Source organism: Pogona vitticeps, chromosome 2 (genome assembly GCF_051106095.1).
Source record: "Pogona vitticeps strain Pit_001003342236 chromosome 2, PviZW2.1, whole genome shotgun sequence".
In the NCBI taxonomy this organism is placed as follows: Eukaryota; Metazoa; Chordata; class Lepidosauria; order Squamata; family Agamidae; genus Pogona; species Pogona vitticeps.
Window position 1 is genome coordinate 255,852,629 of NC_135784.1, and position 124,453 is coordinate 255,977,081.

Sequence of the window (124,453 nt, forward strand, 5' to 3'; positions counted from 1 at the left end):
ATCGAAGCTACCAACATGAATCTCCAGGAGGCAATGGAAGACAGGGGAACCTGGCATGCTCTGGTCCATGGGGTCATGAAGAATCGGACATGACTTAATGACTAAACTTAATGACTAAACAACAACAACATAAGCATCACATGGTCAGGCAGGGGTTCTCTATTATTCTCCTCTCTCCTTTTCCTGACCACCATCCCCACATGTATTTGTATTGGAAAAGCTTCTTGTGTGAATTTGAATGAGACCTGTTGTTGAAATCCAGATAGTGGGTTGAGGTGGGCTGGAGACGCTGAATCCAACCTATTCATGAGAGCTTTGACCGACTAGGCCTCCATGAGGTAGGACTCACAGAAAAACCATGTGTTGCAGCCACCAGGGACTAGATAACCCCTATTTTGTAGGCAAGAAAGAAAATACAGTACAGTAGTCCTACTATTGATATGCCTTTAGATCTGTTTAAAACTCAGTTCTTTTAGATTTTGCACAGATTTCCACTTAAGCATTGGAATATAAATATTGCTTTGGAATATAAACATTGCTTCCTCCGGTCTTATTATGCTAATATTAGTATCTTGGCAGAATAATTAAAGGGTATATTTTAGATAAATGCTACCTGCCTCAATAACATGGAATTGTTTTCAACTCTCTGATACACATATTTGGAATCCTTATCACTAAGAAGCATCGTACAATCTTCTCAGGGAATACAAACTATTTTATCTTTGTTTTGATTATGAATTATATATCTTTTGGCAGGAAATTAAAGACACCAGTATCTTAAGATATTAAACTCATGCTTACTAAAAATAAAAATGCTGTAGATGCCTTTTCAGAGGATGTAACATGAGCTTGCAACATAAATCACTATGAAATCTGGAAATGATTCATACTTACATTTCATGCAAATTTTATGCTTTAGGTTCTTCATAAATGTCCATATAGCTGTAGCACACAATGCCTGTTCCATTTATCCCATAGTACATTCTACACTTTTTTCCATTGCAAAAATGATTGATACATTTATATACTTAAACCTGTAGCCATGTTTTTTACCACGAGATTTGTCTGGACAAGCTCTCTGCTACCAGTTCTGAAGCATATACGTTGAGAGGACTAACTACATTGCAGCATATCTTGTGGAGAGAGATATTTTGCATTTAGTATGAATTTACAGTCAGAAAAAGGAATACATACGGGAAGTGGCCTTATCAGACTATTTGTCCATCTAGCTCCATGCAGTCTACTTTTACTGGCAGGCAGAAGTCATTTACATTATCTGCTACCAGTAATTAACTTGAAATGCTGAAGACTGAACCTCAGACCTAAAGCATACAAAGCATGGCCTCTGCTACTGAGCGATAGCTCCTCCCTAGAAAGTTAACAAAAGGAAACAATAATCAACCAAATCCTAAGGATGCTCTGGAAGACTAATGGCATATTTCACTGACTTGCACTACATCATCCTGCAGATGTGAGTATTCCACTTGCTTTAGTCAGAGGAGCTGAGGAAATGGTTGGTTTTCCAAGTCTGTAAGAATACAACTCTTATAATTCTTCCCTATGTAGGGTGCTTCAGTGTAGAAAAATTATGTTTTGCTCTCCACAGAATGTCTCCTGCGGCAGCTTAGAACAGTGGTTCTTAACCTTTTTGAAAGAAACGCCTCCTTGAGCCATTGAGGAAGTTATCATCGCCCCCCTCCCCGTGGTGATGATATCTTTTATTTATTTATTTATTTATTTATTTATTTATTTATTTATTTATTTATTTATCTATCTATCTATCTATCTATCTATTTATTTATTTATTTATTTAGACACTTAAATCCAATGACCCCTGAAAACAAAATTAAATTCCAAGAAAATGAAATGCCCCCCCCCAAAAGTAACATTTAATTATTTAGTTGCAAGTGAATTTTAAGACGCAAAAAGAAATATAAAAAGGGCATAAAAACAAATGCAGGAACTAAAAATTTCAAGACAAAAAGTCTGAAACTAAATTAAAATTGGAGGAAAATATATATTCATGCTCACTGTAAAAAGGCTGCAGCCATCTTCACAGGTTTGGCTTGCTCCAGCACCCCCCTACCGCCCCCTTCTGCTCCAGCGCCCCCACACCGCCCCTTTTCGTTCTACCGCCCCCCTGAAAAATGAAATTGCCCCCTGGGGGGCATTATCGCCCACGTTAAGAACCACTGGTTAGAAGACTGTTCCCAAACTAGCACATCAGCTTACTTATCTGTTTTGTTTTCTCAAGGTTATTCCATGAGGCACAGACTGAAGAATTCTGGTGGTCTTTCAAGGTTTTTATTGATTTTCAAGGTCCACAAATATTACTGTTGGTCAGGACTATACAGTAGTTTGTTGTTGACAGCACTCTGTGCATATGCATGCGCTCTGTGCCTATCCTGGTTGTCTGCACATTATTATTATTATTATTTCAGTTTGTGTGCCACCCCACAGTGCACACGCTCTCTGGGCAGTTCAGAACATGTTAAAAACACAGATAAATACAACAAACTGTATTTATCTGTTAAATACACAGATAAATACATAAAATAGATAAAACCATAAATACATAAAATAGATAAAACCATAAATACATAAAATAGATAGAACCCTGTCCCTAGCTAAAACCTGCCTTTCAATAAAATTAAATACATTAAAACAGATGTGAGCATCTCAGGTAGTTAATAAAAGGCAGCTTTGAATAATAGAGTTTCTACTGATTTCTTTAAAATGGAGAGAGAAAGCACCTGATGAGTCGCTGTTGGAGGAAATTTATTCCAAAGGAAAGAGGCCAGGACTGAAAAAGCACAGTTCGTTGTGTTGATTCTTTTGGCCTCCTTTGGTGTCACCATTACTAACATCATGGGCCACAAGGTGCAGGTGGGGTTGGGCAGTTTTTGTGGAAGAGGTGTTCCAACAAATATCGAGGCCCTGAACCATTTATAAGTCATGACCAGCATCTTAAATGGAACCCACTACACTAAGCAATGGGATTTTAGCTGCTGTTTTGTACAACACACTGCTGTCACATCCAACTTCTAGTGATCCTAGTGATCTAGTTTTCAAGGTATGTGAGATATTTAAGGAGTGGTTTTACTATTGACACATCCCAGTGAGTTTCCATTGCTTAATGAGGATTAGAACCCAGGTCTCCTATATCCTAATACATCAATCTATCCACCATACCACATTGGTTCTCAATATAGTAGTATAGAAATATATGAAGAAAAAATACCATACAGGTGGGATACTGTCTGGAAATCATAAATAAAAGTATTTTGGAGCAAGACAGACAATTGCATAAGATAAAATACTTAAAATTCTGTCTGGGAGCTCATTCCATCTAAGAGACTTGGAAAAAAAGTGTGGGAAAGCAGTCCCATGTACTTTAGCCTAGCTAGATCTTTCCTTGTATTTTCTTGACTTTGCCATATAGACTGAAGTCCTGTGGCTAAATCACACTACAGTAGGTCCATGGACTCAAGTGGGGATTTGGTGAATCAGTTCTTGCATAAGTTCAGCTGATTTAGACCAGACTATTTTAGTTATGATTTAATATGCAAAAGTAAGTTGCAACTAGAGTAGGTCCATCTGAATCAATAGAACTTAATGGAGGTGTTGACTCATCAAATTCCCCACTGATTCATTGGGCTTGCAACTTACTACACTAAGGATTTCAGCTATAGATTGCTAGTTGAGGATGGAAGTCATAATGCACTTCTGAGTGTGTGGGATTGAAATCTGCATGCAAAGTACAGCTCAAAAATTGTGTGTAGATACAAAAAAAATTCTCATACAAAAAAATTGTACGAGAGATTCAGGGTTAGTAGCATGGGATTAAAAACTCCTTCCCCACATGCTGAGTTTTTCTATACCAATTTTCTGTTCTGATTAAAAGTCAGAATTCTGAACAGCTAACCTTAAGGCCTTCAGTTTTCCATGTACTAACATACCAACCTATGGCTCATGACAGGAGTTTATTTACTCTAGACTTGCTTTGGAGTATATGTACAACATTAATAGACTACAACCTGTAAACTAGAGATAGAGACTTTGGTACTTACATTACATGGAAGGAGTACAGTACATCCTTACTTTGGGTTGTCCCTCCTACTTGCTTTAATAGGTGCAATTTCTTGGGTCAATCCTTGGCATACATGAAGTCCACAGCCTTGGTTGCTAAAACTGTTGAGTCAGTCTGAGATTCTCCACTCTGTCCAGAAGAAGGGGAGTCATATTGTTTGGTATATTTTGCCACTCCCTGATGTTGCATGGATTGTGATGGTGTGAGATGTTATCAGAAACACTTGTTTTGTTAGGCATTTTGTAGAAATTTTCTTCCATGAATGGCTTGCTCTTTGATCTCTGGCCTGACCAAAAAATAATCCAGGAGTAGTGCCTCGACTTACAAACTTAACTGGTTCTGGAACTCCAGTCATTAACTCGAAATGGTCATAAATCGAAGCACCATTTCTCATAGGAATGCATTGAAATGCAATTAATCCATTCCAGCAGAAGAAAAAAAATCACCAAAGAAACCACAACAACACAGCAAGACCCATTGGAAATGTGATTAATCCGTTCTGGCCGAAGGGGAGGGGGAGCAAACAAACCATGCAAGACCCTTTGGAAATGCAAAAAAGGCAAAGCAAAAAGCAAACAGACATTGAACGACCCTTTGGAAATGTAAAAAAGCAAAAAAAAACCCCAAAAAACAACAAAAAAGCAGACACTGCAAGACCAGTTGGAAATGCAAAAAAAGCAAAGCAAAAAGCAAACAAAGCAAGACTCATTGGAAATGCAAAAAAGAAAAAGAAAGAAAATGTGATTAATCCATTCCGGCCGAAGGGGAGGGGGAGCAAACAAACCGTGCAAGACCCTTTGGAAACGCAAAAAAGCAAAGCAAAAAGCACACAAACCCTGGAAGACCCATCGGAAATGGGAAAAAGCCCTCCAAAAACAAAGACTACAAGACCCATCACAGCACAGAAACATAAAGCCCCCAGCCTAAAACCATGCTGCAAAACCCACCCAGAACAGTTTTTAAAAGCAGAAAGCAGCACCTTACAGGGAAGTCCGAAGCCTCCTCTGATCGCACACACTCTAACTGCTGGGGTGAAAGAGCTACAAAGAAGCAGCCTCTTTTCCCCACTTTTTTTTTATCATAACTTGAAGCTCCGGTAGCAAGTCGAAGCAAAATTTTGCGGCTGGAGCTGGTCGTAACTCAAAACGGTCATATGTTGGGACGTTCGTAAGTCGAGGCACCACTGTACAGGAAAACATGGTACAGGACCCTTTATTTCCTGAGATACCAAAGTAACAAAGACTTTTGAAAAATCCTTGGTAAGGAAGAGAACCCAAACTGAAGGGCCTCCTACATGTGCTTCTGTGAGGCTCAGGGATCCTAGGAAATGCAATTGCACTGTCTGCAGAATGGTTCAAAGGATGCCCACCTGAAATTTCCATTTTTTGACAAACCAACTGACCCTCTTGTAATATAGAATTGCTCTCTATCCCCTATCATCTTTGGCATTAAAAAGAATATAGAGTAGCATCCTGAATACTTTCATATTTCTTGGACTGATATTTTTAGATGCACCCTCTACAGAGCCTAATGGACAGAGAGATTCCCTACAGAGTTTAAGGCCACCTCCTCTTTCTTTTTCTTCACAGGCAAGACGATGGCTACCAGAGTCTTCATTCTCAATCTGTGCTTAACTGAAAACTCCAATGAGGACTCTAATTTTTTGGCTAAAGTACCAGAATTCTGGCTGCTAGAATTCCTGGTGAATTCTGGGGTTGAAGATCAAGAAATAAGAAACTTGCACCTACTGAATACCTCAGTGACAAGAGAAGCAACTATATGACTTTTGTACCTAACAGGTATTGAACTGCCCGTACGAGTAGAACATGTTATTCTTTTGTTTGATTTTGATGGTCAAATGCAGATGTTTTGAGTTAAGCTTCAAGGACCTTCTCTTTAATCTATTTTAAAAACAAATACACATACACAAAAAACCTACTATTATCAGAACTAAAAATGTACTGAAAACTGGAGAAAAGCAAATATATCTGCCTTCAGTGTAAAATGCAAAGAATCACTAAATCTTCCAATTCGTAACATTGGTTGTATGTTTTCTTGAAATTGGCGTAGATCTTGGTGGCAATCTGCCAGAAGTTAAGTACAGTATTAGTAAAAGCATATGCTGCTGTGCACCAAGTCAGATACAACAGCAAATGCTTGTGCTGACCTCTTGACTGGTGGCACTTCATAGCAGAGATTAACAACTACTGCAGTGGGTACACCTAACAGGATTTTGGCCAATGTATTTGCATTTACTAAGAGACAGTTCTAACACAAAGGCATTTCATATGTACAGGAAGCCTACTGTACAAAGAGTATGCATATGAAATGGTTTCCCCTTTAGTATTTTACAGGGGCAACAGTCCTCTATGATCATCTGCATTACTCTAGATCTGTCTTCCTATTTAATGCCAATCCTGTCATCCTCTTCTTTATTCCTTGTTTCAACAATATAGTATTGCCTCCTGGTGTAATGTACTTTCACTGTGAATGCTGTATAAATGTGCACTGAAAGCTGTCATCTTTTTCTTTTCTTTTCTTTCTTTCTTTCTTTCTTTTTTGAGGGGGGGGACATGATCATGAGGTATGTATAAATATACAGGAGATACAGTAGCACTGCTGTTTAGGAGGAAGTAGATTTTGATCCAAGAAAGCTCAGACTGAAATAAAACTGTTTTTTTTAAGGTTTTATTTCTACTACAAAGACATATACAGATTCCCCCACACCCTCCCCCCTTCGAGGACAAGGATTCAGACCATATTACACTCCAGCTTTCCCAAATTCCAGAGAGCATTGAAGAAAACAAAACAAAACTTTAAAAACGGCAAACATTTTACCCTATCTTCAAATCTGACCCTGGGCCCAAACATGTATTAGGTTCCAGCTTTGTTTTGCATAGTCTCTTGGTTGATCTCGTAGCACTTCTGATAGTGTATCCAGTTCTATAATGTCCAACAGCTTCTTCAAGAACTCCTCCATTGTAGGAACATCTTCACTTTTCCATTTTTGGGCCCAAAGTATCCTAGCTGCTATCAATATATACATCAAACTATATTTAATTTTCTTGTCGGTAATTTCTGGCATAATATTCAATAATGCTATTTCAGGTTTAAAATTTAATTTCCTTTGAATAATTCCTTTTATCATTTCCCACAACTGTGACCAATAGACCCTGGCTTTTTCACATGACCACCACATATGATAATAAGTTCCCACTTTTTTTTTTTTTACATTTCCAACAGATATTACTGCTTCCTTCTGACATTTTTGCCAGTTTTATGGGAGTATAATGCCATCTATAGAACACTTTGAGGATATTTTCTCTTAAATTTACTGGCTTAATCATTTTGTAACAGTCTTTCCACATCATCGTCCAATGATCAATGTCGATATTATAGCCAAAGTCCCTTGCCCATCTTATCATTGTCTCCTTTACCCTCTCATCCTCCAGTTCATATTCCAGTAAATATGTATACATTTTCTTTATTATTTTCTCGTCAGAGTAAACCCAGAGTTTATCTACCTGTACTTCACCTTCAAAGAAACCCAAATTTCTATCTTTTTTATATCTTGATTCTAATTTATTCAATGACCACCAGTCTGTTGCCACCCCTAATTCCTCTAGTTCTTGTTTATTTTTTATATTTTGTTCTCTATTAAGTAGTTCTTTATAGGTTAACATCATCTCTTTCTGATTTATCACTTTCAGAGTGAAATAAAACTGTTAAAGTGCTACTTTGTTTTGTCTTTTTAAATTTTCCTTTTGTCAACATGCTAAGACAGACTAAAGGCAGCTACTTCTTAGGATTTACTGCATCTGACTGCCCATTACTCCTTTCCCATGAATCAAAGCTGTCTTGCAAAAACTCTTTTGTAACCATTAATGCATCCAAAAATGGGGAGACTGCTGTTCTTTCTACTTGGAAAACCAAGAAATGAATGTACGATATTAAGAAATAATTGGGGGGGGGGGGGAGAGAAAAAAAGAAAAAAGAAATCCAGAACAAAGCATCTTTATTTATTTAGAAATGCATTTACTTTTGTCTCCTCAGTTTTCTTTTTCTGTGTGAAGTAAGTAATACAGTTTTCACACTTTTTTAAACAGTATGCATTTCATTCATGGTTCTCTAGTATCATGTAAACTGCTGCCTGCTATTAAAAAAAAAACAAAGCCCACAATGAAAAAGGACAAACAGATTTCAAAACAATTAAAAGAACTTCAAAACAATATGGTGAATCCCTCCCAATCCCTGCCACATTAAACGTATGCTGTATACTCTGGAAACATAAAGAAGTCAGACATTTTAACAAGGATTTCATTTGGTTAATGTCAGTGGTCAAAGAAGAGAGAAGTAATTTACTGGCAGTAACCCACTGGATATTTCAGCAAACACTGTCAGCCAATCTGTCTTCCAAACTGAAGTAGCAGGAATGTGATGGTGAAAATAGTCTTCACTCAGTATCATGTAAGAGAATCCAGCTGTGCTTGTATTGACTCCAACTATTTAAATAAAAAATGTCAATGCAAGATATTTAGAAACATGAACTACAGGACAACCAACAAATATGGAGAGCTCATATAAAGTCATATAGCAGTGAGGAAGTCTTACAATCACAAATTATGCATGCATTTTGCATGGAATTCTTATGTCAAATTTTAGAGCAATAACTGTCTGCTGACTTCATCTGCCCATAGTTACTTGGCTATAAATTTACAATTTATATAAATGTTTATTTTGACAGTTGAATTTAACATGTATATAAACACAAATAAGAGATGTTTTCCTGGCCTTTTGTTACCATTGAGATTTAAGAGCAAGGCATAGGACACATCACCTTGTTCAAAGTCACTCTAAACAGGAAATGTAAAACCTGTATTCAGTTACTACTTTATAGGAGACATAACTCAAAGAGGCAGTGCTTTGGGGGGATGAAGCTATTATCTGTTTACAAGGAAAGCTCAGAGCAAGAACAACTAGAAAACAAAGGATTGGTAATAAAGACTTATTAAGGGCAAAGGAAAGGTTACTGAAATGTTAGAAAGTCAGTAAAAACACCCATACAGACCTTGTTATAGAACTCAAACAGTTCTTCATGACTGAACTCAACAAACACTTTTTCCATGGTCTGTAAAGAAAGAAAACAAGGGCCAGAAATTTAGATTATATAATGTGATTTTATTTACAACACTCTGCGTATGATAGATCCCCTAACTTTTAAACTTTGGTTCATGGCACATAGGAAGAACGACAATCTTTCAGCAAACCTCCATTGATCACGATACATCACATTATGAGAAAGGATTTTAGTCAATATGTTCATCTGTTATTCTAGAAGCGGTTCTCCAAGCTGTAATAACATTGACACTAGGAAGAAAATCATTTCATTATCTTTTTTAAAAGGAACATCTAAAATATGAGATTATATTTCAACTTTCTCAGCAGTCCTTATGAGAACGAATAAATGCCATTATAATGAAACATTGGAGGCTGTGTATGTGACTGAACTCACATATCCATTAATGTGGTACACCATCACAGAACTAATATCTCAAATTAATCTAATGGTTATGATCTTACCATGCAGAGTTTGCTAAGTCATTTTGACAGACATACAGGCAGTTAGTAACACAGCCGATTCAAAGCAGTGCTTAAATATCAGGGTTTCAAGCACACTGTATTTATTGTTGTTTATCTTCCTTCTTTTGCTGCATGTTTAATGTGAACAAAGCATCTTTTCTAAGATGTCTAAATGTGAACTGCACTGCACAAGTAAAAAAATAGTGTATTGTATACTATTAACTTACCTAGTGGTATATGTTTTTGTTATTTACACTTCTGAAATATTTTCAATGAATTGTGAGTTAATTGAAGTCGGTGGCCCAAACTGTACTCATTATTTATGCTAGTGCACAAGAGTCAATGAGTTAACTATACTGTATATGAGTTAACATATTCCAAATCGTGAACTAGTTGTGTGACCTGGCGCACAATAAGAAATACAAGTGGCTACTTATTAACTAGTAGCAATTGGCTGCCACAATTTATCTCACTGTATTTATGTTGGTGTAAATAATCAATATAAGTAATTCAAAAAGAAAATATGAAAGCTAGGTAACTTATGCTATTACTTGTATCCTGGCATATCTTCAGCACAGTTGCAGAGCAAATATGGAATGCAAGTCATATAGTGAGCAGCAGGTGAACACTGCATTCGCCTAAGAGATAACTAGGCAAAACTAAGTAACTTCTGTCCCCGTTTTTATACCCAAAATTCTAGTTTCCAAGTTCTTCCAAAAAAATTGCCAATCAAGTGCCGAGTTTCCCCAATTAATACTGCTAATTACTGCAGTATCGAGGAGTGAGCTCAGTCCAGCATTGAAGTTTCCTTTCTCACATATATAAAACATAGGTATTTGCTGACTTCCAGTCATTGAGCATTTCCCCGCTTTCTCCTTGATACCTTTGTCCTAGGCAGAAACAAGAAAGCCTGATTTTCCAGAAGAGCAACTGAAACCATAATCCCTCATTTCCCAATATTTTACAAGATTTTCCCCTGTCTCCACAGGCCTCTGTACCTCCTGAAATTTGGCTCTCAGGGTTTCCTTGCCCTTCAGAGAATCTGTTAAGATGCAAATTCATCTATTAGAAGATTAAGTTGCTTTATACATGTCTCTCGTTCCAAACATGAGGGGAGGGTGGGGGCAGGACATTTGCATGGAAAGGATTTTGCCACTAGTTCAACTATTTTTGATAAATTGTTATGAACACATTCTCAACAGTGTCCATCCTTTAAAGTGGATATTAACAGCCATAAAATCACTGGGGCCAGCATGTCTACTTCAATGCCTCCCCCTCCCCTTCTGCAGAAAAAGGATTCTTTCTCCTAATTTAGGGAAACACATAAAGGGCCAGTAATTTGTATGAGAGACTGGGCTTAACTCTGATGGAGAGAATAAAGCAATGCTGGGAACAGAATAATTATTTAGAAAAAGAAAAAGAAAACAAGCACTGGAAATGAGATTCTTTTTGTCATGATTCCTGCTGAGTCTTCCTACAACGAACATAATATGGTAAAAGGAAAGAAAGATTTGTAAAACATTCTGTCTGGTCTTAAAACAAGAATAAATCAACAAGTGGCTTCAGGAAGGAAAGGGGGGGGCTGAAGAAAGGAATCCATTTCTAAATTTTATCTTCATACCCCAGCTTCTGGTTTATTACCAGCAATCCAAATCAATGCTAAAACACAATTCTGAAAAGCAAACACACAAAGATCAGAAAATATTACTGGAAGTTTCTTCTTCATGCTAAGTAAACACAACTTATCCAATTTGCTTAACTGTCAATCAAGATTTGCTGTTAGCTAAAACACAGGCTCAGCTGCCAAAACTGGGCAACTCCATCCACCCAGCTACTGAACAAAAACTTCAGTGTACTGCTGGGTATAGCGATTAAAACATTAAATATACAAGCATTTTTAAAAATGGAAGTGTAAGACAAAGAATTGCTGATTGTAAAATCTGCTTTATATTTTTAAAAAATGCTTATGCAATATCATTACAGTCAGAATTACTTATTGATTTCTGAGTTTGAGGCAGATTAAAATGCAAACTGCTGAGAGAATTTAATCTTGATCTAGTGATTATTCCAGCTGACTCTGGCTCAGGGGGTGCCTATACTTCAGCATCCCTGGTTCAATTCAGCATACCATCCACACTGCATACTGTATTTTATATTTCAACATCTTGCCTGCTCTTTGTGAGACAATGCAATCTACCCCAGTTACTGATATTCTTTCCCTGCTTGTCTTTCTGAGAAACAAATTTGGAAATAGATATATTAAAAATATTATGCAGTAATAGTTGTACAAGGTGAACTCAGCATATTTCAGTTTGGCACTAAGTCAACAATTACAAGAACTTCAAATGAACACTCATAATATTTACTTATATAGGGATTCTATATAATTTGTAATACAGGCAGTAGAAAACAACATTGCCTTAAAAATTCCTCTACTGTTTGTCTAATCCTAGACACTAACTATAACTCAAGCAGAAACAAGAAAATTCTTCCAAAGCAAAGTTTTTTAAAACTTCAGAGAGTTCTCTGCCTAGCTATCTTCTCTTATCTTGGTCTTTTCATAGATTTTTCTAAGCTATATCAACATTATCCTTTCAATACCTAAGGTTTTCATTTAATATAAAGATTTATGGGAAGAAATGCTTTTGGCTTTACTATAAACAAAATATTTCAAGAAAATGTAAAGTGAGGGAAACCTAACATCAAATATATTAAGTATCTTTCCATAAAAGTATTCTGATATGCTTAAGTTGTGAGAGTTACATTTTGTCCAGAGGTGGACAAAAAAAATAGAATACTAGATTCCCATTCTGTATGTACATGAAACTTAGCTTTACATTCAATGTTGTAAAAAAAGTGCATTCATGATTTTTAATATTTTTCCATTAACATCCTGCACAGTAATCCCTGCTGATACCAAGCTGTATGAAATATATACACAGTGGTGCCTTGACTTACGAACGCCCCAACGTACGAACATTTCGATTTACAAACCACTCCGTTCACAAAATTTTGCTTTGACTTGCGAACAGAGCTTTGACATACGAACAAAAAAACCGTGGGAAAAGTAGGAAATGGACTTTGGACCGCCTGGTACTGCCATTTTAAAATGTAAAAATTGATTTAAAAGGTGCTTGGTTTGGTTTAAAGCTGCTTGGTTTTAAAGTTGCTCTCTTTAAAAGGTGTTCATTCTCTCCTTCCCTGCCCTTTTTTTAACCTACGTCATTTTAGGATTTTAAAAAAATCTCCCCCTAGTGGTAGAGGACGGATTAACCTGTTTTGCATTAGTTCCTATGGGAACTAATGCTTTGACTTACAAACAGCACCTCTACATACGAACAAAAACCAGCTGGAAAAAATTAATCAGTTTTCCATGCATTCCTATGGGAAATGCTGATTTGACTTACGAACTATTCAACTTACGAACATCTTCTGGAACGGATTAAGTTTGTAAGTCAAGGCACCACTGTAGTTTACAGTTCTGGTCCACAACTGCATCTGAACTGTGTTCAGTGGCCCAGACTTGGGACGGGACAAATTACAGTAGAAAATTAGAGTCTCCTCTTGGGACTCGATTATCTTTTCAACAATAATATCCCCCCCATCAAACTTGCAAATGTTAATACAAAAATGAAGCAGAAACATAAAGCTCATTTCTAAATAAAACTAACATAACTTTGCCAGACCTCAGTTTTAAAATTGAAAATGACTTTTTAAAAAAAAGAGAAATGCACTATCATGGCAAATTAATGTCAAGCACATCTAAGAATGCAGATGGGAGAGACAGATTGGCTTCCTTCCTTAAATTATCTATGTATGACATGGGTATTAAATAGCTCTTACTGTAACAGAAACAGTCAGAACAGTCTGATGCTAGAAACTAACAATTCTAGTTCATATCTTTTACATTTGAAATATCAAGTCATTCCCTGTATGTAGTCAATTTTTACTAATATTAGGATATCACATGACCTATTTAAGCTCTCAATAAATTTAACTGTATTTGGAAGTCAGTTTCACTTCAGATCCCACAGCTCACAGTTCATTCTAAAGCTTCCCTTGAAATTTCTCCTTTTATATTATTACTTAGAGTTCTGTCCCAACCATAAGAATCCATGGCTGAAATTCTGTTGCTTTGTAACACAGGTGAAAGGTAATAAGCATAACATTCATTCACTTCTACCTGGCAACTACCAAGCTGCCACTGAAATTTTGGGGGCTGCACATGCATACTAACGAGTATGGGTAAAAGTAAACAAATGACCAGTCATGTCTGACTCTAGGGGGTGGTGCTCATCCCCATTTCCAAGCCACAGACCCAGCATTTGTCCGTAGACAATTTCCGTGGTCACGTGGCCAGCGCGACTACACACGGAACATCGTTGCCTTCCCACCATGGTGGTATCTATTTATCTACTCGCATTTGCATGCTTTCAAACTGCTAGGTTGGCAGGAGCTGGGACAAGCAACGGGAGCTCACGCCATCACATGGATTTGATCTTATGACTGCTGGTCTTCCGACCTCACAACACCACCATGTGGCAAGTATACATATGCTTGAAAATCCCAACGGGGACTTGTCAATTGCTGGCTAGAAATTAGTAAATGTCTACTCCACCTCATTCCCAGCATTTCTGCTAGCAGTACTAGACGTATTCTGGAAAACCCAAAATGTTTCATGAGTTCTGCTAAAGAAGATCTGGAATCTGAGGGGTTAATTACAACTGAGAATACTAGGCAATCAGAATCTCAGACAGCTGAATCACCACCAGATTCTCCTCCCTCAGTAGCCAGGGTGAGGGAGAAGCTTCGGCAAGGACTCATGACACGAAGATCCAAAGCCCGCATGAATGCTTCCCATAGGAACATCAGGTCGACCAGCCCTGAGTATTAGCAGGATAAGGTGTTTAGTTAGCTGCTGTTGCTATAAAATCTGCACTCGAGGCTTGCAAGTTTGTGGAAGCAACAAGTCAAACACTTTGGCTTGCATCCACATTCCTGCTTATTCTGGACTCTGTTCTCTGGACCCCTGGCTTTGGACTCTGACTGCTGACTATGGTTTGTGTTTTGGCTTTGGCGTTTTGGTATCTGCTTTGCATCTTCTGGACTTCTGATATTGGACTGGTTTATTGGACTGTTGCCTGTTGAAACCCCCTGGGAATGAGACAAAATGTAAGGAAACACACTGTGATATTCCCCCTTCAAAGCAGTCAGCCTACCTCACAATAATTATTAAGGTCCCATGGTGATGCTCTTAAGTTATCCTCATGTGATGGCACATGGGGCTATCACGTTTGTAGTCCCGTCATAGTCACCTACAAGAGCTGTTTGCATGAAGAGACATTTCCAAAGAAATACAATGACACAGAGCAGTGGAGAAACAGCATGAACCAGCCAATTGCCAATTGCCCCACTAAATTCCCATCTGACATGGTGTGAGGATGAGAGTAACCACAGGGATACACTCTATGGTGTACCATCCGTCTCCCACATCAGAAACGCAGAAGAGGAGGTAGAAACCATTGAAAGAGGGTTAAAGCAATTGGAAGTAAGTACAGAGGCACTAGAGCACACCTATTTGGCGGGAAAAGAGGATAAAAAAGAGGTAGAGAAGGAAGGAGGCAGCGGTTTGAATGGGGAAAAGAGAGAGGTGTGTTGGGCTGATGAGGATATTTCAGAAGCAAGTAGAGACTTAGTAGAGTTAGTACAGGAAGATCCATGAACAGGGGAATGGGAAGAGTTTTGAGTACCCAGAGAATATGCTGAGAAGGAATGGAAAAGACAAACATATACTGGGGCAAGACAGAGGAAAGGAAAAGAAAGAAAGAATATAAAGCTTGGCTAAAGAGGAAGAACAAGTAAGAGAACAGAGGAGATGTATGGCGCCAATTGGGAGATCCCATGGGCCCAGTCTTTTCAGACCCCCGGTGAGACAGAACAAGGGGAAGAAATTCTGGGAGCCGCAGGTGGCTGGGTGTACCATCCAAACTGTAGCCTATTTAGACAATATCAGGGTACCTCGGGCACCAGGCAAAAATGGATAAACGGAGTTAAGAGTTCATCTGCTCTTTCGTTTCAAGGAGAGTTACCTGGTTTAACAAAAGTTAAGAGGTATGATTTGTTATTAAAAGCAGAAATGAATACTATGAACATGACTGAGACTGATGACTTCTTGGACAATAAACCTGTTCTATTAGAAGATTTTGGGCTGTCGTTGTCTTCTTTACAGAAAAATTCATTGAGAGAGGTAAAGGAAACTAAACACAATCACACATGAAGGAAGGAAGGAAGGAAGGAAGGAAGGAAGGAAGGAAGGAAGGAAGGAAGGAAGGAAGGAAGGAAGGAAGGAAGGAAGGAAAGCAGCTTTTCTAAAAGGACAAGGAGAGAAAAATGGCTTCTCCCTTTGTTGTCTCATATTCAGAGTTTTATCAAAGGGCATCCTTGTGTATTTCACTCCCCAGACAAGTTTCTGTTTCTGAAGCACACTGTGACAAAATGTCATCATGATCTGTCATCCTGGTTTATGAGGTTTAGTTTGAAAGTAAATAAACTATTTAAATTTTCTCTCATGCTTGGACTGGCCAAGCATCTCTCTCTCTCTCTCTCTCTCTCTCTCTCTCTGTCTCTCTCTCAAACAGTTATTTCTCAAAATTATCCAGGAAGCTGCATTAACATGGATAGCAAATGTGATGGGGGGACTTCCTTGCTCTCAGCACATGGGGACTTGTGGGAGCTACAGTTCAAAAAAGGTAACTATTCCAATCATCTGCCTTCATCTGTTAAATGGACGTCTGCCAAGGGCAAACTGACCAGTCATGACATAGTTTCCTTTTGTACCTGTCCTTCATCTGACATTTGTACTTTTTTCCATTTTTAAACAGAACACACACTGGACAAATTAGGTTACAAACTATCTGCCAATCAGAACAGAGAATTCATTAACTGCTGTATAAAAAGTGTCTGGGTGTGCAGATATGCCACTATGATTTAAAAGCTCAATAAGAAAAGGCTTTGCCAAGGATATCAAATGGAGTATATATTTCTGAGTTGCTTTGAAAATTGTTAAGACTTGGTGTTGCTCTACAATAAAGTACTTTTCATTATTAACAATAAACCATTGATTAAGAGATCCTATTGTAACAAGTTGTTCATTACGTATTGCTTTATTTCACAAATAATATGTTACATGTTGAAAACTTAACTTTTGTTTCCTTACCCAAAGACACTGACTGGATCATTCACTTTAATCGTATTAGCTAAACATTTGAGAGAGAAGAGAGAAGGCAAAAACACAACCTCTGCTTTCTTCTGTTAAGATTCATATATATAAAACAGTTATATTTTAATCACATGAATAAATCAACATACAATTGTTGCGTTTTAAATTACTTTACTGCATAAACTCTAAGGTAAACACTAAAGTAATGAACTAATTTACAGCACAGGAGAGAAAAGCAATAAAGAAATCTAAGCTAAAACCTTCCAGTTATGTTGCCATCATTCTAAACTTAAACCCAAGGGGGGAGTAGCCCCCAAACAAGGCTCCTAGTCCTTTGCTTTGGTCTGATGAGACCAAGATGAACTTATTTGATTCAGATGGTGTCAAGTGTGTGTGGAGGCAAGCAGGTGAGGAGTACAAAGACAAGTGTGTCATGCCTACAGTCAAGCATGGTGGTGGGAGTGTCATGATCTGGGGCAGCATGAGTGCTGCCGGCACTGGGGAGCTACAGTTCACTGAAGAAATCATGAATGCCAACATGTACTGTGACATAGTGAAGCAGAGCATGATCCCCTCCCTTTGGAGACTGAGCCACAGGGCAGCATTCCAACATAATAACCACCCCAAACACACCTCCAAAACAACCACTGCTTTGCTAAAAAAAGCTGAGGGTAAAGGTGATGGACTGGGCAAGCATGTCTCCAGACCTAAACCCTATTGAGCACCTGTGGGGCATCCTGAAATTGAAGGTGGATGATGACATCCACCAGTTCCGTGACGTCATCATGGAGGAGTGGAAGAGGACTCCAGTGTCAACCTGTGAAGCTCTGGTGAACTCTATGCCCAAGAGGGTTAAGGGAGTGCTGGAAAATAATGGTGGCCACACAAAATACTGAGTGCCTAATTTGGCCATTGTCACTTAGGGGTGTACTCACTTTTGTTGCCAGCGGTTAAGATATTAATGGCTGTGTGTTCCATTATTTTGAGGGGACAACACATTTACACTGTTATACAAGCTGTATACTCACTGCTTTACATTGCAGCCAAGTGTCATTTCTTCAGTGTTGTCACATGAAAAGATATACCAAAATATTTATGAAATGTGAGGGGGTGTACTCACTTCTGTGATATACTACGTATATGAACAGAGCCTGGAAATTTTGCTTTGTATTTTGACTGTAGGAATTGACAAAAGTTTAACTGCCTGTGGCCTTTCTGGCTAGAAGATTCTGGGAATTGTATTAGAGCAATTTTTTCAACCTCTGACTATGAATGCTCACCTTTTGTGCTCACTTCCCCCCTATGGAATCACCACTGTCCTGCCCCTGAACTCTGCAGTGTTATGGAAAACAAACACGAGCACTCAAACTTTAGCATGAGCTTTTGAACATTCAAGATCTAAAAATGGCAAAGTGATGGTAGATTTGCTTAAGATCAATGAATGCCATTTTTTGAAATGCAGTGCATAAACAAGTATAGATGAAAATCAATAGAAACTTTATGCTTGAGCTTTTCAAAAAGTGACAGTTTCCTGAGCAGTGTCAGAAACAGAAGTTTGGATTGATGCAAGCTTTACGCCCTTTGAAAAGGCTGAGCCCCAAATAAATCCCTCCGTTTGGACACGTGAGTGTATAATATAATTGCAAAGCTTTGTCCGTAGACTTAATTTTATCTAAGCAGAGTTCCCAGTTTCTTTCTACTGTTTTGTTTTAGGAGAGGCAACAAGGCATGGGATTTTCAGAATTCATGAACTACAGCCCCAAGAAATTTGCAGGAATTCTCCCATCCAGACTTCTGAAGGCTTTAGCCAACAAAAGAAAACAAACACCCAAACTTTTCCAGTGCCTACAATCACCTTCAGCTGAAACATAATGGCTTGTCTCAGAAATGATGAAGACAGAGCAAGTGGCTAAGTGGGGCTACATTTTATCGGAACTGCAAGGCTGATAGTTTCCCTGCCTATTATTTTCCATACAGGGTACCTCTCAGGAAATTAACAAACCCATAATGACTTGAAGTTTCCAGAAAGTTTAGCCTTGTTTAGCCATTCATTCATTCATTCATTCATTCATTCATTCATTCATTCATTCATTCATTCATTCATTCATTCATTCATTCATTCATTCATTCAACTTATATCCTGCCCATCTAGACAGTGTCTACTCTGGGCAGCTTACAAGAAAGTAGCTTAAATACAATTCACACACACTTTACATCACAATTTAAACATAATAATAATGCAGCTCAAGATGGAAAAACAGTCAAAACGGAAAAATAAAGACAGAAAATTAAAACAGAAAAGTAAAGCTCAAGTAGTGACAGGGGAGAAGGCTTGCCTAAAGAGGCAGGTCTTAAGTTGGCTCTTGAAGACACCCAGCGAGGGAGCCAGGCAAATCACAGACTGAAGACTATTTCACAGTCGAGGGGCCACTGCCGAGAAGGCCCGGTTTCTTGTTCTTTCTTTCCGAGCCTCCCGCAGTGTAAGGTCCCTCAACCTTCTTTCCTGGCGACGATGAGTGATACAAGTAGATCTAGGTGGGAGAAGGCATTCCGCCAAATATTGAGGTCCTAAACCGTTTAGGGCTTTATATGTCATCATTAAGACTTTGAAATCAATGCGGAAACGAACGGGCAGCCAATGCAAAGCAGCCAGTGTGGGAGAGATATGCTGATGTTTTCTCATCCCACTAAGAAGTCTGGCCGCCACATTCTGCACCATTTGAAGCTTCCGCATCAATCTCAAAGGTAGCCCCACGTAGAGTGCATTGCAGTAGCCATTTCCTCCGTCTTCTTCATGTCCAAGAGAAGCCAGTATTTCTGAGCTGAACATGATTACAAGTACCTAAAAAGGATGGAGGATTTTTTTATTTTTATTTTTTTGCTACAGCCCCCAGAAATCTGGGTGGGGAGATCCCTGCACATTTCTGGGGGTTGTAGTCTGTGAATTCTGAAAAAAAACCATGTCTAAAGACAATCAAGTTGTCATCTGTTTCTGCACTGGTATGTCCTCAAGCCTCCCATGACAACCAACGTCCTTTCAATTAAAATTCAAAATGTCATGATCACTCTGGAAATAAGCTGAAAAAGAAAAGTGAGCACCTGAACAGAAAAAAACCGGACTACTCCAAATCCACTGTCAGAAACTCTTTAGGTTTCAGTTCTTCAAAGGTGGACATTGAGAAATAGAAAGAAATTAGCTAGAGCAACTCTTTTGCAAGGCATGCATGAACAAAAAAAATCTGCCCCAAAGGTACAGAAATAACTAAGAACTCTAGATTGCCTCTGTGGATCAAGAGGATTAACATAGAACAGCACTATATTTAATATAATAAATATAAAAATTGCAACTAAAAACAATCCCATAAAAATAACTGTAGCAACCCCTCCAGAAAACACTTTGTGGCACACACACCCCAGGTTGGGAAATTGTGATATTAAACTTTATAGGTCATAACCAGCACCTTGAATTGGGCTCAGAAAGAGATCAGCAGGTAGTGAAGCTATTGTAACATGGGAATTATATGCTCCCTGTAGCCAGCATCAGTCAACAGTCTGGCTGCAGCACTTTGCATTTGCTGAACTTTCTGAACAGTCTTCAAAAGCAGCCCCGTGTACAGTGTGCTGCAATAATCCAAAAAGCACGTAACTAAGGTATGTGCCACAGTAACCAACATGGATTTCTCATGAAACAGGTGCAGGTGGTCCACTACTTTAACTGTGCAAATGCACTCCTGGCCACAACTGATACCTGAGCATTCAGGCTCAAGGATGAGTCCAAAAGTATTCCCAAACTGTGAACCTGGGTTTTGAAGAGAAGTATAACCCCATTCAGTACAGACTGAATCCCTATTTTCTGATATGCCTTTCAGTTGACCACCACTATCTTGCCTGCATTAAGTTTCAATCTCTTTCGTCTAATCCACTTGTTTTTAACCTTGGGTTACTCAGGAGTTTTGGACTGCAACTCCCAGGAGCCTTCACCACCAACTGTGCTGGCTGGGGCTTCTGGGAGTTGCAGTTCAAAAACATCTGAGTAACAAAGGTTCAGAACCACTGGTCTAATCCAGTCACTACCAATGTCAGACACTTGTTCAGAACTTGGTTCCTTGGAATGTACACATTAAATAGCATGGGAAACAAAAGAGAACCCTGAGGGACCCCACAGGGCAAAGATCAAGATATTAAACAGAAGTTCCCCAACAACACCTTCTGAGTTGGCTCCTTCAGGAAGGAATGGAGCCATGCAAGACAATTCTTCCAAATCCCATCCCAGATAAATGGTTCAGCAAGATATTCTGGTCAATTATATCAAAAGCTGCTGAAAGGACACACATACTTCCCCTGTCTAGTTCCTGGTATGGGTAATCAACCAAAGTGACCAAAGCCATCTGTCTCTGTCACATCACCAGGCATAAAGCAAGATCAAAATAATCTATTCCATCCAGACATTCTTGGAGTTATAAGCAACCTCCCACCCATATTAATCTTGCCCAAAATCAGAATATTGGAGACCGGGTGATAATTATCTAATACAGTGGGGTTCAACGAAGGCTTTTTCAACAGAGGTTTTACAACTGCTTCCTTTAAGCATTTAGTAAGTCTAAACCCCAACAGGAGGTGATCTGCCCAAGGCAATGGAACTACAGAAAGTTCTTTCACAATCAGACCATTATCACCATGATAAGGGACGTGGTGGCGCTGTGGGATAAACCGCAGAAGCCTGGGCTGCAGGGGTTAGAAGACCAGCAGTCATAAGATCGAATCCACGCAACGGAGTGAGTTCCCGTCGCTTGTCCCAGCTCCCGCCAACCTAGCGGTTCGAAAGCATGCAAATGCAAGTAGATTAATAGGGACCACCTCAGTGGGAAGGTAACAGCGTTCCGTGTCTAAGTCGCACTGGCCATGTGACCACGGAAGATTGTCTTCGGACAAAACGCTGGCTCTATGGCTTGGAAACAGGGATGAGCACCGCCCCTAGAGTCGAACACGACTGGACAAAAATTGTCAAGGGGAACCTTTACCTTTACCTTTTTACCATGGAAAACCAGATCCAGTATATGCCCTGCAACATGAGTGGGGTCTGAGATCACTTGCAATAACCCCATAGTTGTCATGAACGACATGAAGTTTTAAGCCATATGGTCATAATGATTTTGAAAGTGTCCAACACATTATTTATTTACCTAATTATAAGAAATAACATCAATATTTCTAGACTCTTTTCCTTTTAACTGTAACTACTGTAATTAGATGGGATACCATTTGCATTTATTCTTGTTTTCTTCTTTAAGATTATGAAAAGAAAATTGGCAGCAACCTTCCAGGACAGGAACCTGCCAACATAAAACTCCCTTTAATTCAACTGACTGTTCATCTTCTGCCATCTCTCCTGTGCAGTTCAGTGACATTGTTAATCTATTTCAGCAGCACTCATCTTTATCTAAACATCAGACTATGTCAATGTTATAAATGTGCCAGGTCATTTATTTCACTCTGGCTGAACCACATTTCTTTAGGGTGGGGCCTGGAGTATAATCCAAGCACTCCTCCATCTTCCAGGTCATCTCAAGGGTTGTATTGTCCATTTAAGAGAGTGGTCCCATGAACACATACAGGAGAAATATTTCTAATTTAAACAGCGCCAGTGTTCTTGAGCATTTGCATATTTCATGTGTGCCATAATTTTGTGTGTGTGGATTTTAGAGCAATCAAAGTCATTTTACCAAAGTATATAAACTATTACATAACTGGCCATGCTGCTTAAGAAATCTGGGATTCATAGTCTGAAAACACAAACATGTACACCTTGAATATGTATAACGTAAACATCTAGCATACTGGAAAAGAAAACCACTTCTATAGGACTGCCAAGTGCATGTTCAATGGTAACACTGACTTGGAGATGATGGAACTTAAGTCTATCACATCTGGAGGGCATTAGAGTGGAGAAATCTAGCCTAGTATCTATTGTCAAATGTATGTTTTGAAATCAAGAACTTAAAAGTCATTGCTCCAAGGAAATATTTGGCAGGACTACTAATAAAATACTAACTATGAATGAAGGCCAATATTTCAAGAAATCTGAAAATAGGCATATTTAAAATCTGTGTAAAGAACATGGGAAATTTCTGCTCAGTCAGTCCAAAAATCTATCTAATTTAATATACAGTGGTGCCCCGCACAGCGAGGTTAATCCGTTCCGGATTAACCTTCGCTGTGGGAAACATCGCACTACGGAACACAAAAAGGCATTGGAACGCATTAAACAGCGTTTAATGCGTTCCAATGCCATAGAATACTCACCGTTGTGCAATGTTTCCCAGGGGCTGGCAGCCATTTTCGCGCCCTCCCCTCGCATAACGAGGGCGCCAAAATGGCTGCCATCAGCTGTCCGGCGGGTCCAAAATGGCCGCCGGAACAGCCAAAAGGGGCCAGGGCGCAGCGTTTTCGCGCCCTTGGTAAGCAAGGGGAGCACGCGAAAACGCTGCGGAAGCCCCGAAATGGCCATTTCGGGGCTTCTGCAGCGTTTTCGCGCGCTCCCCTTGCTTACCAAGGGCGCGAAAACGCTGCGCCCCGGCCCCTTGCGGCTGTTCCGGCGGCCATTTTGAAGCCGCAGAACAGCTGATTGTCGGGTCACAAAGCGAAGGTCAGTAAGCGAGCAGCTTACCGACCTTCGTTCTGTGATTTCCCGCCTATACGGGCACCGTTTTGCGATCGCATTTGCAATCACAAAAACGGCCTCGTAGAGCGAATTCATCGCTCTACGAGGCACCCGTTGTGCGAGGCACCACTGTACTCTCTCCTACAGAGGCTCGCCAGCTATTTCAACGAAGCTGACAAACCAGGGGCTCAAAGGTAACAGTTTTCTTCCACAGTCGTTCCCCAGCAAGAGGGACACTGTACAGTACTTCTGAGCATGGAGGTTCTGTTTAGCATGACAGCAGGGAGTATACAGGGCCATATAAAGGTTGAACTGAGAAGTGACCTTCTGCCAACTGAATGACTCCTTCAATTCACAGAGAGAATGGGGACCCAGCACTATTGTCTGGAAGGTGGTGGTAGAAGGAATGGTGATCTTTGTGAATTCCTCGTCCCTCCTGTAGTCTTCACACATTGTTCTGCAAGGCTTTCCTACCACCCAGAGTACAGTGGTGCCTCGCTTCACGGGCGCCCCGTTTAACGACAAATCCGCATAGCGATTAAGTTTTTGTGATCGCTTTTGCGATCACACTGCAATGATTTAGATAGGGAAAAATCGCTTTGCGATGATCGGTAAGCTGTTTCGCTTACCGATTTCGCATAGTGATGTTTTCCTAACAGCTGATCGGTGGTTCCAAAATGGCTGCTGGGTTAAAAAAATGGCTGCCCGCTGTGTTTTCGCGCCGATTCCTCGCTTACCGGCAGTGGAAATGGCGGCCGTATGGAGGATTTTCGCGTAGCTGTGAGTTTTTTGCCCATAGGAACACATTAAATGGGTTTTAATGCATTCCTATGGGCTTTTTTATTTCGCATAGTGACAAATCCACATAGCGATGATTTTTCTGGAACGGATTATCGTCGCTATGCAGGGCACCACTGTAGTTCTGTTTAAGCTGCAAGGATATGCAGGGAAGAGAGGAAATAAGCATCTTTCAGGATCATCCAGCTCACAGAATTCTACTCTGCACAAGTCTGGATACAATACCTAATACTGTATATTTAAGTCTCAATATGTAAGAAGTGAGAAATAGGTACCATTTAATAACGGAGGGATCCCCCAGGTCAATTTCAGAGTCCCTATTTAGAGAAACGATCATTACCAATAAGCATATCAAGAGCAAGAAAATTCTTAAAATATTTCCAAGCAAACCCCAAGAAACATAATCAGAACTGTATAAAAAAAGAGGAACAGGACATGTGAAATGCTTAATGATCGCAAGAACTTGTTAAAGGCAACCTCGGAACAATTCACTATGAAAATCAATAAAATACAACAACATAATGGCAGAATAAAAACAGAAACAAAACATTTGTTAAAACAAGCCAAAATAATATTCAAATCCAATGCAGCTTTGGTAAAACTGGTGGTGCAGGTGAGGTTCTGCCCATCTCCCTTGGAAGGAACTGCTACAATAATAGTGTCACTGTAAAAAAAAAAAGGCTAACTGTTGCACCCACCCACCTATCCTCTTTTGGCCGTGGGACATAAAACCTCTAAAAAAGATTACAGATGATGCCAGGCTTGTATGAGATATGTTGACCAAATGAAAAAGAAGACAGGGTTCCTGTACCTAGTAGTACAGGAAGTACAGTCGTGCCCCGCTGGACAATTACCTCGCTCTATGACGAATCTGCTTTACTTTGACATTTTTGGGATTGCAAAACGATGTTTTAAATGGGGTTTTTTGCTATGTGATGATTGGTTCCCTGCCTCGGGAACCAATTTTCGCTTTACGACGATCAGCAAACAGCTGATTGTTGGGTTTCAAAATGGCCACCGGCTGAAGAAAATGGCCCCCCGCTGTTTTCTAGGACGAATTCCTCGCTTTACAGGCACAAAAAAAATGGCCGCTGTATGCAGGATCTTCGCTGGACGAGCAGGTATTCAGCCCATTGGAACACGCTGAACGGTTTTCAATGCGTTGCAATGCGTTTTTTATTTTGTTTGATGACGTTTTCGCTCTACAGCGATTTTGCTGGAACAAATTAATGTTGTTAAGCGAGGCACCACTGTAGTACTTTAGTAGCTGCTTAGAGGAAGAAGTTTCAACAGAGTATGTGTGATTCAAAGAGAAATCAGTAAACACGCCATTCTGTTTTGCTAGCACTAAACTTCAACTGGAAGCTACATTTTCTCAAAAAAGGAAGTTCAATACAAAACAATACTTAATCTGCCTCATCAGCTTTACCCTATTCTTACAAATTGGAAAAGAATCTTTATCACTGATCCTGCACTGCTGTATTTCAGAAAAGCAAACTCAACGTTCAACTGCTGTAGACCTGCGTGTGGTGTTTTTTTTTAAGAAGCCTACGGTTGCATTTGAATTTCTTTTCATTCTCTTCCAAAAATTGATTCAATAAGTAACCCCATCTGTCCATTCTAAGAAAATTAATTTCAGTGACCAGATTAGCCATTCCTCCTCATGACAATAAGAGGTTGGCACTTAATTCAGTATGTTTACTACCTTGCTCTTGGCAACATGTAGAGAGACCTTCTTCTGTAAACTCTATTAAAATGTATGATGGCAGGGAATATTTTAAATTGAATTTTTTAATCTACAACCCTTATACTTATGGTACTTTATATCCAACGCACATTCTAAACAAAGTGGGTCAGAAGCAGACAGCATATATTAATGATAATCAGGCTATTAGCATGGGCTCTTAATGAGAATAGGTCGGATACCAAAAAAGCAAGTTGACTACCAATGTGAATCTTCTTTAGGATGTCAGCCTGAATTGTTCTCAGCTCAGATGGTAAACCCTTTGAACAACTATCAATTGATTTTAATTAATTATTTCAAATTAACCAATTATTTCTTCAGGTTTGTGTCACAATCAAGCCAACTGACACTGGGCAAAATACCTTTGGTCTAACTTTGTGCCAGTGTAACCCGGATCAGGCACTGGAAATATTTTATTTAAATTCTTGGAAAGTTTCCTGCCCATCCGTTTTTGGTTCTGAAGCTACATACGGCTCCCTTTTGCCCTGGGGAAGCCTTTCAGAACCGAAGATAGTGGAGGCTATAATTGTTAAGAGCAGCCAGGCTTCAGGGAAAGTTGATCTACCATTGACCAATGCTTGGTATTACAACATCAAGTAAAGTTTTTATTATTTACGCTGTTGTATGTATGTATACTTTTATTATCTGATGATGTTAGCCGCCTAGAGTGGTCCTGAGTTGGCTAGATATCCCGCCTATCTGAGTTGGCTAGATAGGCGGGATATAAATAAAATAAATAAAATAAAAATAAATAAATCTTATTAAAAAATATAACTCTGATAAAGCAGCCTCACTCCATGTAGCTTTTATAGATTTCAAGGCAACTTTTGACCCAATATCAAGGGTCAAATTATGGGGGGAAAAACTAGAGGCTTCTAATATTGACAGGCATCTGCTTCAACTTATTCAGGCTCTCTATAGAAATACCTCACTTAAGGTAAGATGTAGTGCTCACAGCCATCTTACTAATGCCATTCAAACCCAAAAAGAAGTCAAACAAGGCTGCCTTCTGGCTCCACTTTTGTTTAACTTTTACATTGATTCTATGGTAGATCAGTTAAAAAATATCGACTTTCATCCCCCTAAAATCGGGGGGAGGCATATAACAACATTACTGTATGCCGATGATGCAGCTATCATCTCTAGGAGCCCAATTGGACTTAGAAGAGCTTTGCGAAGGTTGTCTATACATTGTGAGCAAGAAGATCTGATAATGAATTTTCAAAAAACAAAAATCATGTCTTTTGCCAAAAGGCCAATAATGCGAACATGGATGATAAATCAGCATAGAATTGATCAGATGCACCAATTTAAATATTTAGGTGTCGTTTTCCAATCTAACGGCTCTAAGAAAGCACACGGTGATTATGTGGCATTAAATGCCCAGAGAAGTTTGCTGCAATATTACAATTTATGAGAACAAAGGGGGGCATTACATTCTCTTGGCCATTAAATTGTTCCACGCAAAAGCAGTAACCCAACTACTGTATGGCTCCCAATTGGGCCCCTTCCCAAATATTGCAACCTTAGAATGTGTGCGATCAAAATTCCTGAGGGCAATGTTAGGAGTCCCCAGAGATGTCGCCAACGTAAAACTAAGATTGGAAAATTGTCAAATTAAAATTGAAGCCAGGATATGGATTGCAATTCTCATGTACTGGCTCAAACTGTCTTATCTCCCTATTGGTCTTGCAACATTGATCCTGCAAGACACCTTAAAGTCAAAATGGGTTCAGTTAATTGAACAAAAAACAGTCTCTGTGGGTCTCTCTAGGTTGACTCTGTTAACCATGGAAATGGAACAGGCAAAGAAAATAATTAAACAGCGTACTGAGGACACTGAGAGACAAAATGATTTAAGCAATGCCCCAGAATTCTACCTTAGCGAGGACAATTTATATAAGGTCACAACAGCACCTTATTTTGCCCAGTTGGAGCAGCCCAGGCATAGAAGGGCGTTTACTCTGGCCCGGCTTAACGCACTACCTTCAGCAGTGAAGGGGGGACGGTATAAAAAGATCCCCTGGGCAGAGCGCCTTTGCCCATGTGGAATGGAGCAGATAGAAACAACTGAATACGTCCTGTTGCAGTGCACATTTTACAAGGATGAACATGAAGAACTTGTTTCCCCTCTGATTGGCCGATTTCCCGGTTGTACAGAGCAACAATGTATGCATGTGCTACTGTCTGACTCCAATCCCATTCTTACACATAGGGTTGCCAAATTTCTTACTGGTGCGATGGGCATTAGAAAAAGGACCCTAAAAGCAGATGAGCCTCTGTAGTTAGAGCATGGTTTGCTAGAAATTCTGGAATTGCTTTAGGGGAGATGTTTTGATGCTGTTATTGTTCACCTCAGAACCGAGTATTTGCATTTGATCCCAATATTTTTGTATACCTCTGTATATTTATATATTTAGATGTTTTATTGGTGGCTGGTCTTTGACCGTAATAAAGTTCTATCTATCTATCTATCTATCTATCTATCTATCTATCTATCTATCTATCTATCTATCTATCTATCTATCTATCTATCTATCTATCTATCTAATCTGTCATTGTTTTTAAAAAATCACCTTAACACCACCACCAGCAATCTAGCAGTGATTGATTGATTGACTGTCTGATTAAGTTTTTAAAGGCTTCCCCCTATTTCCCAAGGCTCTCAAACACTTCTCCAGGGAAAAGAGACCCTTAGAACATGGATTTGTAGGCATCCTTCAGTCTCGAGAGACTCTGGTAACGTGCTCTGAATAGGTCTTGGAACAGCATCTAGTGTGGCTGAGAAGGCCAATTCGAGAGTGACAATCCCTTCCACACTGAAAACAAATACAGTACAATCTGTCCCCTGTCCAGCTCTCTGATTTTGCTGGTTTCAGGACTGCCTCTTTGCCTTGGCCTGCTGAACAAGTGCCTCTTCAAATTGGGAGAGGCCATGCTGTACCACCTGCCTCCAGGCTGAACGCTCAGATGTCAAGGTTTCCCATCTGTTGAGGTCCATTCCTAAGGCATTCAGATCCCACTTGCAGATATCCTTGTATCGCAGCTGTGGTCTCCCTCTGGGGCACTTTCCCTGCACTAATTCTCCATACAGGAAATCTTCTGGAATCCGACCGTCAGCCATTCTCACAAACATGAAAAGGGGGGGAGGGAGAGAAGCTTTCCCTGAGTTCAAATTAAATGTTTCTGACAGCTTATATCAATAAAAGACAACATTTAAAGCTAAAACCAATAAGTATACAAATATTTAAAAGAAACAAATAAAAACCACTCTGAAAAACAAACAAAAGCAATACAAAAAAAATCAAAGTAGTAACTCATAATAATCCATTTAAAAATCCCACTCAGGCAGCCCATCACTGAAGAGAAAGGTCTTTGCCTGCTTGTAGAAAGACAGCAGAGAAGGGGCCAGTCTGTCCTCCTGTGGGAGGGAGTTCCAAAGTCTGGGAGCAGTAATAGAGAAAACCACTCCTGTGTCCCCACCAAATGCACCTGTGGAGGTAGTGAGACTGAAAAAAGGCCTCTCCTGAGGATCTTAACTCTTGAGCAGGCTCTTAATTGGAGACACAGCTTTTGAGATAACTTGGACCTAAGCTAGTGGTGAAACCTTCTGGGAGTTTTAATCTAAGAACATGTAGGGACCCAAGATTGAGAACCACTGCCTTGTGCCCTTTAGATGTGCAGCTGATTTGGACATGGACTATTATTATTATTATTATTATTATTATTATTATTATTATTATTATTATTATTATTATTATTATTATTATTATTATTATTATTATTATTATTATTATTATTATTATTATTAATAATAATAATAATAATAATAATAATAATAATAATTGTTTATTATTATTATTATTATTATTATTATTATTATTATTATTATTATTATTATTATTATTATTATTATTATTATTATTATTATTATTATTATTATTATTATTATTATTTGTTTATTTGATTATTTGATTATTTGATTTATACCCCGCCTATCTGGGCGACCCGTCCACTCTAGGCGGCCAAAGTCATTCAACTCCTCTGTTGGGAACCCTGGTTGTTCCCTCTTCTTTTGGTTTAGTTGAACAGTAAACCTGTTTCTGTATTAACATAATTTTTCATGTAGCTATTATGGTGTTGGCTCTAGCTCGTGTTCTTTCTGATTAGAGTTCATTGTTATGGCGGCCATGAATATCACTTTTAACTTTTGTACCTGGCCTGCAGAACCTGGTGGAAAAAAAAGGGAAGAAACTGATGCTTTGTTCAGGGCCCACTGAATTTTTAAGTAAAATATTTTATTTCTCTTCTTAGAACACACAATTGCCAGAATTGGACTTGAGATTCTAAGAAAAATTTCTTTGACTTTGAATCAGTGAAGGGATTTGGGTTCCTGCCAACAGTTCTTTTTGTCAATTTCATACAGAAACGTTTTCCCCTTTGTGCAGATAGCAAAGCACAAACTCCTTGCAAACCATCAACTGTAAAAAGTGTGCACCTGTATTATACCAGCACTTATTACTTTAACAAATACAGAACTGGAAATCAGGAAGCTATTCAGCTTCACTTTCTATTTATATAGAATGTGCTCATCGCAGCTGACAAACTTATCAGACACAGTGGCCAGAATCTGCATGGGGATTTAGAATGGTGTAGATCTAATTGCATTAATAATAATAATAATAATAATAATAATAATAATAATAATAATAATAATAATAATAATAATAATAATAATAATAATAATAATAATAATAATAATAATAATAATAATAATAATAATAATAATAAACAAGCTGGCTGGATAGCTCAGTGGATTACCGTATTTTTCGCTCCATAAGACGCACTTTTTCTCTCCAAAAAGGTGGGAGGGAAAGTACATGCGTCTTATGGAGTGAATGCAATAACCCAGGGTTCAGCCACCACCACCCAAAAGCCTCCCACTGCCATGCCAGGAGGTCTCTGAACTGGCAGCAGAGACTGCTTGCTGTTCAGACCTCAGCATTCTGCACTGCTGGCTTTCCAAGATCTGCTCCCTGCAGCTCAACTGGAAAACCAGCAAGGCAAACAGGCCTGTGGCAGCAAGCAATGCAAACAGCCAAGGACCAAAGGGGAAGAAGTGATTCTATAAAAACCAGGGGAAACCAGAAACACAGTCCCCCATTTAGGCAGTTGATTTTCCCACATTTGGGGAAATCACAGGGGTCAGCTCATCTGAAGTGCAACAGATGAGCCTTACCCTGGGAAAACCACTCTTACAAGAATGGTATCTTCCCTGCCAGGTCTGAGTTTGAATGGCCCCTAAGCCTCCTGGCCCTTTGTGTGCCCTGCCCTCAAAAGGCATGGTGACCGCCTGGCTGCACCTCCTGATCAGAACAGGGTTGCACAGCCCCAGTGCTGAAAGAGGCCAAGAGGAGCTCCTCAGTGTTTTGGGGTGCCCCACAGGACCCCCATCAGGGGCTAGATGTTCCTCCCACAATCCTCCAGTGCACATATATTAGCATACCTAATATGTGGGGAAGGCGGGGAAAGCAGGGGAAATCGAAAGTTTCAGTTAGTGAAGAGGCTGCTTGTCTGCTTCCTTCCTAGTCCAAGCAGTTAGAGAGCTGCTTGTTTTTCTTTAAAAGCTTCTTGTTTTGAGGATTAAAAGGTGCTTCGTTTGAGTTGAAACCTGCTTGCCTGGGAAGCGGCTGATCAGCTGTTAGGTGGGGAAAGGGCAGGAATGGAGAAGAACACAAAATAGCTGCCGTCTGCAGGCTGCCTGCTGGCATTTAGCTGTTTGGGGCTCTTTTTTGGCTGTTCTGGGGTCTACCAAGGCACTGTGAAGAGCCAGGCTCAGTCTACAGTACTTGGTAAGTGAATTTCTTTTAAGTTTTTTAAAAGTTTCTGACCTTTTTCAATGTATTTCTATGGGAAATTTGGATTCAACTGACAAACTTTTCAACTAGTTCTAGGCATCTAATAGAGAATGTATTTCCAAAGGGTGTTGCAGCAAGGAAACTAACTGTGCCTCGTGACTTCTAACTGCTTCCTGATTTCAGTTACTATAGTTTGTATTCAGTTTTTTTGGCTGGTCAAGAACATTGTTCCTGGCTTTGTGTGTTGTGCCTTGCATGCTATAAACATTCAATTATGTCAGAAAATGGAGATTTGGTCTTATGCTGAGCATGTGCTACTGCTGGTGAATGGGATCAGGTTAAGCTTTGTGTTGCTGTTCTTTTGCATAACCTAAAGTAAATAAGGAAAACCAGCTGTTAAATAGTTTAATTCCACTATTTATCTTCCACACAACTAAAAGGGACCTCTAAATGCAGTGCCCAATCAGACAAACCATTTCTAATTTAATATAGGATTGAGCTGTAGATGGGCAGAGTTGCACAACAATCTCATCTGTCATTTCCATAAGCATGGGGAGGAGGTGGATGAAAGGAAATGTAAAATATAGGTAGCGTGGTATAGGTCTTATCACTGGCTGATAATGGTCTATATGTACTTGAATTAAATTTATGGTACATGAGTACACAAAGCTTTAAGTCTCTCCATTTGTTAATGACAGTGGTAATGGTTGTTAATGCCACTGTTGACTGCTGTTCACTTTACATGGTTCAAATGTTATTCTGTTATAGTGTATTAAATATTTTATTACACTATTTGGTCCAGAATATATTTTCCCTGTTTAAACCCTCTAAAAATTATGTGCGTCTTAAGATCCGGAGCGTCTTATGGAGCAAAAAATACGGTAGGTATTTGACTGCAGAGCCAGATGCCAGAGGATAGGAGTTTAACTCCCCACTGTGCATCATGGAAGCCTGTGTAGCCTTGGACAGGCTGCAGGGTCCCAGGGCACCCCTAGAAGAAGAGACTGGTAAACCACTTCTGAGTATTCTCTACCAGGAAAACTCTGAAAAGGGTCACTATAAGTCAAAATTGACTTGAGGGTACATAATTATTATTAATGACAAAACAAACAGGAAGTCTATTTCTCTTTCTTCTAGAAATCTCTACTCAATCCAGAAATGTGTTGGTTTTGAAGCACCCAGGGGAGCCACGGCTAGCTTGGCTTTACAATAGTTCAAGATAATATTTTAATTTGATTCTGACCTCCTCTGCTCATTGAAAAGTGCCATCAAAGCTAGGAATTTGAAACAAAAGTCTACAAGAACTGATACTTGACATGATTTGAATCCAAATATAATGGCCTAAATTCAAAGTGTAATGCAGCAGAATTAAAGCACTTTCTTCTCCTTTCCTCCCTGTTGTAGCCTTTGAACTCCCTACCCACCCAAAAACAAGACTCAGGAGAGGGCAGATGAGGTGCCCGGAGGTATGCAATTTGATCTGGATGTCTGCATCGAGTAGTGGTTGGACTCAACGGCTTTAAAGTATAGGTTCCTTCCAACTCCATTATTCTATGGTTCTATATAAGTTATATAATACAACATACATTGTAGACCTGAACACATTTTGATCATCAGTTGGATGAAACATATCATAATTAAATGAAAGGTACCAAATAAGAGTATGGATTGTATTCAGACTTAGTCATAGGTAGAGTGGAGCCATCCAAGTAGAAGGGATATTGATTTCAATTGGTCTATTCTACCTATGACTACAAGTGAGTCAGAGTAGACATTTATCACAACCAATTTAAATCCAATTTAGTTAAATAAATCCAAACTACGTATGTCTGAATCTGTTTTGAACCTTGCATTCCTTCAGGGTAATATTATTACTTTAAATGCCTCCAATAATCCCCAAAGATCTCTGAAGTACTATAAATACAATCAGAGTGCTAGAAAATTATGTTTAAAAACACAAGCAACCTTCAAACAAGAGTTATTATCTCTTAACTTACACTATGTGAATTATGAGAGGTTAATAGTATCCTTATACAGTATCTGTTTTTCATAAAAGGAATCCATTTATTAAAAACCCTCCTTTTTCTTTCTCTCTCTTACATTGTGTGATGTTAGTGAAGTACAGTAGTTGATTCAAGCTTAATATTTATTCACACAGACATCACCTACCTAAACCCTGAAACTGAATCCTGCTCACACACTCTACAAAAATTGAACTACAAGTTTGGTTCCATGTTATTAAAATCAAATAAAATCATTAAATGAATTTTAAAAAACAAAGAGCTCTTTGCCTATCTTTAATTAAATCTTGAATAATTAGCAATTATATTAATATACACAAGAACCGTTTCATATACACGCACACTATCTCGATGCTGATTCTACAAGGGGAAAAAGCTATCAAGAATGGTGATTTTACAAAGTTTTCACTCTGAATTTATAGCAATATTTGAACATTAGAGAGTTGTTCACAGTCTCAATTCATGAATTACAATGTATATGATATATGCTGGGGAAAATGCGCCCTGTCTTACACACAATCACCTGATTCAGGCATCCAATGAAAGGATTAACTCTAGCACATGAGCAAAGAGAACAAAGTCTTGCTCCTCCACTCCAGCTCTCTTCTGTGGAGAACTAAAGCTGAACAGAACAGCAGTATCTACCTGTGGGGGCTCTTGACAGTCAGACCCGTTGAAAGATCAGGCCTCCAAGTTACATAGAGATCCCCAGATGCAAAGACTGCTCTCCTGTTCAGATTTAGCCCTACACGCACAAGCAAGAACTGAAGAAGGTGGAGCTAATTTGCTCCCCCTGTCCCTGGAGTGAGATTAACCATTTTATAAAACTTCTGAATAAGGCTATAGTGTGAAACAGAACTCCTACTGAGAAGGGCATCTAAGATGAGGAAGGACTTGAAGACCAAGTTCTATGAAGAATGCTTGAGGGAGCTGGGTATGTTTAGTCCTGAGAAGTCTGAGAGGTGATATAACAGCTGTCTTCAAACATTTAAAGGGATATCATGTTGAAGATGGAGCCAGCTTGTCTTCTGTAGCTCCAAACAGTAAAACCCAAACAAATTAGAATCTGATTACAAGAAAGGAGATTTTGACTTAATATTAGAAAGAGTTTCCTGATAGAAAGAGCTGTCTGGTAATGGAACAGTTCACCCAGAAGGTGGTAGATAATGTTGAATGGGACTGACAGGAATTCTAGGAAGATATACCTGCAGACACAAATATTCCCATCTCTATTGTATCCCTTACACTTGGAAAAGTGCTGGAGTCAAGTATATGTATACAAACCTGGAATACATATATTTTACCTCACAACTTACTTTCTGTGCATGGCAAGTTGCATGTTTGTTGGCATGTACATTTTTAAAAACGAGCATGTGTGAATTGCTTCCGAACTATAATGAAAGAAACAGGCAACATGCATAAAGGAGCAAATGTGCTCATGTGAATCTTTACGCCAGCTTAATATGTAAGTAATTTGGGCTCCTGTTCTGTTTTCAGCAACCCTTGATATAGAAAGCTACATTTGGGGGCTATAAAAATTCTGGGAATTGCAAACCAAGAATTATGTGAGTTGAAATCGAAAAAGCAACTTTTCCAAGCTCTGCTCCTTGTCTAGATATGGACCAGGATTAATGTGGTCAAATGTGGCAGATTCTTTTGTATGAATTTAAAAAAAGGGGGGGGGAGACACATGTTTTTCAATGCTCTCTTACAAGAAAGCTGCAAGTTCAAAATGAGTACGGCAAAGAACAGGCTATCCAATATGCTGAGCAAATTGTCACGAGTAGTGAAAGGTCCTGGTACTTTTTTTAAAATACTGGCAACTATTCAACAGTGGTATCCACTAAAATCAATTTTATCAATTCAAGTTGTTATATTTCACCTAAAACAGAAAGTCAAAGCAACTGACTACAGAAGTAAAGGAACATGTACCACCTGGAAACAACCTTATTTCAGATCAAAGGGATAAGCATTATTTTCCTTCTAAGCCATAATGTATGATCATTTTCTCCCTTTGCCTTTAATTCAACAAATGGGGTATCATCTCTATCTGTGCTCCCTTATCAATTCCAAGGAAATAGCTACATCATCCTGCAAGTGCTGCTCAGTGTTAAAGGACACTGTCAGCACTCCCTAGACCTTCCATTGCTAAAAACTACTCTATGCCATTAAAATGACCCAAGTACATTAGCTACAGATTTCTAGAGAGAACTAAGCAGATTTTTGAACCATCTGGTAATAACCAGCTGTAGGCTGGGGGCAGGGGAAAAGTGTCATAGCATAAGTGATAGTGCTTTTAAATAGATTACCTGTGGTGAACTCATTTGCATGGGGTCATATCCTGATGGCCACATGTAGAGAAGTAGCCAAAAGTTATTTAAATTCTTAATACAGCCACAAGAAGCAAAATACAAAATAATTCAAGCTAAAAATATTCCAATTAAAACTTTAAAAAAACATGCACTTTGCCTAATGAATAAACATGGCCTGAAACGTACATATCTGGGGGGAAAGTTAACAAGACAAAACAAAGAATATCTGGTTAGGAAGAGCAAGTCTGTAGAAAAGAAGGTTTTAATGGTGTATTTAAAATATTACAATTCTTGATCCTAAACAAAAGACAATGGATGTATATGAGAAGATGAACTAATTATTCAGTTTGGGTATAAAAAGTTTATGACAAAAAGATATATAACTAGAATTTCAATCTCACAGTGAGTGCATGCATTCACTAATAACTCTCAGGAAGGACCCCTGCAGTAGTTTCTTTTATTTTCCACACAGGATTCATAATTATGAACATATGACCACAATTTAAAGCTGCATGAACTCTTGAATAGGATCTCAAACCAGCAAAACAATAATTACCTACTGCTTTGATATTACAGTTTCTGCTGAAAGGTTTATAAAATATAGTAGATGCAAGAGTTGGAATTAATAACCTTGAATGGCAACTTTAAGAAAACACACAGAGAACAGCAGAACTTTTGTTGTGAGAGCTTGAACTAAAATTTAATCAGCCCCTACATACTGACTTAGCATTCACCTTTTAAAAATTATTTCTAAGAACTTACATATGGAATGGAATTTTTATAGCAAAACAAGTTTATGGTCTACCATATATTACCCCAAGCTAATAAACCAACTTGTCTGAAGTAATATATAAAAGTTTCTATGGCAAAGAGCAATTAAGAAAAATATGTGCCATAACCAACAAATGGTAATGCTTGGACCAAACCTGGCCCTTGAAATATACCATCTGGCTGCCTGATAGGCCAGGACCAAGGGCGTTGTGTCCACTGAGTGGAAGGTGTGCCTGCAGAACTTGTTGACAATCTTCTGGAGGCCACAGAAAGACCTTGGCATGGCAACCTTCCCTACTCTTCTCTAAAGAGGCCGTCCGAGCTAACATACAGTTTGCTACTAAATAGGATGCTACTTTTTCCTCCCTCCCTTTAATTTTTTTTAAAAATACTGCTTCTCTCAATATTTTTATTAACAATTTTTAATACCATTTTATGTCAAGCAGTGTAAGCTGCTAACAAGGGGAGTCAAGATATGGAAAGGTTAAGAAGATATCTGCCATGTGCAAAAGATGATGACTTGGATACTAAGCTGTTCCTCTGCTCACATAAGGGAGGGGACAGTTTCTGCCAATTCCACCTACAGCCTCCTGCATGGAAACCCATGCCATTCCCAAGGATCTTCAAATCCCCAGAAGCAGATTTTCAGCTATTCCATGGGAAGGAAAAGCTGGGAAAGCCTAGTTCTTCCATTAAATGTTAAGAGTCAGTCAAAACATTAATACTGCAGAATCTGGGAATGTATACAGAAACAATATACATTCAAAAGAAGGAAAAGGAGCACAACTCTCAAATCAGAATGTGTAGGTTTCTGATATCTTGCTTTTTCAATATGTGTAGCGTGGATGACTATTCTGTTATCCTTAGCAGAATGGCAAAATGATCCCTAGCATTGATTGCCATGGAGGTCCACTGAAAGCTAGCATGGAAGACTGGTTTATTTTTAATGCATGCCTTTTTATGGGAAAAACAGCAACAAGTTTCTTACCATCTGATTCTGGGATTAGATGCCTCACCATATTGCAAAAGCAATCTTTTTACAAAAACAACTACAAAACACCCTTCCTATGTCTATTACTTTGTCTCATATCCCCGCCATACTTTTTCTTATTAAAATCTACCTTATATCAATGGTACTAATCTTTCTTTACCAGCAGAGTCTCAGAAACAGAAGTTTATGGACCTTCTCTCATACACTGTTTTTTTTTAAAGATCTTGGTATTGAACCTGCTATATGCAAAGCAGGTGTTCTACATTATCTCTTCAGTTAAACAACGGGGGCGTAACATTTCCCTCCTCGATTCTTTAAGTGGACATTATGTTTTTCTTGACCTTTTAGCTCCTAAGAACTATTTAATTCCATGAGATGTTTCAAGATCATGACACTGAGGTGTTTGGCTGAGCAGTCAGAATGTTAAGGACACGAAAGGCACCCACAAGGAAATGTTTATCTTAATGTACAGCATCATTTAAAGGGGGATGCAGATGATAAAGAACTTATGAACTGTTACTAGGCCCAGGAAAACAGGTTGCTGTCTTTCCTTCACAGGTGCTTACATAGAATAGGACAAGCAAAACAGAATGCAAAGCACTGTTTGAAGGGGACATATTAATGATGCAACCATAATACCCTATAGGTCGAAATGACTAGATAGGCGGGGTATAAATAAATAAATAAATAAATAAATAAATAAATAAATAAATAAATAAATAAATAATGTAAAACAAAAACAGAAGTGTGCATTATCTCCCTAATCCTTCAAATGCAATTAAAAGAGAAGGGCAGTTTCTTAAGCAAAGGGGTTTGCTACTGTTCCATAAATTATGATGGGAAGCTCAAACTCTCAGAACTACAGAGAAAACACACCAGGATTGGGGATCACTATTTCTCAATGTGGCTATGATACATGGCTGCACTGTATGTTTAATACTTTAACCACAGAGTAGTGATGATCATAAGCAAAGCCAGGTCAATACATCTGGTAGCTTGAGACAAAAAAATAAGATGGTATCCATATTTTATATGTACAATGGCCAAATTTCTGTTACCTAGCATAAATCAAAACATAATTTTTGGTCTGTTCTTCACTGGTAAACAAAGTTTCCCTGCTCTGATTTTTAGGGAGGAATGGACTCAACATTACAATTTGGCTTATACTAGGCAACAGGATACCAGCCAATGTATAAGGACTGGCAGCTGAATCTTATTTTAACATTATTTAGAGGACAGCATCTGCTACTGCACTTGAAGGCAGAAGAGTAACTTAGGAGGCACATGCCACACACAGTTCTTTCCTCCGGCAATTTTGCATTCCTGTTCACCCTGAAGTAGCTGCTGCTTAAGACAGATGCTTCTCTCTTCCTAATGGTACAGCTACACTTCACTGCATGCATTTTTCTCAATCTGAATGCCACCTCTTCTGTCTGGCAGAAGCTAAGAGCTTTCAGAAAGCATACGGGGAGGGGAGATGTCATAATGCAATAGTACTGAGAAAAGAGTTCCTGATATAAGGAGATTTAAAATCTTAGGCCAAGTTACTCTATTGTCCAAAAGATAACGCTTTTCCTGTTTTTATGGATTTGTCAATTACGAGTCAACCAACCAAGAAATAAGAACAGAAAATAGTAACACCCAGCTGCTCAACAGGATGCAGCATCCTTGAACTTTCTGCACTGATGTTTCCTGTAAGGTAAAAAACGTCTCCACAGAGGACAACATTAGTAACATTCTCAGAAGTCATTTCTACTTGCAAATAAAATGGGAAACTGCATTCAGATATTTTGCACACGATTCAAGTATTACATGTGCTTCACACTCCTCAATAAGTTATTACCAAGTCCTTAGAGGAGCTGCAACTATAAAATGAACATCCCTGGACCAGCTTCAGTAACTGCAAAAATTAAAAAATTATCAAAGCTGAGTTACAAGTGCACCACTTGCAAAAGAATGAGATGCACATCTCAGCTTAAGAAAAAAAGAGTTGTGTGAAAGAGAAAGACCAGATTTGCAGATATTAATCACAATTTACACCAGCACAACCAGGCAAGAGGATACGAGCCAGTATCTCCATTTGGACGCAATGATCAGTCAAAACTGCTGAGAATTCTGGCTTACTGTTCACGAGGGCATTTGTGCACTCTTCCCAGATGCTACCAGTTGGCTTCTCACAGGAATAGCCAAACTTAACAACCAGCTTTCTAACTACAGTATTCTTGGTTGGGCAGGGGAAGCCAAGGAGGACTGGCAGTGGGGGTGGGGGTTATTGAGCAACTCTGACTTATCGCTACATCTGAACAGTCATTGTCAAGTCATTGTTCCCCAGGGTCTCCACTTCAGATCGGAAGAAACATGAATTTCAGCAATACTGTAATCCCCTGTATCTGAATAGTCACTTGGGGCCAAAACCTCACTAGTAGTAACTCTTGGCAGGTGAACTGGTTACTGTACTCACAAAAGGGATATACAGCAAAATGTTTCTCTTACCACCACCACCAGCTTCAAACACATTCTTTTTCCATCTGAAGCCCTCCAAATTTTTGGAGTACAACTCCCAGGATTTTTGACCACTGGTCATGGTGACTGTGGCTGATTAGAGACGAAATCTCAAAGCATCTGGCAGAAAACGAAGCTGAAGAAGGGTGCCCCTAAAAGGAGTATTCCAGTTTAAGGATCCAGTCAACTGAAAATATAAGCTATTATTTATTTGAGTATTAAAGATCAGGTAGCAGAAAGGAGGAAATGACACCCCTCACCACACACACATACACTGAAGCTAGTATTCTTCTACTATATAGCACAAAAGGTCTCTCACAGAAGTGTTCTGGAAGATAGAGATTCTGGAGAGAAGGAAACAGTCTATCCTCCTGTTTGTGTCATCATGTATTGAAGATAAAGGGTGAGATGATCTCAGCATGTATCACCTATGCTAATATCCCATTGAGGATACTCATCACAAGTATCTTCAGATGGGCAATTTCCTTTCTTTACCTGCTTCTCTGATCTCAGCATGTATCACCTATGCTACTATCTCATTCAGGATACTCATCGCAAGTAGCTTCAGATGGGCAATTTCCCTTCTTTACCTGCTTCTCTGATATCATAACACTCCACATCCACTAGACATGTTAGGGCCAGTGTGTTTTTTAAAAAAGTATTTTTATTTATAAAATTTAATTTACATATACCTCTATTCCCATGTAATTTCCTGAGCATGAAAAAAGAACTTTCTGGAGTTGCCATGGTTTGCTTCCTGAATGAGAGATACTCTATCACCTAAGCTTGAATACACAGGTTGAACAATAACTAGGAATAGAAAATGACAGATTTATATGAACCTGCAATTTCCCCCTTTGCAATGTAATTTATCATCTACTGTATACTAGTTTTGAACTTCAGCACACTCTTAAAAGTCAATTTTAACAGTGAATTCAGAGTTTAAAATGGTCTTTTGTGGTAAAAAAATTTGAAGACTGAAGTTATAAGTTATCTTTTAATTTTTGAGCATACGCAACAGAGACTAATGAAAAGAGAACTAAAGATTAAAATGGCCAATATAAGGGTACTGTTTTGAACAGGTTCAAAGACACACTAAGACGTCAGTAATGGTGACAGATATAAGCTTCAAAAACACTGACTTGTCCCCAAAACCAGTAGGCAAAAAGATTTCCAGGAAAACAGGCAATGAGGCTTATTTGAAATCTACTGCAATCAAATCAACTGAGTTTTTATTCCTTAAAACAATTCTTCAAAAATTAATGCTGCACACTGAAAAGCACCTAGAATTAGCAAGATGTATAATCTGTTTCTCCAAAAAATAGTTCTTGGAATGAAATACTAACTAAAACACAAAACGCTAGTCTTCAATTGCAATGTGATGGAGAGCCACAGGTCAATAATGTAAAGATTTATCTCTATGATCATATTCCATGCAACTCTGAATGTTTGTTTCACTAACAACTAGATATTATATCTGCCTACTCAAAAACCATTCCTATTAAACTCCACATGAACTGCTATCTGATACTTGAATACCAGATTGCAACTTCAAAAAACTGATATTGATCATCCGAAAATAATCCACAAAGTTAGTTCTAAGTTGTACAGCTAGCAATACATACCAAATACCAACATGGGTTGGTTTAATATTACAAATTTCAGACCAATCATTTCATAATCCTGAACTCCTTTGAGTTTGCTTGTATAGTTACTAACTACTGTACTATTTTATGCCATAGAAGAGCGAAGATACAAAGAAGTACTCAACGTGCTCCATGTGTCCAGGGCTGTGCTAGTTTTTCAAATACCTGCCTTGCAAAACTCATAACTGTGTGCATGTGAGAGAGGGAAAATATACAAGGCGAGGGGTTGAGTTGAGATCTACTGTTGAAATTTTAGAAACATTCCAATGGTAAATGCAAGTCCTCAAGATAGCATGAAGTATCTATTTGGATCCTGGCCAGGAGCAGCACTTAACGGATACTTTTAAAGCATGCACTGTACTACTTTCAAAGCAGTTCTCTCTCAAAACTGCATGCAAATATGTAGAGCTTTAGGTGTTTTGTTGCATGAAACCTAATTGCTAGAAAGTAGAAGGGGAAAAAGGTAAACACCTTGGGCTACATCTATTGTTATGCAAAAGACTTCCATTCATAAAATCTCTCTGCCTTTCCTCCCCGTTTAGCCCTCCTCCTACCTCTTGAATCTGTACAAATATCCTAGAAAAGTGGTTTGGGAAGCACAAGCTGGATGGGTTTCATTCGTCAGTGCTGTCTATTCCATTAGCAGAGAGATATGAGCAGAAACAAACCTGTGTTTAACTTTTACTACCATCTGTATTCAGCATACAAATGAGAACAAGATGTAAGTGCATAGTAACTGCAAAAGAAAATGTAGTGATATTACTTATCTGTAACAAATATAACTGCTTCCTCCTCCCATTCATCGCTTCCTTTCTGCAAATATAGTTGAACAGCTGAAAATTTCTATTTGCATTTCTACATACATTCCAGGTGCAATTTCACAGAAAATCAAATGATTCTAAACTTAGATTTCACCCTCTGTGAGTCACCCAGAACCCTACAGAGAAACATTTGGTTTTAAAAGAAATATTCAAAATGTGGCTGATAGTAAATCTATCTCCACAGATTTTAGACAAAAGATCCTGGGCAACTGGTCCTACCTCACAGGAATATAAGTGCAGGCCTAATGGTTTTGTTACATTATGTCTATTAGATGATTACCACACAGATTTTCTTTAAAAACTATCTTTAATACTTTTTTTTTTGAATATTTATTTAAGGACAGGGTAGGGTATACAAAAAGTAAGGGGGAATAGGGAAAGGGGGAAAAGGGTTAGGGGGATAGAAGAACACAGAGTATACTATCATCCAATCAATTCATATTACAATAACAAATCAACTTTTTGCTTTTTCACAATTTGATTACCCTCCTGCTTTCATCTTATAATTTAATTTTAGTTTAATTCTATGTTACTCCAACACCATCTGGTAACTGCAGCCATTTATACAATACATCCCATCGTTCAGTTTTTGTGTTTTTTTTTAATTGAACGTTCTTTCAGCCCATCTAACAGGATATCAATTTTTGTCATTTCCCATATTTTCCCAATAAGTTTCTCTTGTTTCAGTATCTCTGCTTTCTTGAGATTTTTAACATAATGCTTTTTAATTTTGGAAGCTGCATAGGTCACTGGATGACTCTTTATCCCATCTTTGTTACTTGGTGTCATGCCCAATAAAGCTGCCTCTGAAGTTTGTGCAACTTCATTTAACTGTTGTTTGGCATCTAATGTCCCCTCTTTCATCAGTTTCATCAGATCTTCTATTTTGCTAAGACCTTCATTCACTTGCTGAAACTCTGTTTTATTGTCTTTTGCATAGTAATCTGCCATTCCTTTTCTATTTCTTGTACAACTATTTCAGAACTTTGAGAATGCACAGATCAAGTCTCCATTTGATGTCTTAAATTTTGGGGGGCCATCTCAGGCTTTCAAATAAGTGGGGTTTGTATAAATAATACTATGTCCTTAACCACAATGATCGCCCCTTAGATATCCTTCAACAGTTTCCACAATTTTATCAACAATCCAAACCCCTAATCATAAACCTCCCCTTAGATCTCCCTCCAATCTGTATCCAAATATTATAATATAAAAATCAACTTTTACCCCAGCAAATTCAAATTCAAATTCAAATAGAACCGTGGCACAATTATTTCTTCTTCTCCAGAGTCTAGCAAGCTACTATTATCAGACTCACACAGTCCAACAAACCAAAACAACAATCACAGAGTCTGATTGTCCAGTAGTTGTCCTTGAAGCTCGTCTTATGATCTTTCTATTAACCCATTGATACTCCTCCGTCCAGTCGACCACATCAGCTCCTTCTTTCTTCTCCAGAAAACCACCAGATTCTATTATCAAAAGTTCACAGAGTCCAGGAAAGAGAAAAGAGAAATGTGTCCAAGCCAAACTGCATTCACAAAACTCAAGTCTCTTGAATCCTGTCCGATGGTATTACCATCTGAGATTCTTTTCCAGAAACACAAGATTTATTTTTCCATCTCACTCTCTCGGCTTTGAAACCAGCCTGCTACTGTATTAAGAGTTAGTTTTGCTTTTGAAGCAGACTGATAAGATAGGCTCGCCGCTGCTTTTCTTCTTTCAGCCAAATATTTTCATTCTTATTTTCAGCTTAATGGGGCTGTTTCATAAATCAAAGGCTTCAGCTTACTTAGTTGTTATATATTTTAAGCTTGTTCTTTTCTCCCTCGGTAAAGGGTTACTCATGGCTCCATGCCAAATATGGCTCCCCGCCTCCAGTCCGTGCTGGGTGATTTCTTCAGAGGGAAGAAGTCATTGAGGTGGTACTGGGTAGGGGAAGGAATGGCGGTGGGGGTAGGACATGCCCGCGTAGGAGAAGAGAGGTTAGATATCTTACATCTATCCCCTCTTCTAGTTCTACCCCCAACCAGATGGTATCAGGCGACCATATCAGCAAACCCTCGAGCCACACGGTGCTGTTGATGAACGCCAGGTCAATACAAAATAAAACTGCCCTCATCCATGATGTAATTCTGGATGAGGGGTCTGACCTGGCGTGCATTACTGAGACCTGGGTGGGAGAGGAGGGTGGTGTTCCCCTCTCCCAGCTATGTCCGCCTGGGTACTCAGTCCAGCACCAGGGTCGCTCGGAGGGTCGGGGAGGGGGAGTTGCTATAGTCTATAGGAGTTCTATCTCCTTGACCAGGCTTCCTGTCCCTTTGAGAGGAGGTCTCGAGGGCCTGTATTGTGTGTTGGGCTCGCGAGACAGGTTAGGGATTCTGTTGGTGTACCGCCCACCCTGCTGCGTACCAACAGTCTCCCTGCCTGAGCTGACAGAGGTAGTCTCGGACCTGATGTTGAGGACTCCCAGGCTGTTGGTGCTGGGGGACTTCAACATCCATGCCGAGGCTGCCTTGACTGGGGCGGCTCAGGACTTCATGGCCACCATGACAACCATGGGGCTGTCTCAATGTGTCATCGGTCCGACGCATGATAAGGGCCACACCTTGGACCTGGTTTTCTCAACGGGACTGGAAGATGGTGGTTTGGATGTGGAGGGGCTGGTCGTGACCCCATTGTCATGGTCAGACCACTTCCTGGTCAAGTTCAGTCTATTAGCGTCTTCTTCCCTCTGCAAGGGTGGGGGATCTATTAAGATGATCCGCCCTCGGAGACTAATGGATCCAGATGGATTCCTGAATGCTCTGGGGGATTATCCGTCTGATATGGTCGGTGCTCCTGTCGAAGCTCAGGTCACCCTATGGAATAGGGAGATGACCCGGGCGGTTGACACGATTGCGCCTAAGTGCCCTCTCCCTGCTCGCCGAGCCCAGACAGCTCCTTGGTATACTTCTGAACTGCGGGCGATGAAGCGAGAGGGGAGACGGCTGGAGCGCAGGTGGAGGAAATCCCGCTGGGAGTCCGATCGAACACGACTTAGAGCCCATTATCGGGCCTATTTCGTGGCAATACGGCTGGCGAAACGGCAATATTTCTCCAGCCGTATTGCTTCCTCAGAATGCCGTCCAGCAGAGCTGTTTCGGGTGGTCCGGGATCTTCTTCAACCGGGAAATCCGGTGGAGGTCACGGACTGCTCATCAGCTCGCTGTGATGAGTTTGCCATACATTTTGAGGGAAAAATCGCTCAGATTCGCAGTGGGTTGGACTCCACAGTTACTGCAGAATCAGAGGATGTGTCCAGTGCGCCGTGCTTAGGTCCAGTATTAATGGATGAGTTTCAATTGTTGAGACCTGATGATGTGGACAGGGTGCTTGGATCTGTCCGTTCTACCACTACTCCGCTCGACCCTTGCCCATCCTGGCTAATTGGAAGATCGGCCAGGGGGGTTCGCACCTGGGTCCAGGAGGCCGTGAATGCCTCTCTGAGAGAGGGAGTGGTCCCTACCGCCTTGAAAGAGGCGGTAATTCGACCACTCCTTAAAAAGCCTAACCTGGACCCAAGGCTGGTGGTCAACTACCGACCAGTGGCGAACCTCCCTTATTTGGGCAAGGTGTTGGAGCGGGTTGTGGCCGGGCAACTCCAGGCGCTGCTGGATGAAACGGATTTTCTGGATCCATTTCAATCGGGTTTCAGGCCGGGTTTTGGTACAGAGACTGCCTTGGTCGCCCTGTACGATGACCTTTGCCGGGAGAGAGACAGGGGGAGTGTGACCCTGTTGATACTCCTGGACCTCTCAGCGGCTTTTGACACCATCGACCATGGTGTCCTTCTGGATAGGCTGGCTGGGTTGGGAGTTGGGGGCACTGTTTTACAGTGGTTCCGCTCCTTCCTGGCTGACCGTGTCCAGAGGGTGGTGCTGGGGGACAGTTGCTCTGCCCCATGGCAGTTATGTCATGGGGTTCCTCAGGGCTCAATACTGTCCCCCATGCTGTTCAACATCTACATGAAACCGCTGGGAGAGGTCATCAGGAGGTTTGGGCTGAGGAGTCAGCAATATGCTGACGATACTCAGCTCTACCTCTCGTTTTCCACCAATCCAGGTGAGGCAGTTTCTGTGCTGAACTCGTGTCTGGACCTGATAATGGACTGGATGAGGGTTAATAAATTGAAACTCAATCCAGACAAGACGGAAGTGCTGTTAGTGGGTGCTTCACCGGACAGGCTGGAGGGCCATTTCCCCGCCCTGAATGGGGTTACACTCCCCCTAAGGGACAGGGTCCGCAGCTTGGGGGTGCTCCTGGACCCCAGTCTAACACTGGAAGCCCAGGTGGACTCGGTGGCCAGGGGCGCCTTCCTTCAGCTGCGGAAATTATACCAGCTACGGCCCTACCTGGACGAGCGGAGTCTCATGACAGTCACACATGCACTGGTAACATCCCGCATAGATTACTGCAATGCGCTTTACGTGGGGCTGCCTTTGAAGACGGTCCGGCGATTGCAACTGGTCCAGAATCGAGCTGCGCGGCTGGTGAGTGGTGCAGCTGCCACGGAACATATCAAGCCGATTCTGTATAAGTTACATTGGCTACCAGTTGCTGCCCGGGCCCAATTCAAAGTGCTTGTTTTGACATATAAAGCCCTAAACGGCTTGGGCCCTGGATACCTGAAGGACCGCCTCCTTCCATATGAACCTACCCGGCAGTTAAGATCTAGCCAGGGGGCCCTTTTGAAAGAGCCGTCCCTTAAGGAGGTAAGAGGGACGGCTTGTAGACAAAGGGCCTTTTCGGCAGCTGCCCCCAGACTATGGAATGCCCTCCCGACTGAGATTCGTCTGGCGCCGACGCTGATGACATTTCGGCGCCAGGTCAAAACCTTCCTGTTCCAGAAGGCTTTTAATTGAAATAATATTAGCTGTGGGTCTGATGGCAATTTTAATTGTATTTTAATTGTATTTTAATTATTTTATCTTTTGCTGTATTGAATTTTAATTATTGTAAGCCGCCCAGAGACCTCTGGGTAGTTTGGGCGGCATATAAATTGAATAAATAAATAAATAAATAAATAAAATAAGTCCGGGTTTGCCTCCCTTTCTTCTCCTTCTGCTGCTCACCAACTGCTTCAGAGATAATTCTCCTAGACTCTCCTTCGATCCCCATTTCAAAAAGGGGATCCCGGATCGGACGGGTTCCAGTTTTTCCAGAGAGCTCTTCTCTGGAGCTACTGGCAGCACCGCAACAAAGCCCCCGCCTCCCCAAAATTATCTTTAATACTTGAAGAGAAAAAATGCTTGAAAAGCATTTCACTTTACAGTTACTGTGTCCATCAGGAATTTCTACAAGCACTCAATGAAAATGGAGGCACCACAACAGCACAGATGTACCTTTTAACATCTGTCAGTAATTCTAATAAAGCTTGTTCAGGTGTTCTCGGGAGGTTGATCTATTTTGTAATGGCTTCTTAAACGTAGAAGTGCATTAGATCACAAACCAAGTTAATTTGCTGTTAAAACACACACTTGTCAATAATGACAAAGGAAACAACACATACAGTAAGACTGCTGTATTGGCAGGATCAGTACCCACGGTTTCAGCTATCTGCTGCCTGAAAATATGAAATTAAAAAACCCAGGAATACACTTCCGAGCTATATTACCAGAACCGACCACTACAGGAAACCAGAGACAATGCTATATGTAGGGGTTGCTATATCTGTGGGTTTTCAGCATCTGTGAGGTGGGAGCGGAGCTTGGAACTGATCCCCCATAGACAGCACAGTCCTACTGTGCTATATGGTATCTGTAATGGGACATATGCTGCATTTACAAGGTAAAGGTAAAGGTTCCCCTTGACAATTTTTGTCCAGTTGTGTTCGACTCTAGGGGGCGGTGCTCATCCCCGTTTCCAAGCCATAGAGCCAGCGTTTGTCCGAAGACAATCTTCTGTGGTCACATGGCCAGTGCGACTTAGACATGGAACGCTGTTACCTTCCCACCAAAGTGGTCCCTATTTACTGTATCTACTTGCATTTGCATGCTTTCGAACCGCTAGGTTGGCAGGAGCTGGGACAAGCGATGGGAGCTCACTCCATTGCATGGATTCGACCTTACGACTTGGTCTTCTGACCCTGCAGCACAGGCTTCTGCGGTTTAGCCCGCAGCGTCACCTATATCAGGGGTCTCAAACATGCAGCCCGAGGGCCATTTGCGGCCCACCGGATCGTTTGTGACCCCTGCCTTGCCTACCCCCCCAAGTGCCCACGCATCCTCTGCTGTCAAGAGTCCAAAAAAAAGCCTAGCCTCGCTCGCCAGCTGTCTCCCAAGATAGTGCCTGTTGCATCCTCCATCTGGAACTGCAGCCTGCCAGCCAGCCCGCCTGTCTGCTGGCTGGCAGGCTGCAGTTCCAGATGGAGGGTGCAAGAGGTGCTGTCTTGGGGGAGAGCTGGTGAGCGAGGCGCACTGCTAGCCCTTTTCCCCAAGTGCCCAAGCCGCTGCCGAGCGATGCCTGAGAGCGGAGCTTGCTCCCAGCCCGTCCTCAAAGAGCCCTTCCAAGCTGCCAACAGCAGCAGCCGCTGCCTCTTCCAGGGAAGCGGTTCTCTGGCTCTTTCTCTCTCAGCACCCCCAGCATCAGCCTGGCCAGCAGCGGCCTCAATGCCTGGCGGTGCTTCCTCCTCCTCCTCCTCCTCCTCCTCCAACCACCTCGGCTCTGGAGGCTGCCTGGGCTCGCCTCGCAAAGTTTGCTCCTCTGTCATGATGGGGATAGCTGCTGCTGCTGCTGAGTGCACCTTTTTTTGAGCAGGGGCCTCAAAGGAAGGTTGCCAGACCTGTGTGTGCGCGCACCTGTGGGAGGCCCACCCATACTGATGGGGGCTTTTCTCCTTTCGCAGGGTGATTCTGAGGGTTTTTTAAAAAAATTATGTCGTGCACTTCCCCCCGCTAGGCGCTCCCTCCCTTCTTCACTTCTTCATCCTCCTGCTGCTGGTGGTGGTGGTAGTGAAGAATGATCTGGAGGGAGTCGTGGCTGGCGAAGAGGGCTCACACGCCCCTCCTCCTCCTCAGAGCCCCAGCCAGGCTAAGGAAACTCCTGGACGGCTTCCTCAGGCTCTTGCTCCGCTTGGCAGAAAATCTGATGTGGCCCAGCATCATCCAGACTCTGCCTCCAGTGGCCCCCAGGTAAATTAAGTTTGAGACCCCTGTGCTATATGATCCTGATTTTCAGTAGCAGCTTTTCAGGCTCTAAAACGATTGCAGGAAGGAAACATGACAAACCTGGTTATGCACAAAAACATGTACCACTTACTTAGTGAATAATTTCACAATTGTATTAAAAATAATTTAATATTTTCCTTCCGAAGTCCATCATGCCATAGGGAAACATCTGTATACTATGTTACAAGAAAAATATTCAGCTCAGGAGACATGCTGATGTGTGTTTTCTTTCAAATCCAAGGTTTGTGTCTGAAGGAGACTAGTGTTTAAAAATACTTAATTCTCAACTTGGAGGCCCAAGCACCAGAGTAAGAGTCACATTTCAAATTTCACCTCCTACCCCAAATCACCACATCTTTCTTTTCCAGGGTGTATTGAAACCTATATGGCTAAAATTAAATTGACTGTAGTGCTGTTTTTACCACGAAAATGAATTTACTAACACTAGAAATATTGGCCTGACTAAGAATTTATAAAAATGAACTTTGATTCGGGTGTGAAAGCGACCTGAACTGCTCACTAGATTGTTTCTTGATAGATTCTACCATCTCCAACCAAAAGCTATTTACTGCTTCTAGCAATGGGATTTCTGCAAGGCAATACCCTTCTTGCTCATTCACCTAATTTTAAAATGGATGGGTAAAGGTGGGGGGAAACCTACAAAATGCTTATTTCAAAAATGTGCACATCATTATTCTATTATAAAAGCAAAATATCATCTTTAGCTGGGAAAATTAAACCTAACCGATTTATAACTGTATTTCAAAATACGTTGAAAAGCACTGTGACATGAAAACATGATATGAACTCAAAAGGTGTTAGTCTGAAGATGGCATGACATTGTACAGTCACAACAACAAAAACAGTCATCTCTATTAGGTTACTTTTATTAAATCCACATCACTTTTATAATGCACTTGTCAATCTGTTTCTAACCCAGTTGCCTTTTCAAGTGTACATCAGGAAGACTAAAGCCCTCTCTCTCTCTTCACAATTCAACCTCATTGCTGGGTATTTTACATAAACAAGCAGGCAGCCTAGAAAACATCCTGATAATTTAATGTTATCACACTCATTTATTACTAGAGACTGATCTTAAAAAATATATTTTGTCATGTTACCTATAAAAGCTTTTAGAGTGCCTCACAAATGTATGCATACATGCCTCTTCCATGTAACATTTAACTTACTTTCCTACCTTACTGACGTTTATTGAATGACCTACTTTTGTTGAAATTGCTAGAGTGAAAAAGTATATTCAGTTTGAGAAGTAATTTTGCTCAGACCTAGTGTCTCATTCAGAACAGTATACATCCTTCCATGTCCCTGAATGGCAATATTAGTTATTTCCACACATCTTTACATATGGTGGGAAATACTGATACTTTTTTTAAAAAGAGACTATTTTTTAACATTTGAAAAGCTGATATTTAGTAGTAAAGGCTCTTTCATTATAAACCCCATCACTGGAATATGCGCTAACATGGTAACAAATATATATGCATGACACTGGCCCCAACCGTCAATGCAGGTAGGAACATTATTTCAAAAACTTGTTAGTTTATCTAATTATTTCCTTTATATTCAGCTTTTCCATCCTGGAGTATAAGGCAGCATAAATCATCACAGCAACAGTACTAGTGTTGATACTAGTACTGATACTAACTGCTTTACAATGAAGTTGTCGTCACATGCTGCCATGTAACATTCTAATTATAGCAACTCTAATAGGGATTTCGAGGTATGTGAAATATTAAAAAAGCAGTTTTACAACTGCCAACCTTGGGGCCAGGCAGGCATTTGAATGACAAATGTGGACTGCAGTCTCTGAATTTTTATTTGCAATAACTGTTCTTATGCTTTAAGATGTCAGATGATGTTATATTTAGAGATGGACTAAAAGGTAAAGGTAAAGGTTCCCCTTGACAATTTTTGTCCAGTCGTGTTCGACTCTAGGGGGCGGTGCTCATCCCCGTTTCCAAGCCATAGAGCCAGCGTTTGTCCAAAGACAATCTTCCGTGGTCACCTGGCCAGTGCGACTTAAGACACGGAACGCTATTACCTTCACACCAAGGTGGTCCCTATTTATCTACTTGCATTTGCATGCTTTCGGACTGCTAGGTTGGCAGGAGCTGGGACAAGCGACGGGTGCTCACTCCGTTGCATGGATTCGATCTTATGACTGCTTGGTCTTCTGACCCTGCAGCACAGGGTTCTGCGGTTTAGCCCACAGCGCCACCACGTCCCTTAATAGAGATGGACTAGTTGTAGTCATATCCCTGGCTGTCATAGTGCCATAGAGGTCCATTATCTCCCCCCAGAACTGGCCAGTCCACCCACCATTCAGTACTTGGCTCCACTGTTGTCATTGTGCCAATCACGGAAGGAGCCCGGCCAGCTCTTCCTGGCCTCCCCATGCAGTCAACCACTTATCACTGAGCGGCGGAGTGGGCCCCTCCCTGTGCCAGAGTGGTCAGCTGCATGGGGAGGCAGGGAAGAGCCAGGCAAGCTCCTTCTGATTGGTTCGATGGTGACAAAGGAGCTAAGTGCCACACACTGAAGGGTGAGTGGATCAGCCAGTTTGGGGGGAAGGGAAGGGAAGGGACCTCCATGGCACCTGAGGCACCCCAGGAATATGAATATGAATAGCCCATCTCTAGTTATATTAGTCGCACCATCTTCTCAAAATAACACAGAATGCCTTCAGGAAATCCTGTTTCTAATATATTGTCCAGTATCTTTTGGGGGCCTAACACAGCATAGAACGGTGTGCTCTGTGCATGGTGCTTCTTTTGTGGTCCTTGTGCAAGGGGACATTAATTAATATTTGTGTAAAGATAATGTTCCACTGTTTTCATCAAGGTTTCCTCTGCCTTCTGCCTTGCAAACGCAGGGTACACCAGACAAGGAAATGTAGCTTGACACACGTGTAACAACCTACTATGTCCTGTTACTCTATATATCAATTACGTTTATTAACCTTATTGAACATTTTCTGTTCAAAGTATACCTCAGACAATAGCCCAAACCCAGTGGCACATATGAAGCTATTTAATACTACCTCTGAAGTTCAGCAATGTGTCACACAGCTAAATTTATTTGAAAAATTTATTGAGCAACGTGGAAACTATACAGGTTTACTTTTAGATATTGAATACTACACAAACAACCTAAAAAAAGTAGAGTAAATATCTGAATAATACGGGCACAATGCAAGATCAATCTGTAAATGCAACAAAATGAGATGAACAGTTACCAAACATAAGAAATGTTTCCTTTCCTTTGAATAATCCACAGCGCTTCATAGTTTTCTCTCCTCAATAGCTCATTTATTTCAGGAGTACCAGCTTTACTTTAGTTGGGTGATTGCCTTCTTCAGCCGTGAGCAAAGCAAGCTTCAAACCTTACCCACTACCAACAATATCGCATAAAGAAGGCAACATAATTCAGTAGAGACTGTACTAAATCCAACCTATCACATGGAGTAGCCATCAACAGCAAGATGTTTTGCCTCAAGAGGTTAGGACAGATGTTCCAATTGCCTATAAATTAATACTTACAGAAAAAGAGCCTATCTGTTTTTCCCCTGATAATATAACTGCTAATTCTCACATGGCTTGAGACAGCCACACACAATTAACGGCCAGTGTGTGAGAGGCTAACAGATCCCCTGCTTTTGTGAGAAAGTGAACAGAAATGAAGATTAAATGTTAAAAAAAGAGTTGCTGCCTCGTCTTCTTTTGATGCTGCAAATCAGGATTAAAGATATGAATGACAGCATAGTCACTGAGCTCTAAAGCCTTATGCGGCCCAGATTGGGGACTAGGCATGCTGGAGCTCTGGGAGAAGTCTCTTTGTCATTAGCGTCCAGTATAAACCACCACCACCCAGAACCTGTTAGTACAAGAAAAGGGTAAAATGTGCTATGAAAGATCTCTTTCCCTGTCCAAGTCACATAATCAGTGATACAAAAAGTAGAAAGTGCAAAATCCATATATCGAAGCCAAAATGAGTTTTAACTTCTTGTATCATTATCTTTAAAACACTCAAAAATCATTGTTCCAAAATGGAAGCAAATTGAATAGAGTCCATATTTTGACTTTCTATGTGTCACTGATTAAGTGGATGCTAGTGTGGTGTAAAGGATAAAGTGATGGACTAGAACTCTGGAGAAGAGGGTTTGAATCCCGACTCAGCCATGGAAAATGACTGGGGGAGTGGAATTGATAAAACCACTCCTTAAAACCTTGGGTTGCTGTAAGTTAGCTCTAACCCAGCAACACAGAACACACACACACACAATCAACTGGGACTTGGAATTGGATTTGGTCTAAAGATACCTAGTCCTATGTGATACAAGCAACAAACAAATAACATAAGACAGTGGTGCCTCACTTAATGGGCGCCCCGTTTAATGACAAATCCGCATAGCGATGAAGATTTTGCGATCGCATTGCAATGTTCCCTATGGGGAAAAATCGCTTTGCGATGATGGCTTCCCCCCCCATCCTCGCAAACGCCCCATTTTTGCACAGCTGATCGGCGGGGCCGCGCAATCTTCACAAAAGCCCGCCAATCAGCTGTGTGAAAACGGGGAGTTTGCGATGGGGGAAGCGATCATCGCAAACGCCCTGTTTTTGCACAGCTGATCGGTGGGGAGCGCGATCTTCTTGCGAGGAATCTGTCTCAGAAAAGAGCCAGGAGCCAACTTCTCCGCTCCAGCCCCTCCCCGCCTCACAGCTGATTGGCGCTGGTCTTAGAAGCTTCCCCAGGCTTGCCCAGCAGGTAAACAGGCAGTGGAAATGCACTGGGGAAGCCTCTGAAACCTGCGCTTTGCCGGGGTGGGGTGGGTGGGGGTGTGGCAGGGGCAGGCCCGCCCCCCCAGCGCCCCCCCTCGCACGCCCTTGTGGCAAAGCAAGGCTTTCAGAGGTGCATTTTCACTGCTGAAAAAGCACCTCAAGGCTTCTGAAAGCGGCGCTTTGCCGGGGTGGGGGTGGGTGGCAGGGGCAGGCCCGCCCCCCACCCCCCAGAGCCCCCCTCGCACCGCTTTCAGAAGCCTCCTGGGGCTTTTTCAGTAGTGAAAATGCACCTCTGAAAGCCCCGCTTTGCTGCGGGGGGAGCGAGGTGGGGCTCTGGGGGGCAGAGGGTGGGAGGGGCTGGAGCAGAGAAGATGGCAAAATGGCCACCCACTGTGTTTTCGCCCGGATTCCTCGCTTACCGGGCAGCGAAAATGGTGGCCGTATGGAGGATTTTCGCATGAAGGTGAGTTTTTTGCCCATAGGAATGCATTAAACGGGTTAATGCATTCCTATGGGCTTTTTTATTTCGCATAGCGACGAATCCGTATAGCGACGATTTTGGCTGCATGGATTATCGTCGCTATGCGGGGCACCACTGTACATCATAAAATGAAATGCATGATGCATACGTGTAAATAAAGTGTGTCTCTTAGTACAGTATTTAACTTTACTTCAAAATACTTGTGGAGGTTATACGAGGTTATACACAAATTTCATTGCTTGCAATTTAAAAAACCCAACTATTGCGAAGGAGTTACTGGCATACCTGGCCTCCTTATTTTGGAATTCTTTGCTTGTTCAGTCTCAGTTAATTAAACTAAGGAACTTTTAAAGTGTGCACCATGGGAATATTTGAAGTTTATGATGAGGGACAACAGCAGGAGGCTTACGGTGGCCTCGTGACCTTAAAACGATGGTGCTCAATAATGAGTGCCATTTTACAATGCAGCTTTAGTGTTAACAGATGTGTGGACTGCCACTATCTTGATCATAAGACATTAAGCTGAGTATGCTTTAAAAAAAAAAGCAAAACCTTGATTATAATTATGATCTCTAATTTGGAGTTTCATTACGAAACAAAGTAGTGGTCAAACAAAAATTCCATTTAAAAATGCCCATCATACTAAGAACATAATTGATATTTAATAAAAGATGCACAATAAAACCCTAGCTCAGACCACACACATATACCCAGCATATTACTCACTCTTAGGTTAACATCCTCTTCAATATAGAAAGCATAAAAGAAGTGAAGATTGTTTACTGCCTAGAGATAAAAATTTGAACCAGCAATTAAGGGCAATTTCTTGAACAATAATTATAAGTGCAAATCTTGTTCCTACACTTAACTAGAAAACTATATAAAGAACCACAATAAAGTTTAATCAAAATTTCCCTTTACATTTTATTAAGACTCCTGATGGACTCCATCCCACGAAGGGCCTTTACCACATTTCTTACCTGGGTGGTCAATATGACATCATTAAACTTTTAACAATAAGGCCTTATTTCACTCAACTAATGCAGAACAAGTTCCCAGGGACCTGAATGGACAAGGAAGTGTTCCATGGAAAACGATTGCCTCAAATGAATGAAAATCTTACAATGGCTTACTGTTCCAGCAGCAAATGGACCTTCTCTAGACATGCATGTGAACATAATTCTATTCTATTTACACAACTATTTTTATGTCTTCCATTCACTCTAAATGTTTTGGGCTATAACGTTGTCATGAGATTTCCTCAATATTTCACATTGCTACTATGAAATGACATTTCAAATTGAGATTCTGCAGAGTAAGGCAGACAGTTAGTTGGTCCCAGGTGATTATGACCTCTATGTCCTTTAAGGGACTTTACTACCAAAGAGTATATCTGGCATGGTTCAACACTAAACACTGCAATTCACCAAACTAATCAAAAGGCCGATTCATTCACTGCTGTTCTCATGTCTTAACTGTAAAGAGCAACCTACAATAAATCAGAATGTGGCATTAAATCTCTGTACCAGAAATTTAACAAAGCTATTTTTTTAAAGGGTTACATCACTTAATAGAAAATATACAAATCAGCCTACAAAATACTTATGGGTTTGTTTATTTATTAAGCTGGTCTGGGGAACTTTTTGAGGAAGGGAATACAAAAATATGAAAACCATGAAAGAAATTGTTCTTCCCCTCAAACCAGGCAATATAACTCCGGACAAATAAATCATTTTGAAAGAGGCAGTCCCAAAGGTATGAAGTATGAGGAAAATGCAGAACATCTCCCTTTGAGACATGAAAAAATACCTATGAGGTGATCATGTCTGATTTACCACATTATACATTATACCACTTAATGAATATGTGTCACTTAATCTTGTAGTCAACACAAGACTCAGTCTACAAGCGAAAGTCTGCATACTTGTACCGGGTGGACCTAGGGAATTACAGAGGAAGTCTCACAAGAAAGATAGCTGATGTACACTATATTCAGATTCCACTGTACAGCAAAATGATTAAATAAAAATCAAGGATTCTTAGCAGACTCCATCTATTAATGGTCTTGTTTTATACACAGTCTTGGGTGTCACTATGACCAATGTTCAGTTCCTGGTATAAGTGAGTAAGCTCAGCGAAATGTCCTGAAAACCTACTTCTCTCTATCCCCACAGTCTGCCATTGATGCCAAAATTGATGTAGTTATGGTGCCAATATAACTCTGAAGCAAGATCACCAATGTTATTGCCACCTTCCTTTCCTCATCTCGCATGTTCCGCATCCCTGTACCATGCACACTATATACTGTATATAAACTGTAACCTAACATGTTTCTGAGGAAGTGGCTTTCCTTTCCTTTTACTATACATGAGGACAAAACAGTTTCCCAAAAACAATTCTGTGGTTTCGTAAGAGACACATCCGATATTTCTGCAACTGAATATAGTAATTTTATACATATTATTTCAGATTTTAGTACACTGAATTCAATAAGTACTACTCCAAAGTATGCAAATACATAACCATGTGTCTGTTCTCAAATTTGTTCCTAGAACACTCTCTATCTGTGTATTTAGTACTTAGCATTTAATACTTATTTCTTCAAATATAGAATGATTTGAAAATCCCTTATAACACATTGGCCCGGAGAAATTTTAGAAATATTTCTTTCAATCTTGTTTTGCATTTTAATTGCACTCCTCTCTTGTCTCCTTTTTGACAATCTTTCAGTTACAGCTATTACTCACTAATGCTGCAGATCTATTGCTCAAAATCCATGAAACATTGATGTTTTCCTAATTTTATTCATGTAGGCAATGCAAAATAGTAACAATGTAGTAAAAACATTGGTTTTCTACACACATATGCTGGTGAGGATTAGTGTCTGGTAGTATACTGGCATGCATTTCCCAGGAGCAAAAATCTGAACACCTTATGGAGAACAGACTTAGGATAAACACTTCGTAGCGTGCAGAAGCTGTCTCTTTAAGAGACTTAAATGGCAATTCCTTTTCTTCTGGGGATATTTCGTTGTATGGTATACTGTGTATATACTTACAATGACAATAAATTATATTATTATTTATTTATGTGTTTGCCACTTACAAATATTTTGCTCTTGTAGGAAAAAAGTTCCCCTCCTTTTTCCGCACCATGTACGATATCCTACCATTCTGAAAGGTTCCCCTTTCCCCACAAATGAAGACTGCAAAGTGTTCCGGTAGGAAAGGGAAGACAGGAATGTCAGGAGAGTTTTAACATAACACCTATATGGAACAAACACCTATGGCTGAAGAAGAGTTGCAGGTGTCAAACTTGTTTTTACAATGAAATCAGTGTAAACTGCTGGCCTTGCAATTGACTGAGGCAGTGACCCCTACCTTTACCCATGACTCTAATGATTGCCAGTGTACTTTTATTGATACCTGCTCCCTGTCAAATCCACCAAACATGAAGCAATATAGATTGTAGGCAGGAGCCTGGCAACTCACTGGCTGCTGAGGTGAGAGCTTGTTGCCAGCTGGGTGCACTACTCTTCCCAGGGTTGAGTTTTTAAACTGTCTTTGTAATTATTTAAAATTAGGTTATTATTTCTTTCAATCTTGTTTTGCATTTTAATTGCACTCCTCTCTTGTTCAGTATTATTGTGTGCCACTATCCTTTGGGAGAATGGTGGTATATAAATACAATAAATACAGAAATAATTGTAATATACTCCACCTCAAGCAAGTCCATATGAAGGCATTCAACACACAGTTTGTAGTTTTTGGACAGGCTGCGTTATTTTTGCTATATTTTTGTCCCACTCTTCATCATCTTCACCATCACAGACCTGCAGAGATGAAAGGGACCCTATGGATTATCAAGTCCAGTCCCAGTCAAGGAGGCACAGTGTGAAATATCCTCAAGTTTTCACACACAGTCCTCCCTCTTTATCCTAACATCTCTGTGAGGTTTGACTGAGATGCTACTTAGTGAATTTCACTGCCAAGTGACACCTCAGACATAAAATATTAGTGGAATGAAAGGGAGTTGTGTGGTCAATACAAAATACAAATACTGGGTTCTTTGAGCTCTTAGAATACCATGCTGTCTCATAACTGGCAATAAAGAAATTATTTGGGGTCCTTCAACCATAATCCATGTGTCAGGATTACTAGCTACCCATCCTTCATAGCACCAATTGCTCTCCTGCCCCAAGTTCTCTAATTCACCTGGAAGAGTTGGAGAAGAGGCAAAATGGAATTCCCTCCCTTGGGTGTAAGGAAGGATGAGAACAAAAGGGACTTCACTGCTAACAGTACAACAGCAGCCTTATTTACTCTTTATTAGCCCTGTGGAGGATCTTCGCTGGACGATTAGGTATTTAGCCCATTGGAACGCATTGAGCGGTTTTCAATGCGTTTCAATGGGTTTTTCCCCCCCTGCTTGACGACGATTTCGCTGGAACGGATTAATGTCGTCAAGCGAGGTACCACTGTAGGACTTAAGTCAGGGCAGTCCCACAATCCGCAATGCCATTTCTGTTATTCTGTGGTGTGAACTGGGCTCTTGCCAAGATCTCTCCTTCCTATAAATCTCCGCTGCTCCTTCTCTCTTTAGTGGTGGGCAGAAGACTAAAAACCCAACAATACCAGCAGCATGAGGAAAGAAAAAAGAAATACTGTACATAAACACTGAGTATCATGAAGAACGTAAACAAATCTAAAATTGCTTTTCTTTTCCAACATTAGAAAAGCAGACTTCTAAGTACTACACTGTATAAAATGTATCACTGACACCTTGCCAGAGGGGCTAGATTTTCCTTCCTTGGAAGAATACTAGAAATTTAACACAGGACTGATGTAATCACGACAAGAAAGATCTTAAAAACTGTGGGCAACTGTGCCATGTGAACAGACCTCTGCTTATACAAAAAGACTTCCACACCCTCTCTTCCCCTGGTAATCGTTCCACACCAATCTGTCTTGGAGGGAGATTATCAGACTTCTAGAGCTGATTCTGGAGTGTGTATGTAGGGACTGCAGGGTGAATCCGGTCCATCAACAATGTTTCTTAGTGTTAGAGCAAAACCATCATATTTCACTGAATAAGATATATGTGTATTTGGAGAACTAAAAGAGTATGGCATTTCATAAGAACTGAATTGAAGATCTACAAATTACCCAAAATCATCTAAAAGCTAACATTATCAGCAACAACAACCAATTTCCCATCTTGTATTTCCATCTTGTATAAATGTATGCCCATGTATTTCTATGAAAACCTGTAACACAATGGAGCTATGACTCGTCTGCCATATCTGGAAACAAAGGGGGTGAAAACAAATGGCCTACTATGAAAGGGCTAGGAGTACAGATGCAAGAGATGGACAAAATTATACTCCCTGCTGTGCAGTCTTGGGTGCAGTCTTGGGGGGGGGGGGAAGGCTGTCATCAAGCATGGTGATGTTTGTGAGACGAAACATTTTCAGAAGACGGGATTGTATGGACAGGCTTGGAGTCTATCTATTTTTCAGTAAATGATTGGAAGAGATGGGGAAAAGTTTTACCGTAAGCTAAAGCTGTAACTGAAAATACAGAGAACAGACAAAATGCAAGTATGGAAGAACTGTAAGTACTGGAACTGAGAAAGACTAGCACAGATATTATTCATTCAATGCCAAAACGGTGCAGCATATTCTTAACAAATCCATTGCTGATGAATGTTGACAAAAGAAAGGGGGGAAACTCCAAATACTGTAGTACTTTCAATATTATATTTCATTATGGTCCTTCATGGATCAAAATCCAGTTCCTCAGACACCAGTGTGTAAATACAAGACCAGTATATTTATACATGTAGTTGGGAGGATAGCTCAAGTCAGCTGGGTACCTGGCTGTGGAGCTGTATGTTGAGAGTTCAATGTCCCACTGTGCCTCCATGGAGAAGAGCCAACCTATGTAATTTTGGGCAACCTGCACAGTCCAAGAGCATCCCCAGAAGAAAAGAAATGTAAACCACATCTGAATTCACTATATCTTTAAAAAAACCATGGAAATTGGCCAAAATCGTTTTGATTAGCATGTAATTTATTAATATTTGAAAATATTATCATGAGCAGGTGAGGGTACAGCTAACAAAGTGTTCATTAACAGAGAAATGAGATCAAGCTGTAAATTATTAGCAGGTCATGGGCAGGGCAATAGCTCTAAGCTAGATGTACTTGGCTGTCATAGGAATGCTGAGAGGCATTTCTGGGATGGAAGTCAGAGTCTGCTCCCATGTCTGATCCTGTGAAAGGCAAGTCCACCTGGCCTACAGCTATTGACCTACCCACAACCTGCTAATTAAGTCATGTACAGCTTGACAGTGTCATTCCTTTCTTAATGAACCACTGTCACTCCATCTATTATCTATCCTCACATGGTCATGGGAATATATATAAATAGATGAGTTATATATTTATACTCCTAACATCTGAGGAAGTGGACTTTGATCCACCAAAACTTAGCCTTAAGTAAATCAGTCTTCAACGAGGTACAGCATTTTGCATCTTCTTCCCCCCCCCTCCTTTTTTCTTTTGGCCTACATGCAGAGACAGACTAACATAGCTACGTCTTCAGAAACTGTTGAAAAAGGGATGCAATATCCCTTTTGCCAGGCTTTGGGGAACAGGGCTCCATTCCAGATTTTTATGCAGCAGTTATTCCACATATTTTTCCTCTGAAGAAATAACAAGAACCCCAAAGGCTCAATGTTCTCAAGCCCATTTAGGCTGTAAGGCACGAGACTGCAATTAGCATTTAACAGACTGGTCTTATGACCTACTTTGACAGCAAATATGTCTTGTGTACACAAAATTCTTCAATAAAGTTTCTTAGGTCGCACTCATTTGGTTACTGGGGGGATACTCCAGGCACCACAGAATGGAACATGCCCCCTCTTATCAAATCATTAGGTTTGAACAACACCCCTGTGAAGCTTTATCTCTGCTAACATCCTTCTGCTTGCTCGTGTGTGTGTGTATGTGTGTGTGTTTGTTCTGCACAAAGATGCTGGTTCATGCTGGAAGCCTGTTTCGAAGGGTATTTGTGATGGTCTCAGACAAAAATTTAACCAGAAAATAGAAGAGCAAGGTCTTTGTAGCCATGTTATCAAGTAAGCTTCTAGAATATGGAAAATGACAAGAAATAGAACTCCAAACAACTCAATTCTGTGAGGCGCAGTCCAAGGATGCAGATAATGTAGTCAGCAAGACATCAGGTATGAATTCTCCAGGCAAAGAACCTCATCTCACAGGTGCAGTCAGTCTACACAGAGGTAATACATCTTGATTTGTCTATGCCCATAAGGTGTCTTGAAACATAGGACAGCAATAAGCCCAGAGTGTTTAACCCTTTCTTAAACAAAATATGGCCAAAACATATCTCCATAAATCCTAGTGGATGACTTCAGCCAGTCTATTGTCCTTTGATTTTTTGCTACTCCACATTACATTCCAAGTCCCCAACTAGGAATTTTATTAGTCTGTTCTTCCTTGGAATCTCTGCCCAAGATGTCCCATTTCTTTCTTTTACTCCAAGTGGAATTACAGTACAACACTCCTCAGTTTAAAGACACAGCAGCAAGATTAACAAGTAATTTCTGTTTCCCATATCTTTTTGGGAATAATACTTGTAAACTCATGTGTTACTGAGTTTCCCATCTCTTTATCCCACTTTCTTTGAGACAGTGTGAGGGAGGGCTAGAGAAACATCTTTATTGTTTCCTCTTTTGAACCTCTTTCTCCCTTCCTTGACCTTCTCCAGGCAGCATCTTTCTCAGCCTTATGGGTTTTGCTTCCTTTGAGTTAATATTTTTCTTATAATCTTTCCGAAGCAAATGTATATCAATCCCATTTATGCAGCTGTACTGTAATCTTTGCTATTCCCCAATGCAATCATTGTTTATATTTTAATCCTTATGTATCCAATAACATTCTCTTGTCGAATAGTTCTGATTGAATGTAATTTACTCAGTCCAATTTATGTTAAGATACATTATTGCTATGAAGATTCCTTACAGATTTTTTTTGGAACATGTCTGAGCCCATACATGTATGAGAACTTTGTTTTAAACATTGTTATTTATATTCGCATTAATATTACCATCCATCCCGTATTTTTCTGTGTACAAGATGATACTTTTGTCTAAAATCTTTAAACGAAAAATTGAGGGTCCTCTTATACACAGAAGTAAGCTGAGGAGAGAACCATGCAACGGCAAAACTGCCCATACCTTGCCTCTGCAAACAGGCTTTCTTCAATCACGAGGCTTAGCTGCCTCCAGTCAAGAGGCTTAGCTTCCTGCAATCACAAGCCTTATGTAAGTGATGTCACCTGATGCTAAACAAACCAATTGGAACACACCTCGTTGGAGGTGGAGCATGTAGGCAGTGCTCAGATGCAACAGGGACAGTACTGTTATATAAATGTTACTTATTTACCAAATGTAAATAAAACGTATTCTGTTGTATGTTTTAAATACTGATTTCTTAATTTGGGGTTAGAAAAGTGGGAGGGGGTCTTATACATTGGGGCATTTTATACACAGAAAAATACAGTACAGTACATACATACAGTTGTGTGCAAGTGCATGTGTTTATGTTCAATCAGTATATTTTTAGGACATAAACATTTTTTCTCAATCTGGCGGAATTACAACAGATTGTAAGGATTACAGTACTTGGACGCAAGTCCCAATAAACACTGTAATAACTTACTTCTAAGTAAACATGTACAGAATTGTGCTCGTAAGGCACATATATGACTAACTGCAGTGCCTTTGCCCAAATTACATGAAACAGGTAAAGGAACTAGACCAAGCTTTTAGAGAACTAGACAGATTTAAAGTTTCTCATCCTAGAGGTTTGCATCACAATACCCTAGTTTGTCTCCAGTATGAAACTCTTCCAGAAATAAAACACCTTCTCCAACCAGAATCTAATCCAATTTACTGAAAACTAAGTATTCACGAAGGCTTTCATGGCTGGGATCTAATGGTTGTTATGGGTTTTTCGGGCTCTTTGGCTGTGTTCTGAAGGTTGTTCTTCCTAACGTTTCGCCAGTCTCTGTGGCCAGCATCATCAGAGGACAGCACTCTGCTCTGGTATAGTTGGCTTGGGAGTGGCCGGCATCTTCATAGAACAGCACTTCCAAGCCAACTACACCAGAGCACAGAGTGCTGTCCTCTGAAGATGCTAGCCACACAGACTGCCGAAACGTTAGGAAGAACAACCTTCAAAACATGACCAAAGAGCCCAAAAAACCCACAACAACCACAACTACAGTGGTGCCCTGCATAGTGACGTTAATCCGTTCTGGATTAATCGTCGCTATCCGGAAACATCGCTAAACGGAACTAAAAACCCCATAGGAACGCATTAAACTTCGTTTATTGCGTTCCTATGGGGCGAAAACTCACCGTTTAGCGAATATCCTCCATAGCGCCGCCATTTTCGCCACCTTGGTAAGCGAGGAAACCGCGTGAAAATGCTTGCGGTGAACATTTTGGGCACCCGGCGGCCATTTTGGAACCGCAGATCAGCTGTTCTAAAAACATCACAATGCAAAGATCAGTAAGCGAAACGCTTACCGATCATCGCAGTGCGATGTTTTCCCATTCAAAACATCGCAATGCAATCGCATTAGCGATCGCAAAAAATAGATCGCTATGCGGATTCGTCATTAAATGGTGCGCTCGTTATGCGAGGCACCACTGTACTGTAAAATAAATTATCTTTTGTTGTCAAGGTGATTTCATGGTAGCATACTAGGGAAAGACAGATTAAATACAACCCAAAACAAAATGGAACATTCATTTTATTGTATTTATTTATAACCAAAGTCATTATCTAAATTCATCAAAATCTTTATTCACCAGTTTATAAAAATTGCTATATTATAATAGCCACATTTTCTTCAGTCAGAACACTGTAAGACATAATGAAGAGACCTCCCTAAAAGCCAAATAAGAGGTCTAACATGATGGGATGAATATTGTAGTACTATACTAACCAGTAAGCCTGTACAGTACAATCCATTTATTTCTTATACTTACTTCCTTTCACACCTATAGATCAATGAAAGTCTTGGGTTTTCCAAGAAAAAATATTTCAGAACTCTTATTTTTCCCGTAAGCAAGTAGTCATACCTGACAATAATTAAATATGCAATTGCATAGTAATTGTTTCTACTCAGTCATCCCTTGCTAAAAAAAGAAAGCCATTTTCAGATACAGTATTATTTTCACTGTGGGAATCAACATCGCGATAAGCAGTTTCCTCTCTCTTGACCCTACTGTAAAGCAAAACTCACCGCAATTTAGACCATCACAAATGAAGTTTTTCCACCTACAATTGACATCAACAGTGGCTACCACACTTCTAAGTAACAAGAACATGAAAATATACTATGAAGGGAGCATACGGAATTCAAAATCCTGTACAAAAAGGCTACCAGATCAGTAATTTCCTCAAAACTCTGCTCTTCATAATGAAGATTTTACCATGCTTTTTGTTGGCAAAGAGTCAAGCTAGTTTTCAAGCTGAATCGTCTGATCTGCATTGTAGAAGTGTGGCCACAAGAGTACACACAGCTCCGGGATCACACTCTTCCTGCGACCCTACGTATGCACTGCTTCTTTGGTTACCATCGAGGAAAAATAAGGAAAAGGTGGCAATATACACTGCCACAATTTCCTCTTAGTTTTGGTAAAACTCTGTGGCAAAAAGAGCAAGCTGTTAAGAAGCCCCCTGGGGGTTCTATCAGCTCCTCCCCCCCCCCGACTAAGTGATATAATCTTTCTATTACAAATATTTTTTTCAAAGTAAAATGGTTTTTTCCCCTCAGGCATCAATTTAGAACACCTAAATACAAATCATTTTTCTGATAAGAGTCAATTTCATTTATATATTGATTTAAAAAGTAATGAAGTATTTCTACCTACTGTATTGTTGTTAATAGATTAGAAAAGAAAACATTCCCACCACTAACTTCTCAACTGATTCAACAATTGCGGTGGGGGGGGGAGTCAACATAGCAATGAAATGCAGACATTCGAAAGAGCTCTACTGCCCTCTGGTGAGTCAATGCAAAACACATTTAGGTCAGTGAACATTCAAGAGAATGCTGCTATTGCTAAAATCATACTTCTTAGTAATGCCTTGCTGTGCTTGGAAGAATCCACAGCAGTAAGAGAGAAAAGGAGCACACCAAGCTTAGAGGAAAAAGGACAAAACTGTTCCTTCATACTTGAAATCATGTTTTTATGTACTCAAAAGAAGATGTTTCATGGAAAAAATATATATTTTACAAAAAGCTTTCATACCACAATTTTGTGTCAGTTCATTTTTGCAATATATTCACAAGGTTAGTACTTGCAAATAATGTGCTGACACGTTTTCTAAATAAGGATTCAAAAATAGCCCTCAAAGACAGGGCGGTGAAATGTAACAGGGCATGTTTACTTATTTAGGCTGGTCTTCTTCGCAACCATTGACAATTGCCACCAGCCATGCAAGCAGGAGAACTGGGTGCTTGCTCAACACACCACAAGGGACAGACTCAGCAAGACTGCGAGGGCAACAACTGAAGAGCCATGGGGCAATTTTCTTCAGATTATATCCTTAATTCGTACTTCAAACCATTGTTATCTGAGCTCAGAAGAGAACTGAAAATGTATTGAATTTTTCCCCCAACCCCACCCAAAAAATCAGCTTCCCTGCTCATTGTAGGAATATAATGGTGATGTTATGCTATGGTAACAGCATTATTAAGAACCCACCTGTAGCACAGGTGGCTGCATGGAAACGGTTCCATTGGATTGCTGCCATACTTCTGACTGTATTTTCCACGTTTACTGGTAGCTTTTAAATGACAACATAAATAAATCTCCCATGAAAATTTTCTGTTTACCTATCCAGAAGAAGTCAGGAGTAATGACACCATAACAATAATAACCATGCACCATCAAATGCATTGTCACTTACAATGACCCTTTCCAGGGATTTTTAGGTATAAAGTACAAAGGCAGAAGCCTCTGTGCTGCAAGGTCAGAAGACCTGCAGTCGTAAGATCGAATCCATGCAACGGAGTGAGCCCCTGTCGTTTTTCCCAGCTCCCGCCAACCTAGTGGTTCGAAAGCATGCAAAATGCGAGTAAATAGGTACCACCACAGTGGGAAGGTAACAGCATTCCGTGTCTAGTCACACTGGCCTCATGGCCACAGAAGATTGTCTTCAGACAAATGCTAGCTCTATCGGTTGGAAACAGAGATGAGCACCGCCCCCTAGAGTCAGACATGACTGGACAAATTGTCAAGCGGAACCTTTACCTTTACTCAAAGGTTATTCACTATTCCTGCCTCCTTGGGGCACCCTGGGACTGGGTGATTTCCTTAAGGCAGCACAGGCTGGCTCTTCTCCAAGGACAAGCAGGGAATCAAACTCCCAACCCCAGCACCAAGGGTGGAAATTCAGTTTTTATCATGATGTTCCAAAGGAAGCCAGAAGTACAGTGGTGCCCCACTTGACGATGATAATGCGTTCCAGCAAAATCGCTCTTAAGCAAAATAGTCGTCAAGCGAAAAAAAATCCCCATTGAAATGCATTGAAAACCAGTCAATGCGTTCCAATGGGGGAAATACCTCATCGTCCAGCGAAGATTGCCCATAGAGAACCGCCGATCAGCTGTTAAAAATCGCTGTAATACGAAGCATCTGTCCGGAAAGCAACCGTTTTGAGAAGGGAGGGAAGCCATTTTGCGGAATCAGAAAGCAGCCATTTTGAGAAGGGAGGGAAGCCATTTTGCAGAGCTGGAAAAAATAGGCTCCTAATCAACATAAAGCGGATTTCCCCCATTGGAACCATCATTTTGCGATCGCAATAGTGATCGCAAAAATGTCATCAAGCGATTTCAACGTCATGCGGGATAAGCATCTAGCGGGGCACCACTGTATTGATAAAGCAGTATAACACACAGACAGAAGTGTTCCTCATATATGATCCATGAAATCTGCCCAATTTGATATGAGAAAGTTATTCCAGCAGCAAATAACCTCAAGGCATATTTCAAAACTGCTTCTCACTTGAAAACTAGTTTGAAAATTCATGTTTGGGTTATACATTTATCGGGGTTTTTTTATATACTGTACTTCGACTTGGCTTCAAAAAATTAATGCAGACAAAAAGAAAGATTTTGTGATTTTTTTAAATGGCCAACATGGCTACCTTTGTTTTCTTGGCTGCAAACTGATGCAAGCTTGTTCACCACAGTTTAGTACTAATTGTTTTAAGAAATCAATGAGACAGAAGGCTACCTACCTTTGAATCTTCATTGTTCACACCAAGTTCTAAGACAGCTTGAGGGGATTTTTGTTTTGCTTGAGTAGACTGAGCCATCTGAAGATTAAGCTGCCATCCCACTGTCTCAAGCTACGAAATGCAAATGCATTATTAAAATGAGAATTATCAGAATTGCCAAGCAATACTTTTAGTCTTTAAAATTGCCATGGACATATGGTGTCAATGTATTCTATTATACAGAGATGCAACTGTATTCATCCTTCCATATCCTTACATCTGATTTGTTTTTACAGCAATCATGGCAAATAGCTGGTGTTACAGTAACTGAATTTATGAGGAAGAACTACAATTATGTACTAAGTATGATATTATAATTAACAGTCTGATATTGTGCTAAGCATGATACTATGTTCCCAGAGATTAACTATGGCCTCATCCAGACATCCCATTTGCTCCTGTTAAAGAAGTGATTCTACTTGATTCAAATTAGTTTAATGGATCTACACGACATTACAGTACTATAAACTCAAATCAATCCCTTCCACTCCCTTCTATTTCAGGATTATTTTTCCTTCACATGGAAATTGTCTTGTTTTTCAGGAGGGGGTTTGTTTTTTGCAGCCTGGTTCATTGCAGATGTGTCAGCACAGTCTGTTTTTTGTCCTGAACAAGCCTGCTTCCAAAGGGGCATACACAAGTCAAGGACAGAGGATGTCTTATTATTTGGAAATACAAGCTAGAAAAGTCTGGATTACATTCAAGGAAAAAGTAAAACAGGTATGGCTTGGAAGACTGATTCCAGATCTATGGGGGAAAGAGACTCTTCTTCCAAACTGCCTCAATCTGAGCCATGCATCTCATGTGAATGAACCCTAGGAGAACACCTCAAAAGAAACGTCTGTGATGAATAATTTACTACATGAAACATATTATCTGCTCTTACCCTACTGGATTCTAGAAACAAAAAAATCTACATATGCACTCTGTCTTTATAACCTTCTGATTTTTCCTTGTACTTTTTTGTGTACAGAACTAACAGCATGATATTCAAACAAAATTACAGACTTCACATTATATGGTTGTTTTTAAACCCAAGAATTCACAGTCCATTTTACAAGATTTTTTAGAGAAATGATCATCACAAAGCGGCTGCTGTTGTTAACAAGAAAAAGAACTGTGAAAAAGCTGAGAAATTGGAGAAATGTGGAACATGGAATCCATCTGGAAAATTCAGGCTACTCCGTTGGTTTCTAAGAACATTTGGCTCCGAACGTTAATGGCACTGTCTGCTCAACAACAACAAGGGGGCTACACTTGCAATTTATCTCTTACCACTGAGGCCTTCAAGGCCAAGTCAGCTTGTTTGCTAGTACTGTACTAACTGGAATATGATTTCAGCTGTGTGAAAGGAGAGGGACAGAAAGTGCTCTTGTCTTCGTGAACATCTGGGGGAACTCAAAGCCTGATCAGCACTGTCTGGAAGGGTCCAGAATGTAACATTCAATCAATAAAAAGAGTTCAGAAGTTACTTTAGTTGGCTTAGATTATCTCTTAGGAGATGCTATGCTCATTTGCTGTCTTGTCATGCCATACATGGAAGGATGCACTTTGTGTATGCTATGCTGACTCTACGTTGATGTCAGGTTGATAAGCTTACCTTTGTTATTTTCTAGTGTGTTCTCTTGACTGCTTCAGCTTTTGTCTCAAATAGTCTTTTCTGCTCCAAGTGCTTTTTGAAACTTTTCTGAACTTTTGCCTTTTTACTATGTTTAATGAAATATAAAATTATATCCAACCAATTGTCCAGATATTTTGACTCAGAGGGTTTGTGGTATTAAAACCAAGTCTTGCCCTGACCAGCTACTAGGAACTTTGGTTTCTTTTATTTCTTTTATTTCTTTTTTTCTTTTTGTGGGTTTGGTGGCAGTTCTATCTTGTAAGGTGGGTGTAGTGGCTCTGTGTGCTTAGCCTTGCAGGTTTTTTAACTCCCTGGAAGCATTGCCTAGTCTGGGTAGCCTGAATGTTGGGAAAGTTCCCTAGTCATCACCATGTTTGATTCTCCTGGGCCCATCTACTCCTGAATAAATGGGAGACTGTGGTTAAGTGGCTACAGTGGAACTTCCTGAACCCAGCAGTCCATCAGAAGAATATTCTACAATTTTTTTATAAAAACAAAATGAAAATGACCCTACATGCTACTTGCTGCTGTGTGCTGTTGAGGTGATTCTGACTTATGGTGACCACTGCAGAATTCCCAAAGTATGTGAGAAATTTAAGGAGTAGTTTTACCACTGTCGCCCTGAATGGTAAATTTTCATGTGGGATTTGAACCCAGCTCTCCTCAGTCCTAGTCCAACACTCTATCCACTACATTATGTTGCCTCTCCAGAGGAAATGGCAGCAGCTGCCAAGCATGGATGGTTAGTACTAGTATATCTTTATTTTTTAGCACTGGGAGTATTTAGAATTTATCTGATGTTGCAAAGTTTAGAAAGAAGTTGTTTGTTTTCTGGGTGAATGTGATCAAAAGAGAAACAGCAGGCAGAGAAGCATGAGTAGAAAATTCTGGATTCCCACTAGAATCTTAGCCATCATTTACACAGCTTTGATCATATGATGAAGAGGCATCAGTAGTACTAGCTGATCTTGCTCCCTTTACCATGCTACAGTCTGAATAGCTGCAACCTGTTTGGGAGCTAAATCCTTAGGAATAGCTGCATAATATGAAGGATAAGACATCTGAAAAAAGCAGTTAAGTCCTAACGCCCATATTGGTCCATGACTCTATTTTAATGCAATATCTGAAAGCCAAGTTATTTATAAATGTTTTGTTTCATATATCACATTTGTTTAGATGTGTGATTTCCACTGGGAAAAACCAAACAGGAACACCATATGGTGTGCCAATACAAATGCTATACATGAGAATGATATTTAAAGCTTGAAGAAGAAACATTTCTGATCTTTCAAAAGTTTGAGGGAGAAGTCATAAACATATTTGGAATGCTAGTTTTTCAGTGAAAATCTGCTGGATGCAGAGTAAGGCCTTTCATCACAATAATAAGAAAAAGCATCTCTTTTAGGACTATCCTGCTTAAAGAAGGAAAGAATACAGTGGTGCCTCGCTTGACGAGGCTAATCCGTTCCAGCGAAATTGCTGTAGAGCAAAATCCTCATCAAGCGAAATAAAAAAGCCCACTGAAACACATTGAAAACCGCTCAATGGGTTCCAATGGGCTAAATACCTCAGCGTCCAACGAAGATCCTCCATAAGGCAGCCATTTTCCAATGCCTGTGCAGCGAAAAATCCATCCTAAAGCACAGCAGGGAGCCATTTTACACAGCGGGTGGCCATTTTGAAACCGGACAATCAGCTGTTTTGATCCTCGTAATGCGAAGAATCGGTTCCCAAAGCAGGGAACCGATCGTCAGGAAGCGAATTTTGCCCATTAAAACATCATTTTGCGATCACAAAAACCCCACCATCAAGCGGATTCATCGTTTAACGAGGTAATCATTAAGTGAGACACCACTGTAGATATTTCCGGAAAAAAGTGCAGCCGCTAGCCAAGATTATTGGAGAGATCACAAAAACACTACATTTTAGTTAGTCATACATGGGACATCCAGTATACCATAACTGAATTGCATATATGCTACAACAGACTTCTGGGAGTTCACTCCTCTAAGCTCATGCTAGCACTGTTGACAGCATAATATAGGTCAGAGACAATTATACTCATCAGATCATCTATCCAATTAGCTCAACAATATCTGAATGAGTGGGATAATATGGAGGACCTGACACCACTAAGTGGAGAACAGAGTTTTGCCAGCTGACATCTCCCTCGGGGAATCTACCTGTGCAGATTCCTCTAGCACAGGAAGTCATTGCAGAATAAAGCCAGCACTCTGATCATGGAGTCAATTGGGAGGACAGGCTTTCCTTCTGTTGGCACAATTCCTCCTTCATCTTTTCTACATGAAGAAGCTTGGGAAGGAGTAAATCGAGCCATAGCCTTGTGATTGCAAATCAATCACTCTTCTTCATGCTAGAGGGGGCTTCAGGGGGGGCTCAGGGCTGCAGGCAGTCACAAGGCCTTCTGTCTTCGATGTGATGGTTCGGAGGACTAAGGTTTCCCACTGGTCTACTCTGACTGGCTGTGGCAGTCCACAATTATCCGGCGTCTATCTGAGTCCTGTCCAGAAATGGCAGGACTTTTAACCTGAGAGCCTACATGTATTACACATATTGTGCTAACTGCTTACAGCCCCTCACCATATCAATCAAGTAAAAAAAATGTAAAATGCTACAAAATCTGCTTCCATTTGAACCAAGCAGATGTTCCAGCCACACACATACACATACAATGAGCAAAACAACAACGACAAGAAAACACTGCTGTGAGGAATAAGCCTTTCAGACATACTCAGCACGCTGCTGCACTGGGAGATGAGTTGCATCGAGCTAAACCCCCTCCTATCATATCCAGCACATGCAATAATGTGGTGCAACTGCATCATGTAATATCGAGGTCTTGCTGTGTGAAATATATATAATTTCCCTCACAGCTATATTTTGCTGCACAATCATTTTGTCCTGTTTCTACTCTGAACAAAAATAAAAGCCAAACTTAAGCTTTAATTTTTTAGAAAATCAGAAACACTGAAGTAATCAAACCATCACACAAACTATGCTACAGTTCAACAAGGTTAACAAGAAAAGGAAAAAGCAGGCAACCTTTCCACAGATTGAACAGTCTTACTTTCCAATGTAATTCAAGTGGAGTTTCCCCTCACATTTCTAGGAGCACAGCTACGTATGCTTTCAGAATCTTTGATTAATGTACCATGTCCTGCCAGAGGCTTTGGAGTACATTACCTATTTATTTTATTGAAAGGAAGATTGAATATAACAGAGTCCACCCAATTCTGACTGCTTAGAGTACATGATATATGGCCACAATAAAATGAGACAAGGTATATAGGCACAAGAGGACTGCATTATTTGAGACATGATGAGAATTAAGAATCAAGTCTTAAGTTATCTTATACAGATCACTTTCTTAAGACAGTAAATAGTTGTCATCATATGGAATAGATAACCTATCACACCCAAGTTTTTAGGGTAATTTTAAACATGTATTATTTTAATTTTGATAATCTTAGAACAGCAGAGTTGAAAATTACCCTATGGATCATCGAGTCCAGGCCTTGTGAAGGAGACACAGTGGGGAACCAAATTCCCAACCTCTGGCTCCATAGCCACAGACCTAAACCACTGAGCTATCCAGCAGTTCATTCCTAATATGCTTAGTTATAAAATGGGAAATAATTTTCCATAATAACTACCTGAGAGTGGGAAGCACTGAAGTGGCCTCATTTTATTCCTGACAGCCTTAACTCTCCTTCTTTTAAGAATCCCTAAGTTTCCCCTATGTGCTTTATATAGTACTTACAAAGCAAGAACATACACACACTCAAGATTTCTCCAGCAGTCAAGTTATTCTAAGTATCCACTCCTGCATAAAAATGTCTAGTGAGTGCCTAGCCAGATCAGACCAACTGAAAGGTGCTATGTAGTCCAGCAGAAAATGGTCAGCAGCTTGCTTTCTGTGCAACTCTTCAGTAAAGAACAGCACTCTTCTCCAAGGGAATAACATAAATGCAGACACACCTAAATAAATAATGCCTGAAAAACCAGCATCCTAAAAATATCTCTGTGGGATGAAAAGTATTGTTTCCTTTAGAATGCCTAGTACAAGAGCATAAAGATAAGTGATTGAAGAAGCAACATAAATACCCCATTTACCTCCTTCAAAACTATTCCACACAACATTTTCTACTGCTGTAGTGGATGCAATATTTTGTTTCATTTAAGGAAGAATGGCCTGCCATCTCTGGCAAAAAGCTCCCCGAGTAGTGTTGCATGATGTCTTGATGCTGAGCTTTAAATCAGTACATCTCTCATTCAGATCTTACATGAAGTGAGTAAAAATATGTGTTAAAAAAAAAAATCGCCTTTTATAATTTGAATTGGATTTTAAACATTAAATTGGTTTTTGCTTAAAAGAAACCCTACCTGATGGATAATTTTATTTTAAAATGAGTTATAACTCGCGCATTTTACTACAGAATAAGAATTATAATACATAATCCTACATTGTGAAACTATTTATGAATATAATACATTTAAAAGTTTTTTAAAATCAGTCCAACACCTTTTATGGGGATTCACAGGCCCCTATGTAGATTAATTAGGTTACAGTAATTTATATATATATATATATATATATATATATATATATATATATATATATATATATATATATATATATATATATATATATATAAGCTTAACTATTAGTCAAAGAATAAACTATTAGTCAAAGAATAAAAATTACCGTAACCAAATTCATCTACATAGGGGCCTGTGAATCCCCTGACTCCTGGAACTTTTTTGTCACCCTGCTACCGATATAATGATAGAAATTCCTAAAAACCTTTCTATTGAAGTCTCCAGGACTGCTTTCACAAATTTCCTTCAGTGAAGCAGATTCCCTTAGAGCAGTGATGGCGAACCTTTTTGGGCCCGAGTGCCCAGACTGGAGGGGGACAAAACCCAGCAGGCTGCAGTCCGTGGCGGCAGAACCAGAAGTGGCAGTGGCAGAACTGGAAGTGGCAATGGAAGGGGGAATCCCAGGCATGGAGGTGCCTCGAGAGCCCATTCTGGATCCGCCAGCTGCTCCAGATCCTGGCCCGTTGCCTGTCGAAGCGCCAGCACCGCGGCTGCAGTCGCCTCCGCAGGTTTGGCTGCGGGGAGGAGTAGTGATCTTATGGCTTGTGTGCCTGCAAAAAGGACTCTGTGTGCCAGCTGTGGCACGCGTGTCATAGGTTCGCCATCACAGCCTTAGAGTGACGACCCTAGGTACCATCCCTCTGTAACACTGCATACACAAAGTCAATTACTTCTCTGAAACTGCACACTTTCAGACAGTGGAAGTTTCAACACAGGTGGCTATTGGAGGGGTAGGCAATCTGGGCAAGAAGACTATAGAGAAGATATATTGTAAAAAATATGTCCTATCTTTTTAGCAAGCAAGAGTACACTCTGATTAGAAAAAATATATTGCATTATTAAGTCAAATCTCTTTGTCATGATTTAAATCAAATCCATCTCATTTTGTGTGGGGTCACCTATGCTCTGTTCAGCAACAATACATTATTCATCTGGCTCATGGCCTGACCTGTCCTAATTCTGAAGCATACATTCCAACCTAGCTTTCATAAAGATCTTCAAACTAAGAAAATTTGTTGGGGGATATGGGCCAACAATACAAAGACTGCACTCTACATATCCAATCTTATTGCTTAAAATAGCAGCAACAAGGGAGAAGTGAGGAGATCAGACTGCAGCACATGGAGGTGGATTAACACGTACACATACACCACGATCTCAATGAAAACCTCCCCTCCTCCAGTTTCGATCTGTCCCAAGAGGGAAGCTGCTCTTGCTATCAATACTTATTTCATTTGTGGAAAATGGCACATTTTTATTTGTGCTCCAAATTACTGAAATTTAAGTAGTTTACTACTCTGAGCATGAAAGGTCCATGATCCCAAGATGGGTGTGTATGCATGCAGATGAGTAACAGGCCATTCTGTGCTTTGAAAGTGAAGTTAAAGTGATTTCTAACAGTGTTTAAAATATCTCCTACAATACAGTGGGGTCTTGATTTAAGAACGGCTCGAGTTAAGAACATTTTGACTTAAGAACCACTCTCATAGGAAAATATTGACTTGACTTACATACTTAGATTTGAGTTAAGAACTGAAAAAAAACCACGTGGGAGGCAGGGAAAGTGCAAAATTTGAACTTTCAGTTAACTGTTGGCCAGTGAAAAGGGTGCCTGTCTGCTTCCTCACTCCTCCCAGCGTTTAGAGAGTGGATTGGGAGACAGTCTTCGGACTGCCTGGTACTGTACTGCCTGGACTGTATTTTCCCTGCCTTCCCTGAACCTTTCTTGACCTAAGGAAAAAAGAAACAAAATATCCCCTCTAGTGGTCAAAGGCGGAATAGCAGCTTCCCATTAGTTTCTAAGGATGGAAAAGAGCAGATACGGATCAAATGGTTTTCAATACATTCCTATGGGAAATGCAGATTTGACCTGAGAACTTTTTGACTTGAGAACCGCCTTCCAATACGGATTAAGTTCTCAAGTCAAGACCCCACTGTACTAACATAGGTGACAAAAACCAACATCATTTCAGTATTGAAAAGCCAGCTAAAAAGAAGATCTGCATCATTAAACATTAGAATAGGATAATTTTTTTCCAGACAATTGCTGTTAGCTCCTGAAAGAGTACATTGCCAGAAACAATAAAGGAAGCTGCAAAACATCTGCTCACCAACAAACTTTTCTCATTCTCAGTAAAAGTACTTCTCTGAAAAGCAGATCAGTCTTCCATGGGACTCTTGTTACTTAGAAATTCTGTATATTCTAAAATACCTACAACTATTCTAATTCCAGTTCAAAATAAACACAGTGCTTTATGTCTCTATTTTGACACCATGTTAATGGACTGGTATTTTCAAAAGCCCCCTTCATGGACTGCTACCTTGTTGTGGTGAAGGGGCTTGAGTAATTCAGAGAAGCTATGGCTATGCCGTGCAGGGACACCCAAGACGGTCAGGTCATAGTAGAGAGTTTTGACTAAACACGATCCACCTGAAGCAGGCAGCAGCAAGCCACTCCAGTATCTTTGCCAAAAAAAAACCCATGAACAGAAACAAAAGGCTAAAAGATATGACGCTGGAAGATGGGCCCCTCAGGTCGAAATGCGTCCAACATGATACTGAGGAAGAGCGGAGGACAAGGACAAGTAGCTCCAGAGCTAATGAAGTGGTTGGGCCAAAGCCGAAAGGACGCTCAGCTGTGGACATGCCTGGAAGTGAAAGGAAAGTCCAATGCTGCAAAGAAAAATACTGCATAGGAACCTGGAATATAAGATCTATGAACCTTGGTAAGCTGGATGTGGTCAAACAGGAGATGGCAAGAATAAACATTGACATACTGGGAGTCAGTGAATGCTAAACTAGGGAGTCAAGAGATAAAAGGAACAACAGGTAAGATTGGCCTTGGAGTTCAGAATGAAGCAGGGCAAAGGCTAATAGAGTTTTGTCAAGAGAACAAGCTGATCATCGCAAACACACTTCCAACAACACAAGAGGTGACTTTACACAAGGACATCACCAGATGGGCAATACCAAAATCAGATTGATTATATTCTCTGCAGCCAAAGATGGAGAAACTCTGTACAGTCAGCAAAAACAGGACCTGGAGCTGATTGTGGCTCTGACCATCAGCTTCTTATAGCAAAATTCAAGCTTAAACTGAAGAGAATAGGAAAAACCACTGGGCTAGTCAGGTATAATCTAAACCAAATCCCTTATGAATACACAGTGGAAGTGAAGAACAGATTTAAGGAACCAGATTTGGTGGACAGAGTGCCTGAAGAACTATGGATAGAGGCTCGTAACATTGTACAGGAGGTAGCAACAAAAGCCATCCCAAAGAAAAGGAAATGCAAGAAAGCAAAGTGGCTGTCCAACGAGGCCTTACAAATAGCAGAGAAGAGAAGGGAAATAAAATGCAAGGGAGATAGGGAAAGTTACAGAAAATTGAATGTGGACTTCCAAAGTATAACAAGGAGACAAGAGGGCCGTCTTAAATGAACAATGCAAAGATATAGAGGAAAACAATAGAAAGGGAAAAACCAGAGATCTGTTCAAGAAAATTGGAGCTATTAAATGAACATTTTGTGCAAAGATGGACATGATAAAGGATAAAAATGTTAGGGACCTAACAGAAGCAGAAGACATAAAGAAGAGGTGGCAAGAATAGACAGAGGAAACATAAAACTCAGCAGTGGCCAGTGGATTGGAAAAGATCAGTCTACAGTATTATTATTTATTTAATTTATTATTATTTATTTAATTTATATGTCGCCCACACTACCCAAAGGTCTCTGGGCGGCTTACATCCCAATCCCAAAGAAGGGCAGTGCCAAAAATGCTCCAACTACCATACAATTGCACTCATTTCACACGCTAGCAAGGTTATGCTCAAAATCCTACAAGCAATGACAAATAACATCTTAGAAAGCAGAGTCATCACCTTGCCAACAAAGGTCCACATAGTTATAGCTATGGTTTCTCCAGTAGCAATGTATGGAAGTGAGAGCTGGACCATAAAGAAGGTTGACTGCTGAAGAATTGATGCTTTTGAATTGTGCTGCTGGAGGAGACTCTTGAGAGTCCCCTGGACTGCAAGGAGAACAAACCTATCCGTTCTGAAGGAATTCAACCCTGAGTGCTCACTGGAAGGACAGATACTGAATTTGAGGCTCCAGTACTTTGGCCATCTCATGAGAATAGAAGACTCCCTGGGAAAGAACCTGGTGTTGGGAAAGTGTGAAGGCAAGAGGAGAAGGGGACGACAGAGGATGAGATGGTTGGACAGTGTCATCGAAGTTACCATCATGAATTTGACTAAACTCCGTGAGGCAGTGGAAGATAGGAGGGCCTGGTGTGCTCTGGTCCATGGGGTCACAAAGAGTCAGACACGACTTAACGACTAAACAACAAAAAACCTGTCTTTACCTCCTCTCATGTCTTCTTCATCCGCTTTTTAATTTTTTTGCCAGCAGAAGTGAACCAGCAAAGCACTTCTAACAGCAAACTGCCCTATCAGCAGATCTTTGAGATCTGCTGGCAGAAGGGCATTTCTGTGAACAGAAAGGTCTTGTGCCTAATCTTACCCCTAACCATTATAGCCTAGTTCCTTTCAGTTAGCATGGCAATGTTCTTCAAACACATGGATCAGAAGCAAACTTTCTGCTTATGTTGAAAAGAAAGGAAAAAAAAGCCATTTTCAGCAACAAATAAAACACTCACCTTCAGAACAAAGGCTTGCTGATACTGCAGTATTATAACTACCAAACTCAAAAGAAAAATGAAAAGAAAGAAACTAGAAGTTAAGTCACGGTAATAAATCTCATATTGATCTCCCTCATAATGAACTATCGGTTCCAATCCCTTGTGATGCCGCTGATTTCAGCATGACAGAAAATAAAATGCAGTGTCTTTTTTTTTTTCTTCATTAGATCATGACACATATCTAAAGCTAGTTCTACTACTTCTAGCCTTAGCAGTGCCTCTGATGAAGCTGTTACTATTGTCATTCTGGCCCTGAATTTCTCCCAGTCAATTTCAGGGCAACTGCTAATAAATCATTTCCCAAAAAATATTACAGGCAGGCAGAAACTTTAATCTATGCTAATTACTAATGAAGCAGCCATCTAAAGCCATTAACTACTCGTGCCCTCACAAAACACATACATATAAATAAAATGTATCCAAACAGTGAGACTCTGCATCTTCCCGGATACCATACAAGGAAAAATCTACATATCCATTAAAACAAGAAAGCAAAGAAAGATCAAACAAGAAAGCAATGGCCATATGTGGAACTCTGCATTCTACATCTTGGAACCTTCCTTTTCATGCAACTTTCCATCCTCAGCCATATGTCAAGACAGACTATGTCTTTGAGTAAAAACTAACACATTTGGCTCATTTTTAGAAAAGGTATTTCCTCAAGCAGATGTCTCTTTTGCATAGCATATGATTTTGTGCACTGACACATCTTACTGTTAACATTCTTTGTTTTGCAATTATCCACTGGAAAATATACATGGGCTGAATTTTCTATTCTGAGTGCTGAGGCACCTATCTGACACAATGGCATGTTATAGGTGGGAAAACAGGTCAGATGTATGGAATAGGCATCCCCCTCAACATATAGTCTGATTCTATGATGAGGAACTTTAAGCCTCTTTCCCACAATCTCTGCCACACATTCTTCCCTCCTACCAATCACTAAATTATCATCATGTGGGTCACTATCCATGACATTCAGACAGGCATTACATACCCTTCTAGCCACACCACCTTCCAAATTCCTCCTGGCTCATACAACATCTTAATAACTAACTCAGGAGCTCATAAACCAAAGACTACCTCTTAATTTTAGAATTACATTACATTGGAACCAACCACAAGTTACTAAAACTATGACCTGCGTACTGTTTTAAGTAAAGAACCTATGTCTGTCCCAGTATCCTTCAGCATTAACTAAAACTACCCATAAGAAACTGAAAAATTCTGTTTCTTACATGGACAGCTCATTGCTATATCTGAACAATTTAATGCTGCACCTCTTTACAATGCCTCAGTATGCAATTCAGCAGATAAGGTGGCAGGGGCAAAGCAAAGTGAGTTTCGCCAGTTGTAAAACTAAGTAATTTAAATATTATCCCATGAATCATTCCGCACACTTCTTTATCCTATACCCATTTGCTCAAAAGGAGGCCCCAGCCCAACAGCTTTTCGGACTACAAAGCACAATTCCCACTCCGTGTAATATCTTGGCAGGCTTTAAACATGCTTATCATTGACCACAAACTGATAAGAGTGCAAGACACATGCAGACAATAGGCAGAACTCCATTTGTTTGGTTCGGTCTCCCCCAGTTTTGCAAGACAACCATGGGAATGTAGCATAATGTTTCTAACTCATTAATTCATGCACACATGGACTCACATATTCTTTTCAAACTATAAAATACAGTTCTTCACTATGCAAATAAACTTCATTATTGGTGTCTGTTTCGGTTATTTGCCATCAATTATGAACATATTGTCTCTTCCTTTTTAGTGAAAAAGTACTTTGTGCAGCACTGATAATTCATTGCATAGGTTCAGTGATAATCACCTTTTGAGGTGAGAAAATTCTTTGTCTGAACTTTTCCACTGTTTCTGGACCTGCAGCTGCCCATACAGTGGCAAACACCTCTGCTTTATCAGGATCCATGCCGGAATTCTCCAACTGCTGCTTCAGAATAGTTGGTTTTAAATTGTGATATACAGCCTATAAGAAGAGAAACACATAATGAGCACACTTCCTTAAACTAACTCTGCATTTAAACAAGCATACGACCAAGAAATGCTGCATGAAGCTGAAGTAATTATATTTCCAGCACATACACAAAGTGGTAGGCACAGCATTTACAAATTGTAATAAAAGCACTCACTCACATGAAAAAAACTAAAGGTTTGCAGCATCAAAATATTGTGGCCAGAGTACAATAACCCTGCAGAGGGGGACCTCTCTTGACATTATTCAGGATCCGTGAAATGGATAATAATGAACTGCTCACTAGTGGCACTACAATCTGATTGTTGTCAAGCAAGGAGAGACGATAGTCCCAGGATGTAAAATGGGTATCATTTTATTATTTAAAGACGTCAGCCCAATGCGTGTCAGCTAATGTATATTTAGCCTTCTTCAGGGGCTATAATATGTAAAATAACACAAAAAAAGCATATATGTGAGTTTCCTATTTGTATGGGACAACATTTGACATTCTACAAAATTAGAACATTTTGTGCAAGCATTAATACAATAATAGGTATTAAGAGTAATTTACAGGAGGAATAAAGTCATGTAGTAAGTAAGCATAAGATGTGAAGGTACATACCATTGATATTGCACTGATATTGAATCTGTCTCTGAGGTTTTTTTAGGGGCAGTTTCCCACTCCTTTTTGGATAAATGGAGCCCTGGCGGCAGAACAGTACTACAATCTGATTACCAGGAATTTTTTTTGGGGACAGGAAAGATGCAACCCTTCAAGTGACTTAACACTTGAGTAGGCATGTTTAGAATTCAGGGTTGGTATCCTGCTTTGGAATTTCAGCATGCATAACCAGTATTACGCAAGTGATTGCCCTATGAGGTGAGATGTCCATTGTATAACTTGTTGTATAATCAGTCCTGCAGAGACTTTGTCCAACAGAGTAACATTTGTACTATTTCTGCAGCATTTGTTTTGCATACAGAGATCCCAGCCAGGATACTGGCCAAGTATTAACATTAATTGTAACATAATTTACTTGGCTAAGAGAAACAGAGCTGCCTTGGTAGCTCAGTGGTTTAGATATCTGGTTGCAGAGCCAGAGGTTGGGAGTTTGATTCTCCACTCTGCCTCCTGCAAGCAGAGCCAGCCTGTGTGACCTTGGGCAAGCTGCACAGTCCTGGGATACGCCCCCCCCACCCCGAAGAAGGGAATGATAAACCATTTCTGAGTATTCTCTATCTGGAAAACCCTGAAAAGGGTTGCCATAAAGCACAATTGACTTGAAAGCATATGGTTATTAAGAAACGAAACAGAATCCAGCTCTCTTTGATGTTAAAATACAAGGATCTGTGATTCAACCCCATGGATGTGATGATCGACTGTGGCACATCAATCAAACGGCACACATAACTGCATTGACTCTTGCCAGAATCAGGATGTGTATAGGTGGACATACAGACAGCGCCCTAGATCATCCTGATATACAGCATACTGTAGTATTATTTACTCATCTGATTTATATCCCATGGTTGCTCCAGAACATAGATTTAATTGGAAGTAATTTCCACTGTGATAAATGGAGCTTGGCCTTTAATCACTGTGTTCAGGGTTTCAACCCCAGTCTCTTTAAATATTACAACATCTACATTACAGCAATTCTCCTAGACCAGTGGTCCCCAACCTTGGGCCTCCAGATGTTCTTGGACCTCAACTCCCAGAAATCCTGGCCAGCAGAGGTAGTGGTGAAGGCTTCTGGGAGTTGTAGTCCAAGAACATCTGGAGGCCCAAGGTTGGGGACCACTGTCCTAGACCATAAGGGCTCTCAACAGATCTTTAATGTACAACTGGAATCCTTGTAGTTGTTAACTACAAACATACTGCTAATTTTCCTTAGGTAGAAAAAAAGAACCACCAAGCTCCCCAAACACATCAGATTTCCCCTGATCTTAAGGTACAAAGGTGTACTGATTTCTTGAAATTATGACACTATACAAGAAGATACCTGTTCTAGAATGAATGTTATGGTTTCAAGGATAAGATGCAGATCTTGCTTTTCCACTGAGAATGCAGTTTTAAGCTTTTCTTCTTCCTCTTCTGTGAAAGTACTCTCAGTCTGAAGAAAAAAACACTCAAACTGACTGAAAAAAATCTGACATTATTATATTGCTTGCTCTTTCTTGTTCCCAATAAATGGTGCCCAAGGCAGCTAAGAACAATAAAAAACAAACATACAATGAACAATTAACATATGTCAAACTGCTTCAAATAAAAAATATTAAACAGGAAACTGCCACAGTAAAAAGTTATGACTGTATACAAACATAATTACAAAATGATCTTATCTTCAATTTATTTATATTTATCTAGTTTCTTTGTTTTGTTTCAATGGACCAACCACATCATATGTGAATCAGCTTCTTAACTGGGAACTGTTACTTGCAAGAGTTTGACAAAAACTCTCATATCAACCCTCTTATCAAATTCTGATGAATAAACAGAACTAAGAAGAAAGTTAAGAGAAGAAAATGCGATATTAAGAGAAAAAAATGTGATTTGTGCTAGATATACTCTTCCAAAATGAGGACAGCCTAAAGTTTCACCTATTCATTTTATATAGCGTACTTCTACACTGCCTTTTTGAAAGAGCATGTAGGAAGTAGGAAACAATTAAAACAAATCAAAGTCAGAAATAAAAAATAAAACAGAAAAGGTAAACCAGCAATTTTTTAAAAAAGGAAAAACATCTAGATAACCAGCAAAGCCCAAATAGGAAAATATATGCATTATAAACACTCCAAAACCAAGCAAGGAGGGAAACTATGCACTTCCAAATCTGGGGACAAGATTACTTTAAGCCTCAAAACAAGCAACTTACAAGCAACACTTCTAGTCAACAGTTTTCACTTTCTGAAACAGGTAAACAAAAAAAAAGCCTAGTTAGATAACTACCTATAAACTGACATGGGGCTAAAACAGTCAGTCTCTTCTACCTATTACTCAGTAAGCATTCCATCAGGCTATGCTGGGGGTGGGGGGAGAGAGAACAAAATATGGGAGTCACAAAAAGCTCACTCCACAAAGATCTCCCCCAATTCTCAATTTACAGACATTCCATCAGGATACAGCAGACTGACAACAGGGAAGATGATCATCTCATCTGAAAGATAAGCTGCTTTTGATCTCTCCTCTCTTGAGCTGTTCACCTAGCTGATTACAGTAAGAAAACTGGTAATTTTGGCTGCACAGCATGCAAGTGTTATGCTCCCTGTGTTAAGAGACTTGTGGCTCCTTAAAGACTTCTGCATGTATTAACTCTTCTGACCTATAGGTGTCTTCATTGAAAGAAGGGGGGCAGAATGCTGTCCACCTTTTGTTTAGAGAGATGTGTCATAAATTCCAAAACACTAGCTGAAGATAGGACTGAAACCATACCTTTCCTCCATGAGGGTCTTGAAGACTACAGCTGTCTCCATCTAAGAAGCTACACCTGGGCCCCAACAGCAACAAGGACACTTTGGGGACTTTAATATAAACATGTAATTTTGGAGTGACCCACGAAAACTTGGTGCACAGCCTGAGGAAGATGAATTCTCACTGAAACCTCACTTTATTTTTTGTTTTATTTTCTTAATGGTCCAATAAAAGTATCCTCTGTTCCTGCATTTGTATTATTTTGAGGATCATATGGCCTTGTCCTGATTTTTTCTGAGTTATCTGAAGTTACAGATATATAAGCAATACATATGATTGAAGGTGGAATTGTAGAAAATATGGTAAAAAGGAAGGTAAATGCAGAAAGTACTGACAATAACAATTACATTATTAACACAGTGCATTCACAGAACTGTTGCATGTAACAAATATCCTAGTGCAGGTGTGTAGTTGTCAATATACTTTCTAAATCTACGTTCACTGACCTCAGCATTTGTAATCCCAAGCCATCCACCTATATTCCATATTTACTAATTCAGGGTAGTACTTCATGTCTTTGATGAACAGTTATAGACCGTGAAAGTTCATGTTATAGTAAATGTGCAAATCTTCAAGGCACCACAGGGTTTGTTGTTTTCGTAATAACAGACTAACATGGTTACCTCTTTAAAATCTGTACAATACTAACAGCCAGTGTTTTCAGTTTGTGAAATGGATCCGTTCTACACGACATAACGTAGTACGGAAATTCCACAAACGCCAATTGTGCTACGAAAAGGGTGGTGCTATAGGCGCAATGGGCCCTGGGAAAACCCTTTCGTAGTGCAAAAAAGGAAAAGAAAAACATAAACCGGGACTTTATTTCTTAAGGATTTCGGTTTCTAAACTGAAAATTACATAAACGGAAGTGTTCGCAAATCGAGGTGCTACTGCATTCCCATTTTCTTCTTCTCTTCCATGTCACATATTTTTAGAATGCAAGCCTGAGGAAAGGGACTGTTTATTTTGTTGCGCTGTAAACCATTTATTTTCTTATATCTTTAAAACAGATAGATTCAGAAAGTGAATGGCTACAAAGATTACCAGTACCACTTTGAGTTGGAACCGGAAAAAAGCTAACTGATGGAGGTCAGCAACTTCAAAGGGACCAGAGGGTTTTTTCCACCACCGCTGGGCACACTGGAGGCTGCAACAACTTCTTTCGGTGATGCAATTCCTTAAGAAATCTGATTTATGGCAGCGGTCCCCAACATTTTTGGGGCATGGACCGGCTGGGGGGAGCGAGCTCCATGTGCAGGGAGGGTGGGGGCACCCCCATGCTCACGGTGGGTGTGTCGCACGCATGCGGCAAGCGTAACACACCCTCCATGCTTGCATAACACGACCGCCACGAGCATGTGACACAACCACCAGGAGCGCAACATGCCTCCACACAAGCCAACATGCCCACTGTGCGTGCAACACACACACAGAGAGATGTGACACGACCCCTCACAGGCACAACACGGCCCCCATGTGAGCGTGCGGGGGTGGAGCAGAGATCTGTATCCGCAGCCCAATTATGGCAAGCCCACAGACCAGCACTGGGCTGCGGACCAGGGGTGGATGACCCAATTTAAGGGCTACTTTGTTTTAGAGAACAAACATGCTGCATGGAAGCTCCCAGAGATACAATTCTGTTTTCTGCGGCACTTCAGTTAACAGAAGCTTCCTTCATCCCCAACCAAAGGTCATCACTCTAGATATTTCAAATAAAAAATCTGCATGGCCACAATTTTCTCAACTGTGTTGCATATGTACAATATGCAAAATTGGAAGGACTAATCTTATCTTAAATTTTATGGAAGACTTGCCTGTATTATGAGTCTCACATCATAACTCTCCTGGAAGCACCATATAGATAATCTAGACAATGTAAACAGTGTCACTACCACACAAATAGAGTAGAAATAAACAAATGGCCACATAAGGACAGGACAAAAGGTGGATGCCATAAGATAATGGCCACTGGTCCCATCACCTCCTGGCAAATAGAAGAGGAAGATATGGAGGCAGTGACAGATTTTACTTTCTTGGGCTCCATAATCACTGCAGATGGAGACAGCAGCCACGAAATTAAAAGACGCCTGCTTCTGGGGAGGAAAGCAATGACAAACCTTGACAGCATCTTAAAAAGCAGAGACATCACCTTGCCAACAAAAGTCCGAATAGTCAAAGCTATGGTTTTCCCTGTCGCGATGTATGGGTGTGAGAGCTGGACCATAAAGAAAGCAGACCGCCGAAGAATTGATGCCTTTGAATTGTGGTGCTGGAGGAGGCTCTTGAGAGTCCCCTGGACTGCAAGGAGAACAAACCTATCAATTCTAAAGGAAATCAACCCTGAGTGCTCACTGGAAGGACAGATCCTGAAGCAGAGGCTCCAGTACTTTGGCCATCTCATGAGAAGAGAAGACTCCTTAGAAAAGACTTTGATGTTAGGAAAGTGTGATGGCAAGAGGAGAAGGGGACGACCGAGGACGAGATGGCTGGACAGTGTCTGTGAAGCAACCAACATGAAATTGACAGAACTCCAGGAGGCAGTGGAAGACAGGAGGGCCTGGCGTGCTCTGGTCCATGGGGTCACGAAGAGTCGGACACGACTAAATGACTAAACGAACGAACGATAACTGAAATAATGGAAGCCTACTTCTCACAGATGATCTGCTGTGAAATGGAAGATAGTTTTTAAAACACTGACTTCTTCAAAACATATTTAGCATTTTTCATAGAAGTGAGAACTTCAGTCACACTTCCAATAAAATGTACTTAAAACTTTTCTGTTTTTTCCCCCTTGAATTGGACAGAAAACCAAGACAAGCATGTCAAGTTTATACTCAATCACACAGCAAGAGGCTAATCACCAGCTTTTCAAAATTTGTACTCAAAGACTGAGTTCCAGTTTCTCAATACAAACCTTGAGATGAAGCTTCTGAAGGATGCGGGAGAGTAGACGAGAGAACCTGCCTGTGTCTATAGTGTTGATGAGCGACACTGCCTTCCGAATACTGGCAAGGGGGAGAAGAAATGAAAATAAATAAATGCAGGGTACACCAAGCAATTGTTTTATCCTACCTCTGAACTCCAGTAATAAGTTGCAACTAAAGTTGGCCCACTGCTATTGACATACATGTGAGCTAACTGAATGCCCAGATTCAATAGGCCTACTCTAGTTGCAATTTACGACTTGATTTCAACCACTATCAAGGAAAACTGACTACTGTATATAAACTAGGGTATATAAACCACCTGCAATTAATAGGGTCGCTGCTTTGGTAAACAAAGGTTCTTCGGACTTTAACGTCAAGGCAACACATAGCAAGCTCTCTTTTCTTTACGACTGTATAGTCCACACTGAGAAAACATTCAGCTACTAAAGCTTTTAACTGCAGTTTTGGGAATATTCTCTACACGTAACGAAACCCTGCGTGGGTCGACATGCGTAAAAATTCTTTTCACATGGCCGCGTTCAATACTAACGCAGCTAAAGGAATATCAGCTGCTTCACGGGCAGCAGTTCCTCCACAAGAATGGAGAAACACCCGGAGGATCGGGAATCCCTACCTCCCCGTATCTGGAATAACGATGGGCGCCGCCATCTTGGCAACTCTCAGCCACGGCGTCTTCCTCCTATAAGGCCAATAAGGGGGCCAAGAAAGCGAGGAGACCGAGGAGCCAATCCCAGCTCCTGTACTCTGACGGACTCCGCCTATCGCCTTCTAGTCCCGCCCCGAGGTCGTCGTTTAAACTAGCGAGGAAGCTTCAGCGAAGCCCCGAAGGGCGGCTGAGCTTGCTTTGGCCGGGAGGGGGTGAAGAGGAGCCATTAATGGGGATTGCGCCCGGACGATTGCGGCGGGAAAGCGGCCGCTGAAGAGACGGGCGGCATGTCGCTGCGCCACAGAAGCGCTGCTGGTGACAGACAGGCGTGCTTAATCTGGATCCGTTACTGCTTAATGATCTCCTTTTATCGACGGTGTATTCCTCTCACAGACCTATGCGTATGAGAGTTGAATGCACATCTCAAAAACACGAATGGATAGTAGTATCTTTATTACATGACAAACATCTCAAAAACGGACTGACGTTCAAGAGTCTTCATCAGGTTGGACTTTGCAGAGGGATGTGGAGGAAACGAAAACTACCCCGAAATCAGTCTGGCCAAGCCAAGTTCTCATGTTCAAAGCAACTTCCAAAGTGGAGTTCGCAACCTTTTAGAAGCTCGAGGTGTGAGATTTCTTTCTGTCTTTTTTCACTTCCATAGAGAAAAGGGCCGGCAGTCACTCAGGTGCCTCCCCAGCCGGCCCCTGCTGTCTTGTGAAGCATATCCTTTCTATTGGGTTGGTAACAAGAGGGGCCAGAAACATGGCAATCCCCACCTCGGAGAACCTGAAGATTTAGGTCACACACTAAAGAAGAAGAACACAGTCTGTGAAAGCTTTACCTAGCAGCATAGTGCTTGTAGTCCTTAATTCAGTTTATTCACTTGAGTGATGGCAGATCTCCTTGCTCTGCTTATAAACTGTGCCCTAGATAGACATGTGCTCTGCAGTGCTCAGTGGGATGAATCCAGTGGGCTTTGAAAAGTACTGTGCAGTACCTTGTTTTTTTTATATTTTATGGGTCTGATAAAAGTATCACTCAACCATGTTTGTGGGTTGTGTTCAATTCTTTTTTCTTTTTCATTCCACATTTGGGACTGTGGGAGCCACAGAAGTGTAGGAGTTGCACTCCTCTTCACACTTAACTTGGGACTAAGCTCCATTGCAGTGACTTCTAAATAAGCATGCAGATGCCTGCCTAGCCTGCTTAGAAGTCCATCAGAACTCAAACGTGAGCCTGCTTTGAGATCTTAGTGGTCTTACTAAAGGTGTCATTCCACCCCCTTACTTCTGTGAGGATGTACAACCAATGAAATTGGATTAAGCAGAAACTGAACTGCATTAAGTGATCCTTAATAAACAGCACTTCTGTACCACATCAACATTACTTCTTACCTTTCTGTTCATTTGCTGTTTTCCTCAGAGATCAACAGGTAAATCTCAACAGCCCTAGCACAACCAGATTCATGGCAACCAGATTTCAGGAGAGGCCTGCCAACAAGAGATAGGCACATTTGTGTTTTTGAACCACAACTCTCAGCATTCCCCAGGCAGCAGAGCTATTATCGACATAACTATCATTGAAGTCTACACTCTTAACTGCAGCTACTGAGAGAGGAAAAATTGAAAGCTTTTATGTAAGTGTCCAAGATGTGCTGCTAATCACAGGTGACTCAGATGGAAAAATAAGAAATAAAGCAGAATCAAATATCACTAGAAAATTTGGCCTAAGAATCAGAAATGAAGCTGGAGACTGACTCAAAATTTTGTGAAGCCAACAATTGTTTTATAACGAGCATGTGCTTCAGGCAACTGAACATATCATTACACATGCAGAGGTCACCAGACGGCCAATGTAGAAATCAAATAGACTATACTGTATAACTGGAAGCAAAAGATGGAGACACTGTATTCTCTCTGAAAATGACCAGGAGTAGACTCTGGTGCAAGTCATGACCTATTAATATAAAAAAATATATAAAACTGAAGAGCACAAATCATCACACAAAAATATAATTTAAATAACTAAAGAAAGAAAGACCATATAAAGAATACATATATATTAGTAGTCCATGAATCAGAAGAACTGTGGATTGAAAGCCAAGATGTTATCTGGGAAGAATGAAAAAAAATCTTTTATTTGAACTTTGATTGATGACAACAAATGTTAACATATGAGAATCACATTTTAAAAAATTTAGAAATAGAGTCAGAATTTGAAATGCCAGCTTTCCAGCAACATGCATATAGGGACAAAGAGTTATTTGCAAAGTAGAGGAAACAAAAAATAGAAACGAGATATTTTCCATTAGATCTAAGAAATCAAATCGATTTTTAAAACAAAATTAAGGATTCTGAAAGGTCAACAAGAGATTGCATTATCTGATCAGGATAAAATAAAGAGAAGATGTAAAAACTATAATGGAGAACTATAAAGAAGAGATGCAGGGATAATTGTTTCCTTCAGAGAATAATCCTTCGATGAAGAAGCTACCATTTCAGAAAGTCAATTAAAATATGCTCTGAAAGTAATTGTCCAGAAGGGAGCAAAGAGCAATTAATGTGATTGTGCCATGGCTATTGCAGTGGGAAAGAAACCAGGAGTAGATGGAATATCAATACAGTTGTTTCAAGTTGAATCTATCAGAAGCCTAAATTAAGAGTATGCCAGCAAATATGGAAAACAAAACAATTGCTCACAGACTGGAAATATTTAATATACATGCCATTTCAAAGAAAGGTGATGCCAGAGAGTGCAGTAACTACTGCATTAGTACTTTCAGTAGTTGCATCACTGCATTAGTTTCCCATGCAAAGTGATGGTCAAGATTTTACAACAAAGACTTATAGCATATATGGAGAAGAGATACCAGATATTCAAGCTAGCTTCAGAAAAGAAAGGCATTAGAGATCAAATTGCAAATGTAGGCATCCTTCAGTCTCGAGAGACTATGGTAACGTGCTCTGAATAGAGGTCCTGGAACAGTGTCTAATCTGGCTGAGAAGGCCAATTTGAGAGTGACAGTCCCTTCTGCACTGAGGACAAATACAATCTGTCCTCTGTCCAGCTCTCTGATTTTGCTGGGTTTGGAACTGCCTCTTTGCCTCGGCCTGCTGCACAAGTGCCTCTTCAAATTGGGGAGGCCATGCTGTACTGCCTGCCTCCAGGCTGAACACTCAGATGTCAAGGTTTCCCATCTGTTGAGGTCCATTCCTAAGGCCTTCAGATCCCGCTTGCAGATAGGCCTCTGGGGCGCTTTCCCTGCACTAATTCTCCATACAGGAGATCTTTCGGAATCCAACCATCAGCCATTCTCACAACATGCCCAAGCCAACGTAGATGTCGCTGTTTCAGTAATGTATACATGCAAAAAATCCAGCTCATTCTAGGACTACTCTATTTGGAACTTTGTCCTGCCAGGTGATACCAAAAATGCATCAGAGACAACACATATGGAACATTTTCAGCTTCCTCTCCTGCCGTGCACAAAGGGTCCAGGACTAACTGCAGTACAGGAGTGTACTCAGGACACAAGCTCTATAGACCTGGATATTGGCATATGCTGTCAGATTCTTATGAAGCCATACTCTCTTTGTGAGTCTAGAGAACATGTTAGTTGCTTTGCCAATGTGTTTATCCAGCTCTACATCTAGAGAAAGAGTGTCAGAGATTGTTGAGCCAAGGTACACGAAATCATCAACAAGCTCCAATTCTTGTGTAGAGGTACACGCCCTGGCCCATGACTCGTATTTTCTTCAGGCTGATTGTTAATCCAAAATCTTGGCAGGCCTTACTAAAACAATTCATAAGTTGTTGGTGCTCTTCAGCAGAGTGGACAACAACAGCTGCATCATCAGGGAAGAGGAAGTCCCGCGTGCACTTCAGCTGGACTTTGGTTTTTGCTCTCAATCTAGAGAGACTAAAGAGCTTTCCATCTGATTTAGTCTGGAGATAGACACCTTCTGTTGCAGTTCCAAAGGTGTGCTTCAGCATGACTGCAAAAAAGATCCCAAACAGAGTCGGCGTGAGGACAGCCCCATTTCACTCTGCTTCGGATGTCAAAGAGATCTGATGTTGAGCCATCAAAACTACAGTGCCCTTCATTTCCTCATGAAAGAACCTGATGATGTTAAGGAGTCGAGGTGGACATCCAATCTTGGGAAGTATTTTTAAAAGGCCATCCCTGCTAACCATATCAAAGGCATTTGTAAGGCCTCTGGCAAGGCACCTGAGAAGGATAACATCCCTGTTGAAGTACTATAAAGAGATCATCACCACTGAGCTGTATGAAATCTTTGTCTTTGCTGTAGGGAAGGTGGAGTACCACAGGACGTGAAGGATGCAACTATCATCACATTGTACAAAAAGAAAGGCAACAGGGGCGACTGCAATAACTACCGTGGCATCTCTCTTCTTAGCGTTGTACAGAAGCTGCTTGCCTGTGTTGTGCTAAAGAGGCTCCAAGTGCTAGCAGACAGAATCTATCCAGAATTGCAGTGTGGATTTTGAGCTAATAGATCCACCGTTGACAAGGTATTTTCCCTCAAGACAGTTGCAAGAGAAATGTAGGGAACAACAACAGCCACTCTTTGTGGCCTTCAAATTGGAAATACACTACTGGAATGTACCAAAGATAATTTTGCTGTATTGATTACAGTAAAAGCTTTGACTGTGTTTATCAGGAAACACTGAACCAGTCTGAAAGGTTCAATGTTACATTATTTAATTGTCCTTATAGATAGTCTACTCTATTAGAGCAGAATATGGGCAAACAAAATAGTTTCCAATTGGCAACAGCGTTGAACAGGGTTGTACTTGATCTACTTGCCAGATGCTTTGGCCTACAGCTTCTATTATCTTCATACTGAATGCACAGTGCTAAGGGATTATAGGAGCTGTAGTCTAAAACATCTGGAAGCGAAAGATTATTCTCTCCTGTTTGGTAAACACCTATGTTTTTTCTGTCTTTTTGGTAGGGAACAGAACAACTTCATGGCCTAACCATGATATATCTATCAAATACAAGGCAAAAAAGAAATCAAAATATATACAGTGGTGCCCCGCATAGCGATGATAATCCGTTCCGGATAAATCGTCGCTATCCGGAAACGTCGCTATACAGGGCAAAAAACCCCATAGGAACGCATTGAAACCACTTCAATGCGTTCCTATGGGGGATAAACTCACCGCTAAGCGGTAATCCTCTGTAGGGCTGCCATTTTCGCCGCCTCGGTAAGCGAGGAATTGGCACGAAAATGCTGCGGGTGGCCATTTTTTTCTTCCGGCGGCCATGTTGGAACTGCCGATCAGCTGTTTTAAATTTACCTATTTAAAACATCGCAATGCGATCACAAAAACGATTGCAAAATCCGCAATCCGGATTTGTCGTTAAACGGGGCACTCGTTATGCGAGGCACCACTGTACCTGAAAAGGAACAGAGGGGAAACACTGGGATTACTGATCCTGAACCATCTTATTACTCCTCTGCAGCTAGTAGGACAGGTAGAAGTGTTAAAGCAAGTTACCTTTGCAAGTTATGTGAGACTTGAAAGATGTGACTATACTGAACATGATCACACAGACACACAGGAAATGTTTCTGTGATGCATTTGAGCAATGACAGAAGGAAACAATCTCTATAAATTTACCTATCAGAATGTGGAAAGTTATTTTTTTGACTGCAACTCTTAGAATCAACTAGCTTTTGCAGTCACTGGCCTTGGCCAATACATCTTTAGGGGTATAACACCCTTCAAAAATACATCCACTTCATTTTTAAAATTAGTTCTTTGATTTCAGACATCTGAAATGTGGAATGTAGAATGTGAAATGTGCATGACTGAGAAACTGCAGCTTAAGTATTGTCTTTGTTAAAAGACTATGAGAAAGTAGGATGTCTGGATCATGTCTTGCTGCGTTTATAAAGGCTGTATTCCAAGTTCATCTGATTTTGCAATTAAGATTCCTCAGTCAGATTTCTACTGTGACCTAATACTTTATTTTGTATTGTTAGCTAACCTTGTTATTTTTTCAAAGCGTCTGGGAAAAAACAGTTCAAAGAACATTATTTGTGCATGCTTTGGTGTAGTTGTTATCTTAACAGGTAGATGCTGGTGAACATTAAATCTAAAGTTCTCTCCTCATCAGACATTGTTATATACAAGCAGTAGAACAGAACAGAGTCATTTTCCATCAAATGATGAAGTGGGGTCTGTTGGCATTTTGCCCAAAATACATCAGAATCAGCCTTTTTGAAAAACCCAAAGGATTTGGCTTAATGGTTGAAATCTGGGAGTGAAACTACTAGACTTTCTGGAGCCACAGGTTTCTCTAGATGACAGCTCATCCTTTAAAAACAGTGCAGACATATTATCATGTATTATGCTTTCAACGGACCTTTGGGTCATGTTGTTATGGCTACACTTGTTCTGTGTGATTATGGTATTAACTACCAGAGTACTTTGGGGGGTATAAGGTATATCTCCTGAGTCCACTGATTCATGTAGAGTTTTTCCACATTATATTTGGTTTAAAAAACAACATGAAGCTGATGGTGTGCACATTGTATTGTATCTTTCTATACACCTCTTCAGAAAATTAATGTCATGTGAAAAATATGTATTGGTTATAATTGTGCCGTTAGAAACCTTGTTATCTGTCCATACCCTAAATAATAAACTAGCAAGATACATGTAGTAAATGGGCAGACAGATGTACCTGTCTCTCTCCCCAGAAATTCTAATGAAACAAAGCTAGTCCACAGAGATGTTTCTGAACCACACAGAAGAGCATTACTATCTGCGTAGTGATGTTAGTAGAACACATTAAAAAGCTGGCTTCATACAGACGCAATCCTGGAGTTCGAAGTCATCGTGGAAGTAATCGAATCCACTTTTAGTTATTGCAAGATGCAACTACTACGTGTCTGATAAATTACTACCCAAACTCTACTTACATACTTCCGGTGAAGAACAGCCTACCATTTCCCAAAGCAGACTTTCATTGTCAAACATCTACTGTGGGTTTCCTTAAAATTGCCAAAGCAAATGTGAGAACTTGTAGCATTGACTGGAAAAGCCAACATAGTACAAAGGCTAATGGTGGTTTTGGATATTCACTTGTGAAGTTTAGTTAGTTGCCTTTAACATGTGGTCATTTTCAAACTGATCTGTCTCAGACTGTAAGGTGTGCAGTCTAATCCTAGGTTTTCAGTCCTGTTTTTTTCATTGGGACTTTATTCCAAATTAGTGTCCTTGGAGCCAAGTGCATACTAGCTAAATGGAACATAAGCTTTAAGAGGTGTGAAAATTATTTTTGAGCAAATGTTCAAGCCTGGAATTCCTTCTCCTCCTTTGATGAAACTGAGCTCTCTAAGTGAAACAACATGATACACTTAATATGTACTTATAAGAAGTGATCTCTTAAGCGTTTCAAGTGTTGAAAGGTATCCATTTGCCACAGTGTGAGCTTTTCCTCCTCTATGTATTTAGCATGCTTTTATCAGTCGTCTTTGGAAGCCAAGCAGGGATTCGATCGGGAAGTTGGGATTCGATGGGAGACTAAAGGAAGGCATGTTCCTCTTAACACATAGCTTGAGATCAGCATTTTTACACACATCCACTCCAAGGTTCTTCACCAGTCTTTCCTTATTACAGTGGGCAGAGAGGAAAAGATGTATAGCTGCTGCTATAGTCAAACAATTCAGTGAGAAGTCCTTGCCTATCTATTGTAAGTCAAACAGAGAGTTACCAGGAGGCCCCAATTTACCTCTGGCTCACTTGGGGCCTAGAAGATTGCAGCTTTGCTAGGCAGCATCTCCACATTTTGGACAGGATGGGAATAGATTAGCGTTGCTAATGACAGATGAACTATTACGAAGGTCCAAAATGGTAAAAAAATTTTCAAACCTATGGTGAGACTCACAATTCCCTTTGTTCTATGAAGTCTGTGATATATAGCGAATTTGCAATTTCTGTCTGTGACCTGGAATATTTTGCAATGCCCTCTGTTTAAAAACTAAGTTCCTTTAATTTTTTTAGTAACACTTCAGTCATAAGTACACTAAAAAGCAATGCAACAAAGCAGTGACTGCAGTGGAATTGTGCCAGATAGCTCCAGCAAAAAACCTACCCCCTTGGCATTTAGCTGCTTCTGTTCCTGTGTGTCTCATATTAAAAGCTGATGGAGAAAAAATGAAAATGAAAGTGGGCAAGCATGACTCCAAATAGAACGATGTGTAGTGGCACAATTTTTCTCAGTTCACTTACAAAGAAAAAAAGGGTTACGGTCACCTAACCAATTTTGTGAAGGTCATGTGGAGTTAAGAGAAAACTACGGTACAACCAGGCAAAGATGAGTTAGAGAAGAAAACCAATTGCTTTTCACTTGAAAACTCTGATTTAGTGCAAAGCTCCAGGTTTTTAAACACTTCAAAGGTTTAATTGCTAAAAATGTAAGTATGCACTTTCAAATTTGCATGGCAAAGTTAAACAAATATAAACTATGGATGATGAGATGGTTGGGTTCTTTCAGGCAAAATGCATCAGCATTATTCTTCAATAGGGATGGACAAAGTGTGGCCCACAGCTTCCATTCTCCAAGTGTGGCCAACTTGGTCTTTTTTGGGGGGGCGGGGTGGGATTCCCTGGGGGAAAAAAAGGCAAATTGCACCCTCAGAAACCTTGGCGAGTGTGAGTTGCCATTGAAAATATCCCTTGGAGCTCCAGTCAGTTTACGTGAAAGTGAATCTGTCTTGGGACTGAATTCCACAAATTGCGTCCAGGCTTAGTAGCCAAACATAACGGTATTTCTACCATGATTCCCTGAAAATAAGACAGGGTCTTACATTAATTTTTGCTCCAAAAATGCACTAGGGCTTATTTTAAGGGGATATTTTTTTCCATGTACAACAATCTACATTTATTCAGACACAGTCATGTCCTCTTCTGGTTGCTGCACAATGGTGGAGGGCGGGGTTTCACTTAACTGGGGCTTATTTTGGGGGGTAGGGCTTATATTAAGAGCATTCTGAAAAACCACACTAGGGCTTATTTTCAGGTTAGGTCTTATTTTTAGGGAACCAGGATATCCGCCACAGGGAAATAGCAAAAGCACCTCTAAACCAGGCTTCAGGAAACTTTTCACTATTAAGGTCTCAGAATCAGTCATTACCTGGAGGTCTCTGGCCGACAAGTGGTTAATTCTAAAACTCTCACTCTCCCATGCTGTACTCTGAACACAAGCAGTATTTTTTCCTTTCTGCTTAGCGATTGGCAGCTTACTGCATCCACAGAATTAAGAATAGGTAAAAACTACAGGTGCCCCCCTAAGCCTAAGCCTGCTGCAGGTTGTTTTCTGGAAATTAAGCAGTTTCCATTTGCCTGACAAGCAATAACATAGCACACTATTGTTTTCCATTTGTTTTCAAGAGCTACATAGTTAAGAGTCCTTCTATCACTCTCAAAGAAATCCAGTCCATACTTTTCTTCCATCTATTTAGGCTGCAACGGGAGGGGGGGATATAAAGCAAATATTTGCTTGCTTTAAGTTAGATTATCTTTCCTCGTTTCTGTAATTTGGCATCAAACTGCATGAAGCCATTTAAATGATGTGGAATTATTTTTATTTTTAAAATGTCTGGTTACTGCCTAAATTCAGCAGCTTGGCCTGCCATTGAATTTTGTTTCTCCTTATCTCTCAACCCCATTCCCCTTAAGCTGTTTTTCTTGTCCTCAAAGAAACCTTTAAAACTCCTAATTGTTTACCCTGGAAAAGTCTGTCTACCTACTGGATCTTAAATCCAGCCCGTTATTACCCACCCAGGTTTTGCCATCACAGATTGGACCTCTCAACTTTTGTAAGTTTCCATCCTTTGAATGAATATTTCTCACATTCTAAAGCAACTGCATTTTATTATATTTTTCGCTCATTTATTTGTCAGTGATGAAGTTCTCCCATGTTTTGTCCTTTATCAAGTCAGTCACATGCTTCTGATTCTTTTGTGTGCAGGATTATTGTGAACTAGTCCAAGGTGAGCACAAGCTGTTAGGACCTATCTACCTAGACATGCTACTGCCAAAGTTCAAGGATTCCTCAGAGGAATGTGTTTGCAGAACATGTATGAGTTCATATGTGAGAAGACACCTGGTAAACATAGAAATATGTTGTCAGCATGATGGATGGAAGGGTGAAGTTTTAAAAAATTTTTGGATGATGCTGATGAGCTCCAGGATAATGCTGAGATTGGTGGTCCTGGTGGGAATACCAATCAATGGAATCCACTTTGCATATGGAGGTGACAAATGGAATAGCCATGCCCCCTCCATCCATCCATCAGATCTGCAGTGACCTATGTGTCATGTGCTAATTTATGGCCACCCTATGAATTGGGCTTCCAAAACGTTTTACTGTCAACAGCCCTGCTTAGGGCCAACTGTGGTGAATTAATAAACCCATCTCATTTTAGTTTTTCCTCCTTTTTTACTATCTTCAACTTATCCCAGCTTCGTTGTATCTTCTAGTGACTCTTATCTTCTCATAACATGCCCAAAGTACAACAGCTTTATCAAACTTACTCCAGCTTAATTTAGCCAGTATATTATAATGCCCACCTTCCCCTTGGAGCATTCTTGTTCTCCAAGATCAAAATTAAATATTTTCTTGCCCCTGGCTTGTTGGCCTGTGAATTTGCTGAAGGTTGCCCAAGATTCTTTTATTTATTTGAACTTTCACTGAAAAATGTTAACTGTCAAATAATATTATATAAATGACACACACAATGTTATATATATTGGACCACACAATAACACTTGGAATTACATGCAGTCCTACATGGTTGTCTCAATTTCTGGCATGTGCCATGTACCTATCTTGATGCATGTCCAGGGGATAAGCTATTTGTTCCTTATTTTAATAATCACGGTGTTCAAAAACTACATGACATATCTATGAAAGCAAGACTCAATCCCATCATACTCTTAAACTGGCAGAAGCACTTCAATAAAAAAATTACTAACAGTTTTCTTTAACAAGCAGTGCTGCATGTTTTCCATTTAATCATAGATAAGTGCAGACCGGCTGAGAATTCAACTTTTTAACTCTCTGTTCCTTGCAGAAGTTTAGAACCTGGTCTCTATACCAATAAATGCCATATGTTTCACATTGTTTATATCTGGTGTTAGTTTTTGCAAGCTTGCTAAAGGACTTAAATGCTTACTTTGATAGCTCCCGTTCTGCACAGATGATCAACATAGAAGGCATCAATCTTCAGCTCCTGCAACAACCCCTTTGAGAATAAAATGCTTTCATTAATCTTGTGTTCTGTGGTTCCCTTTCCATCTTTTGTCTGTAAGAATTACATGGACTGGGGGTTGCAGGATACCATCTTTCCTTTCATCCCCACAAAGGGGCTATAATAATCTATACGGGGCATTTATGGATAAAGTAAAGAAATGGTGAGGGGAGGTTCTGTTTTTCTTTGATTTACTTCTGTTACCTCTGAATGGTTTTATTCCCAGGACAACTGCATCTGTTCAACAAAAAAATTTAAACACACACCCCCTTTCTGTAAAGAAGAGAAGAAAGGGATTAAATAAGCCTTCTAGTAGCCTAATCATAACTTGCTTAAACTGGGGAAAAACACACACTTCTATACATAATGAACATTTGGCTGGGATGGAGCCCTGGTGTTAGTTTACTAAGATAAGCAACTTGTTTTCAGAAGAAGGAAATGGAATGAAAATGCCTTTATTCCTCCCATAGTCCTCCTCACTTCTATCTGCCATTTCTAGACTCCAACATACGCAGTGTTCCCTCTTCCCCTTAGTACTCCCAAAGCATGTTCCAAATACAGGCAGTTGCATACTTTGAACTTCAGAGGGGACTGGGCCATGGCCATGTCGACTAGACGATTCTTGGGAGCTGTAGTCTAGAAAAAGTAGTTTTTCCCACCTCTGAACTTCTCCACTAAGGATTGCTTTGTTCTAACAAAATGCCATTCCATGAGGGCCTTGATACACATCTTTACTTCTCTCTCTCTCTCTCTCTCTGACAGGGCACATCACCCATACGACTCACTCATCCACTCACTCAATAAATAAACAAAATAAATAAATAAAATGCTCAGTGGCTGCTTCACAGAAGGAGGCCAGCCGGCCTAGGGCATAAGTGGAATGTGTCAAAATGGAAATCTGATCATTTGTCCAGCTTCTATCTGAATCTGGTCATAAGCCCATCTTCTGTTGCAGCGACATTCCGCCCCACATTTGGTGGAATTGCATTTCGGGCAAGGGTAGAAGCAGCCCAAGCAGTTCTTCTCCAGGCAGTCGCACAGATCTATTTTATTGGAGAGCAGCCGGCCTTGTTTGTCATATTTTTTCACAGTTCTGTAAAACAGAAAATGGGGAATTTCGATCAATTTTCAGCATGTGGACCTAATAAAAATGGAAGGGACATTAACAAAAATGGGAGGAGTGAGGAAACTTGTCATGCTTCCTTGGATGGCCCTGCGATATACTGAGGAAGGACTTTTGCACCTGAGAGCTGAACAAGGCTGTGATTTCAAAGGATTCATGGCCCATTTATAAAGTGTAAGGTTGTTCTGGGAGATACTGTACTTATTTAGTGCTGCTGCAGCCAGGAAAAGATTTACATAGATAAAGTACATGTGGAAACAATAGCATGTGTATATGTCTCATGTTAAAATATGCAGTCCGTATGAAAACAATATCTATGGAGGAAAATTTGTGTGGGGGAGGAAAAAAACGGAGTTGGGAGGTTGAAAAGGGACTCCAAATGTCAGAAATGTGGTCAGCTGTACGGTTAGTAATTATTGTACCTACATAGCAACAAACTGAGCTGTATAGCACAGGCCGGGTTATGGGACGGAGACTGCCTTGGTTGCCCTGTTTGATTACCTTTGTCGGGAGAGAGACAGAGGGAATGTGTCCCTGTTGAATCTTCTGGACCTCTCAGCGGCTTTCAACACCATCGACCATGGGGCCCTTCTGGACAGATTGGCTGGGATGGGAATGGGAGGCACCGTTTTATGGTGGTTCTGCTCTTAACTGGCTGATCGGGTCCAGAAGGTGGTGCTGGGGGACATTAGCTCCGATCCATGGCAATTGTGTCATGGGGTTCTTTGGGGCTCTATACTATCCCCTATGCTATTCAATATCTACATGAAACTGCTAGGGGAGATCATTAGGAGGTTTGAGCTGAGGAGTCAACAATATGCTGACAATACCCAGCTCTACGTCTCATTCTCTACCAATCCAGGTGTGGCAGTCACCGTTCTAAACTCGTGCCTGGACTCGATAATGGACTGGATGAGGGTCAATAAAGTGAGGCTCAATCCAGACAAGTCGGAAGTGCTGCTGGTAGGTGCTCCGCCAGATAGGTTAAAGGACCATTTCCCTACCCTAGACGGGGTTGCACTCCCCCTAAAGGACAGGGCTCGCAGCCTGGGGCTCTCCTTCATCTGGGTCTGACCTTGGAAGCCCAGGTGGACTTGGTGTCCAGGGGTGTCTTCTTACAGCTGCGGAGAATGTATCAACTTCGCCCTTACCTGGATGAGCGGAGCCTGGCAACAGTCACACATGCATTAGAAACAACCAGACTGGACTATTGCAATGCACTATACATGGGGCAGACTTTGAAGATGGTCCAGTGACTGCAACTGGCACAACTGGGCTGCACGGCTGGTAAGTGGTGCCACTGCGCGGACGCATATCACACCGGTTCTGAAAAATTTACACTGACTGCCGGTTACTCTCCGACCCAAATCAAAATGCTTACACTGACATATAAAGCCATAAATGACTTAAGACCTGGTTACCTAAAGGGCCGCTTTCTTCCATACGAGCCTGCCTGTACTCTAAGATCAGGCCAGAAGGCCCTTCTGAAGGTACCATCCCTGAAAGAGGTGAGGGGAATGGCATGTCGAAATAGGGCCTTCTCAGCTGTGGCCCCCCAGCTTTGGAATGCCCTTCCTATAGAGATCCGCCTGGCTCTGACACTTTTGGCTTTTTGGCACCAGGCAAAGACCTTTCTGTTTAGCTAGCATTTTAATTAAATAGTATCCTTTAGCTGATCGTATGAGCAGCAGGATTTATTAATCATAAATTGACTGTTTCAATATTGGTATTATTATAATATTTGGTATTATTTTAAGGTTTTCAGTGTGGTTCTAAAGTTTTAATATTGCTGTACACTCAGAGACCATTGTTAATGGTGCGGCTAAAAAATATTGTAAATAAATAAAATAAATAAATAAATTGGCAGACTGCTATTATAAGCCCAAAACTGGCTGGCACAATTAATTGTAATTCAAACCAGTAGGATTTAGAAAGTTTCATTCCTGCAGATCTTTGCAATCTGCATGTTTAAAATTAAGTTGGAGGCACAATTCTGATCTTGATGGGCAAGCTATCAATAAGCCTGTTCTCTCTCAACAGTGTTCCCAGTCTCAGACATTTCAGTTTTCTTGGGATTCAGCTACCTTTGTGCCTTAATCAGTTTATTAGGGCCTCCAGGGTCAGGCACTGCTTCCAAGACATTGCTGCCCTTGATGAAAAGCCAAAATAGAGGAAGGTGCCATTGATAAACATTTTGTTGGAAAACACACAGGTAGCTGTACTGAACACCAACAACAACAAACAGAATCCAAAGTCTAAATTCATTACTAGGATGTTATTTTATTAGGCAAACCTTTTTCAAAGTGCACGAATGGCATGCAAACTTTGGTATCGCCACTCCCTTTTTGTTATGGTGCTAAAAAAATACAGGGATGAAAAAGGAGTAGGTAAAAAGAGGTAGGGGAAAACAGACTAGAACTTGAAGTTTGTATGACACACTTCTGGCCCAGCTGTAATGCAAGGGAGAAACCACAGAAGTTCAAATACTGCCTGGTTGAATTACAGCATACTGATAACACCTTCCTCCAGATCTTGATGTTGTCCTAATGGGTTCTCATTCAGTGTTTTTAAGAACCTATTAGGACAACACTGAGAGACATGAAGATGCAGGGGGGCCATCCTTGTGGTGTTCCACAGGAACTTTCCTATGAAGTTGTTTCAGGTTGTTCAAGAAGAAGAAACACAGATAACTTGTATATCCGATGATAACAAAAATCAAAATGAGAAACAGGTCTCAGGATGTGCATAGAACAATCTTAATTCTGACTTTAAAATACTCAACATGTTGTGGCACACAGCCTTCTTCAGGAGTAAGATTTTAGAATCGAAATTTCATTAGTTCATTTGGTCGTACTACCTCCAATTACTGATTAAAAACACAATTTCTGGAGGAGCAATATACAGTGGTGCCTTGACTTATGAACGTCCTGACATACGACCATTTCAAGTTACGACCAGCTCTGGCTGCAAAATTTTGCTTCTACTTGCGACCGGAGCTACAAGTTACAACCAGAAAAAGGTAGGGAGAAAAGGCGGGGGATTCAAATTGCTAACCGTTGGTGGCGAAGAGGCTGCTTCTTTGTAGCTTTTTCGCCCCAGCAGTTAGAGAGTGTGCGATTGGAGGAGGCAACAGACTGCCTGGTAAGGTGCTGCTTTCTACTTTTAAAAAACTGTTCTGGGTAGGTTTTGCAACGTGGTTTTGGTCTGAGTGGTGGGATTATGTTTCTATGATGTGATGGGTCTTGCAGGGTGTATTTGTTTTTGGTTGTTGTTTTTCCCATTTCCGATGGGTCTTGCAGGGTTTGTTTGCTTTTTGGTTCCCCCCCCCCATTTCTGATGGGTCTTGCAGGGTTTGTTTGCTTTTTGGGTTTTCCCCCCATTTCTGATGGGTCTTGCAGGGTTTGTTTGCTTTTTGGGGTTTTCCCCCATTTCTGATGGGTCTTGCAGGGTTTGTTTGTTTTTTAGGGTTTCCCCCCTTTTCTGATGGGTCTTGCAGGGTTTGTTTGCTTTTTGCTTTGCTTGTTTTTTTTTTGTTTTTTTGGGTTTTTTTGCATTTCCGAAGGGTCTTGCATGGTTTGTTTGCTTTCTGCTTTTTTTTTTTTTTTTTTTTGCATTTCCGAGGTGTCTTGCACAGTTTGTTTGCTTTGCTTTGCTTTTTTTTCCCTTCGGCCGGAACGGATTAATCGCGTTTCTGATGGGTCTTGCAGTGGAATGCTTGGGGTGTGTGTGATTTTTTCCTTCAGCCAGAACAGATTAGTTGCATTTCAATGCATTCCTATGGAAAATGGTGCTTCGACTTACACCCATTTCGATTACAACTGGAGTTCCGGAACCAATTAAGGTTCGTAAGTCAAGGCACCGCTGTATACGTATTTGCAGTTAGCAGCTGGATCAAACTGTCATTGACAATGTAGTTTAAAAGGACACTTTCCTGGGTACCTCTTCTATTCAAAGAAAACAGAAGGTACTTCAGATGGTGAGAAGGATACATGTCTGATCACACTGGGAAGGGTCACTTTGCCAGGAGGAAACTTTCTTAAAATGACCCTTTCATCCAGAAGTCAGTTCAGCCCAGCCCTCAAAAGTAGAATCTCTACTGCTGGATCAAAAGGTTTGGGCACAGTTTGGGGTCAGGCCGGAGCATGCTTGCCCATACGTTGTTATTATTATTATTATTTTTTGAGAAAACAACTCCCTGTTGGTGCTTTGTTTCTGGAGCTTTTTAAAAAACTGTTAATTAAAAGCTTATAACATACTACTCTGACCATGCAATGAACTTCCACCCATTCCTGATTAATTAGTTTCAAAGAACATCTGGAAATCTATTTTTTATGTTGGGGGGAATTCCATACTGGAGCTTCTGCTCAGAAACTATCTTGTGCATTCATTTTGCTTGCACTTTAAGAACTGTATTTAAACTTTCTGAGCATCTGCAAATGCCACCCCATTAACAAAATTAGAGAAAAAGAACTATGCCTTCTAGAAGGATGCTTTGCCACTAAAAGTTTCAGTGCCTGTCACTGTCTGTTACATGGCATAGCAGATAATGCTTACATCATCTGAGTAGCTGTACAAAAAATCAGGAACTCTGCAGACCTGTCAGGTATAGTTCAAGGAAGAAATGCCCTATCTGGATGAGCTCACAGTTGCTGACTACTGACTTCTTTATACAATCAAGAGAAATTTCAGTTTACTTGTGTATAGTGACTTGAATTAGCACTAGGGTGGAACAGATTCTCCCCCCCCCTCCATGTCCTGTTTGAAAAACAGCACAGCCACTTGGGCTCGTAAAAAGGTTTCCCAGATGTTGTTTTTTTTACCCTACAACAGAAAAACAGGCAGACCCGTGCCTTTTTCCTTGGAGGAGGGGGGCATACATATATATATCTAATAAAATAAATAAATACAACTTTCAGAAAGGCAACTTTCAGAAAGGCAACTTTCTGCTGAGCATTGCTGCAAGGGGAAAAGGAAGGTCTCCTCATCTTCAAACTACAGTGTCAGCAAAAGGAATGTACAGTTCCTTCCTCAGATGAGCAGGTAATACATGTGATTACCTGCACTGAAAGCTTCCAGGAAATCTCATTATTGCCCTGATTGCCCTCCACAGGAAGGGCAATAGAGACAGGAAATCATGTTATGCTTGTCAGCTTCCCAGTGGCATTTGTTTACCTAAGGAATGCTGGCCAACAGCAAAATTCAATGTATATTTACACAATGGCAAATTCTGAACACATCAGTGGGATTTCCAAGAAAGCATGAGTAAACTCACAACTCTCTGGACCCAGCCTGACAGTTCTTCCACAGTCATCCCAATTTAAAATATATAAAACCAGGATGCAGTAGCATACCTCTTTGGAGTATTAAAACAATCCTGGTTTATCATCGACATGCAGGCTTTTTTCTGCTGCTCCCGAGTTTCTGGATTGAAGTCTGCTAGGAGAGGACCTGGATTCTGAAATGCCAGACATTTCAGCTGACGTTCTATTTGTTGCTATAAACAAACAAAAAGGTATTTGCAGTGTCACGCTTGAATTTTCAGTTAAAAGCAAAAACATGAAAAAGAGAATGACAATCAGAATGCATTGCTACCTTAGCAATAAGGGGCAGCTCATCCATTATACTTTGGGTATGCTGCTGATCCCTGTGATTTCCCCAAATGTGGGGAACTCAACTGCATAATTTGTGTTAATGGGGGCATTATGTTTGTGATTTCTCTGTTGTTGTTTTTTAACAATCTCTTTACCCTTTGGTTCCTGGCTATCTTTACCATCTTCTACCATTTAAATTTGTAGCCATAACCCCATTGAAGACCTACTTTTTTTTATCCCAAAAAAGTGGGGGAGAAAGTGTATGCTGCTGTTTTTCTAGGAGGCAGACCCTGGAAAGCCAGCAGCATACACTTTCTCCCCCACTTTTTTGGGATAAAAAAGTAGGTCTTATGTAATTAATGGGTTCCAATTGAGGGGGGGGGGGAAATGTCTTGCAAAACAGGGTCCAAAAAAACCTATCTTGCAAGGCAAGGACCCAAACATCATCCAATGAAAATTGCCCATAGGAACAACTGTTTTGTGAAGCACAACATTGCTCAAAAAAAGTCATCGTCTAGCGAATTCCTCATTTTGCGAAGCACCACTGTATTTGGTCTTTTCAGATGGAGTGTTGCATGTAGGCACGAAGACAGTTTTAATGTCAGCTGGTCTTTCCTGCAGCTTTGTCACTAACAAAGTTATTTGGCCTGAAGGCTCACGCAGAAAGGAATTACAAAACAGCAGCCAAGCCACCAATTTCCTTGCCTCCTTAGGCAACACAACTGTGCTAACTGCAATTGTGATGGATACTGGAAACAAAATCAGGATAAACCAGAATTTGAAATTAAAAGATAGCAAAGAAAATACAGAAATGCAGTGCAGTATCATTTGATTTCTTAGTGAAAGATGAGTGGGAATTATATCCATAATGAGGGGTGGGGAAATGCTATCATGCAAGCAACCCATGACATTTAATACTGGGCATGCATGCCAGTTTCCAGATTAATCTAAGGAAGCCCAATCAGGCTAGTTTTGTGATCTGCAAGTGAATCTCAAGCTCACCAGAAGCCTTCCCCTTCACACTGCCTCAAAATCACCACCCCTGAGACCGTCCTAAAATACTGCAAAGCTCTGAGGTATGACGACCAAAAGAAGGGAAGGGGTGGGGGCTCCATGGCACAGCACATGCTCTCTGTGTTAAAAAAAATCTCCAGTTCAGTCTTTGGCTGCCTCCCAGGCTGAGAAAGACCGAGAATGTATTCGCGAAGGCTTTCACAGCCGGGATCTAATGGTTGTTGCGGGTATTTCGGGCTCTTTGGCCGTGTTCTGAAGGTTGTTCTTCCTAACATTTTGCCAGTCTCTGTGGCCGGCATCTTCAGAGGACAGCACAGAGCACAGACTGCTGTCCTCTGAAGATGACGGCCACAGAGACTGGCAAAACGTTAGGAAGAACAACCTTCAGAACACGGCCATGGAGCCCGAAATACCCGCAACAACCAAAGACAGAGAAACTCAAAAGAACTGTGGCTGTTGGGGAGACAACACTATAGATCTGAGGGAGAAAACCTCCAGGACCCTGGAGGGCTGCGCCTGCTCCTGCAACTTCCTTCCCCCGCCCATTTTTTTCCTAACTGAAAAGGCTTCCTCACCCTGGCTTTTAACACGAGGGGGGGGGGGAATGGACCCCGGAATGACATTCAAAATATGCCAAATTTGCCTCCCTCCCTTTCTCTAAATCAGTGGTCCCCCAACCTTGGGCCCCAACCTTTTAAGACTTCAACTCCCAGGAATCCTGGCTAGCAGAGATGACGGTGAAGGCTTCTGGGAGTTGTAGTCCAAGAACATCTGGAGGCCCAAGGTTGGGGAGCACTGATCTAAATGACACCAAGATACTTTTTTGAGCATTTAAAAATACAAATAAATACATCTGGAGGGGCAATAGGGGTTTGGAGGCCCCTACCAGTGCTTGGTCCCTGTAGGTTCTCATGTGGTCTTTATCAGATCGAGAGAGATACACAGCCTCGGCATTTCTTGGGATCAGAGCAGAGCTTTTTACTGTCGTACTGTCAGAAAGATTGCTATAGGCACAAATCATCAAAAAGTTTTTTTTATTTAAGTCTCTCCGTACAGTTGACTGAAGCTTGCACCACAAGACTGCCAAGACGGCTTACTGTGTCTGTAACAGTCTTATTCACAGCACTCGGTTTCTCTGCATGAACATTACTCAGGAGTATTCAGGCCTATCTACAGAGAAAATATTGAGAGATTTTAGTAATATAAGCATTGGTTTCATAAGTCTTCTTAATGTAGGTCTTCAGTAATCTACAATGCAAGCTGAAAAGCTTAAACTCAGCCACTTTCAGATTGTTTTCTCTCTCCCTCCATACTCTTACCATCTTCTTTTTCCACTTATGGCCTTGGCTTGGCAATGGAAGAATCTGAAGGCAAGGAAAAGGCACAGGAAAAAAAATCACTGATGCAAAACAACCAAATACACAGAAGACTACACAGAACAAAGCACTAAGCAGACACCAATATATGGCTTGCAAGGGAAGGGACACATGAACTTAGGGTAATTGTTTTATGTTCTTTATAAGCAAGGAAGGGTTGAATCTAGATACTGTATATGATTCATCCCTGCAAAGCTAACATGCATGTGTATCTAAATGCAGGAAGTAGACAATATGGTCTTAAATTTTTAACTTTTTTTTTTAAATCTCAATCAGTTGTATTCTGATTTAATCATTACCTACTTTCTTCATTCTTGTCCAATGTGGCATTATTCAGAATTAATGTCAGTTAGGTATTTTGTTCCTTACAGGGAAACCAGTGTATACAATGGAAGTCAGAGGCTTCAGGGAGGGAGAATAAGTGAAGGAGGGATTAACTTGCATTCCGAAATTCATTTCTCAAAAGTAATATTGGGTTTCATCCATAAAATACAGTCCTAATAAAAGGCTTACAAAATGGAACCAAAATAATAGGTTGTGAGGCTGGTGGACAAATGCCAAACAGATGAAATCAGGTGAATTAAATAGATTTATGCTAAATCAGTTGTGGAATGAGCTGCCTAAAAATCTCTCTCCTGCACATGTGCGATTTTACTGCTATCAAATTACCTTTTTGTAACACTGGATTATGTCTGGATGTTTTAAATTGCTGTGTAACAACTGTTCCATTATATGGTTAGCTAACTCTTCATAGTGTCTCATCATGAGAATAGAGCAAAGTTGAACAGGGAATCATAACTTTTCCAGTACTGAAGATCAAGTGGTGAACCATACCAATCCCACTGCACATAAGCAGCCCATCGTATGATAACAGCTGCAATGTGGAAGGATTTTGAGTGGACTGCACATGCTGGCTGTACTCAATAGGTCACTCTCAAATACCATTTCACTGCTGATTAAGGATGCAAATGCACAAGCATATTAGCGTGTGCTACAGTATACCTCTGTGTTGCATTGTGTAACTTCTTTTGCACCACAACTCTTGGGTTACTTTGTGGCTTGCACCAACGCTTCCTTTCTCACAGACAGGCATAGTCAAAATCTTAACCCCCAAGTGCTAAGTAAATTATTTTGGCAGACATTATTTTCATCGCCAAAATATGATGAACCATGAAACTGACATCTTTATTTACATGAAGATTTCTGTCCCACCTTGTCACCGAAGAATCAAGGTAGCTAACAATAAACATAAAAAGAGAAGCCTCAGATGCTTTCCTAAAAAGTATGTATGCTTGTTCAGAGAGCAGAATAAATCAAAAAGCTTCCATAAACATTCTCTGGATTCAAAGGATTCACTTAGCCCTAAGGTAAAGGTAAAGGTTCCCCTTGACAAATGTCCAGTCGTGTCCGACTCTAGGGCGCAGTGCTCATCCCCGTTTCCAAGCCATAGAGCCAGCGTTTGTCCGTAGACAGTTTGCATGGTCACGTGGCCAGCGCAACTAGACATGGAACCCTGTTACCTCCCCACCATGTTGGTACCTATTTATATACTCTCATTTTTACATGCTTTCAAACTGCTAGGTTGGCAGGAGCTGGGACAAGTGACGGGAGTTCACTCCATTGCGTGGATTCGAGCTGCTGGTCTTTCAACCTTGCAGCCCAGAGGCTTCTGCAGTTTAATCCGTAGCGCCACAACATCCCTTAACCCTAACCTTATCCAGGTTCAAGTCACAGAAACCTGTTAAGTACAGGCACCTAAATATGTTTGCAAAGCCCATGACAGACTTTCTTGCACAATGTGCAAAGGCGTGAAAGTGAAACCTTATTTTGCCTTGTCTTCTTCTTGCACTGCTAAAAACTACAACTGCAGTGCAAACCAAAAATTGTACTTAAAAAAAATTCCTCCCAGTTTAGCACTACAGCACTAAAGTGATGATAAGAGTATGAATTCAATGTATTCGCAAAGGCTTTCACAGCCAGGATCTAATGGTTGTTGTGGGTTTTCCAGGCTCTTTGGCCGTGTTCTGAAGGCTGTTCTTCCTAACGTTTCGCCAGTCTCTGTGGCCGGCATCTTCAGAGAGTGCTGTCCTCTGAAGATGGCAGCCACAGAGAGTGGCGAAACGTTAGGAAGAACAACCTTCAGAACACGGCCTAAGAGCCCGAAAAACCCACAACAACCAGTATCAATTCAAATGCTCACAATGTCTTGTCAGTTTACTACCATTTAACTTCCTAAACATTTTTAAAAGGGTGTCTATATGCCACCAAAAGGGCTGGGTAAGAGGTGGTGGTAATCACAGTAATGGCATTTCTTTGTTTTCAGTTCCCTTTTTTTTAATGGCAGCTTCAGAAGAGAGAATCACATATAGAGAGAAACCATACCTGTTGTTTTTGCAGTGGCGTATTCTGCTTAGTGCAAACATTTGCTTCCCCTGAGAAAGATTCTTCTACAGCAAGAGATCCTCCTTCCAAGAAATCCTCCATTTTCAAAAATAGGCAATACCTGCAGTGACATATACACAAAATATACAAGAGGAAATGCATCAGGAGACAGTGTTTTGAATTTAGATATTTATTTATTTATCTACAAGAATTTTTTTAGCCACACCATTAACAATGGTCTCTGAGCACCGTACAACAATACTAAAACTTTAGAAAAACATTAAAACCATTAAAAATACCCAATATTATAATAATACCCTATATTAAAACAGTAAATTTATCATTAATAAATCTTACTGCTCATACGGCCAGCTAAAGGATAGCTCCAATTAATTTACTCCTATAGTAAAATTAAAATATTTCCAATCTTATTGGTTTTTTACATGGCCAAACAACAATTAACATCCAACATAGCCAAGCCATTAACAGGTGTTTATCTTAGTGGTGAAACTATGGCGAACCTGTGGACCACATGACACTGTTGGACTCCACATCCAGCCAGCATGGTCAATGGTCAGTGATGGGAGTTGCAGTCCAACGTCTGGAAAGAGACTAGGTTTCCACTCCTGCTTTAACCGAATCTATGTACTGATGGAGTTCAGAAAAAAATGTCCCAAAATTTTTGTTACATTGTGGATGTACCACAATGTAAGAAAAGGAGGATGTATTTTAAAAATCCAGACACTTCAGGATATCTGTAGATTGATATTTGAGAACAACTGAGTTAAATTAATCCAGACAGAATCATCTGGAGAAATGAAACTATGGAGAAAGAATGCCATGCAATTCCAATATCCTACCAGCCGAGTTTTAAAATGATACACCTGCAAGATGGAAACCGTGTAATACATATTGTTAACAAATGTTCTACTTACATTACATAACTTAGGCTCACGATTTTTCTGCAGTTGTTGAACACATTAACAAAAAATAAGTAAATTAAAAATTTAATTGCTCTATCGTGATATCAGTCCAGACTTTTTTTCCGCAGACACACAACAAGGACTTTCATAGCTTTTATTACTTTGATCAAGCTCAATTGCAACGATGGCCTAATAAATGATAGCTTTCAAGCCAAGAATTAGTATCAGAAACATGTTTTCTCCTTTCCCCTTTTGGTTATGCAACAGAAGATTTCCAGTTTTTTTTTACAATAAATTACTATTATAATTGTCATAAAAATTGAACATCGTCATATTTTAGTAAGGTAAAGTTCCCCTTGACATTTTAGTCAGTCGTGTTCGACTCTAGGGGGCAGTGCTCATCCCTGTTTCCAAGCCGTAGAGCCAGCATTTGTCCGAAGACAGTTTCCGTTGTCACGTGGCCAGCGCGGCTATACACGGAACGCTGTTTACCTTCCCACCAAGGTGGTACCTATTTATCTACTCGCATTTACATGCTTTCGAACTGCTAGGTTGGCGAGGAGCTGGGACAAAGCGATGGGAGCTCACTCCATCGCGTGGATTCAATCTTACGACTGCTGGTCTTCTGACCCTGCAGCACACAAAGGCTTCTGCGGTTTAGCCCGCAGCGCCACCACGTCCCTCATATTTTAGTAATCTCAGCTTAATAATAATCATGTGCCATCATGTCTGTTCTGAGTTATGGGATTCCTTTTCAGGGTTTGCCAGGCAGAGAATACTCAGAAGTGGTTTGCCATGCCTTTCTTCTGGGGGTGCTCTGGGGCAGTGCAGTTTGCCCAAGACCACACAGTCTGCCTCTTCTCCCAGGAGGCACACTGGGGAATCGAACTCCAGACCTCTGGTTCCACAGCCTGATACCTAACTAACTGAACTATCCAGCCAACAAATCTCAGGTTACTATGATATAAAACCAGAGACAAATCTTAGTTTAATTAAGCCAAGATTGCTAAAGCTGGATTTGGCCTTTTTCCCATAGTAAGAGATAACTGAATTCATGTTTTTATTGGCATGTTAAATTAAAACACACATATAAATGAACAAAGGAACAATCAATCTGTTCATTCTGTAACAAAATAAAAATTTGTTTCTCATTTATTATAGAGTCTAAATATTTCCGTGGTCTCCATCTGCTTCTGCTGTACAGACTTCTCTCACAGACATTATGAGCAAAGTGATCTTGGTTCTGGAAAAACTACAAAGCTCTGCTTGCTTTAAGTTCCATCCACTTTAATGAGAGCTTTAAAGGAACTTTTCACAAAACATCTATTATCCTGTTCAACATATGGAGCGTAGAACAGAACAGAATTTTGCTCTTAATTACATAGGAAATTCAAGTCAGTCAAAACAAACAATGCCAACTACAGTAGTCCCTCAGCAATACAGATTAGCATCAACCCTTCTCTAGCAGAGATTCTCAGCTAAATCAGCAATAACTCAAATGCCTATCTCCTCCCCACTTCTCAGCCTATGTTTTTTAAATTTAAAAATAATGAAACAGATTTACAAAAATAAGCTGAATATTTTAAAACTATCATCAATAAACTTTTTTACAAAGCAATGTCCAGCACAAAGATGCGAAATCTACTCTTAACAGTGCCAAAAAATAAATTGCTTTGTCGCTCACACATAAACATTCACTGATATCTGTTGCTTACTATACTAAGTTGTACTAGAGTAGGCTTATTGACTCATTTCACACCCTAGAAAGAATGGCTAACAACAAGGCCAGTGGAGATGATGGCATTCCAGTTGAACTATTTAAAATCTTAAAATATGACACTGTTAAGGTGCTACACTCAATATGCCAGCAAGTTTGGAAAATTCAGCAGTGGCCAGAGGATTGGAAAAGCTCAGTCTACATCCCAATCCCAAAGAAGGGCATTGCCAAAGAATGCTCCAACTACCATACAACTGCACTCATTTCACACGCTAGCAAGGTTATGCTCAAAATCCTCCAAGGTAGGCTTCAGCAGTATGTGGACCGAGAACTCCCAGAAGTACAAGCTGGATTTCAAAGGGGCAGAGGAACGAGAGACCAAATTGCCAACATGCGCTGGATTATGGAGAAAGCCAGAGAGTTCCAGAGAAACATCTACTTCTGCTTCATTGACTACACAAAAGCCTTTGACTGTATGGACCACAACAAACTATGGCAAGTTCTTAAAGAAATGGGAGTGCCTGACCATCTTATCTATCTCCTGAGAAACCTATACGGGGGAAAGGAAGCAACAGTTAGAACTGGATATGGAAGAACAGATTGGTTCAAAACTGGGAAAGGAGCACCACAAGGGTGAATATTGTTCCCCTGCTTATTTAACTTACATGCAGAATACATCGTGCGAAAGTCAGGCCTGGAGGAATTCCAAGCCAGAATTAATATTGCTGGAAGAAATATCAACAACCTCCGATATGCAGAGGATACCACTCTGATGGCAGAAATTGAGGAGGAATTAAAGAACTTCGTAATGAGGGTGAAAGAGGAGAGCGCCAAAACTGTTTGAAGCTCAACATAAAAAAACTAAGATCATGCCACTGGTCCCATCACCTCCTGGCAAATAGAAGGGGAAGATATGGAAGCAGTGACAAATTTTACCTTCTTGAGCTCCATGATCACTGCAGATAGTGACAGCAGCCATGAAATTGATCTGCTTCTTGGGAGGAAAGTGATGACAAACCTAGAGAGCATCTTAAAAAGCAGAGACATCATCTTGCAGACAAAGGTCCACATAGTCAAAGCTATGGTTTTTCCAGTATGATGTATGGAAGTGAGAGCTGGACCATAAAGAAGGCTGACCACCGAAGAATTGATGCTTCTGAATTGTGGTGCTAAAGGAGACTCTAGAGAGTCTCCTGGACTGCAAGGAGAACAAACCTATCCATTCTGAAGGAAATCAACCCTGAGAGCTCAGTGGAAGGCCAGATCCTGAAGTTGAGGCTCCAATACTTTGGCCATCTCATGAGAAGAGAAGACTCCCTGGAAAAGACCCCGATGTTGGGAAAGTGTGTAGGCAAGAGGAGAAGGTGACAACAGAGGATGAGATGGTTGGACAGTGTCATTGAAGCTACCAACATGAATTTGTCCAAACTCCAGGAGGCAGTGGAAGATAGGAGGGCCTGGCGTGCTCTGGTCCATAGGGTCACAAAGAGTCGGACATGACTTAATGACTAAACAACAGGCTCATTGATTCAGTGGGGATCTGTCAATTCAATTCCTTTGTAAGTTCCATTGATTCAGTGGGCCTACTCTAGTTGTGACTTACTACACTAAGCAACATGCTTTCAGCCATTGAGTTGTCATTCTCATCATTATCATCATTATTGACTGATATCCTGCCCTTCCTGACAAGCACTCATTTTCACTTAAAGAAAATAAACTGCCTAGCAACAATCAATCATTGGTTCACCCTATCAATCATAGGCATGAATTCTGAACCCTGAGATCTTTTGTGTGCAAAGCATGTGCTCTGAGTTATAGTCCTAACTGAAAAGTAATAGTCAACAGTGATTCATGACAAACTCCTCTGGGGACAGACCTTGGAAATTGCTAGCAGTGTACAAAACAAATCCAAGTCCTATATCTCATCATATAAACATTGTTTGGTGAAAGATTTCCTCCAAATAATTCCCAAATGACAATATTCTCCTTACTACCAAAATGGATAATGACAAAGAATGATATCATCTGCATCCTCTTTCCAGATGGCCAAAAATATTTAAGGCCTTCTAAGAAAGAAAATCCAAATGATTCTTCCCTCCATGCACACACTCAACTGTATGATGAAAATATAACTATACTCTATGTAAATATTGTGCTGTGCAGTGAAATGTATTTCAACTTCTGTTTCAGTAATTTTTTTGCAATTGAATCAGATGCTTCTGCTTTTCTGATGTACAGTATACTGTATAAGATACCTTCGGAGATCTCTGCCCTGAAAAAAAAAGGTAGAAAAACTTTCAACAGACCAGGAAAATAATTAACCATTTTGTGTTTTTCCAAAAACCCATTATTTGAAGTAATCTATTTTCCTTTTCTCTCCCTTCTCTTTCCTTTTGTATGATGTGTTTTAAAACTGTAATCCTGAGGGCAGTGAAAGCTGCCCCGAGAGCTTTTCCAGCTGTGATGCAAGGCACAAATATCTAACAATAGGGCTTATTATAGTGGCAACACTCTGCCACTGTGTGAAGCTTTAGAGTGGTTCGGTCCTCTTTGAAGCCCACATCCTTCATCTCTTCAGTATAAAATCACACATAAAACTACTGAGACTGCACCATCTTCCTTCACAGCACTGCTGTCCCACCCCTACTGTCAACATCACCATCATTAACTGTGACAGAAGTGTTTTACAAACGCCAAAACTCAAATTTGGATTATGGTTCGACTGTCTGTATATTAATTCATAATATGAAAGAGTTCCAACACTGACATTTTTGTTTGCAAATACAGCAAAATGCTATACTGTATGTACTTAAATTAACAGGCCACTGGATGTCACTCTCGTTCCATGAGGCACAAATTAGTTCACAACCAAGGGAGTTTTGAAGTAGATATGCTTCCTTATGACAGAGCCACTGTACATCCCAGAAGAGCCATCCTGTTTGACTTTGGACAAGCTGTACAATCTCTGGATGGCTTCAGGAAAAGGGAACGGTAAACCACTTCTGAGTACTCCCTACCTAGAAAACACTGAAAAGGGTCACCGTAAGTTAGAATTGACTCGACAGCACATATTATTATAAGAGAAGTGTGACGTTCTCCCTCGTGCCCCTTGCTTGTCCCTCAAGCCTCAGAGCACACGAAGGCAAACAGTCTCCTCTTTAACACTGCTGCCACCAGGTGATCCCTAAATCACCATTACCTCAGAAAGATTCAGGTCCACTCTTCAAGTTCTTTTCATTGATTACAGAGATTGATTCATAAATATCTTCAGTAGCTAATCACACCTCAGAATTTCCCAAACTACACACTCTATTACTTTCTCTGAGTTTTCTCTATTGCCTGACACTTACATTTCTCTTACTGACTCTAGACTGACTCAGGCTCCGCCTCTTATAGCATCTCTCTTGGCTCCGCCTCTCAACAACATTAATATGCATGAACCATTATTACATGACGAGCATAAACCATTACATAATATAACATGAACCATAGACCTAATAAATAGAGAATGCTACAAGAAGCTATGATGTTTTCATTTGGCCTTCCATTTCACAGAATTTATGGCGAAGATAAATCGACTTAATTGTACTCATCAGAATTATACTTTGTAAAATCTTCAAAAATTATTATCCATCCTTATTTTGGTACATAAAATAACACATTTAGATTTAAAAATATAAAAACCACAATATCTGCATTCTTTCCGTTGATCCCCTTTGTGTCCTTCTTCTTAGCCTCCCTCCTTCGATCCATTGCCATGTCTTATCTACACAGTTTTGATTTTTGGGTTAACAGCAAAAGAAGGTTATTGATTGGGTTAATTGGGTTTTACCAGCATTTCACAATATAATGGTCTTCACTGAATCAAAGAGTTAGCTGGGGACTCTTTGACTGGGGTTTTCTGTGAGGGTTCAACTTTTGGCTCCTTCCTTTGGTCAAAGAAATTAGGAGATTTTTGTTGTTTAGAAACAGGTGTGATTTTATTGGTGTGTTCAACAAGTAACTAGTGTCAACAAAATGGCTCCAATATCAACCCTTTAAGTATCTTGGGTATTACGAGTTGCATTTCCTCCCCCCCCCCCCATTCCATTTGCTTCACGGTATAGTATTCTGTCTCTCGACTTGAAGTTTTCTTCTCCCTCTTTGGTGGTTCCTTCTGGAACTGCCTTAAGCCGGATTTCTTCCAGTCTCATGTCATCCTGTTGCCAGTTCCTCAGTTGATCTCTGGACATGTTTAACATTTCTTCTTCTAACATACAGTCCTCCGCTTCCCCATTGTGCGCTTCGGCTACTGTCTATGTTAGTTCCTCCACACTGGGTCTATCTCTCCCCAATAGCACTTATCTCCCTAACCCAGGAACTAACCCTACTTCCAATTCTTTTTTTCTGATCCCCTATTTCTATTTGGGATAACACCACTCCATAGAGTTTAACGTCTTCATGTACACATTTGATAAACATTTGTTCGGGCAGTTTGTCTCCCTGCAAGTCTCTTATGAGTGTTTTGCTACATCCTGTATCAATGAGTGCCCGAGTGTCTCGGGGGAATTTCTCTTCTTCTCCTATAATCTCCTTAGGCACCTTCAGCCTCTCCCAGGCTCTGGTCCAGGGATCCTCCATCCAGACCCATTCCCAACCTGGAGGTAACTGCCCCTCGCTTCACTTTATATCTGTCATTCCCACCTCTATCTCCACCCTCTTCTTCCGCTCTGTTCCCGCCGTTTCCCCCGAGTTCCTTCAACAGTTAGTTTTTGTACTTCTCCTTCTAATTTCCTGTATATCTGTCCCTCGCTATACTGTTCTCATGGGGGATGAGGCAGGCTGGGTTTGTACCTCCTTTTTTGCTGTATGGGGGAGGGACAGCACTCTAGCGAGAGGGATACCACTCTCGCCCCGTCTCACATTTTCTTGTACACATACAGTATCTGCTTCAAACATGTAGTCAAGCATTCTGTTTCTCTGCCTGTCCTGAGTTCAGTTTCTGAGGTGTCTATATGTCTGATTCACTGCACTCTCTCCCACAGGTCATCCACAAAGTAAGTTTGCTTTCTCCCAAGACACAGGTATCTTAGGCTTTCATGAGCTAGACCCATTGCTCCCACCACCACTACTCTCTTTCCTTAGGGCTTCTCCCTTCCTAGGCTTTGTGCATGCCACTATGCAGACTGCTGTGGCCTCCAAGTAGGATTAACGGAACAGGAAGGGAAAACATGGCTGAATCAGAACATGGTGACTGTGCATTCCCACCAATTACATCACTGATGCTTTGCAATGTTTTCACAAGTTGCACAAGTTCCAAAAACTGGTTTGTGCACAACTGTTTTTAATGACGTGAAACAAATCCACTTGTCCATCAGAAAGGAGGGACAAGCATCATAATAATCAGGGTCAGTGAAATCTCAAGAAAAGTGAGAACCAGTCATGCTGATAAGGTTCAAAGGGCCTGGAACAGATGTGAACAAATCACTAAGGACCTGGCCGCCAGTGCACATCAAAAACTGTGATTAAATAGATCCTAGGGAAATAGGAGAGATACACATGCCACACTACCATGCAAGACTGTAAATACAAACCAGGCAGCCAGAAATGGAAGGAGCTTAACTGACATAAGGCAAAGATCGTCAGTGTTGTCATGATTTCTCAGTCAAACCTTTATCTTAAAGTTTTCACTCCTGTTCTTCAAACAAAGGCGTACAGGTCATGCGCGCACACATACACATACACCCCCTCTCTCCATTTGGCTCTTCTTCGAACCAGACATGTTTCTGCTTGGCCAGGGAAGATGGGGTGATGAAGAAAACCCATGTCGTTTGGTTGTTGTGGGTTTTTCAGGCTCTTTGGCCATGTTCTGAAGGTTGCTCTTCCTAACGTTTCGCCAGTCTCTGTGGCCGGCATCTTCAGAGAACAGCACTCTGTGCTCAGTGCAGTCCTCTGAAGATGCTGGCCACAGAGACTGGCGAAACGTTAGGAAGGACAACCTTCAGAACATGGCCAAAGAGCCCGGAAAACCCACAACAACTATTAGATCCCGGCCGTGAAAGCCTTCGCGAATACGTAAAACCCATGTTCTCCATCTGAAAATTGGGGTATAATTTAGTTAATCCACTAAATCTAGCCAATTGAGGCCAGATTAAAGTAAAAAGAATATTACCTAGTGGTTGCAGTCCTGCTAAGAATATAAGGAGAGACACCACATGGAATGTGCCTTGACTTGCTTTGAAGAATGAAGCAAGAGGGGTTTATACAGTAGCTGTGATGAGGGAGATAACAGTTTATTACTAAACCTTGAGAAATTATGCCTCAAAATCATCTGGGCTTTCTTTGTAAACACATCCACATACATTTCGTACACACTCAAACACACCTAGGAGACATGGGCCAGTGCTATTCAGAGAGAGGTCATCGTCCTTGAAAGAAACTTTTTTAAAGAGGAAATATGATTTGTGATTAGTGTACAACCATGGTGAGAAAGGCGGGAGGTCGGGGCTGGGATTCTTCCAACAGAGCCCACATCATGAGACATAAAGCGTGTTCCTACGGCAGCCATAGACTTCCAGGACATGATTCCTAACCCTCACCTCACTGCTTGCCTTCACCTGGGCTGTGAAACAGTTTGAAAACTTCTGTTCTGGTTTGCAAACTGCTCGAAGTTTCTCACCGTGCAACGGTTTCGTTAGGATTGCGACTGATCCCTATCCAGGAATTCCTAAACTCAGCTCTTCCTAACACATGGCTGCGCAGGGCAGTTCATTTAAAGTTCAGAAGCCGCCTGCCTCCCCCGGACGGACGTTCCTCGTCTGAGGCAGCGACTTCTACTTGACCCACCCGACATGCCTGCCGGCCTCTCCCTGCCCTTACCTTCGCCTTCTCTCCCCTCTCTAAAGATGGTCGCGCCGACCTAGCAAGGGGCTCCGCGGCCTCCTCCGCCGAGAGCTCCCCCTTCAGGTGGGGAGGAGAACCTGATTTCGCACCTCTCCCTTCTGTTCTGTTCTGCTTTAATTATAATCCCAGCGCGGGAGAGCCGGGCGGACAGCAGCCTCTGGGGCGGTCGCAGCCTGGGGAGAAGTGGGACGGGAGAGCCTCCTGCTGAACGCGTTTTGTCCTATCTACGCAAACACCCACCCACACCCCCACGCCTCGTTCAGAAGATAAAAAGGGCGACCCCTGTGTTTTCCAGACAAGATAGATAGGGGCACAGCAAAGGCATGGCAGCCCCGTTGCAGGCTGGTTTCTCGCAGATAAAAACGAGGGGAAGGGATGGGGACCAGCAACCCTCAGGGACGCCGGGAAGGTAGATGGGCCCCATCCTGCTGCTCTCTGTTCCGGAGTTCTCTCCATTCCCCAGAGGAACCCCAGAGAACCGAGACCAGAACGAACCAGCCCCACTTTCCTTTGAAGCGGCCGGCGCGAGCCGGACCCTGTCTCGGCGCACGGGGCCGCGAATGACCGCAAATACAAACGGTTAAGAAAAAAAAAAGGAATAAATTATTTTAAAAAGAGAAGAAGCAGTCCGAGGTGATTTCTCACTTTGCTGGGCAGTTTCGCTGCCGTGTTTATTCCTCTCTAACCTCCCAAAACGAGGAAGAGGCCAGTGGGCGCGAATAACGTCTTGTGGGCTGAGAAGCAGTGGTACAAACTCAGTACCTTTCTGTCAGATGAAAAGCATTTCTTAAATAGATAGGCCATAGATGGAGACATCTAAAATTAAATACTGTAGTCTCGATTTAGGTATACTAATGCCTCATGCCTTCCCAATTTCGCAATTTGGTTTCTGGGCTAGAAACTTTCCTGCGACTGTTATTAGATATGCAGCCCTGACAGTTAACTGTGTTTGATGTTAGATGCACGTGTCACACTCAGGGTCTAGTGTTGTCTAAATGTCTTGGGGTTTCAACAGATGGGAGGGTGCATTTTGCTCTTTCCTAAATCCCTAAATTGCTGTATCAAAATTCCATGAAAACACTTTGCTTGGGCAAATTTTTCATCCACTATGAGCTGCATACCTAGCAGACTGGGGCAGTTCAAGGGTTTAGCTAGCTGGCTGCAGAACCAAAGGCCAGGAGTTTGATTCCCCCTCTGTGCCTCCTGCAATAAGAGCCCCTCTGTATAGTTGCAGGCAAGCTGCACATCCCCGGGTGCCCCAGAAGAATGGAATGGTAAATCACTTCTGTGTTCTCTACCTAGAAAACCCTGGCAAGGGTTGCCATAAATTGAAATCAACATGATGGCATGTTGTTGGTGTTGTTAGCTACCTAGTCACATTTTTCTAGTAATAATGGACATTTTCAGAATTTACTGTTTTAACACGTTTGTGCTTGATAGAGTTGTGTTTGTTTTCAGTTGTTACAATACTTCCCATGATATAAAGAAAACATTGTATTTCATTTTTTTCTTGCCCAAAGCATACAAGTGTTCAGCTCCAGAGATAAGTGAATGAAAATAAATCCCTGTCTCTTCCACAGTCTCCTAAAGATCTAGAAAGTCTGTAGAGTGTGGTAACAGTAACATCTAAGAAGTCAAGCATAGCATCGAAGAAAATGGGTAAGAACAGCCCTTCTCCACCCACAATCAGTATTAAGAGGAAACCCGGGCCAACGTGCCAGGACGTTCCTGATGAGCAGAGACAACTATATCATATACCACCTCCATCTTAACTTCAACAAATGCCACAAAACATCTGTATTTTAAATGGCCTTAAGATTTGTAAATAAATGTGGCTATAACTAGTATTCCAATGGATCAACATCCTCAGGGAGGTTCAGAAAGGTTGGGGGAACTATTCTGGATTAGAATATAGACAAATAACAGCATTTAAATTCCCTAAAGCAACAACTTGTTTCTAGAACTTGTAAAATTTAGTCTACACAGAATACTCACTCCACACCGAAATTATTATTAAAAATGGCAGCAAGGGCAGGGTGGAGATTGTGTTTAATGCTATAGGGTGCAAGTGTGAAGGGCAAGGAATATGTGGCCAGTGATCTTAAATATTTTTCTTTAGTCTAAGCCAGACCAATGAAACCTTTAACATCACGCGTATTTGCTGAATCCCCACCACAAAACTGGATTGAAACTAGTACAAAGATGTATCTTGAAATATTTTGAAAACCAAGATAACCATCAGATTTCGAGGGTTGTACTAGCATATTCCTTTGAGAGGAAGATGTGTAAACCCAAATTGGGAGTGTGTGTGTGGACCACATTACATGTTTAAAAGCAGTTCTGAGATTTTACTAGCTTCGTAAGGTTTTGGGAATTAGAAAAAAACCACAGAATTGGAAGAAACTCCACAGTTCTTTCCTTGAGTAGAATCAATAAAGAAATATGTGTAGAGAGAAAGCAAATACTTGCAATATCTAAGTCTTCATTTAAAAATAAAATTACCACTTATTGCTTCATTGAATTGATTCATATTCTATACCCTGTCCTTGAGATATGATTTTGGCTCACTGTTTGCTTGCAGTGAGCCGTTGGAGCAGTACAGACAGTATATGAAGTCTTTTTGGATCTGAAACTGAATTGAAGGCACTTAATGTTAGCATCTGACATTTCCCAATGAGAAATAGTTGTAACATGACCCCACTGTTATTTTTCCTCATAATGATAGTTTCACCTTCCAGGTACTTGTTATACCTAACATTAAGACACATTGGGGATGAGGGCAACCCTTTCCATCATTTAAATTGTATTGATTAACAGTATGCTCACAAACACTGAAAAGAGTCATATGAAGTTCTGCTTTATGATGATTATGGTTCAAGCAAGTTGATGTCTTGCTGTATCTTAGCCCCGAAGGAGTGAAAACAAAGAACAAGGATCAAAATAGTGCCACCCATAGAACAAACATAAAGTAATACCAGATAAATTAATATTTCCATAATGTGTGTATAGATGTGGGTATGTATAATCTAGCCTTCTAAATTTAATTTACAGTGTATGAGCTTGCAGATCATCTTATAAAGTAACTGAAGATATAAATTACTTATTTGTAGAGCAGCTACTGGAAGAGATAATGACTTCAAATGCTCCTGTCACTTGAAGTCTCCTGTGTTTTTCAACAAACATTCTGTATCATTTTCCAAGCTGGATCCACAGATATTACTCTGAATGTTATCTTGCCTTTACATTTTAAAGTTTAAAATGAAACAATAAGTGTCTCTAG

General features: G+C 40.6%; 2 protein-coding genes, 2 long non-coding RNA genes and 1 pseudogene across 8 annotated transcripts; 1 reads left to right on the forward strand and 4 right to left on the reverse strand.

The window, feature by feature from the left end:
* Positions 1-8,088: 8,088 nt before the first annotated feature.
* COMMD10 (COMM domain containing 10) lies at positions 8,089-89,180 on the reverse strand. Of its 3 annotated transcripts, none has more exons than XR_012084399.2 (8): positions 88,839-89,180; positions 88,192-88,282; positions 83,809-83,919; positions 81,662-81,817; positions 68,845-68,955; positions 59,223-59,334; positions 9,159-9,218; positions 8,089-8,592 (listed from the first exon to the last, which is right to left on the reverse strand). XR_012084399.2 is itself a non-coding variant. In XM_020780049.3 (7 exons), exons 1-7 carry the CDS (start codon positions 88,871-88,873, stop codon positions 8,554-8,556), a joined length of 603 nt encoding a protein of 200 aa, XP_020635708.2. In that variant the 5' UTR covers positions 88,874-88,994; the 3' UTR covers positions 8,089-8,553. The 3 variants fall into 3 exon arrangements, 1 of the variants encoding a protein (XP_020635708.2); XR_013542125.1 differs by having other exon boundaries at positions 59,223-61,009; positions 88,839-89,179; XM_020780049.3 differs by lacking the exon at positions 59,223-59,334 and having other exon boundaries at positions 88,839-88,994.
* Positions 31,228-31,382, reverse strand: LOC140705173 (U1 spliceosomal RNA; annotated as a pseudogene).
* Positions 31,743-36,514, forward strand: LOC144587006 (uncharacterized). The gene is made up of 2 exons (XR_013542130.1): positions 31,743-31,944; positions 33,355-36,514. It is a non-coding gene; the product is annotated as an uncharacterized LOC144587006 (long non-coding RNA).
* A 127-nt stretch (positions 89,181-89,307) lies between the features above and the next one.
* Positions 89,308-96,996, reverse strand: LOC144587005 (uncharacterized). Its single transcript, XR_013542128.1, has 3 exons — positions 94,062-96,996; positions 90,269-90,364; positions 89,308-89,680 (listed from the first exon to the last, which is right to left on the reverse strand). It is a non-coding gene; the product is annotated as an uncharacterized LOC144587005 (long non-coding RNA).
* A 771-nt stretch (positions 96,997-97,767) lies between these two features.
* Positions 97,768-121,380, reverse strand: ARL14EPL (ARF like GTPase 14 effector protein like). Of its 3 annotated transcripts, XR_013542127.1 has the most exons (7): positions 121,150-121,380; positions 111,652-111,772; positions 109,213-109,257; positions 106,640-106,782; positions 100,370-101,258; positions 100,091-100,159; positions 97,768-99,018 (listed from the first exon to the last, which is right to left on the reverse strand). XR_013542127.1 is itself a non-coding variant. In XM_072992438.2 (5 exons), the coding sequence occupies exons 2-5, from the start codon at positions 111,751-111,753 to the stop codon at positions 101,051-101,053; spliced, it is 498 nt and encodes a 165-aa protein (XP_072848539.2). In that variant the 5' UTR covers positions 111,754-111,772; positions 121,150-121,380; the 3' UTR covers positions 99,572-101,050. The 3 variants fall into 3 exon arrangements, 1 of the variants encoding a protein (XP_072848539.2); XR_013542126.1 differs by having other exon boundaries at positions 100,091-101,258; XM_072992438.2 differs by lacking the exon at positions 97,768-99,018 and having other exon boundaries at positions 99,572-101,258.
* Between the last annotated feature and the right edge of the window lie 3,073 nt (positions 121,381-124,453).

What these genes read in the sequence shown, in the direction of transcription:
- ARL14EPL (XM_072992438.2), bottom strand. Translation starts at nt 111,753, where the DNA reads ATGGAGGATTTCTTGGAAGGAGGATCTCTTGCTGTAGAAGAATCTTTC. An exon ending in CGCCACTGCAAAAACAACAG is followed by an intron (nt 109,258 to 111,651) that starts GTATGGTTTCTC and finishes CCTTGCCTTCAG; the next exon opens with ATTCTTCCATTGCCAAGCCA. An exon ending in TGTTTTAATACTCCAAAGAG is followed by an intron (nt 101,259 to 106,639) that starts GTATGCTACTGC and finishes TCTGTTTTACAG; the next exon opens with AACTGTGAAAAAATATGACA.
- COMMD10 (XM_020780049.3), bottom strand. Translation starts at nt 88,873, where the DNA reads ATGGCGGCGCCCATCGTTATTCCAGATACGGGGAG. An exon ending in TTCAGAAGCTTCATCTCAAG is followed by an intron (nt 83,920 to 88,191) that starts GTTTGTATTGAG and finishes TTTTTTCTTCAG; the next exon opens with ACTGAGAGTACTTTCACAGA. An exon ending in TGTTTGAGTTCTATAACAAG is followed by an intron (nt 8,593 to 9,158) that starts GTCTGTATGGGT and finishes TTATTTAAATAG; the next exon opens with TTGGAGTCAATACAAGCACA.